Here is a 144,179-nt window from a genome sequence, read left to right on the forward strand (position 1 = left end):
AAGCCTTGAAATCCCTGCAGTCCTACATTTTGTGAGAAAAATGTAGTTTCCATTTGCCTCACAATACAACTGCAGCACTGAGGATCTAGAATATGAGATCCCTCAGCTTAAGCGAATTCTTGATAGGAAGCAAACTAGTGGCATGGAAACACCAACCAGTTTAATAGAGCTCACAGTCTTCCTTGAGCCATATAGGGAGGTGTTCCACGAGATGTTTAAACGTTGCAAAATTACACTTGCATTACCTGTGAGCACTGTAGCACGTGAGCACAGTTTTTCAAGACTGTCTTGAGAAATACAATGAGTGACGAGCGATTGAGCAATTTGGAGGTGTTAAGTGTGGAGTCAAGAAGGGCTAGGGCCATAAATCTTGAGGATTTTGTGGATGTGTTTGCCAAAAGACACAGCAACAGGCGAATAAATCTGTATTGAAAATGATGTGTCCTCATAAAGCAGGGATATAAATAGGTTGTGAGTAGGCTAGAGTAAAATGTACATTGTTGTCCATGATTATGCTGTTTTGTTTTTGATTTTTGGACATATATAATATAATATTTTTGTTTATAACAAGACACAGCAACAGCCAAATAGAACTGTATTGAAAATAATTGTAGGCGTCTGTATGGTGTTTTTAAACTTGAGTAGGCTTGTTCCCAGTAAATGTTTTGTTCCTTACAATCAATGTACTAATTCAAATTAAAGCTGTATATTTGTCTTTTTAAGGAAAAGGACAACTAGCCTATTTGAAGAACAATGAATCGCCTAACACATGTATATACAGATACATAACACATTAAAACAGGATTGTTGTGGAACTCAAAATGTTAACTGTACCGGTATTAGTCTATGCACATCAGATAATTAGTAACATTAACTGTAAAATAAGAAACCAAAGTATATCAGTATGTGATTCCTTAACTCTCATATTGACATAGTTTTCAACTAGCCTATATACTACAACAGCATAATAGAATTCCTGAAATTCAGTTATGGCTTTTGGTTTTCGTGTGCCACCCCAAGATTGTCAGTGGCCCCATCCGGCCACCCCTATGAACAATTTCTGGGGGCGCCACTGATTGTGCATCTGAACAAATGAATGGGTGATGCATGGTACTTCTGATTATCTCGTGATCTCGACAAATCAACTTTTGTTATATAGTGATCGTGAGATAAATAAGTTGTGATCGCGACATAACGAGGGAATTCTTTATTTTTATTAATATGTCCTCTTTTGACTTCCGTAATGCAATGCTTTATTATAAAGGTCATTTTTTTTCTCATGAGTTCTGGTACATCAGAGCTCCACTGTTCACCCCTCTCTCTCGCACTCACTTTTTGCTCCGGCACCTCCAGATTTACAAATGAAGCACTGAACACAGGTAGTATAGAATCTGGCTAACCACCATATACTAAAATATCCACACAAACCACCAGCCAGCCAGCCATACACTGAGTGTAGAAAATATTAGGAACACCTGCTCTTTCCATGACATAGACTGACTAGGTTAATCCAGATGAAAGCTATGATCCCTTATCGAGGTCACTTGTTAAATCCACCATCAGAGTAGATGAAGGGAAGGAGACAAGTTAAAGAAGGATTTTTAAGCCTAGAGACAATTGAGACATGGATTGTGTATGTGTGCCATTCAGAGGGTGAATGGGCAAGACAAAATATTTAAGTGCCTTTGAACGTGGTATGATAGTAGGTGCCAGGCGCACCGGTTTGAGTGTGTCAAGAACTGCAACGCTGCTGTTTTTCCCCCGCTCAATAGTTTCCTGAGTGTATCAAGAATGGTCCACCACCCAAAGGACATCCAGCCAACTTGACACAACTGTGGGAAGCATTGGAGTCAAAACGGGCCAGCATCTGTGTGGAACCATGTAGAGTCCATGCCCTGATGAATTGAGGCAAAAGGTGTACAACTCAATATTAGTAAGGTGTTCCTAATATTTTGTACACTCAGTGTATATCATGAGTTAGATTATAAATATTATATTATGAAGTTATTATTTAAGAGCATGGAAGATAAATCACAATCAGTAAAAAAAATTATTGAGGTAGCTAACTAGCAGATTTACAACAATCAACATCCCTCTTTTCCCAATGTCAATCATGTCTTTAGGAGGCACTGTAGCTAACTAGCTTGCTTACAATTTGTGATGAGTGAGTGTGTTGCTGAAATAAATAGGCCTATGCTCAAAAATGTATGTTATGAATTTCAAGATCTGAATTAGGAAAGTCTTATTTTTGGGGTGAGAGGGGGTCGGGGGGGGGGGGGCAGTGCCCTTTTTTCATTTTTAGCTCCCTGAAACGACTGTCCCCGGCCCTGACAACAACCCTTACCCTTAGACCCTTCATCCTCAGATTTACAGGTGGTTCCGACATAGATATGAATTGGGGGTGTACAATATCATAGAACAGAATAATCAACCTTGCAGGGTTGCACTTTAAACAAAACACTTATGTACAGAGCCAGAGTAGATCGTCTATGAGGCCCCACAGACGCATACTACAACGCTCTGTCTAGGAAATGCTATCCTGCTATTGGTGCTTCTGCTGTACTAAAGTCTGAACTCTGACCTCACACATGACGACCCTGAGAGCCATCAGACATATACAGTATCACTGATTCCAGCTTCCTCCATGTGTAAAAGTGTTAGTCACCGTCACTACAGACCCGCCCAGATGATTCAACCATACAGAGAGCTCTGGCTGAGAGTGTGCCGGTCAACCTCTAGGCAACCACTTTGTGTAATATTGACTGAATGGGAGGAGCAGCATCTCAGATAAAGACCTTGCAGAGCCTCCGAAGCCCCATAATAAAATACTACAGGCTGCTGCCTGCCTGCTTCTTCCCCACCCGCGAGTGCTGAAGGAGGCAGGAACACGTGCATGACAAAAGACACCTGGTGGAGCGAGGTGAGGTAGTGGCCAGTTTAGGTGGGGGCGAGGCTGGCCGGTGTGGTGGTGAGTGAATGTGGAGGTCCTACTCCTGGGTCAGATCAGAGCGTCAGTGTCATGTTGCGGAGGAGCCACTGCTGGGAGCGGCTGCCTGTGCAGTCTCTCAGGGTGGGCACCATCTTGTCCTCCTCAGTAGGCATGTCCAGACATTGGTTACTGTTGACATGCAGCAAGGTCAGCCGCTGGGGAGAGAGGCGCAGGCAGACAGGCAGAAACAGGCACACACACGCAGAGACACGCACACACACACACACACGGGTGAATGAGCATTACGCACTAAACACATGGGCACTGCAAAATGTGAGCCGAGATTCTGGCCTCTGCTCCACCTGCAGCCAGAGAGATGGTTTCTGGGTAGATTAGATTTACAGATGAGCACCACTTCAACATATTTTAAAATGTATGTTTTCCACCCACTCATACAGATTTTGCAGTATCTTCCCCAGCAGCTTGTATGTGGATTACATTTAATTTACAGAAATGTCATCATTGGGTATTGAAATGATGCTGACTTATGTTCGGCTAAATAAGTGTCAAACCTTTCAAGATAAATGTTGTGATAAAAAACGAATGCTCCTGAATGTACCCGAGGACTTTCACCTCAGGAGGATTAGTTTGGTAGAAATCAATCTTTTGAGTTCCGTCACAACGATGGCTGTATTTCCCATGTCGATACCTAAGCCCCAAAACGAATGGCAAGGAGAGGAGACATAAAAGCTCTTAATTAACCACTTATGGCCACTCTCTCTCAGAGGTAATGTACTTAGCCAGTTTATACCTCCGTTGGCGGTCGTTACTCTTGTCATAATGACCATACAGAGTCTTACCGTTATGGCCGTGTTTCACTTCTTAAGGAAGGAAAATGCAATTCTCTTTCAAAGAGCCATGACATATATTGTAAAACAACATCAAAAAAGTATGTAGGTCTGTAGGGGGCAACAGCCCAACCAGTAATGTAACCCATCAGAACAGATTTCTCCATCATGAATCTCCAGCTCATTGTGTGTTGTGTTTTCTTCTTGTTATCACCATTTCAATTAAATTCAGGTCAATTTCTCTCACGAGATGACCTATTGGTAACAGAGAGGGATTCCCCCCATTTACACCTTGTGTTCTGGCCTGTAAGCCCGTGGCATATGAGGCTGATTCTCTTGTTCTTCTCACATACTCAATTTCACATGGACAGATTCTGTGAAAGGGGCTATTGATTAGAAAATCAATAGTTGGCTACTGAGAGGAGATGGGAGGAAATGGTTGGGAATCAGACCGACTTGAACGGTGTCAGGTGCTGCAGGTGTGTGTGTGTGTTAATGTGATACAGCTCTGTGTGCGTTGGGACACCAGTCATCATGCAGAGCCATTGTAGAAGTACAGTAGAATAGCTGCAATCTGCAATCTGTCCCTCCTTGTGTACCGTACAGTTGAATAGCAATCAGATGAGCTCGCAACTTTAAGGGAATAGAGTGTTTGGCATGAATAGCTAAACTTTTAATATATATTATATAAATTGCAAAGGAAGACAGACTGTTATATGTTCTTTTGGCACATCCTTCACACATCCCAGAGGAGTTTTCCAAAACAATGTGTGACTGGTACACACTAAATCCAAGTGACACCTCAGACCAATGAGGATTGACTTTGTATTATAGGTTGACAGAATGCTAGAATCGTTATTCCCCATTCCTATTGCTTAATGGTTTGATTAAATGCAATGAGTTTCCTTCTAGGCAGTTTTTCCTGGCCATTGTGCTCTCACCTCTGCTGTGCTCTTTGGGGTCTAGGCTGGGTTACTGTAAAGCACTGTGTGACAACTTCTGATGTAAAAAGGGCTTCATAAAATCTATTTAATTAATGAAGGAATACATTTTCCTGCAGTGTAACTGAGAGGCATAAGCATTGTTACCGTCAAGTTAAATGAAAAATCATTAGTAATATGAGGTTTTAGTAATAATCAATAAATGAATACAGCACATGACTAAGAACACACTGATTGTCAAACCCTGACCTTAGAGAGCCTTTTATTCTCTAATTTGGTTAGGTCGGGGTGTGACTAGGGTGGGTACTCTTTTTTTATTTCTATGTTGGCCTGGTATGGTTCCCAATCAGAGGCAGCTGTCTATCGTTGTCTCTGATTGGGGATCATATTTAGGCAGCCTTTTCCCACTGGGTTTTTGTGGGATCTTGTCTATGTCTAGTTGCCTGCGAGCACTACATTAGCTTCACGTTTCGTTTTGCGCTTTATTGTTTTCTGTGTGTTTCACTTCTAATAAAAGATGATGGAACCATACCACGCTGCACTTTGGTCCGACAATCATTCTAACGTTCGTGACACTGATTCAACAATAGAAAATGGTCCGTATGTAGACTTTGCAGCAGTGATTGTCTTTGACTGAGGCAGTAGCGGTGCGTGGGTAAAATCACCAGGGAAGCCAATCCAGAAAAAAAGCCATATTAAAACCTGTGTGTTGTGATAACTGCGTTGTTTGCTCTATAATCTGTTAGTTCCTATAACTTAACACCGTGATATATAGGCCTAATGCCGAGACAATAAGAAGACGCAGTGGCAGAATAAATTCTAATAATACACATTTGTTTCATTACAAAACCGGAGAGCAACATTTATCCGGTGAAGTCCACAAAACATATTGCATGTAACAAACAGTTACATGACCTACAGCATGGTCAAGCAAGTTAATGTTTCCGACATTTTCGGACTACTAAACAGCTATTGAGTTAGAGTTACGGCAAGTTGCAAAGAAAACAGGAGCTGCCTCCACTACTCCAGCACCATTTCAACTTCAACATTTCAAAATCATCAAATCACCTCTGCTTAGTCTAATACAGTGACGACTTAAAGATACCAAAAACTATTCAGTCCAATCAACGTAAGCTAAATATGATGTGGCTGTCCATGGTACTGATTTTTGTGTATGTTGTGTGTTTGCGTGTGCGTGCATGCAAGTAGAAAAAACATGTTGACTCACCCTACTTACAGAGAAACGCAATGCCATCCTCCTCTTTCATGTTGCCTAAACGGTCTATGACTCAGTCATACAGTACACACTTTTAGTTTTTGTTGTCCTAAGCTACCAGGCTAAAATACTTGCTCACTAGCCTAACTTCCTTTCATGGTCAACGATACGCCAGGCCAGCTAGTTAACACGAGCCTACTACATTTAGCTACATGTTGAACTTCCATCTTCTCAGGCCAGGGGTATGAATTTATGGTTGGATCAGAATCACCATTATAATCATAGGCAGTACGAAGAATTAAGTAAAACCACAAGTCTCTATCTCCAACGATGGAGGAAAGGGATGATTTTAGTTAGCTAGCTAGCCACCAGAGGACAACAACACAACAAGATGCAACAATTCCATTTTTTTCTGTCAATAATGACGTTTGGCTTGTGATGTGATTGGTCTTAAACCAAATCCAAACTGGCTTCCCTTGACACTTTTTTTTGGTGCGCCAGGACCACACACAGCTGAGCTCACGTAGTTTAGCTCAATGCTGATTGGCTATTATTTTATATATTTTTATCAAGTGAGGCCAAATGCTCGCTGGCTTCCCTTGCATTCAATGCTATGGGCGGCAACAATGTCATTGTAACGATCGTCTTCGGGTGAAAGAGAGGAGGACCAAAATGCAGCGTGATGATAATCCATATTTTAATAGGCTACTTAAACAAACAAAAACAACAAACTGACAGAAAGAACCGAAGACGCTACAGTCCCGAACTAGTGAACACAGAACAGATGAACACACGAACAGGAACAATCACCCACCAAAACACACTACAAAAACAGGCTACCTAAATATGGTTCCCAATCAGAGACATATAACCATATCAGGCCAAACAAGAAACCCCACATAGAAACAGACAACATAGACTATACCCACCCAACTCACGTCCTGACCAACTAAATAAAGACTAAACAAAGGAAAATAAGGTCAGAAACGTGACAGTCATACACTTTCTGACCAGACAGCATCAGATAGACACGCTACACATACTGAGACAGAGGGGCGCTGTTTCGTTCGATCGAATGCTTTCTCCAGTGAGATACATACAGCCTGTTGTGAATAGATTTTTTTTAATGAAAGACCAATTATTATTTAAAAAAAAAATACTTTTTGGGGGGGGAACTTGGCATCCATGAATACACCGCCACTGCTTTGAGGTAAGGTTGTCCTGAAGCTGTATAGGACATTTTCAGATCCATATACAGCCTTTATGATTTGAATGGGTAGCACAAACCAAGATGGTTTGTATGTGATTGTGCATATTTGAGCTTACGCTTCCTTCAATGCAACAATACACAGAAGAGTCTCGCATTTACTCTACCTACAGTGCCTTTGGAAAGTATTCACACCCCTTGACTTTTCCAACATTTTGTTGTGTTACAGACTGAATTTAAAATGAATTAAATGTCACTGGCTTACACATAATACCCTATCATGTCAAAGTGGAATTATGTTTTTAGAAATGTTTACTAAAAAGCTGAAATGTCTTGAGTCAATAAGTATTCAACCCCTTTTTTATGGCAAGCCTAAATCAGCTCAAGTGTAAAATGTGTTTAACAAGTCACATAATAAGTTGCATGGACTCACTCCGTGTGCAACAATAGCTTAACATGAGTTTTGAATGACTACCTAATTTCTGAACCTCACACATACATTTATCTGTAAGGTCCCTCAGTCGAGCAGTGAATTTCAAACACATATTCAACCACAAAGACCAGGGAGTTTTTCCAATGCCTAGCAAAGTAGGGCACCTATTAGTAGGGTACAAAAAAGAAAAGGCAGACATTATATATCCCTTTGAGCATGGTGAAGTTATTAATTACACTTTGGAAGATGTATCAATATACCCAGTCACTACAAAGATACAGGCGTCCTTCCATACTCAGTTGCCAAAGAGGAAGGAAAACGCTCAGAGATTTAACCATGAGGCCAATGGTGACTTTAAAACAGTTACACAGTTTAATGGCTGTGATAAGAGAAAACTGAGGATATATCAACAACATTGTAGTTACTCCACAATACTAACCTAAATGACAGAGTGAAAAGAAGGACGCTTGTACAGAGTAAAATATTCCAAAACATGCATCCTGTTCGCAATAAGGCACTAAAGTAAAACTGCAAAAAATGAGGCATAGAAATTAACTTTATGAACTAAAACCGCAATCAACGAGCTGTATACGGCCATAAGCAAACAAGAAAATGCTCATCCAGAAGCAGTGCTCCTAGTGACCGGGGACTTCAATGCAAGTGTCATGACTCTCCTGGTCGAGGATCCAAGGCCTCAGATCAGCTTGGCAAATGGCTGACAGATAGCCATACTGGGCCGGTTTTATGACACCTCACGCCAATCGTAAATCTTATGCAGCAGAGAACCCTCGCCTGCTCTTCAGTATCAACCAAAGGAATGCCTTTGTCTAGAGAGACTGTTACCCGCTCAAAAAGTGAATATTGGAACAATATTTCTAAGATAGGAATGTTAGGAATGGTCAGTGGGGATCTAAAGAATAATCATGTCATATTGTTTTCATTTTGTGATGCCATTAAAAAACTGTATAATGAAAATACTGTAACTTGAAGAGCTTTCACACTGTGTATGTCAGGTTTACATCCTTTCCGTTGTGTAGGAAATAAAGAACAATTAAACTGTTTTTGTTAAGATAGGAATGTGATTTTAGTTTTCTAATGAGATCATAGTTTTCATGTGTCTTGCACATTAACCAAGTCACGCCCCGAATGAGGTCAGAAGAGTGTGTCAGTGTGATGGAAACGCCCTTTTCGACTAGAGTGCTTAACTTCTTGACGCTAGCAGGCAGAATTTTTATGTTTGGAAAAATAACGTTCCCAATGTAAACAGCCTATTTCTCAGGCCCAGATGCTAGAATATGCATATAATGACAGATTAGGATAGAGAACACTATAAAGTTTCCAAAAATAATCTTTATCGAACAAAAGGAACATTTATTGTGTAACTGGGAGTCTCGTGAGTGCAAACATCCAAAGATCATCAAAGGTAAGTGATTCATTTTATTGCTTTTCTGACTTTCGTGACCAATCTACATTGCTGCTAGGTGTTTGTAATGTTTTTTTTAGTGATCATTAAGTTTGCTGACAACACAACGGTGGTAGGCCTGATCACAACGATGGTAGGCCTGAGACAGCCTATAGGGAGGAGGCCTGGCAGTGTGGTGCCAGGACAACAATCTCTCCGTCAATGTGAGCAAGACAAAAGAGCTGATCGTGGACGACAGGAAAAGGACAACCAAAGACACCCCCATTCACATCGATAAGGTTGTAATGGAGCGGGTCGAGAGCTACAAGTAAGTTGGTGTCCACATCACCGACAAACTATCATTTTTATTTTATTTCACCTTTATTTAACCAGGTAGGCTAGTTGAGAACAAGTTCTCATTTGCAACTGCGACCTGGCCAAGATAAAGCATAGCAGTGTGAACAGACAACAACACAGAGTTACACATGGAGTAAACAATAAACAAGTCAATAACATGGTAGAAAAAAGAGAGAATCTATATACAATGTGTGCAAAAGGCATGAGGAGGTAGGCAATAAATCGAATAATTACAATTTAGCAGATTAACACTGGAGTGATAAATCATCAGATGATCATGTGCAAGTAGAGATACTGGTGTGCAAAAGAGCAGAAAAGTAAATAAATAAAAGCAGTATGGGGGGTGAGGTAGGTAAATTGGGTGGGCTATATACCGATGGACTATGTACAGCTGCAGCAATCGGTTATCTGCTCGGATAGCAGATGTTTAAAGTTGTTGAGGGAGATAAAAGTCCCCAACTTCAGAGATTTTTGCAATTCGTTCCAGTCGCAGGCAGCAGAGAACTGGAAGGAAAGGCGTCCAAATGAGGTTTTGGCTTTAGGGATGATCAGTGAGATACACCTGCTGGAGCGCGTGCTACGGGTGGGTGTAGCCATCGTGACCAGTGAACTGAGATAAGGCGGCACTTTACCTAGCATAGCCTTGTAGATGACCTGGAGCCAGTGGGTCTGACGACGAACATGTAGCGAGGGCCAGCCGACTAGGGCATACAGGTCGCAGTGGTGGGTCGTATAAGGTGCTTTAGTAACAAAACGGATGGCACTGTGATAAACTGCATCCAGTTTGCTGAGTAGAGTATTGGAAGCTATTTTGTAGATGACATCGCCGAAGTCGAGGATCGGTAGGATAGTCAGTTTTATTAGGGTAAGTTTGGCGGCGTGAGTGAAGGAGGCTTTGTTGCGAAATAGAAAGCCGACTCTAGATTTGATTTTGGATTGGAGATGTTTGATATGAGTCTGGAAGGAGAGTTTACAGTCTAGCCAGACACCTAGGTATTTATAGATGTCCACATATTCTAGGTCGGAACCGTCCAGGGTGGTGATGCTAGTCGGGCGTGCGGGTGCAGGCAGCGAACGGTTGAAAAGCATGCATTTGGTTTTACTAGCGTTTAAGAGCAGTTGGAGGCCACGGAAGGAGTGTTGTATGGCATTGAAGCTCGTTTGGAGGTTAGATAGCACAGTGTCCAAGGAAGGGCCAGAAGTATACAGAATGGTGTCGTCTGCGTAGAGGTGGATCAGGGAATCGCCCGCAGCAAGAGCAACATCATTGATATATACAGAGAAAAGAGTCGGCCCGAGAATTGAACCCTGTGGTACCCCCATAGAGACTGCCAGAGGACCGGACAACATGCCCTCCGATTTGACACACTGAACTCTGTCTGCAAAGTAGTTGGTGAACCAGGCAAGGCAGTCATTAGAAAAACCGAGGCTACTGAGTCTGCCGATAAGAATATGGTGATTGACAGAGTCGAAAGCCTTGGCCAGGTCGATGAAGACGGCTGCACAGTACTGTCTTTTATCGATGGCGGTTATGATATCGTTTAGTACCTTGAGCGTGGCTGAGGTGCACCCGTGACCGGCTCGGAAACCGGATTGCACAGCGGAGAAGGTACGGTGGGATTCGAGATGGTCAGTGATCTGTTTGTTGACTTGGCTTTCGAAGACCTTAGATAGGCAGGACAGGATGGATATAGGTCTGTAACAGTTTGGGTCCAGGGTGTCTCCCCCTTTGAAGAGGGGGATGACCGCGGCAGCTTTCCAATCCTTGGGGATCTCAGATGATACGAAGGAGAGGTTGAACAGACTGGTAATAGGGGGTGCGACAATGGCGGCGGACAGTTTCAGAAATAGGGGGTCCAGATTGTCAAGTCCAGCTGATTTGTATGGGTCCAGGTTTTCCAGCTCTTTCAGAACATCTGCTATCTGGATTTGGGTAAAGGAGAAGCTGGGGAGGCTTGGGTGAGTAGCAGCGGGGGGGGGGGGGGGGGGGGGGCTGTTGGCCAAGGTTGGAGTCGCCAGGAGGAAGGCATGGCCAGCCATTGAGAAATGCTTGTTGAAATTTTCGATTATCACGGATTTATCGGTGGTGACCGTGTTACCTAGCCTCAGTGCAGTGGGCAGCTGGGAGGAGGTGCTCTTGTTCTCCATGGACTTTACAGTATCCCAGAACTTTTTGGAGTTAGAGCTACAGGATGCAAATTTCTGCTTGAAAAAGCTGGCCTTTGCTTTCCTGACTGACTGCGTGTATTGGTTCCTGACTTCCCTGAACAGTTGCATATCGCGGGGGCTCTTCGATGCTATTGCAGTTCGCCACAGGATGTTTTTGTGCTGGTCGAGGGCAGTCAGGTCTGGAGTGAACCAAGGGCTATATCTGTTCTTAGTTCTGCATTTTTTGAACGGAGCATGCTTGTCTAATATGGTGAGGAAGTAACTTTTAAAGAATGACCAGGCATCCTCAACTGACGGGATGAGGTCAATATCCTTCCAGGGTACCCGGGCCAGGTCGATTAGAAAGGCCTGCTCGCAGAAGTGTTTTAGGGAGCGTTTGACAGTGATGAGGGGTGGTCGTTTGACCGCGGACCCGTAGCGGATACAGGCAATGAGGCAGTGATCGCTGAGATCTTGATTGAAGACAGCAGAGGTGTATTTGGAGGGCAAGTTGGTCAGGGTAATGTCTATTAGGGTGCCCATGTTTACGGATTTAGGGTTGTACCTGGTGGGTTCCTTGATGATTTGTGTGAGATTGAGGGCATCTAGCTTAGATTGTAGGACTGCCGGGGTGTTAAGCATATCCAAGTTTAAGTCACCTAACAGAACAAACTCTGAAGCTAGATGGGGAGCGATCAATTCACAGATGGTGTCCAGGGCACAGCTGGGAGCTGAGGGGGGTCGGTAGCAGGCGGCAACAGTGAGAGACTTATTTCTGGAGAGATTCATTTTTAAAATTAGAAGTTCGAACTGTTTGGGCATAGACCTGGAAAGTATGACAGAACTTTGCAGGCTATCTCTGCAGTAGATTGCAACTCCTCCCCCTTTGGCAGTTCTATCTTGACGGAAAGTGTTATAGTTGGGTATGGAAATCTCAGAATTTTTGGTGGCCTTCCTAAGCCAGGATTCAGACACGGCAAGGACATCAGGGTTGGCAGAGTGTGCTAAAGCGGTGAGTAAGACAAACTTAGGGAGGAGGCTTCTGATGTTGACATGCATGAGGCCAAGGCTTTTTCGATCACAGAAGTCAACAAATGAGGGTGCCTGGGGACATGCAGGGCCTGGGTTTACCTCCACATCACCCGAGGAACAGAGGAGTAGTAGGATGAGGGTGCGGCTAAAGGCTATCAAAACTGGTCGCCTAGAGCGTTGGGGACAAGGAATAAAAGGAGCAGATTTATGGGCGTGGTAGAATAGATTCTGGGCATAATGTGCAGACAGGGGTATGGTGGGGCACGGGTACAGCGGAGGCAAGCCCAGGCACTGGGTGATGATAAGAGAGGTTGTATCTCTGGACATGCTGGTCTCAATGGGTGAGGTCACCGCATGTGTGGGAGGTGGGACAAAGGAGGTATCAGAGGTACGGAGAGTGGAACTACGGGGTCCATTGCAAACCAAAACAATGATAACTAGCCTGAACAACAGTATACAAGGCATATTGATATTTGAGAGAGACATACAGTAAGGCATAAAGTGATTGCAGGTCTTGATAGGGAGAGCTAGCTAAAACAACAGGTGAGATAACAGCAGCTAGTCAGCTAACACAGCAACAGCAGGTAAAAATGGCGACGACTAGGCAGAGAGGGTCGGATTAACTACACACAGAGCCTGAGTTAAAACACAGAGCCGACAGATAAAACACAAATAAACAGAATGGAGTACCGTGAATTAATGGACAGTCCGGCAGGCATCAGCTATGTAGCCAAGTGATCATAGTGTCCAGGGGGCAGCCGTAGATGGAGCAGGGAAGCCGCCACTAAGCTAGCAAGTGGATTTTAAAGTTAGTAGCCCGGGGGGTGGTCTGCTCAGACGGAGGGGGTCTGCTTAGACGGAGGCCGGTTGAGGGCACAGCGGATGGGGTATTCGTCTGCAGACCAGACGTGGTCGTGTCGACAGAGAATCCAAGCCGGATGGCGATGGCGAAAGAGAGGTTGTGATTGTAGAATTGTGTTTGCTAACTGGTGCTAGCTTCGTGGCAGTGGCGCTAGCTGCGCTAGCTGCAAGCTAGCTGCGCTAGCTGCAAGCTAGCTGTGAGGATCAGAAGTAGTGGCTCAGGGATTACGGCAGGAATCCGGCGTTGTTGTCGAGAGACAGTCCGATGCTGGTAAAATTGGTGAGTAATATCCAGGCTAATAACAGGGCTGGTGTCTGTGCAGAAGGTAAAAGCTGCTAGCAGCGGCTAAAAATGTCTAAATAGCTTGTAGCTGATTAGCTGGTAAGCTACTGGGGGTTCTTGAATGTGTTCCAAAGTTAAAAAATAATAGCGATTCCGTATCACATTGGGTGAGGTAGGTTACCGGAAGGTATAATCGAATTAAAAATCGAAAAGAGATAGAAAAAAAAATTAAAATATATACAAGAAATACGAAAAATACAAACGTACACGAGAGGACTAAACAAACACGTCTACACTGCTACGCCATCTTGGAAGAGGAGGATCATGGTTCAAACACACCAAGACAGTCGTGAAGAGGGCACAACAATGCCTACTCCCCCTCAGGAGACTGAGAAGATTTGGCATGGGTCCCCAGATCCTAAAAAAGTTATACAGCTGCACCAACGAGAGCATCATGACCAGTTGAATCACCACCTGGTATGGCAACTGCTCGGCATCCAACCATAAGGTGCTACAGAGGGTATTGCGTCTGGCCCAGTACATCACTGGGGCCAAGCTTCCTGCCATCCAGGACCTCTATACTAGGCAGTGTCAGAGGAAGGCCCACATTTTTTTTTAAAGAATCCAGCCACCCTAGTCATAGGCTGTTCTCTCTGCTACCGCACACCAAGCGGTACCGGAGTGCCAAGTCTAGTTCCAAAAGGCTCCTTAACAGCTTCTACCCCTAAGCCATAAAACTGTAGAACAATTAATCAAATGGCTACCCGGACTATTTGCATTGATCCCCCCTTTAGTTTTTTGTTTTTTACACTGCTGCTACTCGCTGTTTATTATCTATGTATAGTCAATTTACCGCTACCTACATGTACATATCACCTCTATTACCTTGACTAACCTGTACCTCCTCCGCATATTGACTCGGTACTGGTACCCCCTGTATATAGCCTCGTTACTGTTATTTAATTTTTTGACTTTAGTTTATTTAACTCTTATTTTCTTCAAACTGCATTGTTGGTTAAGGGCTTGTAAGTTAGCATTTCACGGTAAGGTTTACACCTGTTGTATTCGGCACATGTGACAAATTAAATTTGATATGTCCTGAATGCAAAAGGCATTATGTTTAGGGCAAATGGTGGTGGCTGCATCATGTTATGGGTATGCTTGGCAAAATGGTGGTGGGTGCATCATGTTATGGGTGTGCTTGTCATCGGTAAGAACTAGGGAGTTTTTTTGGGGAAAAAATTAATGGAATAGAGCTAAGTACAGGCAAAATCCTAGAGGAAAACCTGGTTCAGTCTGCTTTCCAACAGACACTGGGAGACAAATTCACCTTTCAGCAGGACAATAAGATAAAACAAAAAGGCCAGAGTTTTTTGTAAAGATATCACGAAGAACTTCATAAGTGTTGCTAATGCTCTCCACTTTCTGGAGGACCGAGTTTTGACATCAGTGGAATGCTCAGTGGAAGCAGAGTATGCTAGCTAAGGAGATAGGGACAATTCTAGCATGTCATTGCAAATAATGCGGAGGGAGTCGAAAAGAGAACACACAGAAGAAGGCTGTTGAATAAAACACCTCTCCGGATTAAATCTTCAAACTAAGGCCAACCATGGCATCCATGACTGAGAGGAAGAAGTGTTCATCCATGTATACGGTTAAAAGAGTCTAGCTAGCTAAATGTTCAGATATTATACGTTTCTGATTTCGTCAGAAAGTCATTTTCATTGCAAGTTAAAGCGTACTGTTAGCTGGCTAACTAACATTAGCTGGCTGGCTCATTGCTAAAAACACATGTATGATCTTTGTTATAATATTATTCATATGTCAGAGCCATTTGCCTTGCTAATTATAGCCTAATGTTAGCTAGCTAGTCAACATTGAACCTAGCTAGCTGGTTAACTTTAGCTACCTGCAGATTTATGCAGGGTAGTAACGTTATGAGATGGGATTAAGGTTCATTTTTTAAATCTAGCTAGCTAGCTACAGTGGGGAGAACAAGTATTTGATACACTGCCGATTTTGCAGGTTTTCCTACTTACAAAGCATGTAAGAAAAAAATCCCAAAATCCAGAAAATCACATTGTATGATTTTTAAGTAATTAATTTGCATTTTATTGCATGACATAAGTATTTCATACATCAGAAAAGCAGAACTTAATATTTGGTACAGAAACCTTTGTTTGCAATTACAGAGATCATACGTTTCCTGTAGTTCTTGACCAGGTTTGCACACACTGCAGCAGGGATTTTGGCCCACTCCTCCATACAGACCTTCTCCAGATCCTTCAGGTTTCGGGGCTGTCGCTGGGCAATACGGACTTTCAGCTCCCTCCAAAGATTTTCTATTGGGTTCAGGTCTGGAGACTGGATAGGCCACTCCAGGACCTTGAGATGCTTCTTACGGAGCCACTCCTTAGTTGCCCTGACTGTGTGTTTCAGGTCGTTGTCATGCTGGAAGACCCAGCCACGACCCATCTTCAATGCTCTTACTGAGGGAAGGAGGTCGTTGGCCAAGATCTCGCGATACATGGCCCCATCCATCCTCCCCTCAATACGGTGCAGTCGTCCTGTCCCCTTTGCAGAAAAGCATCCCCAAAGAATGATGTTTCCACCTCCATGCTTCACGGTTGGGATGGTGTTCTTGGGGTTGTACTCATCCTTCTTCTTCCTCCAAACACAGCGAGTGGAGTTGAGACAAAAATAGAGCTTTTTGGTCTAATCAGACCACATGACCTTCTCCCATTCCTCCTCTGGATCATCCAGATGGTCATTGGCAAACTTCAGACGGGCCTGGACATGCGCTGGCTTGAGCAGGGGGACCTTGCGTGCGCTGCAGGATTTTAATCCATGACGGCGTAGTGTGTTACTAATGGTTTTCTTTGAGACTGTGGTCCCAGCTCTCTTCAGGTCATTGACCAGGTCCTGCCGTGTAGTTCTGGGCTGATCCCTCACCTTCCTCATGATCATTGATGCCCCACGAGGTGAGATCTTGCATGGAGCCCCAGACCGAGGGTGATTGACCGTCATCTTGAACTTCTTCCATTTTATAATAATTGCGCCAACCGTTGTTGCCTTCTCACCAGGCTGCTTGCCTATTGTCCTGTAGCCCATCCCAGCCTTGTGCAGGTCTACATTTTATCCCTGATGTCCTTACACAGCTCTCTGGTCTTGGCCATTGTGGAGAGGTTGGAGTCTGTTTGATTGAGTGTGTGGACAGGTGTCTTTTATACAGGTAACGAGTTCAAACAGGTGCAGTTAATACAGGTAATGAGTGGAGAACAGGAGGGCTTCTTAAAGAAAAACGAACAGGTCTGTGAGATCCGGAATTCTTACTGGTTGGTAGGTGATCAAATACTTATATCATGCAATAAAATGCAAATTAATTACTTAAAAATCATACAATGTGATTTTCTGGATTTTTGTTTTAGATTACGTCTCTCACAGTTGAAGTGTACCTATGATAAAAATTACAGACCTCTACATGCTTTGTAAGTAGGAAAACCTGCAAAATCGGCAGTGTATCAAATACTTGTTCTCCCTACTGTACATGTCTAAACAAAATACTCCACTATGCGAGTAACCAATTCACTGTACTGTTTACACCTTCTGTTTCCTGTGCATGTGACAAATAAACATAGATTTTATTTTATATAGTGTGTGTTTACCAGAGACGATAATGTGTAGAGATAATGTGTCACACTCAAAACGTAAGATATTTTCTGTAATTAGCTCGCCATTAAATTGTAAATAATGATCTTGTTGTGAGTTTATTTTCCTGTAATAACGAATACAAATTAACTAAAGTAAAAAGACGTTGTCAGCTATATGATATGGTCATTATTTGAACTGGCTAGCCAGCTAACTTGACGTTAGCTAGCTAGCTAACAAGCTAGAAACAATCCAAGACATTGTTTAGAAAGGTTTGCTAGATTGACATATACTAAATTCATTTTTAAACGGATGGGTTTATTGGTGTTAAAATACACCAGTTATGCTATTTTGGACCACCAGGCTGCTGATGCCATGCAGCCTGTCGTTTTTGTGTTTATACTTTTTCAAAATAACAGCAACAAGTTCGATGTCGGACGACAATAAAAATGATCATGATGTCACTGCGACAACTGTATACAGAAATGTTGATAGATGTACTATAAACCAGCCTTTAGTCTTGAAATCTTTGGTTGTTTATTACACTACCGTACTCACTCTGTTTAGCACATGGCCTCGCATGTGAATCCTTAAAGAGATGGGTGGGGCTAAAACTTAAGAGGGTGTGAAAGATGCTGAATGGGTGTAGACGGAGCGGCAGGTAGCCTAGTTGTTAGAGCGTTGGGCCAGTAACCGAAGGTTGCTAGATCAAATCCCCAAGCTGACAAGGTAAAAATCTGTCGTTCTGCCCCTCAACAAGGCAGTTAACCCACTGTTCCTAGGCTGTCATTGTAAATAAGAATTTGATCTTAACTGACTTGCCTAGTTAAATAAAGGTTAAATAAAGGTTAAATAAAAAAGTAGACAAAGAAGAGGTGTACCAAAACATTCAAGGGCCATTTTCTCAAAAGTGGGGTTACAAGTTTAGCAACTTTCAAAGCAGAATTACTTTCCCATAGTTCCTCAACTGTATGATATACAATTTAACAGCGCCGAGTCTCTACTTTAATCCAATGTAAAAACACATTTTTGCTACTAAAGACCGAATCGGAATCGGTCACAAATATTGTACAATCCAAAGCTCAGGGAGCAGTTGAAATGTTACCCGGAGGAAAATGAGGGAGGGTCATGCTTTTTCAATTTCAGTCATGTAATTTGTAATCGATTAAATGTCATATTGCTCAGTGTTTGAGAATTAGTTACTTATTATATCTCGATGTGTGCTCGATGCTGCCCCTCATCCCTGATTCTCTGATGGGCGTGCAATATCAAGTGTGCCTAGTGTGTCCTCAATTTTTTAAACCTTTATTTAACTAGGCAAGTCAGTTAAAAACAAATTCTTATTTACAATGACGGCCTACCCAGGCGACGCCGGGCCAATTGTGCGCCGCACTATGGGACTTCCAATTCACGGCCGGATGTGATACAACGTAAAACTAGGCTATACTGCATTATACACTGCAATGGATAGGCTATCCCAATTATGATCCATGGCCTGCCCTGCTCTTGATGATGTAGGCCTAAAGCCTTTTGTGCTGCCTAACCAATGGCTGTGGTGTGTACGGTGGCATTTTAGGAGATGAGTTAAAGGCTTCTTCATAATTTTTTTGTTGATTTGTCCAACAAATACAATATCTGTATGTGCGGAGTAGGCCTACTGATGTCCTGTTCAGTTCGAAAGAGAGAGCGCGAAGATGAGAAGGATTTGTAGAATTTCTTTCCTTCTTAATGCGTTTGAGCTAATCAGTTGTGTTGTGACAAGGTAGGGGGGGTATACAGAAGACAGCCCTATTTGGTAAAAGACAAAGTCCATATTATGGCAAGAACATCTCAAATAAGCAAAGAGAAACAACAGTCCATCATTACTTTAAGGCAGGAAGGTCAGTCAATGCTGAACATTTCAAGGACTTTGAAAGTTTCTTCAAGTGCAGTCGCAAAAACCATCAAGCGCTATGATGAAACTGGCTCTCATGAGTACCGCCACAGGAATGGAAGACCCAGAGTTACCACTGCTGCAGAGGATAAGTTCATTAGAGATACCAGCCTCAGAAATTGCAGCCCAAATAAATGCCTCAATGAGTTCAAGTAACAGACACATCTCAACATCAATTGTTCAGAGGAGACTGTGAATCAGGCCTTCATGGTCGAATTGCTGCAAAGAAACCACTACTAAAGGACACCAATAAGAAGAAGATACTTGCTTGAGCCAACAAAAATACAAGCAATGGACATAGACCGGTGGAAATGTGTCCTTTGGTCTGGAGTCCAAATTTGAGATTTTTGGTTCCAACTGCTGTGTCTTTGTGAGACGCAGTGTGGGTGAATAAATGATCTCCTCCGCATGTGTGGTTCCCACCGTAAAACATGGAGGAGGTGTGATGGTGTGGGGGTGCTTTGCTGGTGACACTGTTGGTGATTTATTTAGAATTCAAGGCACACTTAACCAGCATAGCTACAGTACCACAGCATTCTGCAGCGATACAACATCCCATCTGGTTTGGGCTTAGTGGGACTGTCATTTGTTTTTCAACAGGACAATGACCCAACACACCTCCAAGCTGTGTAAGGGCTATTTTACCAAGAAGGAGAGTGATGGAGTGCTGCATCAGATGACCTGGCCTCCACAATCCCCCAACCTCAACCAAATTGAGATGGTTTAGGATGAGTCGGACCGCAGAGTGAAGGAAAACAAGTGCTCAGCATATGTGGGAACTCCTTCAAGACTGTTGGAAAAGCATTCCAGGTGAAGCTGGTTGAGAGAATGCCATGAGTGTGAAAAGCTGTCATCAAGGCAAAGGGTGACTATTTGAAGAATATAAAATATAAAATAAAAAATATTCATCAAATATCATCCAACTAGGAATTGTATATCGGGAACTCGGGCCACTTTCTAGAGCTACAACCTGAAAATCAATGACATCATCATGATTAGACCTTGTTTTTTTCTCCCAGAGTTCCCAGTTGTCTTGAAAGCACCATAAAACCAGAGAATGCCAGACTTTGATGACAAAATTTGCCCACGAATGACCACCTTCCTGTTCAAGTGAGCACATCACAACAAGGTGAGTCCAAAAATGTATTGTATGCTGCTGCATAAATTATGTAATATGCCAGGGAGATATATATACTGTAGCTAAGAAAGTAATACTAAGTGTATGTTGTGTAGTAAGCTGTTAGTAAACCATGTGACTCACCCTAATAATTTGGTCTATTTACCCCTCTTAATTTCACCTACTGTTCTGACTGTTCTGACTTGGTTGAGCACATGTAGCCAATAACCTGTTTTAGAAATGTAATCATCGAATTTTGTAAGAGCTTTCATTGTCTGCTTATCTGCACCCTTTATTTATCCAACGGTTCTGACTTGGTGTACAGGGAGAACACTGTAAGAAGGGTCCATGTTCTGAATTCTGTCGCTGTACATTTCAAAGGTTCTTAACAAATAGTTACATTGACTACGTACGCCGTCGCTCGCTCATTAATGTCTTAATCAACATTTCGGATGGCCTTTTATCGTCCCCTTATGCCATAGTTTGTACATCTCAATTGTCAATAGAAACCACATTTGTTTAAGCAAGTCAGCCATATCAGCTATGTTTATTTTAAAGGCAGGAAATGAGGTTGAATGAACTGTTTAACTGCCAGACAAGGCTCCGCTGATAGCCAGGTGTAGCAGAGGTAAGATGTTGGAACTGCTGTTGGGACAGCTTTATGTCGGCCCTAACAGTTTATGGGCACCGTTTGTCACCGTTATAGTGTAATTAATGTATTGTTTAGTGTTGTGTAGTGGCTTTGCTGGAATGCATCACACTTTTTATCTTTTTTTTGCCCCACCAAGATTTACATGCTAAAATGTCCACTGCCTTGGAGTAAGGGTAAACGGAAGGCATTTTCTCTGCTATCCACTTTATGTTTTATATATTCTTTTGGGTATAGGGGAGGGTCACTTGTTTTTTTCAAATGTTCAGGGAAGGTCGGTAAAAATGTATTTTACTGAAGGGAGGGCCACCTTTTTAATTTCAGAGAGGTATGATTTTCTCCAGGTACAGTATCCCTCATTATAAATAACTTAGTCCCTTATCCAGAAAGACTCACAGCTGTAATCACTTCCAAAGGTGATTCTAACATGTATTGACTCAGGGGTGTGAGTACTTATGTAAATGGTTACATTTTCAATACATTTTCAAAAATGTCTATGTTTTCACTTTGTCATTATGGGGTATTGTGTATAGATGGGTGAGAAAAAAATGTTTTAATCAATTTTGAAATCAGGCTGTAACACATTTTTGGGGGGGGGAATAAGTCAAGGGGGAATCAATACTTTTTAAAGGCATCACACAGAGCATCCCTCTCTCTCTCTCACCATTACTTCACTGGAGGGGGAGATGACATGAGCATTACAGTAAAACCAACCACTTAGGCAGGTTCTGGTGCAAAGGTTTAAAAAAGACAATGTTCTGCTTTTAAAATGTATAAAACAAATTCATGTATTGATGTCCTCAAACCTATAGCTGTCAAAATAGTACTTTATAGTACTGTACCTGTAAATAGGCCTATGAACCTCCATTACACTAAAGCTTATTTATTAATCATAAGAACATGTCTGGGGCAATAATGGAGATGCTATTTTTGCCATCCCTGAAAGATCCCACCATACTTCAGTGCAAAAATATAAGAGAGGAGGAAAACCAATCCATATTTAATGAAAATATTAGACATGTGAGGGACGTGTCCTCTCTGCTCATAATTATTTCATTGCTCCTCAGTGGCAGTAAAAACTCCCATTACAGCTGTTGCAGTCCCAGAGAGTGGCTCATGAGCTCTGTGCCGTGTGTGTGCACAGCTGAGACCTGCTAATTAAATGAAGATGGTTTCCAAGAGCCGGCCCAGGGTGAAGAACATTTATCTGCTATGTCTCAAAGAAGAGTCGGCAACCCGACTTTCTGACAGATGCAGGATCCCTTTTAAATGTGTGTTTGTGCTGACACTAACAACGCTTAAAAACAGAGTCTGGCGTGTAACAAAAAATCTACACCGTACCAACAGATTCAATAGAAATGTATTTCTTGGCATTCTGCCATTGGAGGGAACCACGGCGGTTAGATAGTGTGGCTGTTCAGTACTGATTGGCCAAGTGTGTATCCCAAATGGCACCCTATTGCCTTTATAGTGCTTAACTGTTGATCAGGGCCCATAGGGCTTTGGTAAAAAAGTTATGCACTATAAAAAGGGCCATTTGGGACACAGCCACTGTCTAATTGTGGTCCCAATATGGTCTGTTCAGAGAGCGTCGTGCAGTGTTAATCTCAAGGACAGAGACCACGGTAGGAACAGAACATGGAATAAGGCCATCTGACAGCAGGCTGCTCTAGCACCGTCATGTTTACAAAGAACAATAACCCTGCGCGCAACTCACCCAATTTAACCAACAGTAGTCCGAAAAGGATAGCACACAGCAATGAATATGTTCTTTGCCAGGCAGACCAGGCAGTCAACTGCTTAACAGACAAATAAACTCCAATGAATTACAGAGGTACTGTAAAGAGGTAACTGGCTAAAGTTAAGGGAACGACAAATAGAATTAGTCCATATATCGAACAGAAGCCGGTAGCTACTTGCAGCGAGCATCCAGACTAGATTTAGTAGATGTATATAGGTAAAATGGAAATGAGTGGTGATTGAAATTCAACCCTCAGACACTGAGAACACGCTGTGTGCTGAACACAGCTGTTATGAGACCATAGGAGTGTGTTCAAAATGCAGCCCTCACTTTCCCAAGGCCAGAGCCATGAAAGCACAGCTCACAATGAGGGATCACTTCAAAAGAGCTTGTAAACAAAGGCGAGCCCATTTCAATTTGCCCATCGCATAGATAATCAGCTAAACATAAAACCACCTCGCCTCCTCAGCTCTCATCCAATGGAGGGCCTCCAGTGAATTTTCGCATCCAAATAAAATATTGATGTAGGAAAATAAATGTAAAATGAGATCTAATTTGGTGCGGAGGAAGGCTGGATACATTTCTTCCAGATAGCGTTGTGTATACAGCACCATCTAGAGCTGTCGAGGGACGTTTATTATTGCCTTGTGTGCCTCTGTGTTCCTGTCGTTCTGCATCCATATCAAAAGGTCAGTGGTAATCGCTACTGAAACGTCTTTGCATGGCACACATTTACTAACGTTGGAAAAGTCCAGCATCGCAACAAGCTGAAGCTCCAAAAACATCTCAACGCGGAGGTAAAAGAAAACTAACACAAATATACTGTGAGGTAAGAAGCTACTCACTAAAGCAACGTGACAGCCTATTCCACCACAGTCATACAACTCCAGCTCTACAGACTAGACACTACACACTAGACAATTACACACTAGCCAACTACACCATTGGTTGCTGGTGAGCAGCGATATGGCAGGACGGGCTAATTTTAAAGGCTGGAATTCCATTACAATAACCCCTTCCTCCGATATCTCCGACCACCAGCCACCACTGGACTACACACTAGACAACATACTACACACTAGACTACTACACACTAGACTACTACACACCAGAACACTACAAACTAGACGACATATACACACTAGAACACTACACACTAGGACCTCCACAAGGTCTGGTTGTATAGTAAGTTACTGACCTGTGGTGGCCCATGCAGGAAGACAGCCCCTACAGAAAGTAATCAGTGGGGCTGTAGTACAGCTTCCTAAACACCTCCAGCCGGGTGAAGTTCCTCAGGACCCAGGCTTGCACGGGGCTATTATTACAGTACTCCACCGTGGGGCGCCAGCTGCCGTCCTCCAGCCTGCTGATGGTCAGACACGACTGTGTGATGATGTGGAGGAACGTGTGCTTCTGTGGATGGACATCCGGATGGAGGATGTCATGCATGGACATGAGGAGATGGGAGTGGTGAGTGAGAAACGCTAGGACAGAGCAAGACTCAGGCCAGACAGGCCCAACAACAAGATCACCAACAGTACCGTATACTTATATTACAAAAAAACACAATGCCACACAACCCATCTAAAGGGTAAATGGACTATGTTGGAGTGTTGCTCAGAATGCAGAATGGTGGTGGGATATGGTTTTGAAGGAGAGGATGTAGATGGCAAGAAATTCTGGATTGTACCTGGATTCTGGATTGTAATCTTCAACCAGATTTCCTAGTTTGATAAAAGTGGATGGGACTTGGTGGGATGGTGGCATTGATATTCTATATCAGCACTGATATTCTATAGTCCTATGAAAGGATGAGCAGGGAGGGATTGAGAATAGGAGGTGAGTAGAGAGATGGCTCTGACCAGTGCTTGAATTGGACTGTTACACACTGGTACTGAATACCGGCACCTCGAATTTGTTACTGCTTGAGTACCAGTAACTCTTGAAGAAAATTGGCTTAAAAATATTGCAAAGTACCGGCACCTAAATATAAATGGGTACCCAAAATGACTACCGACAGCTATTTCAGTCCACTTCAAGCCCAGGCTCTGACCACCTGGAATATGGAGATTATGTAAAAGTCAGGTATTTCTCTGTCTCTCAGATGCTGAAAATGATGAGCATATGAAATGTTAATGGTACGGCTGGGATCAGTAGTATCGCCTGTCACACTGTTCCTAAAGATAATCAGGCCGTTGACAGTGGCATTGAAACCCCACTGCCGTATACGTCAGGGACATTTCCTAATGCATGAATTATTCATGTTTTCATATTACATATTTAACTAAAGCACAAAGTGTAATACCTGGATCTCTCCCAGGGTTTGTACAGGAATAGATGAGCCTGGGGGCTTTTCAAAGTTGACAGTGACATGAGAGATCTTAATCAATGACAGGTGACACCATACTGGAGCAGGTAGCAGGGGGCGCAATCGGCCATTTGCGTGGCTGAATTGTAGAGAACATTTTAGAGTCCCCCGTAGAGATATATTTTTTTTAATGCCAATTTACTGCAATTCTACACATTTTTGCGGTTTTAAAGCAAATTCCATGCAGTTCTACACATTTTGCCATTAAGCTGAGAGAGAATGTTCCAGTTTCAAAGACAATTTAATGCGATTCGACATATTCTGCAATGGAGCTGAGAGAAAATGTTGCAGTTTTAAAGCAAATTTTCTGCAATTCTATGCATTTTGCCATGGCTAATTGTAATGAACACGATGGGAGACAGAGAGCTGGTTTCAAGCGCAGGGCACAGCAGGTGTTTATTGCAAAGGACCACAGGAGGAGGCAGGTAGCTGGGTCCAGGGGCAGGCAGAAGATCATACACAGGGGTCCAAAAGTGCAACAGTACAGGCAGGGAAAAGGCTAGTAACATAGTCCGGGAGATAGCTAGATAACAGAAAATCCAATAGGCTAAAGTACAGGCAGGGAATAGGCAAAAGGCGTCGTTTGTGAGGCAGACAAAAACTATCATACACAGGAGGATTAAATTACGGGAAAAACAGAGCTCTGAAAGACGTGTGTCACAAAACAAACAATACCTCACAGTGATGGGGTGCACAGAACTGAACTAAATTGTGTAGGATAATGACATACAGGTGTGTGAACAGGTAATTATAATTCAGGTGATTGGGATCTGGAGAGTGAGCTGCGTTCAGGGGATCTATGTGTTTGAGAGTGTGAGCTGGAAAGTGGGCTGGAAAGTGAGCTGCGTTCAGGGGATCTATGTGTTTGAGAGTGTGAGCTGGAAAGTGGGCTGGAAAGTGAGCTGCGTTCAGGGGATCTATGTGTTTGAGGGTGTGAGTTGGAAGCAGATGTTACACTAATGCAGTGTTATTTAGCAGTATATATTTTTTTATTATGCAAAGTTCATTGTTGTTGAATTTTAAATTCTCCCTGACTGTCTAGTATATGGTAATTGTTAGTTCTCAAAGATGATATTATTTCAAAAGATATATAGCATAATTTTTTACATTGTTTATATCTGGTTTAAGTTGTTTAATTTTACTCTGAAAGCATTTTTCCATCACAATGTTTTTGGGAAAAAACGCTTAGGCGGCCCGCCCAAGGACTCAAACATATGAATAGGTCCCAGTGGAAGAAATATAACGATATGAATTGTTAATATTAAGGCTGCTTTGAGAATACACAATTGTTGTATGCTACAGTTTCCCTGTGGGAATGTATATGCTTTATTGTATGTGCTGTGATAGTATGCTGTGATAGTATGCTGTGTTAGTATGCTGTGCTTGTTTCAAAGTCTGATGCACTTTAAAATAGCACTTGTACTGGCATAGATGATTTGCATGGTATAAATATTATGGAGATATCTAGAAGTGTACTCAATTCATCAAGTCCTGGATCATTGAAATGAAAACAAATCTGTTGGAATATCATGGACCATTCAGTAATGTCTAATATGCTCGCAAAATTCCAGCAACTTTCCCAAAATGTCCAAGAATTCCATTAATCTTCCACCCAGGACTCCACCCAGGACTTCTGGAAAGCCAGAGAATTTTTGGAAAGTTACTGGAATTTTGCAACTCTATGTCTTAGTCGACATATTGCACTGTGGGACACACGTCATTAGGCTCATAACTGGACAGTGGAGTCTGGTCTGGCTAACGAGTCACATTCCCCAGAGCATTAACCTAACCTCTTCTATAAACTACTAACACAATTTCACAGAGGATTTTGTAGACTACTGAGAGAAAAAACACGCAGGCCTTACAACCACTAAGAACAAGATACTACTACCTACCAAAGACAGGACTTATACACTGTCTACATCGACAAGATGACGACATTCAAGAGCACCAGGTCAGAAAGCTTACCTCAAAATCATATTCCCACTTGCCAACATACTACATGAGAGAAGAACATTTTAATAAATGGGGAATATTATGGGCTGCAATGTGCATTGAGCTACAGAATGATGGCTACTGTACAGGATTTTACAGGAAGCCTGACTCCTGATATGTAGCACCATCTGGTGGCTTAAAACAATCCTACCATTTTTGAAGATTTATAGACGTATTTGTACAGGTGTGTCATTATACACATGAAATATCTTCCTATGTAATAGTGCAGAAATGACTCTGGACAATCAGTGTGTGGCAAAGGTGTGTGAGCTCCCGAGTGGCGCAGCGGTCAAAGGCACTGCATATCCATGCAAAAGGCGTCACTGCAGTCCCTGATTCGATTCCAGGCTGTATCACATCCGGCCATGATTGGGAGTTCCATAGGGCAGCGCACAATTGGCCCAGCGTCGGCCGGGTTTGGCCGGGGTAGGCCGTCATTGTAAATAAGAATTTGTTCTTAACTGACTTGCCTAGTTAAATAAAGGTTAAATAAAATAATCTAAAAAATCATAATCACAAGTTATCACACTCCTGTCATGACTCACACAGTACAGGAGGAGTCTTGAATTTGATCTTACCTCTGCATCATACTCAAACATCTGATTCCCCTTCATTTGATGACACTTCAGCATGACCACAGGTCCATGGGGACGAGACACATCCAGACACAGGTCATCTGTCCGGATCTCCTTATCAGCTGTGTAGGAAAACACCTAGCAGAGAGAACAAGACATTTACTGTATCTACTAGTCCATAGCTCTCTCCTTGGGTTGCAACATTTTGGTAATTTTCCAAAATCCTGGCTGGAGGATTCTGGATTTCCTGCTAATTCTCTCCATTCCAACCAGGATTTCTGGAAAACCTAGGAAATACGGGAAAGGTATTTTGCAACCAAGTCCATAGCTTTCTGCTCTTTCTGCTCTCTACTGCAGTCTCCTTACCTGATTCCCACCCATGCCATGGCAGTTGAAGAAGCCAACTTTCTCGTTTTCCTTTCTGCCCATGTTGTCCACACACTGGTTCGTTTCAACATTTCTGATCTAGGGGTAGAAAGGAATAAAATGAGAGATTCAACATTGGATTCATACTTAACTCATAATTACCATCCTTCAATCCAACTTGGCATATTTACAAATAACAAAAGCTACTGCTCATAGAGGTGGAAGAAATGAAGTCCCTCTCATCAAACACTGGCACATCATTTCCAGGTGACAAAATCTGTTGCCCAGATGTCAAATCTAATTCAATATTTACTATTCAATAAAACTAGCAATCTAAACTCATTACCTCATCGGTGATGTAACTCATAATGCGGGACCTTGCTTAGCAACGCAAATGGCTGCATAAATCAGACCTGTTGTGATCTATGTTCCCAACCCAAATTCTTATTTAATGATTCCATAATCCAATGAGCCATCTAATGTCTAACTAATATACTCCTAGAGGCATGCTCTATGTGCTAGGTGTTGTATAACATGCTTACTATGCAGGAATGGTACCGTTCATAATTAAATGATATAAAAGCTAATGACTGGAGCTGTTAAAAGTGGGATGTGGAGTGAGTTAATCATGGAACAGACGGGAGGGCAGGAAGGGAAAGACTGAGGGTACTGCTGCAGTTCCCTGCCATAGGCAGCTTTTACTGCAGTACATTGGATGCAGGGTGTAAAATCATGGAGCCTCAGCAGAATTAAACTTGGGGATTACAACCTCTCCAAACTCCCAACCCGTCACATCATTTAACATGCTCTCTATCAATCATGGCCTTCCTATTTTATTGGCATATGTTATCAAGAACATTCCCCTCTTTGCCTCATGCTAACCTCTTATCTAGAATGTTGTTAACTCTAACCTGTGCTTGGGTTTGGGTCAACAACTAAACCGATGACGCCAGTTATCATCCCTGACTTACTTTAAAGAGAAGTAGGGCAAATGGCACCCTATTCACTATGGGCCCTTGTTAGAAGTAGTACACTATATAGGGAATAGAGTCCCATTTGGGATGCATACACGGTCATGAGAGGTACATTGGGCTGTAGAATTTGAAATACTTCATACTTCACCAAGTGAGTAGTATCGCCGGGGGATCTGAGAGTCGGGGTAGATGTTCTCCAGGTACCAGGAGAAGGGTTTGCACTGCAGAGCTTCACGCAGGGCCTTACGAGAGGACACATCTCCATAGCCCACCCGGGCCACACCTGCAAACACAAACCAAGACCACGGAGCCATGTGTATCGAGCATGTCAGACTAGTATATATAAGAGCGTCTGGATAAGAGCGTCTGCTAAATGACTTAAATGTAAATGTAAATGTAGTAGTGGATCAGTTTTTAAGCTAGGATAAGTTTTTACATTTGAGATTAAGATGAATGGACAGAGGGGACCTGATCCTAGATTAGCTGTTTACTTTAAGATGATTGATACATACAGCACCTGGTGCAAGTACAGGGACACATGCATTGAAATATCAGCTAAAGACAACAAGAGCCCTTACCGCTTACAAGCAACAACGTTTGGTTGGTGGGTGTGGCAGCTGTGGCTGAAACACCAATGATGTTGGTACTCTGGCATCTATTGTCTGACTGCACTGTCAAAGCTGTACACTAGAGGGACCTATCCATCGTTACATATTTAATGGCTGCCTCTAGTCTACACCACTGGAGGCTCCTCCTCAGAGGAAGGAGAGGATCATCCTCTTCAGTGAAATTTCATAAAAATAGTGAAATGTTAAAAAAGTTATACTTTTTTAGATAAAACTATACTAAATATATTGTCATCAAATAATTAATTATGTGATGATTAAAACACTGTTTTGCAATAAAGGTCTATAGTAACTTCAACAACACTCTAGCTTCTGTCCTCCTCTTGGTACATTGACTTCAATACAAAACCTAGGAGGCTCGTAGGCCTCACCCCCTTCCATTGACCTACATGGTAATTATGACAACTTCTGGAGGACGACCTCCAACCAATCAAAGCTTTTGCAATATGAACTGACATGTTGTCCATTCAATCATAGGATTAGGATCATAGAAGGAGCCGAGTGTGTTGTATTGGGGTTGTGCAGCAGAGCACTTTCAGGGGTTCCATGTGTTGAGAAGCTTAGTTAGTTGGTGGCATTATTGGATAGAGATTGAGAGTGAAAAGTGAGAGTTGAGCATTTTTAGGATATTATTCAATTCAAATTAGTTTCTTTAAATTACAGGAGACGGCGGAAGTAGATTATAAATAGTTTTCTATAAATAGTTTTCTTTTCTTTCTTGGGTTTCTTTTTGTGTTCAGTTAGTGCAATTCATTTCAATTTGCCTTGCTAAATTCAGTAGCAAGTGGCAGTAGCCAGCTAGCTAACAGCGTGAGCATGCAGTTCTCGCTGCCAGAATGGTAGAATGGTAGAAGCTACCGAAAATGTTGTTGACTTTTTGTTGAAGAACCCCTGTCATTCTCTGGAGTACACGGAAAAGGTTAGAATTAAAACCAAGGGTCGACCTCTGCCTGAGATCAGTTTCATGAAGAAGGAGGAAAAGGTGAGGGCGTTCAATACCAATTGGTATCAAAAGGGTAGCTGGTTAACAGGGAGCCTTTCATCAAGCCGCCTTCATTGCTGGCTTTGCCTGCTTTTTGGAAAGTCTGAGTACAGTGACCTGAAGAACATCGATCTTTTAACTAAACAGCAAAACAAAAGCTGGGAGCATATACAGTTCATTCGGAAAGTATTCAGACCCATTGAATATTCCACCTTTTGTTACGTTCCAGCCTTATTCTAAAATGGATTAAATTAAATGTTTTCCTCATCAATCTACACACAATACCCCATAATGACAAAGTGAAAAAAGGGTTTTAGAAATTTTGCAAATGTATAAAATAACAAAACAGAAATACCTTATTTATATAAGTATTCAGACCCTTTGCTATGAGACTTGAAATTGAGCTCAGGTGCATGCTGTTTCTATTGATCATCCTTAAAGATGTATCTCCAACTTGATTGGAGTCCACCTGCGGTAAATTCAATTGATTGGACATGATTTGGAAAGGCACACACCTGTCTATATAAGGTCCCACACATGACAGTGCATGTCAGAGCAAAAACCAAGCCATGAGGTCGAAGGAATTGTCCGTAGAACTCCGAGACAGGATTGTGTCGAGGCATAGATCTGGGGAAGGGTACCAAAAGATTACTGCAGCATTTAAGGTCCCCAAGAACACAGTGGCCTCCATCACTCTTAAATGGAAGAAGTATGGAACCACCAAGACTCTTCCTAGTGCTTTCCGCCCGGCCAAACTGAGCAATCGTTGGAGAAGGGCCTTGGTCAGGGAGGTGACCAAGAACCCTACAATCACTTTGACAGAGCTCCAGAGTCCCTCAATGGAGATGGGAGAACCTTCCAGAAGGACAACCATCTCTGCAGCACTCCATCAATACGGCCTTATGGTAGAATGGCCAGACGGAAGCCTCTCCTCAGTAAAAGGCACATGACAGCCTGCTTGGAGTTTGCCAAAAGGCACCTAAAAGGACTCTCAGACCATGAGAAACAATATTCTCTGGTTTGATGAAACCAAGATTGAACTCTTTGGCCTGAATGCCAAGCATCACATCCGGAGGAAACCTGGCACCATACCTATGGTGATGCATGGTGGGGGCAGCATCATGCTGTGGGGATGTATTTTGGCGGCAGGGGCTGGGAGACTAGTCAGGATCGAGGGAAAGATGAACGGCACAAAGTACAGAGAGATCCTTGATGAAAACCTGCTCCAGAGCACTCAGGAACTCAGACTGAGGGCGAAAGTTCACCTTCCAACAGGACAACGACCCTAAGCACACAGCCAAGACAATGCAGGAGTGGCTTCGGGACAAGTCTCTGAGTGGCCCAGCCAGAGCCCGTACTAACATCTCTGGAGAAACCTGAAAATACTGTGCAGTGATGCTCCCCATCCAACCTGACAGAGCTTGACAGCAAAGAAGAATGGGAGAAATTCCCCAAATACAGGTGTGCCAAGCTTGTAGCATCATACCAAAGAAGACTCAAGGCTGTAATCGCTGCCAAAGGTGCTTCAACAAAGTAAAGGGTCTGAATACTTATATAAATGTGATATTTCAGTTAGTTTTTTTGCTAAATGTTCTAAAAACCTGTTTTTGCTTTGTCATTATGGGGTATTGTGTGTAGACTCATGAGGGGGGAGGGGGGGACAATTTAATCAATTTTATAATAAGGAGAGGGGGACAATTTAATCAATTTTAGAATAAGGAGGGGTAGGAACAATTTAATCCATTTTAAAATAGGGGGGGGGCAATGTAATCTATTTTAAAATAGGGATTACATTGCCCCCCCCCCCATTTTAGAATAAGGCTGTAACAAAACAAGGGGTCTGAATACTTTCCCGAAAGCACGGTAAATGCCCACATCAGATTCAAGTTTCTGGGAAAAAGCTGCTTCGATAATGTAACGGACGAAGATCTGCGTCTTCAAACGAGAAAGTAAGAAAAACAGGGATGTTCTCAAGTGGTTTATCGACACCACTGCATTTTAGGGCATGCAAAAATTGGCTTTTAGAGGACACGGCAAGAGGGAAAATTCTGCTAACAAGGGTAACTACAAGGAGCTTGCAGAGGTAATTGCACATCACGATGCTTTACTTGCTGAACATATGGAACTTTCTACTGTCTTTTCTGGGATGTCGAAATCAATTCAGAATGATTTAATAGCTTCCATCGCATCATCCATTAAAAGGGAGATTACAGAGAGATTGACGCAACACACCTTTCCAACGCGCTCAAGTAGGCTTTCTACGTTCCCTCTGTACTTATTTAGCAAAGATGATAACACATAATCACTCCGGACAGACAAGCAACAACTCATTGCATACAGTTGAAGTCGGAAGTTAACATACACCTTAGCCAAATACATTTAAACTCTGTTTTCAACAATTCCTGACATTTAATCCTAGTAAAAGTGCCCTGTTTTAGGTCAGTTAGGATCACCAGTTAATTTTATGAATGTGAAATGTCAGAATATGTCATATGTCAGTTGTGCAGAGGTGAGGACGGAGTCAAGCGCAGGACACAAAACTGAGTAAAATAACGTACTTTACTCTGAAAAATAAAATCTGCCAAAATAATCCACGCAGGGATAACAAACCCTAACACACACGACTAACACAAACCAGGAATAATCACGCACAAAACGGGAACCAGAGGGTTAAATAGGGAAATAATAATAACTTAATGGGAACCAGGTGTGTACACTCAAGACATAACAAATGGAAAACAGAAACATGGATTGGTGGCAGCTAGAAAGCCGGTGACGACGAATAATAGTAGAGAGAATGATTTATTTCAGGTTTTATTTCTTTCATCACGTTCCCAGTGAGTCAGAAGTTTACATACACTCAATTAGTATTTGGTAGCATTGCCTTTAAATTGTTTAACTTGGGTCAAACGTTTTGGGTTGCCTTCCACAAGCTTCCCACAATAAGTTGGGTGAATTTTGGCCCATTCCTCCTGACAGAGCTGGTGTAACTGAGTCAGGTTTGTAGGCCTCCTTGCTCGCACACACTTTTTCAGTTCTGCCCACAAATTTTCTACAGGATTGAGGTCCGGGCTTTGTGATGGCCACTCGAATATCTTGACTTTGTTTTCCTTAAGCCATTTTGCCAAAACTTTGGAAGTATGCTTGGGGTCATTGTCCATTTGGAAGACCCATTTGCAACCAAGCTTTAACTTCCTGACTGATGTCTTTAGATGTTGCTTTAATATATCCACATAATTTTCTTCCCTCATGATGCCATCTATTTTGTAAAGTGCCCCAGTACCTTCTGCAGTAAAGCACCCCCCACAACATGATGCTGTCACCTCCGTGCCTCACGGTTGGGATGGTGTTCTTCGGCTTGCAAGCCTCCCCCTTTTTCCTCCAAACATAACAATGGTCATTATGGCCAAACAGTTCTATTTTTGTTTCATCAGACCAGAGGACATTTCTCCAAAAAGTACGATCTTTGTTCCCATGTGCAGTTGCAAACCGTAGTCTGGCTTTTTTTATGGCGGTTTTGGAGCAGTGGCTTCTTCCTTGCTGAGTGGCCTTTCAGGTTATTTCAATATAGGACTCGTTTTACTGTGGATATAGATACTTTTGTACCTGTTTTCTTCAGCATCTTCACAAGGTCCTTTGCTGTTGTTCTGAGATTGATTTGCACGTACCAAAGTACGTTCATCTCTAGGAGACAGAACGCGTCTCCTTCCTGAGCGGTATGACGGCTGCGTGGTCCCATGGTGTTTATACTTGCGTACTATTGTTTGTACAGATGAACGTGGTACCTTCAGGCGTTTGGAAATTGCTTCCAAGGATGAACCAGACTTGTGGAGGGCTACAATTTTTTTTCTGAGGTCTTGGCTGATTTCTTTTGATTTTCCCATGATGTCAAGCAAAGAGGCACAGTGTTTGAACGTAGGCATTGAAATACATCTACGGGTACACCTCTAATTGACTCAAATTATGTCAATTAGCCTATCTGAAGCTTCTAAAGCCATGACATCATTTTCTGGAATTTTCCAAGCTGTTTAAAGGCACAGTCAACTTAGTGTATGTAATCTTCTGACCCACTGGAATTGTGATACAGTGAATTATAAGTGAAATAATCTGTCTGTAAACAATTCTTGGAAAAAGGACTTGTGTCATGCACAAAGTAGATGTCCTAACCGACTTGCCAAAACTATAGTTTGTTATCAAGACATTTGTGGAGTGGTTGAAAAACGAGTTTTAATGACCCCAACCTAAGTGTATGTAAACTTCCGACTTCAACTGTAAATGTTGCAGCAGCCTAGGCTACACCTAAACATTAAAGATCAGATGAAAACGAGACGATTTTTCAGTCTGATCAACTGTAGGCTACTCATAATAGCAGCTGCAAACAGCGTATGTGCCCACACCATCTAGTCAGCGTAAACAAATTGGTAACGTTATGTACTTATAGTTCATTTGTGCGTCAGGAGAAAATGTGAATGTGATCAAATGTGGTTTATATTCAGACTTGGGCTGGCTAGGCTGCCCGTACCTTTTCAATCCAAAATGATTAACTGGAATGAATCAATCAACATAATAGTGACGACATAGACTGTGAGTAAATGTTTAATTAGGACTACAGTTGCATAGGCCTGCATGATGCAAACATGCATAAAGCAAGCTCAGCCCTGTGAGTTCTATTGTCTATCCATTGTTGCCTCTGTATCCGTGTAGAGGAAATCCCCCTCTTAATCTAGTCTAAATATAATTCATATGAACAAGTATAAGGTTGCTGCAGTTTGACAGCGTTTTCATCCCCCCTTTGCCAGGAGTTTTTTTCCAGGATTTAAAAAACAACATGTGACCTGATTAGGAAAAACGGGTCCCATCATAGCCCATATAAAACCATTTTACAACTGATTAATCACTGTCATACCTTATAGGGTCCAGAGTTGTTCTGGTTAGGCTAACAGATAAGGAAAAACTCTGGGCCCCAGGGGGAAACAATTGCCCCACCACTCTGGGACCTATGGTGCTGCCAGTCTGCTTGTAGTTGTCAGTTATCATCAGGTATGTGGATGATCAGGTCTTTATTCAGGACTGTTTCTTGGGCTACTTTGATGTGTTAAGTGGGCGAGATGCGCAGTCTGTGTTTGACTTTGTGAATTCTGAGATGTCGGAGTTTAACTTCAGGTTAAATATTAGCCACTATCGGGAGCCACCATCAGTTATACCCACATACAGTACATTTATAACTTTAGTGAGTTTCTATAATACACCAGGCCACACTTGAACGCCTAAAACTAGAGAGAAAGTCTGTAGAAATGTATAATGGACCTACATATTTTCAAATAACTTTTTCTGATTTTGACAAACAAATCTGAGCTACCCTTGGTTGAATTTTGAAATCCCGATGTGGCCCTAGAGCCAAAAGGTTTGCCCACCCCTGATATAGGGAATAGGGTGCAATTTGGAATGCACAGTAACAGTGGAGCTGCCCTGACCTTACCATCCCCTCTAATATCCTGGAGTGGCAGACTCTGAATGTCTACCAGGCTACACTAGACAGGGTGGCTCATCTATCACAGCCTCAGCACTGTCTCTCTCTCTCTGCTGCCTGCCTGGCTGCAGCCTTCAGAGGATACTGCGAGCATGCTTTTCCAGGAATGACTTAGGGTACTGGGCCTGCCTCTATTCCTCAGAAGACAGACTGAAGAGCATTCTGGAAACCTAGAAAGGGTGCCTTGCCTTCCATGCAAAACACTTAAAATACAATTTTATTTATCAAATGCGCCGAATACAACAGGTGTAGACTTGATCAATGTGCAGGGGTATGAGGTATTTGAGGTAGATACAGTATGTAAATGAAGGCAGGGTAAAGTGACTAGCCATCAGGATAGATAATAATAAGAGTAAAATAAAGAAAAGTGAATGCGTTGTGTGTGTGTGTGTGTGTGTGCGCGCTTGTGCGTGCGTGTGTGTATATGAATGTGTGTGGATTTTGTGTGAGTGTCATTGTAGTGTGTGTGAGTGAGTGTGTATATACAGTAGTGTGTATATACACTGAGTGTACAAAACATTAGGAACACCTTCCTAATATTGAGTTGCACCCCCTTTTGCCTTCAGAACAGCCTCAATTTGTCAGGGCATTGAGTCTACAAGGTGTCGAAAGCGTTCCACAGTGATGCTGGCCCATGTTGACTCCAATGCTTCCCAAAGTTGTGTCAGGTTGGCTGGATGTCCTTTGGGTGGTGGATAATTCTTGATACACACAAGAAACTGTTGACTGTGAAAAACCCAGGAGCGTTGCCGTTCTTGACATACTCAAACCGGTGCGCCTGGCATCTAGTAACATACCCCATTCAAAGGAACTTAAATCTTTTGTCTTGCCCATTTACCCTCTGAATGGCACACATACACAATCCATGTCTCAATTGTCTCAAGGCTTAAAAATCCTTCTGATTGAAGTGGATTTAACAAGTGATATCAAATCAAATTTTATTTGTCACATGCGCCGAATATAACAGATGTAGACCTTACTGTGAAATTCTTACTTACAAGCACTTAACCAACAATGCAGTTCAAGAAAAAGAGTTAAGAAAATATTTACTAAATAAACTAAAGTAAAAAATGTAATAAAAAGTAACACAAGAAAATTATATAACAATAAGAAGGCTATATACAGGGGGTACCGGTACCGAGTCAATGTGCGGGGGTACAAGTTATTCGAGGTAATTTGTACATGTAGGTAGGAGTAAAGTGACTATGCATAATAGATAATAAACAGCGAGTAGCAGCAGTGTAAAAACAAAGGGGGGGGGGGGGGGGGTCAATGTAAATAGTCCAGGTGGCCATTAGATTCATTGTTCAGCAGTCTTATGGCTTGGGGGTAGAAGCTGTTAAGGAGCCTTAAGGACCTAGACTTGGCGCTCCGGTACCACTTGCCGTGCGGTAGCAGAGAGAACAGCCTATGACTTGGGTGACTGGAGTCTTTGACAATTTTTGGGGCCTTCCTCTGACACGCCTAGTATAGAGGTCCTGGATGGCCTTGGCCCCAGTGCTGTACTGGGCCGTACTCACTACCCTCTGTAGTGCCTTACGGTCAGATACAGAGCAGTGGGCCATACCAGGCAGTGATACAACCGGTCAGGATGCTCTCGATGGTGCAGCTGTAGAACTTTTTGAGGATCTGGGGACCCATGCCAAATCTTTTCAGTCTCCTGAGGGGGAAAATGTGTTGTAGTGCACTCTTCACAACTGTCTTGGTGTGTTTGGACCATGATAGTTTGTTAGTGATGTTGACACCAAGGAACTTGAAACTCTCGACCCGCTCCTCTACAGCCCCGTCAATGTTAATGGGGGCCTGTTCGGCCCTCCTTTTCCTGTAGTCCACAATCAGCTCCTTTGTCTTGCTCACATTGAGGGAGAGGTTGTTGTCCTGGCACCACACTGCCAGGTCTCTGACCTATTGCCAGTTGGTCCACGCATGCTTTGAGTACACGTCCTTGTGGCTTTGTGAATGTTGACCTGTTTCCTTCCAGGGTATCCTGGAAGGATATTGATCTCATCCCATCAGTAGAGGATGCCTGGTTATTTTTAAATGCCTTCCTCACCATCTTAAATAAGCATGCCCCATTCAAGAAATTTAGAACCAGGAACAGATATAGCCCTTGGTTCTCTCCAGACCTGACTGCCTATAACCAACACAAAAACATCCTATGGCGTTCTGCATTAGCATCAAACAGCCCCCGTGATATGCAACTTTTCAGGGAAGCTAGAAACCAATATACACAGGCAGTTAGAAAAGCCAAGGCTAGCTTTTTCAAGCAGAAATTTGCTTTCTGCAACACAAACTCAAAAAAGTTCTGGGACACAGTAAAGTCCATGGAGAATAAGAACACCTCCTCCCAGCTGCCCACTGCACTGAGGATAGGAAACACTGTCACCACCGATAAATCCACTATAATTGAGAATTTCAATAAGCATTTTTCTACGGCTGGCCATGCTTTCCACCTGGCTACCCCTACCCCGGTCAACAGCACTGCACCCCCCACAACAACTCGCCCAAGCCTTCCCCATTTCTCCTTCTCCCAAATCCAGTCAGCTGATGTTCTGAAAGAGCTGCAAAATCTGGACCCCTACAAATCAGCCGGGCTAGACAATCTGGGCCCTTTCTTTCTAAAATTATCTGCCAAAATTGTTGCAACCCCTATTACTAGCCTGTTCAACCTCTCTTTCGTGTTGTCTGAGATGCCCAAAGATTGGAACGCAGCTGCGGTCATCCCCCTCTTCAAAGGGGGGGACAATCTTGACACAAACTGCTACAGACCTATATCTATCCTACCCTGCCTTTCTAAGGTCTTCGAAAGCCAAGTCAACAAACAGATTACCGACCATTTCGAATCCACCATACCTTCTCCGCTATGCAATCTGGTTTCAGAGCTGGTCATGGGTGCACCTCAGCCATGCTCAAGGTCCTAAACGATATCTTAACCGCCATCGATAAGAAACAATACTGTGCAGCCGTATTCATTCGACTCTGTCAATCACCACATCCTCATCGGCAGACTCGATAGCCTTGGTTTCTCAAATGATTGCCTCGCCTGGTTCACCAACTACTTCTCTGATAGAGTTCAGTGTGTCAAATCGGAGGGCCTGTTGTCTGGGCCTCTGGCAGTCTCTATGGGGGTGCCACAGGGTTCAATTCCTGGACCGAGTCTCTTCTTTGTATACATCAATGATGTCGCTCTTGCTGCTGGTGAGTCTCTGATACACCTCTACGCAGACAACACCATTCTGTATACTTCTGGCCCTTCTTTGGACACTGTGTTAACAACCCTCCAGACGAGCTTCAATGCCATACAACTCTCCTTCCGTGGCCTCCAATTGCTCTTAAATACAAGTAAAACTAAATGCATGCTCTTCAACCGATCGCTGCCTACACCTGCCCGCCCGTCCAACATCACTACTCTGGACGGTTCTGACTTAGAATATACAAATACAACTACAAATACCTAGGTGTCTGGTTAGACTGTAAACTCTCCTTCCAGACTCATATCAAACATCTCCAATCCAAAGTTAAATCTAGAATTGGCTTCCTATTTCGCAACAAAGCATCCTTCACTCATGCTGCCAAACATACCCTTGTAAAACTGACCATCCTATCGATCCTCGACTTCGGCGATGTCATTTACAAAATAGCCTCCAATACCCTACTCAATAAATTGGATGCAGTCTATCACAGTGCCATCCGTTTTGTCACCAAAGCCCCATATACTACCCACCACTGCGACCTGTACGCTCTCGTTGGCTGGCCCTCGCTTCATACTCGTCGCCAAACCCACTGGCCCCAGGTCATCTACAAGACCCTGCTAGGTAAAGTCCCCCCTTATCTCAGCTCGCTGGTCACCATAGCAGCACCCACCTGTAGCACGCGCTCTAGCAGGTATATCTCTCTGGTCACCCCCAAAACCAATTGTTCCTTTGGCCGCCTCTCCTTCCAGTTCTCTGCTGCCAATGACTGGAACGAACTACAAAAATCTCTGAAACTGGAAACACTTATCTCCCTCACTAGCTTTAAGCACCAGCTGTCAGAGCAGCTCACAGATTACTGCACCTGTACATAGCCCATCTATAATTTAGCCCAAACAACTACCTCTCCCCCTACTGTATTTATTTATTTATTTAGCTCCTTTGCACCCCATTATTTCTATCTCTACTTTGCACATTCTTCCACTGCAAATCTACCATTCCAGTGTTTTACTTGCTATATTGTATTTACTTCGCCACCATGGCCTTTTTTGCCTTTACCTCCCTTATCTCACCTCATTTGCTCACATTGTATATAGACTTATTTTTCTAATGTATTATTGACTGTATGTTTGTTTTACTCCATGTGTAACTCTGTGTTGTTCTATGTGTCGAACGGCTTTGCTTTATCTTGGCCAGGTCGCAATTGTAAATGAGAACTTCTTCGCCACTTGCCTACCTGGTTAAATAAAGGTTAAATAAATAAATAAATAAAGGTCTTGCTTACATCAGCCACGGAGAGCGTGATTACACAGTCGTCCAGAACACCACGAAGTTAGCTCGTCTGGTAGGCTCGCGTCTCTGGGCAGCTTTGTAATCCGTAATAGTTTACAAGCCCTGCCACATCCGACGAGCGTCAGAGCCGGTGTAGTAGGATTCAATCTTAGTCCTGTATTGATGCTTTGCCTGTTTGATGGTTCGTCTGAGGGCATAGCGGGATTTCTTTTGACCGTCCGGATTAGTGCTCTAGCCTTTAGCTCGGTGCGGATGTTGCCTGTCATCCATGACTTCTGGTTGGGATATGTACGTACAGTCACTGTGGGGGGGACGTCGTCGATGCACTTGTTGATGAAGCCGGTGACTGAGGTGGTATACTCCTCAATGCCATTGTATGAACCCTGGAACTTATTCCAGTCTGTGCTAGCAAAACAGTCCTGTAGTGTAGCATTGAGCGAGTTACTGCTACTTCCTGCTTTAGTTTTTGCTTGTAAGCAGGAATCAGGAGGATAGAATTATGGTCAGATTTGCCAAATGGAGGACGAGGGAAAGCTTTGCATGTGTCTTTGTGTGTGGAGTAAAGGTGGTCTAGAGTTGTTTTTCCTCTGGTTGCACATGTGACATGCTGGTAGAAATTCGGTAAAAAATATTTTACTTTCCCTGCATTAAAGTCCCAGGCCACTAGGAGCGTCGCTTCTGGATGAACATTTTCTTGTTTTTTTATGGCCTTATAGAATTCGTTGAGTGTATGTCAATAAGGGATCATAGCTTTCACCTGGATTCACCTGGTTTGTCTGTCATTGAAAGAGCAGGTGTTACTAATGTTTTGTACACTCAGTGTACAGTATAGTCTTGTGAGTGTGCATAGAGTCAGTGCAAGATAGGGTCAGTGCAGATAGTTAATTAAATGGTTACCCGGACTATTTAGCAGTCTTATGGCTTGTGGGTAGAAGCTGTCTCGGAGCCTTTTGGTCCGAGAGCCGATGCTCCGGTACCGTTTGCTAGACGGCAGCAGAGTGAACAGTCTACGGCTTGGGTGGCTGGAGAATTTTGCAATTTCTCGGGCCTTCCTCTGACACCGCCTAATATAGAGGTCCTGGATGGTAGAGAGCTTGGCCCCAGTGATGTACTGGGCTGTCCGCACCACTTTGCGGTCGAGGGCGGTGCACTTGCCATACCAAGAGGTGATACAGCCAGTCAAGATGCTCTCAATGGTGCAGCTGTATAACTTTTTGAGGATCCTAGAACAGTACTTGGCTCAGGCAGCCAAATGAATACTGAGCTGTGGTGACAGCATTGTTCCCAGTCTCCCGTGAGATCTCCAACCTGTGTCATAAACAACGTCTCGCATGAATATGTGAACGCAAGTTCAGAAAAGCACCAGTCTTGAAAGATACTCACAGTGGTACAACGCTTTCGTATGAATAAAAGATCAAATGCCTTGTCCTGCAGGTCAAGAGCAACATCAAAACTCAATGGACGACAAATGCAAAGAACAGTAGAGTGAAGACATGAGACTCCGTGAGACAATGAGGAGAAGCAACGTGAGCCAGAGTAGAGGTAAAATAGAGCAAGATACCGTACAGGTTGCTTCCCTTTCAAACCAATTTGTTACATATAATGTAGTTACAGAGCTCACGGCATTCAGTACAGTCCAGAGGAGAAATGACCCTATCCTGAAGAACATACAGTAATGAGGAAATGACTGTGGAATGAAGAATCTGGAGGATATTCCTATAAGACATAATGATAGGTCTTATGGTGCCTTACACGCATAGTATTGGCATAGGAGGCTACACTAGCCAATATAGGCAAATATTTTGTATTCTGTGTGTGTAAGCAGGGGAATAAGTAATGCGGTGAATGCAAAACGACATGAGCAGTCTATTTTCAGAACCCACATAAATACGTGGGTATAATAATTTCGTTTAAAAAAAACATAGTGACAATAAACTATGTCTAAACAACTCAAAATGTTAAATGGCCACTTTCAATTTTGAGTTTATATCCAATTTACTGAACCATTTCATGTATGTGCCTTGAATTTGCCTGCTTGTCTGACATTACAATTCATGTTAACATTATAAAGGTATAATGATTCCAAAATAAACAAGAAAAATATTTTGACTCATTATTTAGAGATTTATGTCTTTAAAAATCATTGATCATATTCTTGAATTTCAAATGAAATACAATTTCCTTGTATAATGATGATAACTAAGTGTTTCGCTATTACATTTTGGGTATGATTCACAGTAACTTCACTAAACCTAGATAAAAAGAAACTTTTTTTCCTTGCATTTGTTGGCGTCACCCCATTAGGACATTATGTCACGCCGATGGACAATACACAACAGGCAGTCAAATTTGACTGTTAAAACATAATCAATGGGACACTTTAAGAAGTTTCTGACTAAAAATGCTTCTAAACATTTGTTCTATACATCAGCAATGGATCCTCATTAAAGGACTTTAAGTGTACTCCTTTTAATTACACGGACTTGAAGTGTCCTGTATTATTTTTTTTAAATCCCAGCCCCCGTCCCCGCAGGAGGCCTTTTGCCTTTTGGTAGGCCGTCATTGTAAATAAGAATTTGTTCTTAGCTGACTTGCCTAGTCAAATAAAAGTTAAATTAAAAAATACAGAATTTTTCGTCACTACCTCCCCGAATCGGGAGTTGATCATTTGTGTGCCTACTGCCTTCCTTGTATGTGGTAGCCGTTTCTCAGACTCAGACTCTCCGGAATCAAATTCTGATTCTCTGTTACCCATGGTAGGCACAGAAACTACAATCGAAAGATGATAGGTCAGACATTTGAATGAGACACCAGTGCCACGGTCCAGAGCACCTGTATGGGTTTCGAGTCTGATAAATGCACGTGTGCCAAAAAGTCAGGACTTGTTGGTATATTTTAGCACTAGAATTGCCACAGTTATCCAAGTAACATTGGAGCGATTAATGAAACCATAACTGATTTAATGAGCCATTCACAGTTTCACTGTATCGACCATGTGTACTAAGACTAGTAAGGCTTAATATTTGGGACAAGAATATGGCAGGATCAACCAGGTAGAGCAGGGGGGAACAGTCTCCAAAAGAGGCACGGCTAATGGGGACCCTTCCCAGGGTGGATCACGTATGCCGATCAGTCAGAAGGAGTGAAACTGTTAGGACAGACATAGAGGGACTAAGGGGATGGATGGTCTAATGCAGGGAGTGAGAACCAGGAATGGGAGCACCACAGCCAGCCCCCAATATCTGTCTGCATCATCACTAGGCCAGGTAAAATAACTAGACCCTCCCCGGAGGGCAGAGACAGACCCAGAGGTCGCCAGAGCAATGTTCACATGCCGGGAGTGAAAAACCAGGCGTGGGAGAATGAATACATAAATATTGCACTCAGAATCACTTAAAAGTATCAAAATTGCAAGAGGATACAAATAGGTCTAATTCAGTGTTACTTCATGAAAAATAAGTCTAAAAAGGTCATTATATACAGTACCAGAAAAAAGTTTGGACACGCCTACTCATTCAAGGGTTTTTCTTTATTTTTACTATTTTCTATATTGTAGAATAATAGTGAAAACATCAACACTATGAAATAACACATATGGAATCATGTAGTAACCAAAAAAGTGTTAAACAAATATTTTATATTTGAGATTCTTCATAGTAGCCACCCTTTATGACAGCTTTGCACACTTTTGGCGTTCTCTCAACCAGCTTCATGAGGTAGTCACCTGGAATGCATTTCAATTAACAGGTGTGCCTTGTTAAAAGTTAATTTGTGGAATTTCTTTCCTTCTTAATGCGTTTGAGCCAATCAGTTGTGTGGTGATATACAGAAGTTAGCCCTATTTGGTAAAAGACCAAGTCCATATTATGGCACGAACAGCTCAAATAAGCAAAGAGAAATGACAGTCCATCATTACTTTAAGACATGAAGGTCAGTCAATCCGAATTATTACAATAACTTTGAACATTTCTTCAAGTGCAGTCACAAAAACCATCAAGCACTCTTATGAAACGACTCTCATGAGGACCACCACGGGAAAGGAAGACCCAGAGTTACCTATGCTGCAGAGGATAAGTTCATTAGAGTTACCAGCCTCAGAAATTGCAGCCCAAATAAATGCTTCACAGAGTTCAAGTAACAGACACATCTCAACATCAGCTGTTCAGAGTAGAGGTCGACCGATTATGATTTTTCAACGCCAATACCGATACCGATTATTGGAGGACCAAAAAAAGCCGATACCGATTAATCGGCCGATATTTCCAAATTTATTTGTAATGATGACCAACCAATTTAGCCTCAAATAAATAATGAAACATGTTCAATTTGGTTTAAATAATGCAAAAACAAAGTGTTGGAGAAGAAAGTAAAAGTGCAATATGTGCCATGTAAGAAAGCTAACGTTTAAGTTCCTTGCTCAGAACATGAGAACATATGAAAGCTGGTGGTTCTTTTTAACATGAGTCTTCAATATTCCCAGGTAAGAAGTTTTAGGTTGTAGTTATTATAGGAATTATAGGACTATTTCTCTCTATACGATTTGTATTTCATATACATTTGACTATTGGATGTTCATATAGGCACTTTAGTATTGCCAGTGTAACAGTATAGCTTCCATCCCTCTCCTCGCCGCTACATGGGCTCGAACCAGGAACACATCGACAACAGCCACCCTCGAAGCAGCGTTACCCATGCAGAGCAAGGGGAACAACTACTCCAAGTCTCAGAGCGAGTGACGTTTGAAACGCTATTAGCGCGCACCCCGCTAACCAGCTAGCCATTTCACATCGGTTACACCAGCCTAATCTCAGGAGTTGATAGGCTTGAAGTCATAAACAGCGCAATGAGAGCTGCTGGCAAAATGCACGAAAGTGCTGTTTGAATGAATGCTTACGAGCCTGCTGGTGCCTACCATCGCTCAGTCAGACTGCTCTATCAAATCATAGACTTAATTCTAACATAATAACACACAGAAATACGAGCCGTAGGTCATTAATATGGTCGAATCCGGAAACTATCATCTCGAAAACAAAACGTTTATTCTTTCAGTGAAATACGGAACCGTTCCATATTTTATCTAACGGGTGGCATCCATAAGTCTAAAAATTCCTGTTACATTGCACAACCTTCAATGTTATGTCATAATTACGTAAAATTCTGGCAAATTAGTTCGCAATGAGCCAGGCGGCCCAAACTGTTGCATATACCCTGACTCTGCGTTCAATGAACGCAAGACAAGTGACACAATTTCACCTGGTTAATATTGCCTGCTAACCTGGATTTCGTTTAGCTAAATATGCAGGTTTAAAAATATCTACTTCTGTGTATTGATTTTAAGAAAGGCATTGATGTTTATGGTTAGGTACACGTTGGAGCAACGACAGTCCTTTTTCGCGAATGCGCACTGCATCGATTATATGCAACGCAGGACACACTAGATACAATAACCCAACACACCTCCAGGCTGTGTAATGGCTATTTGACCAAGAAGGAGAGTGATGGAGTGCTGCATCAGATGCACCTGGCCTCCACATTCACCCAACCTCAACCCAATTGAGATGGTTTGGGATGAGTTGGACCGCAGAGTGAAGGAAAAGCACCCAACAAGTGCTCAGCATCTGTGGGAATTCCTTCAAGACTGTTGTAAAAGCATTCCAGGTGAAACTGGTTGAGAGAATGCAAAGAGTGTACAAAGCTGTCATCAAGGAAAGGGGTGGCTATTTTGAAGAATCTAAAATATATTTATATATTTTTTGGGTTACTACATGGTACCATGTATGTTATTTCATAGATATGTCTTCACTATCATTTAATGTAGAAAATAGTAAAAAATAAAGAAAAACCCTTGAATGAGTAGGTGTGTCCAAACGTTTGACTGGTACTGTATGTTTATTAATGGGTTATGTCCCCTGGAATGACAGCTATATCCTCTGGTGTGAAACATCTTCATGTCACAACAAGGGAAAAAAGCTGTCACACCGTTGGAAATCTCAGGCAGTGTGGTCCAATGTGGGCCTTATGGTTAACAGTAAACCTATATGATTTCACCACAACATGTTTTCATTGCTTTTTGTACTTTATTAAAATAAATCTACAGAAATACCTTATTTATATAAGTATTCAGACCCTTTGCTATGAGACTCGAAATTGAGCTCAGGTGCATCCTGTTTCCATTGATCATCCTTGAGATGTTTCTACACCTTGACTGGAATCCACCTGTGGTAAATTCAATTTATTAGACATGATTTGGAAAGGCACACACCTGTCTATATAAGGTCCCACCTGGCACCATCCCTATGGTGAAGCATGGTGGTGGCAGCATCATGCTGTGGGGATGCTTTTCAGCGGCAGGGACTGGAAGACTAGTCAGGATTGAGGCAAAGATGAACGGAGCAAAATACAGAGAGATCCTTGATGAAAACCTGCTTCAGAGTGCTCAGGACTTCAGACTGGGGCGAAGGTTCTCTTTCCAACAGGACAATGACCCTAAACACACAGCCAAGACAATGCAGGAGTGGCTTCGGGACAAGTCTCTGAATGTCCTTGAGTGGCCCAGCCAGAGCCCGGACTTGAACCCGATCTAACATCTCTGGAGAGTCCTGAAAATAGCTGTGCGGCAACGCTCCCCATCCAACCTGACAGAGCTTGAGAGGATATGCAGAAAGGAATGGGAGAAACTCCACAAACACAGGTTTGCCAAGCTTGTAGCGTCATACCCAAGACTCCCGGCTGTAATCTCTGCTTCAACAAAGTACTGAGTAAAGGGTCTGAATACTAATGTGAATATATTTCAGTTGTGCATTTTTAATACATTTGCAACAATGTCTACAAACCTGTTTTTTCTTTGTCATTATGGGGTATTGTGTGTAGATTGATGAGGGGGAAAAAAACATTTAATCCATTTTAGAATAAGGCTGTAACGTAACAAAATGTTGAAAATGTCAAGGGATCTGAATACTTTCCGAAGGCACTGTATACTGTATACATTCAAAAGGCATCACACCAAAGGACTAAGAAACTGACCCCATTTATGACAATGGCAGAGGTGCAATATATTGATAAAAAATTCTGATAACGCTTACAATCTGTTCAGGCCATGTGCTCATTTCAAGAGAACCCTCCACAATGCCATGGTGCCCAAATGCTGCCTCGTTGTTTAATCACAGAATTATGTCACACCAAGTGGACATTGATTACATGTTGTCCCTAAAAGCAATCAGAACTATTTGGAAATATCATGAATAGACTTGGGGACTATTGTTTCTGGAAATACACTTCTGTGTTATAACTAAAAGAGTAGGTGAATGGAATGTTGTTACTTTTTTCATTATATTACTTAAGTTCAAAGTTCCACAACCTTAACTGGGACAGTCACATACTGGACAATTGCCACGTTTGGTTCAAAATCGTAAGAAAACAAATTATACACTGCATGAATTTACTCAAAGATTTTACTATTATATCACAATTTTAGCCAATTTAAGTGAAGTTATATTTGTGTTTGCCATCATGGACAAAAGACAGGAGCCTCACGTCAACTACCCACATGCCACTTATACCCAACATGATAGGCAGGGACTGATTCCACACTTAAAGTACATCCTTTGAACTCAGCGATTTACACTGATTTACACATAGGCATTGCCACTCCATCAGATGTGTTGAACTACTATTTTAAATCTTTTAAATCGCTTTACCGTTTGCTTTAGTCTGCATGGAGTCCCAGGTGTACCATTTCACAACAATTCTATTGGTTCCATTGCGCCAAGAAACTCCATCAAACCCAGCTTAAGTTTTTGAAATGACTTCAAATAGTATTTGAACCCAGGTCTGCATTCCCAGTCCAGTCCATATGCATTCCCACCCGCTGAGAGACAACAGATTAAAATGGAAGTGTGGTAGCGTACCTGGTGATATGATATAGAAGAAGTCTTTGAAGCCGTCCATCCACACCTCGGCCAATCGCCTGTTGTTCTTGTTGATGACTTGACCCGTGCCCCCAGGGAAGCTGTAAGGGGTGGCCTTTCGGAACACGTGACCCACATGGGAACAAGTGACAATCTCCAGAGAGCCGCCACACTGCCAGATCTGCACACACACAACAGCAAGAGGTCACACACACACACACAAACAAACATGCATGCAAGTACGCACACATGCACGCACACACACACATGCCACTTTAATTGTCATAATAACCTAGCAGAGCTCAGCCCTCTATTATCAATCACTCACCCTGAAAGACATTTCCAAGTTCTCTCCGCCCCAAATGTCCATCCCTGGATCGTATGTGCCTATTTCTTCAAAATATGTCCGGTCAATAGAGAATAACCCTCCAGCCATAGTAGGGGTTCTGTAGGAGAAAAATGATATGTGTGGATAAAGAAACACATCTTGCAAGAGACACGTATCTTACAGTGAGAAACATGTCAGCTCGCAAATAATCAATATCTATGGCATACAGTAATATGGTATACAGTAATATTATATTCATAGAATCATTTCTGGGGGGAGGAACAATGTTTTTAAAAGACATGGATGCCATAGAACTGACAATCTCAGTGCAAAACTACTCTCATTGTTTGAACCACTCTCTGCCATTTGCATTCTGCTAAAGAAAAGCAAACAGACACAGCTAGGTCTGGGAGATAATCCTATCCTTTAATGATAATAGAAATCAGATTTATGAAGCATTGAGTGACACCATCATAGCACCATGCTGTTGCTCTGTCCAATATAATATGATTGATGGAGCACTTTGTCAATATTTTGCAGCACCAGCTCCATTTAAGTCCTTCTTTAGTATTTTCGTATTTGAAAATGAAACTAGTTGCAACATGAAACTACAAATACAACTGCTGTATCAAATAATAAAACAAAAACAAATACCGTAATTTCCGGACTATAAGCCGCTACTTTTTTCCCACGCTATGAACCTCGCGGTTTATACAATGACGCGGCTAATTTATGTTTTTTTTTTTTTTTTTCACAAGATTCATGCGGCCAAAAAACTGAGCACCGTCACATAATGTGACGTAAATCGAGCGCGCTCAAACTTGCCATCATTCTGATTACCGTAGTCATTTTGTCACCCTCATCATGGCAAAGAAACGGAGAAATGCATGTAATGCAGCTTTCAAGTTGAAGGCGATCGATCTGGCTGTTGGAAAAGGAAATAGAGCTGCTGCACGGGAGCTTGGCCTTAATGAGTCGATGATAAGACGTTGGAACTGTGCAGATCCGACTGAAAGCCAAAACAATCGCCACCGCAATGAAGTTTGACTTTCTTGGTAGGCTACTGTTTACTGCTATTTATTTTTTATTTTTGTTACAAGCCGTGTTTCGTTAAAGCCTATTTATTTTTGTTAGTTGTTTTTGTTATTTTTGTTCGTTTAAAGGCTGTGTAAAGTTCATTTGTTTCAATGTACCGGTAGGCACTTGCGGCTTATAGACATGTGCGGTTTATTTATGTACAAAATACATATTTGTAAAAAATTCAGTGGATACGGCTTATATTCAGGAGCGCTTAATAGTCCAGCAATTACGGTAGACAGAAATGCAATCGATTTCTATCTCCAAATGAAAACTGCAGCTTTGATGGCTATCAGAAGAAAAGGTTTCTAAAGAAATCCACATCAATGATGTCAACTCTGCAGCTTCCCAGGCATTTCAAACAACCTATTCTCAGCTGAAATGACAACGCTAGAGCTAACATTTGTTTTGTCTGATGAGATTTTCAATAAACTGTTCTTTAATGTTACTGTCCTCTCCTTGCTGATACTGATCCACCAGCCCCTGGCTTGGCTGCACTGTGATGACAAAGTATGCATCCCAAATGGTACCCGAATCCCTATATACTGTAGTGCACTACTTTTACAAAAGTAGTGCACTATAAAGTCAATAGGGTGCCATTTGGGACGTAAACAAATTCTTTCAGTACAAAGAAACACATTTCAACACGGGCACAGATAAAGGTATGTATCTTGTGTGCACCTGAGAGGGAGTGTCCTGTCCCCTTTGCGCCTGTCCATCTCTCTCTGAGGCACGGGATACCAACGGAAATTCAGCTTCCAGTTAAATCCTCCATAGGTCATGTCTGAGCCTGCCATATATTCAAACGTCTCGTCGCTGATCACATCGATTATAGGACACACCACAGATCTCCTAAACAACCATGGAGACCATAAGGCTTTCATTTAACAAGAAACACAGTGAGAGATTAAACAACCATGGAGGAATCAGAAGAGTTAGTTTTACAGGAAATAGTGGAAGAAAGCCCTTTGTAGAACTCTATGCACTCTCCAAAATGTATTCCCTTTGTTCCCTTAAACCCTATTTCCGTTAATAACATTCCACATCTGATTATATTAAACTGATTGGCTGGCAGAGCCTACAGCATCCAAGCAATGAATAATAAATTAATAAATAATTTACAAAGGTAGTGGTCCCATAACCGTTGTTTCTTCAGGTGAGCGCAGAGAAAAATGAAAGTAGCTGGCTAACTGCTGACCACGCATTTCTACAGCGGTGGCATTATTCCTGGCTTCATTATGAGATTATTTCAATATAAATCCATCATTGGCTGGTCCATACGCATTATAAACATATCCATTAGGTTAATAACAACAACCAGAGGTAACATATTGCATTAGTGAGAAGCTACTTGCAGTCAAAGGAAATTGAAAATATCCATGTAGATTATGTTGACAATGACAATGTATGGATAACTGTCACGCCCTGATCTGTTTCACCTGTCTTTGTGATTGTCTCCACCCCCCTCCAGGTGTCGCCCATCTTCCCCATTTTCCCCTGGGTACTTATACCTGTGTTCTCTGTTTGTGTGTTGCCATTTTGTCTTGTTTGTCAAGTCATCCAGTGTTTTTTCTCTGCTTCTGCTTTTCCCCATTCTCTCTTTTCTGACCCTCCAAGATTTGACCCTTGCCTGTCCGGACTCTGAGCCTGCCTGCTAGACCATTCTGCCTGCCCCTGCCTGCCATCCCATATGTTGCCACTACTCTGGATTATCGACCCCTGCCTGCCTTGACCTGTCGTTTGCCTGCCCCTGTTGCTGTAATAAACATTGTTACTTCAACACAGTCTGCATTTGGGTCTTACCTGAAACGTGATAGATAACCCTAAATCTGCATCCCAAATGGCACCCTATTTCCTAGTGCACTACTTTTGACCAAGGCCAATATAAGGTACTGCATGGTGTCTGTGGCCAGATCCCAAAATATATATACAGTATGTTTTAAACTTTGTTTTTTTGTTTACATTACATTTTTTCAATGAATATTACTAACAACAGATTAAACAAATTTTGGCCAAGGGATATCTGGTATAAGTTTAGAGGTTGTAATACAATAAAATTTTTACATAAATGCACTGTCATTTAAGCTTTAAAACTGCTAAGTTTTCTCTCTGCTTCATGGGAAAATGTGTAGAATTGCAGGATATTATCTTTAAAGCTGCAACAACAAAACATCTCTGCCCCATGACAAAATGTGTTGAATTGCAGGAAATAAGCTTGAAAACTGCAACATTTTCTCTCCAATGCCAATACGCGGGCCTTTAAAATGTTCCTTCCCAGGGCCGAGACTTGGTTCGCTCGGGCCATGCACTGCCGAAGTCATACTAAAACTCCTTGTAAGCTATTTTTATCTCATTCGAGTTGTGTTCTGATTATGAAGGGGTCCCTGATGAATTTGCTATCACAAAAGGGGTCCCCGGGCACCACAAGTTTTGATAACCCCTGACGTAGGGAATAGGGTGCCATTTGGGAGGCTCTATGTGCTGCAGGCGATTCATTCAACACATCCCCCTCACTCAGCTTCCACTTCACTTCCTGGTCTAAATCAAATCAGTCTCTGTGCACTTTTATGCTCCTGCACATCCTTTTACACATCAATAAACGTGCAGGGGGCATAAAAGTGTAATTGCTCTATAATATAATCTCCTTGGTATTACAATATGAATTTCTGCCTGGCACCTGAGGCAAAATGGTGAATGTCTGGCCCCAGTTCAGAGATAATGGGGGAGGGGGTGCATTCATCTTTAGTCATCACCTGCAATTTCTCCCTTTTCCGTAGAAGGAACCCTTCACCCACCGAACAAGCAAGTGCAATCCTGAAACAGGATTAGAATTACCCCACCATTACAGGATAACAATTACCACAGATACCAGATAATAGATTTCAAACCCTGCTGTCACTTAAAATAGCCATCATTAAGTTGTTCAGTGCAATCACATTCCACTGTATCTACACCGGTATAAAGACATGACAGACAGCATCGTGACAAAACAAGCTGCAACATCTCCCATTCAGCTATGGCTGCCTTTGAAAAGGGACACACAGCTGTCACTGGCATTTGTGTCGCTGTTTGCTATAAAGTCTAGCTAGTGTCTACCATTTAAGGAGAATTGTCCTATTTCTGAAGTAAATCTCGATTTTTGATGTAAATAGCATGTTATACAGTAGAAGGGTCCAGACATGTTTTTTTTTTGTAATTTGGCTTACTTTTGAGAAACATACTGTACCCCAATTTACCCCAGTCACTTTCTCATTGCTCGTTGTGCAGTATCAGGGCGTGCAAAATACATTAACAAAATCTCCAAAAACGCCCAAATACGTCCTTTTAGAAACAGAAACGCTGTCAGTATAGTGATGTAGGTGTGTTGTACACATGAAATCTTGTCATTCCGAACGAGCCGTTTCTTTCACCAGCCATGCTGCGCGGGCTGTGTCTGTGTAGGGACACGCTTGGCCTGCACAGCTGATTGGGGGAAACAGCGCGACTCGACCAAAATGGATTATAACGTTGCAGATAAAGTTCTCAAAACCAAGCCAAATCACACAAAAAATTTCTGGACCCTTCTATAACATGCCGGCTTACATCAAAAATACATGTTTTATTATTTTCCCTTTAACATCAGATCAGTTTTCAGATGACACAGAAAATCGCATCCCACTGAGGCAGCAAGAGCAGAACAGAGCGGAGATGATTTGTGACAAGCATCAGCACCGCCATGTCTCTCCATTGCTGCCTGTTCCATTTACATTGAGGGGTGGTAGTGAAACTGAGCTCCTTACCGGTCCTCTTTGATCCTGGCCAGCAGAGGCTCCAGCCAGCCCATGGTGCACTCACAGTGGGCATCCAGGAAGGTGATGACCTGCCCCCGTGTGGCCGCAGCCCCCCTCAGCCTGGCCCGGATCAGCCCCGTCCGCTGCTCCATCCGCAGGACCCGCACGGGAACCTCCAGGGTCCGACCATATTTCTCCAGCTTCTTTCCCAAGAAGTCTGACAGAAGAGGACATGCTTCAAACTCCTGAAGAACTTCATTATTTGGTTATATTATGAACCAATACTAAGAACTACATGAACTAATCCTAGATTGCCCCTTGAAACCCAGTAAAGCTAGTGAGTTGATGGGTTTATTTCATTTATTTAACACTTATTTAACCCTTATTTTACTAGGTAAGTTGACTGAAAACACATTCTCATTTACAGCAATGACCTGTGGAATAGTTACAGAGGACAGGAGGGAGGATGAATGAGCCAATTGGACGCTGGAGATGATTAGGAGGCCATAACGAGGGCCGGATTGGGAATTTAGCCAGAACACCAGGGTTAACACCCCTACTCTCACGATAAATGCCATGGGATCTTTTAGTGACCACAGAGAGTCAGGACACCCGTTTTAACGTCCCATCCGAAAGGTTTAAGTTTAGGCTGGACCCAGCTACAGTACCTCTCTCACTGGCGTCGTCCACCAGCAGGATCTCCTGCAGTAGGTGGCGTGGCGACCGGTTGATGACACTGTGGACGGTGCGGAGCAGGGTGCTCCACGCCTCGTTGTGGAACACAATCACTATACTGGTGTTGGGGAGATCGTCCGTGTACACCTTGGTCTTGCAACTGATGGACAGACAACGAGAGCTCTGGTTAGGAGATCAAATGTGCTGCTACTCCTGACGCTTGTCTACAGTGGAATTCGATCAAGACTGAGCATAGTTGTGTGATATTTCTGTACATACAGTATAGCCTACTATACGCAGATGAACATTAGAGCACCGGAACAAAACAAACCTCTTCGAAAAACAAAACCAACATTGACAAGACTTTATATGGCGTGCTCATCTGCATGCTGCTCCACACACACAGGCTATATCCCAAATGGCACCCTATTCCTTCCATAGTGCACTACTTTTGACCAGGGATCATATAGGGAACTTCAGACAACAACCTTATATTCAATAGAATAAAACAAAAATAACAGATGTCAGAATAAAAATTCCCAATAATGTCAACAAAATCAGCAATAACAAAAAGCTAATTTGAGTATGATCCCTCCAACATAAATAAGTTAAAAATACAACAAATATATAGAGCCGCAACAACCTCTTTGACTACAGTGAGATAAATGACATTCCCTATATGGTGGAGCGGAAAGCAGGGTTATCCTGTTCGCCCCACTACGGGTGACAGTACAGACTGACAGAATTGGGGCACCAGGGTAGCTAGCTACTAGCCACTGAACAAACCTCTTATTTCTCTCCACAACTGGCTACTACACCACACGGCACTGTCTCACAGAAGTTCACATTTTTTGCAACGCCAAGCTTATTTTTTTTAAATAATGCTCCAAGGGGCACTGGCGAGTCGTTTGAGGAAAATTTAGAGATGCCATTAGTACAATTACGCAGCATTGTACTTTTGGGGTGAAATAAAATCACTATTTAGATCAGTATTGTTTGTTTGCTCTCCATTTTGCACAAATTCTTCAATATGGGACTCTAGTTTCATTGACGTGGAATTTGTCATTAGATATGACTAAAAGCATTATGCTCAGCACAATCCGGGTAGATGTGTGAAATGGAGTGCATGCAGTGTTTTACATGTGTCTTTATTAACTCAATTTTAATCCAATGTAATAACCCATGGTGGACAGTCATACAATTGAGTGTCAAGGCAGTAGGCACCAATATACATTCAATATATTAACAATATAGACAATGTTAACAGCATTGGCATATGTTTATATTCTCTGCATCGTTATTTATATTGTTGTATTGAAAATGTTCCTATTTTCCTCCAACACGAGAGACCTTGGACTGCAGCGCAGAGCACTTTGTAAAGAACAGTTGATAAGAAATGTTCTGTAGAAATACATAAACATGAATCACGGCGATGTCGCCAGGAGAGACTGCCTCTAGATCAGCTGCTCAAGATGAATGTGGGTCATGTTTCACACAAATTGCTCTTTGGGTTTTCATTATCCAGCTCTAGTAGGTCTTGGGTGACAGTAAACAAAGCCCTTCTCCCATTCAGACTGTCACGGCTGATGTAAACCCCCGAAGATTGTGATGGATCCAACACGGCTAAAGAGTAAGTCTAATATTGTTCAATTAGAGCAGTGGTGGCTGGTGGCACTTTAAAATCAGAGGACGAGCTCATAGTAAATCGCTGGAACGGAACGAATGGCACGGTATAGAAAAACATCAAACACATGGTTTCCATGAGTTAGATGCTGTTCCATTCCGGGCAAAACTATGGCCCTCGTCCCCCTCACCAGCTATCATTGAATTAGAGCATGTTACATCATGGAATGAATCCTGAGGAATCCAAAGACTTAAAAGGGTTTTTTCATCAAAGTTAACAAATTGGTTAGTTCTGGACTATATCAAAATGTTCTGTTGGATCTTAGTTATTTGGTAGATAGTCTCTTATTGCTGTTAATACTCTGCTTGCGGCTGCTCCTAATGTTAAAAGGAACCCCATGCTGTTATTGTCAACATTGTGCTGTCAGCTGTGCTTTCTTGAATTCATTGAATTTAGCTGAAGTCTCTAGACTAAAACAACAACGAGTAAAAAAAGGCAGAAAGTAGATCCAAAATGGCAGCCCTTTGATAAAAGGAATATGTTGCCATGTGAAGTGGACAGAGTTGATGACTCAAGTCACATGACATGGACTCGAGTCACAAATTGGATGACCTGAGACTTGATTGAAAATAAAATAACTTCAGACTTGACTTGGACTCTCAAGACTCGGGACTCGACTTTGGCTTGAAACTGATAACGGAATTATCTGGCCAGGTTCTGTCACTCATTTTGTGGCACATCCCGCGTTTACGTGCTAGTCTGAACTAGGAAACTGACATTTCTGACTTGCTAACTGGTTGTAGTTATACACATGCCACGGTCAACTAATTAGCAAGTCTGAAATTTCTGATTTTCCTAGTTCCGACTAGCACGTGAACGCGGCAACAGAGTCTCCCTGGATTACTCTCCACGCAGCCCAAGATGGTAACCTCAGCCTTGCCATGGCAAAAAAAAAACGTGCAACAGATTGCTGATTTGCTGTACAGCTATAGAATCAGGTGCAGAGCAAATGTCAAATTTTAGGGAGAGAAGATTGCCATAATAAATAAATATGCAGTTCCAAACATTGTTTTGGTGATCAAGAATATTAACTGTTTACTTTGCAAGCTCACCAGCAAGGGGGCATCAAACAACAACTACTATCATGGTCTTTGCTATGTCAAAAATGTATTATTACTCTGGTGAAGACGCACCATAGGCGCCATCTTGTTGAAATGTTTGCTGTTGATTTTTATTTCACCTTTATTTAACTAGGCAAGTCAGTTAAGAAACAAATTCTTTCACTCGTTTAAATGCATATGTGGTAAATCTATTTTCCATCTTACAATAATTGGTAGCATTCCATCATTCCATCCCCACGGGGGCAGCAGGTAGCCAAGTGGTTAGAGCGTTGGGCCAGTAACCGAAAGGTTGCTGGATCGAATCCCCGGGCTGACAAGGTAAAAATCTGTCGTTCTGCCACCGAGCAAGGCAGTTAACCCACTGTTCCCCGGGCACTGTGGATGTCGATTAAGGCAGTCCCCCGCACCTCTCTGATTCAGTTGGATTAAATGCGGAAGACACATTTCCGTTGAAGGCATTCAGTTGTACAACTGACTAGGTATCCCCCTTTCCATACTGTTTATTGCAACATTTCGAAATTTCTGTTTCATACAATACATTTTTTTTATCCTCTGAGTGGTAAGTAAACCTTGCATGAGCCTTCAAAACTACTTTTCCCAGTCGAAGCTCGTTTTGTTCCGAGTTCCCAGTTGTCTTGAACGCACTGAAATCGGAAGTCTGAGATTTCAGAGTTCCCAGTTCCCAGTTGTTTTGAACGCAGCATGTGTCCTATGGTTCTATCATTTTGTTTGTGCGTAATAGGAGTGTGTGCGCCTATTACGCACACACTCCTATTACGCTTTCTGAGTCAGTACGTTGAATAAGAGAAAATGATTGTTCCAAGTATGAATGCTGAGGAAATATCATTATGAATCATTAAATCTGATTAAGACGAATGTATCAATGGATGTGGAAAATGCCTTTTACATTATAGAACCAGTTTATTGGTTGTAATTGCCAATTGGGTAATGGGTAATTGTATGGTCCTTTGGAGGGGCCAAGTGCTAATACACACATGTACCTGTTTGAGGTCCTGCTAGACAGATTTGATTTGGTTTCTCCAGCAGATGCTGTTCAGTTTTGCCCTCTACCTGTGTTCGTTCAGTTAGGACAGGTTAACCCTGATAATGAGGCTATATCCTTTGGGCTATTGCCGGTGTATATTTGGTAAATCTACTCATATTTTGTATGGTATTTCGCTTTCACCATTGGACTGCCAAGACCTGTAAATAAATCTACACTGAGCATGTCAACCTGCTTTGCCTTTTGCTGATGTCATTCCCTTACTACTACTGCAAGGTACCTATTTTACAATTACATAACCAAAATGTGTTGTAGAAAAAATTATGAAAAGGGCTGTCTGGTTGCCTCAAAAAACAGACAGAGATTTGTAGTTGAACAAGTCATTGCACGTATAGATTTTTTTGTTTTACTTATCTTGAGACTTGACTTGGAAAAAACTTGTGACTCAACTTGTCTTGACTTGCTCTTAGAATACACGACTCGAGACACGACCCGTTCTACTTGGAACTCGACTTGAGACTCGGTCTCACCGGTATCAAAGCTTCTGAGAGGTAGCGGTGGAAGGTTACAGCGTTGTTAAAGTGGGTGGTGCGTGCCGTGCCGAGTAAAGAGGTCAGTAGTGCGATTCACAGTGTGTGTCTGGGAAAAGGTCAAGCTCACTCACCCGTCCAGTCTCACATCCGGCAGACTCCTGTTGAGCGCAATCATGTCGCTGGCCATCAGATTGAACTGGTTAATCTTAAAGAGCTCCTTCATTTTCTCCTGCTCGTCCTTTGCGATAACCACCGCCTTCCCCATCTCCCCTGGGCCCTCGTGGGTCCGCAATATGACCGCTGCAATACAATGGGGAGAAATGTTACTTACTATGTGATTTCACAGTTATTTCAATGGGAGCGGAAAGTCACACATACAATTCCAGCTACCGAATAAGATGAAAGAAATCTGTTAAATGCAGCTAGATCTATTTTCTTGTATCTATTAATAAAGGTACAGTACTGTGGAAAGACCATGAACTTAAAATGAACCGTGAGCAAATGAACCATGGTATAGAGTGTGTCTAAGAGAGAAAGACTGGCCTCAGATCAGTTGGAGATTATGGCCACATTATCAGGCTTTGAATGCTTAGGCCATTAAAATGTCCCAAACAGCAAATGAAATGCTGATCAGTCAGACACTGGCGCAGCTTCCCCAAGTATTCTGTATCCATTAACCATGCTACTATTCTCAGGGCCGGATTACCGAACAGGCACACAGGGCATGTGCCCCGGGACCCCCGACCTCCAGTGGGCCCCCAAGCAATTACATTTTTTAAGGTTATGGGCCCCCTGGAGGAAATTTGCTTTAAAACTGCTAAATTCTCTCTGAGCCTCATGGCAAAATGTGTAGAATAGCAGGAAATTAGCTTTAAAACTGAAAATGTTCTCGTAACCTCATAACAAAATGTGTAGAATAGCATTATAAAATTGCACTTTTTATCAAGACAAAATGTGTTAGCCGTTTTACCCCAAAAACGTCGGTGCCCCGGGGCCCCAAATGCAGTAGTCCGACCCTGACTACTTTTGCCATACAGTCATGCCCCCTTTTTTTTTTACATAACATTTCCATTTCCTACTAGCACAGACTTTGCTGATAACCCCTTAATTTAGGAAAAATGTACTTGCTATGAGTCTGATATGTGGTTGTCTCACCTGACTTATGATGAATGCACTAACTGTAAATCGCTGAGGATAAGGTCTGCTCAAAGACTAAAATGTCAAGTATCATCTAGGTCTGTTGGAAAATCCCATATTTGTCCAGAGATTTAGGGCTCTCTGTCATTGATGAAGGAGTGAGAGCGCATTATAACAGCTGCCCTCTGCCGTTAAGAAATTTCAGCTCATATATCTGATCACTCAGCGTTACTAAGGATCCATTAGAGCTTTGAGAACAGCGGCACCATCCCGAGCTGCATCTGTTGCATACCGCTCTACACCGCTTCACAATGATCCAAAGGTAAATAACCTCTGTTGATTTATGCTCCGCTCTTCCAATAATCTCAAGCAGAGTGATTTCCATGCGGGACAATTCAGAGAGAGAGAGAATATTCAGGTGAATGTCTTGTGATTTCTAAACGAAAACATGTACAGTATCATCACAAGTTCAAGTGAACGGAGGGGTATACTACAAAGCAGAATTAATGAGTTAGCCAGCTTACTTTGATAAACAACCAACAATATCTACAGATTTTCAGATTCATTAAGAAAGCTAAAATGTAATGTGGTTTTGGTTGTTGAGTCAATTAGACCAAGCCCATTTCCATCTTTTCTTTGTAAAAAATGTAAAGCTATTTCAGAATATTTAGGCAAATTAGCTGGCTACTGTAACTTATTGATTCTGCTTTGTAGCATACCCCTCTGCTCAATAGTATCCTCGGGCTTAGAAATAACAAGACTTTGTTATCGTCCCTTTCTCTGGCTCTTCAGCCCAACAAACACATCACTGACCCCGACATGGGCCACGACAACAGTAACTCTATTCTAAGGCCCATGTCTTATGCCCTAGTCCTGTCCAGTGACTTTGTCTGAAATTGTATTATAGGGTCTTCACCCTCATATATAATGGGTCTATAGAGACATGGTCAATAGTGTTGAGCTAAAACAAGAGTGCTCTATCAATCCTGTTTCCTGTGAACCATATCTTTACAGTTTTGGGGGGGACATAAATAATGGAGATCAATTAGCCTAACTTTTGTGAGTTATTAAATATGCATTTTAAATTGAAAAATAAGTATGAATTAGGGGTGTGGACGTTTAAATGACGATCCTTAATGTTAAGAAAAACATAATTAAAATCATAGCGCAGTTATGACAAAACATTATTATCCATTTTATAGCCTAAGTAGACTATATGGCTATAAAGGCCTGGGGGAAGTTGTGTTATTTAAATAAAACCAGAGAGGAAGAGGCAAACTGTAGGCTACTTTGGTGAATTTGCGAGGCATGCAAGACAATTTAAGGCATTGCAGATTACCAAGACATACAGTATGCGCATGGTTCTGCCTGCCCCTCCTCTCTCGTGCTGGCCTGCCTGCTCTTTCTCTTCGCTAATGACGCAAGTGTGTCTGTTGCGAATAGACTATCCTAGTTAGGCTATTCATGGAACCGATGTTGCCGGGATACAGAGGTATCTTCGGGCCAGTCTTGCGAGCAAGGGTTTGCTACTCTTCGTTGCTGAGTGGGTGGGGGTGTATTTGTTTAATAATATGAAATTACAAAAAGCTACCGGTATAGCCTGTATCGATTACCCTTTTCAGATATAATGCTATGTGGCCCATTGAAAGCGCCTCAGCTACGTCATGTCATTATCTGTTACATGCTGACCAGACCGGACACGTCGCGTGCGCGAGCGTCGCAAAATAAATTTTGAAATACGTGTTATTAAATTATTGCACCCACACTGCTCGCGCGCACCAACGAGCGTCTACAACGCCAAGGGCTAAAATAGAAGTCATTCCTATTTCTGACACAGATCACGCTGAAAGTCCTGCCTCTCCATTCTCCTCATTGGGTTATAGAAGCAGGTACCCAAGTGCCATCTCCTCATTGGTTATAACCACGTGGGTGATTGAAAAACGAAATGTTTTGCCGGTTGTCGTGGTAAAAGTGTAGATGCAGATCACCATATAATTTCAAAGATGAAAAAGCCTGTGTAACAGTATAACTTTAGACCGTTCCCTCGCCCCGCCCCGGGCGCGAACCAGGGACCCTCTGCACACATCAACAACAGTCACCCACGAAGCATCGTTACCCATCTCTGCAGAGCAAGGGGAACCACTACTTCAGGGTCTCAAAGCGAGTGAAGTCACCGATTGAAACGCTATTAGCGCGCAGCACCGCTAACTAACTAGCCATTTCACATCCGTTACACCTGGAAGGAGGAGAGATAACTAGAAGCCGTTTTATGTGTGGATTAATTGTTGGAGTAGAAGACCTTGTGCATTTCAGGTAAAATAACAACTCAATGTTTATATCCAAGCTAGCTAAATAGGACAAATTAGCTAGCAAGTGCAAGCTAACTAGCTAAATTGCAATACATGTTTAATGCTTTTCGACCTGTCCCCAAATTAATGTCATTGGTTCAGAGTGTGTTTTGATATTTTAACCTGCGTGTCATTGTCGGGTTTGGTGTAGGGGGACAAAATACATTTATGCACGATAGCGCACGCGCGCAGCCGGTTTGGGTTCCGTGTTACCGTAGGCTACACTACGGCTTTGAAACGCTGACACGAAATCTCTGGAGACAAGAACGGCATTTTACTTGTCTGTAACGTAATGCCGCTTCTGAATCGGGACTAACTTCCATCACTGCTAGTCGAACATTACTGCCAATTATAGCCTGTATGCGCACAGACCACCGCTCTCCTAAAAAAAAGTACTTGAAAAAGTACTTTGTTAAATATCGCGACTTACCATGACATTTAGTAGAACGAAAGCACATCTAGCTACCCTACCATAAACAAAACACCATAAACAACATGGCAGGACATCAATCAGCAACGTGTATTTGTTGTCAGGGAAACAATAGAACATTATATGCCGGAGCAGAATTTTGTCTGAAAAAGTACATACGCGTCTGATGCAGCACTTTTTTAAAAATTGTCTGAAAAGTAATAGCTGTAACTGTCTTCTACGTCTGAAAAGGGTCGCGGTAGACACAACTTCATTGCCAGGCCCTAGCGGTAATTCATAGGTAAGACCATTATTCTGCATTGTGAATTGATGTGCAATTTTAGGATTTTTAAAATTGTTTTAACGGAAAACGGATTAAAAAAAGTTGCTGTTTAAACGTTACGAAATGTTTTCCATTTGTCACATTCCTAGCATGAGTACAGTATTGTAATCCACAGTGATAAGAGCTTATTGCAACTGCTGCTATGTAAATTATCATTTTAGATTTAGTTTTACATTTCAAAATAACTGTACTCCTTGGTTTTCATTAACAGTTCCCAATGTGATTTTCAGACTCAAATTTGACCCATTGATTCTCTAAAGAAAGGCAGGGAAGCCTGGTTATAAAGAGTGAGCAAAAGCTCAATCCAGGTGGGAGATCACATTGATCTGCAGCCGGCTCTGATTATATTATCTGATTATTTTAGTTTAGTTCCCCATATCCTCAAGCCATTTCTATGCTTAATTTACTTTGCAGAAGAGAGTGGAAGGGGAGTTTGGCCTGTTCAGGGTTGGTGAGTTAGAGACTGGGAACATCTCAAATGGCACCCTAGTCCCTATATAGTGCACTACTTTTCACCAAGGACCATAGGGCTCTGGCCAAAAGTAGTGCTCACTATAAAGGGAATAGGCTTCCATTTCGGTCCTACACTGAGTATAAAAACATGAACCCCCCAAAGAACGTCCTCAGTTCTTCGGGCCATGGACTCTACAAGGTGTTGAAAGCATTCCACAGGGATGCAGGCCCATGTTGACTCCAAAGCTTCCCACAGTTGTGCCACATTGGCTTGATGTCCTTTGGGTGGTGGACCATTTTTGATACACAAAGGAAACTGTTGAGTGTGAAAACCCCAGCATCGTTGCAGTTCTTGACACAAACCGGTGCGCCTGGCACCTACCATACTCAAAGGCACTTAAATATTTTCTCTTCCCCATTCACCCTCTGAATGGCCTATATACACAATCCATGTCTCAAGGCTTTAAAATCCTTCTTTAACCTGTCTCCTCCCTTTCATCTACACTGATTGAAGAGGATTTAACAAGTGACATCAATAAGGGATCATAGCTTTCACCTGGATTCACCTGGTCAGTCTGTCATAGAAAGAGCAGGTGTTCATAATGTTTTGGACACTCAATGCAGATGCTGTGTTTTTGGGGCAGCTCCCCTCCTCCTCCTGTCCTTCCTCTCTCTCCCTTGCTTCCCTGTTTGACCCAGTTGGCAGGACATGTATTCGTGCAGATCCTACTGGGCAGGGGATCACAAGAGCCCAAGCCCAAATCCACTGCATAACAGTACAACAATGCACTTCTACTGTTTGTTTCAGGGATAGCACTTACAGTGAACTCACTCTCAATTGGTGTCAAATTCAATTCCTGGAGGGCCAAGTGTCTGTGGGTTTGCAATCCTCCCTTGTACTTGATTGATGAATTAAGGTCATTGATTAGTTAGGAACTCCCCTTACTTGGCTTTTAGATTTTAATTGGTCACGAATTGAAAGAAACCAAAGCCAGTACACACATGGCCCTCCAGGAATTTAGTTTGACACCGCTGGCTTAGTACTTACACTGCTTACACTTTCTCAACATAGCTCATCCTACAGTTGAAGTAGGTACCACTCAGATTGCCTGCTTCTTGAGACAGCATACACTATACATACAAAACTATGTGGACACACCTTCAAATTAGTGGATTCGGCTATTTCAGCCACACCCGTTGCTGACAGGAGAATAAAATCAAGCACACAGCCATGCAATCACCATAGACAAACATTGGCAGTAAAACGGCCTTACTGAAAAGCTCAGTCACTTTCAATGTGGCACCGTCATAGGATGCCAACTTTCCAACAAGTCAGTTTGTAAAATGTCTGCCACGCTAGAGCTGCCCTGGTCAACTGTAAGTGCTGTTATTGTGAAGTGGAAGCATCTAGGAGCAACAACGGCTCATCCGCAAAGTGGTAGGCCACACAAGCTCACAGAACGGGACCGCCAAGTGTCCTCGGTTTCAACACTCACTGAGTTCCAAACTGCCTCTGGAAGCAACATCAGCACAATAACTGTTCATCGGGAGCTTCATGAAATGGGTTTCCATGGCCGAGCAGCCGCACACAAGCCAAAGATCACCATGGGCAATGCCAAGCGTCGGCTGAAGTGGTGTAAAGCTCGTCGCCATTGGACTCTGGAGGAGTGGATACGCGTGCTCTGGAGTGATGAATTATGCTTTACCATCTGGCAGTCCGACTGACGAATCTGGGTTTGGCGGATGCCAGGGGAACGTTACCTGCCCGAATGCATAATGCCAACTGTAAAGTTTGGTGGAGGAGGAATAATGGTCTGGGGCTGTTTTTCATGGTTCGGGCTAGGCCCCTTAGTTCCAGTAAAGTACAATGACATTCTAGATGATTCTGTGCTTCCAACTTTGGTAACAGTTTGGGGAAGGCCCTTTCCTGTTTCCGCATGACAATGCCCCCGTGCACAAAGTGAGGTCCATACAGAAATGGTTTGTCGAGATCGGTGTGAAAGAACTTGACTGGCCTGCACAGAGCCTTGACCTCAACCCCATCGAACACCTTTGGGATGAATTGGAACGCCAACGGCGAGCCAGGGAATTTATTTTTAACATGGAGGTTACCCTGCCGACCTGTACATAGGTACTGGCGATAAAGCACCTTGTAACCTAGCTGGGAATGGGACAGACAGCTCTGGAAAATGGACCCCGTCTCTTTGAAATTATATCTAATTCCTAGGAATGAAAAGTGTTGAGCTGGAGACAGACAGCTCATTTGGGTGCTCATATGAACCAGAGAGACTACATGTAGGATAATAGCGTGATGATGTCTAACCCTGCTCGTTCCCTCGACTCCACTTCCAACAACTAATCGTCCATAACCTGTATCACATAGGGACTAGGTCCAAGGTGCTAAAGGAGCTCATTCAAGATGGCGTAGCAGTGAAGACGTGTTTTTGTTCGTCCTCTCGCATACTTTTGTATTTTTCTTCTTTTTTGTATATATTTCAATTTTATTTTCACTCTTTTCCATTTTAATTCGATTATACCTTCCGGTAACCTGCCTCACCCAATGTGATACGGAATCGCTATTATTTTTAATTTTAGAACACATTCAAGAACCACCAGAAGCTAATTAGCTACAAGCTATTTAGTCATTGTTAGCCACTGCTAGCGGCTTTTACCTTCTACACAGATACCAGCCCTGTTTTTTAGCCTGGATAATACTCGCCAATCTACCAGTATTGGACCATCTCTACACTACAACGCCGGATTCCTACCGTAATCCCTGGACCACCACTTCTGATCTTCACAGCTAGCTAGTGGCTAATGTCCCTGCCACGAAGCTAGCACCAGTTAGCCGTGAGCCAGGCGCATCTCCCGGCTAGCAAACTAAATTCTACAATACCTCTTTCGCCATCTGGCTTGGATCCTCTGTCGACACGGCGCCCCGCCACACTACCACGACTGGTCTGCCGACGAATACTCCATCCGCTGTGCCTTCAACCGGCCTCCGTCGGAGCAGACGCACCTACTAGCCCCGGGCTACTAACATTAAACGCTGTGTCGCCCGCGTGCTAGCGTAGTAGCTTCCCTGTTCCATCTACTGCTGCCCCCTGGACCCTATGATCACTTGGCTACATAGCTGATGCCTGCTGGACTGTCCATTAATTCACGGTACTCCATTCTGTTTATTTTTTTTTATCTGTCAGCCCCAGCCGCGAACTCAGGCTCTGGGTGTAGTTATTCCGACCCTCTCTGCCTAGTCATCGCCATTTTACCTGCTGTTGTGTTAACAGGTGAGACAGCAACAGCTAATCAGCTGTCTTAGCTAGCTCTCCCAATCAATACCTGCGATTACTTTATGCCTCGCTGTATGTCTCTCTCAAATGTCAATATGCCTTGTATACTGTTGTTCAGGTTAGTTATCATTGTTTTAGTTTATAATGGAGCCCCTAGTTCCACTCTTCATACCTCTGACACCTCCTTTGTCCCACCTCCCACACATGCGGTATCCTCACCCATTATAACCAGCTTGTCCAGAGATACAATCTCTCTTATCACCCGGTGCCTGGGCTTACCTCCACTGTACCCGCACCCCACCATACCCCTGTCTGCACATTATGCCCTGAATCTATTCTACCACGCCCTGAAATCTGCTCCTTTTATTCTTTGTCCCCAACGCTCCAGGCGACCAGTTTTGATAGCCTTTGGCCGCACCCTCATCCTACTCCTCCTCTGTTCCTCGGGTGATGTGGAGGTAAACCCAGGCCCTGCATGTCCCCAGGCACCCTCATTTGTTGACTTCTGTGATCGAAAAAGCCTTGGTTTCGTGCATGTCAACATCAGAAGCCTCCTCCCTAAGTTTGTTTTACTCTCTGCCAACCCTGATGTCCTTGCCGTGTCTGAATCCTGGCTTAGGAAGGCCACCAAAAATTCTGAGATTTCCATACCCAACTATAACATTTTCCGTTAAGATAGAACTGCCAAAGGGGGAGGAGTTGAAATCTACTGCAGAGATAGCCTGCAAAGTAATGTCATACTTTCCAGGTCCATACCCAAACAGTTCGAACTTCTAATTTTAAAAATTAATCTCTCCAGAAATAAGTCTCTCACTGTTGCCGCCTGCTTCCGACCCCCCCCCTCAGCTCACAGCTGTGCCCTAGATACCATTTGTGAATTGATCGCCCCCCCCATCTAGCTTCAGAGTTTGTTCTGTTAGGTGACCTAAACTGGGATATGCTTAACACCCCGGCAGTCCTACAATCTAAGCTAGATGCCCTCAATCTCACACAAATCATCAAAGAACCCACCAGGTACAACCCTAAATCCGTAAACATGGGCACCCTCATAGACATTATCCTGACCAACTTGCCCTCCAAATACACCTCAGCTGTCTTCAATCAGGATCTCAGCGATCACTGCCTCATTGCCTGTATCCGCTACGGGTCCGCGGTCAAACGACCACCCCTCATCACTGTCAAACGCTCAAACTGCAGAACTAAGAACAGATATAGCCCTTGGTTCACTCCAGACCTGACTGCCCTCGACCAGCACAAAAACATCCTGTGGCGGACTGCAATAGCATCGAATAGTCCCCGCGATATGCAACTTTTCAGGGAAGTCAGGAACCAATACACGCAGTCAGTCAGGAAAGCAAAGGCTAGCTTTTTCAAGCAGAAATTTGCATCCTGTAGCTCTAACTCCAAAAAGTTCTGGGGCACTAAAGTCCATGGAGAACAAGAGCACCTCCTCCCAGCTGCCCACTGCACTGAGGCTAGGTAACACGGTCACCACTGATAAATCCATGATAATCGAAAACTTCAACAAGCATTTCTCAACGGCTGGCCATGCCTTCCACCTGGCTACTCCAACCTCGGCCAACAGCTCCACCCCCCCCCCCCCCCCCCCGCAGCTACTCACCCAAGCGTCCCCAGCTTCTCCTTTACCCAAATCCACATAGCAGATGTTCTTAAAGAGCTGCAAAACCTGGACCCATACAAATCAGCTGTGCTTGACAATCTAGACCCTCTATTTCTGAAACTATCCAACCGCCATTGTCGCAACCCCTATTACCAGCCTGTTCAACCTCTCTTTCATATCGTCTGAGATCCCCAAGGATTGGAAAGCTGCCGCGGTCATCCCCCTCTTCAAAGGGGGAGACACCCTGGACCCAAACTGTTACAGACCTATATCCATCCTGCCCTGCCTATCTAAGGTCTTCGAAAGCCAAGTTAATAAACAGATCACTGACCATCTCGAATCCCACCGTACCTTCTCCGCTGTGCAATCCGGTTTCCGAGCCGGTCACGGGTGCACCTCAGCCACGCTCAAGGTACTAAATGATATCATAACCGCCATCGATAAAAGACAGTACTGTGCAGCCGTCTTCATCGACCTGGCCAAGGCTTTCGACTCTGTCAATCACCATATTCTTATCGGCAGACTCAGTAGCCTCGGTTTTTCTGATGACTGCCTTGCCTGGTTCACCAACTACTTTGCAGACAGAGTTCAGTGTGTCAAATCGGAGGGCATGTTGTCCGGTCCTCTGGCAGTCTCTATGGGGGTACCACAGGGTTCAATTCTCGGGCCGACTCTTTTCTCTGTATATATCAATGATGTTGATCTTGCTGCGGGCGATTCCCTGATCCACCTCTACGCAGACGACACCATTCTGTATACTTCTGGCCCTTCCTTGGACACTGTGCTATCTAACCTCCAAACGAGCTTCAATGCCATACAACACTCCTTCCGTGGCCTCCAACTGCTCTTAAACGCTAATAAAACCAAATGCATGCTTTTCAACCGTTCGCTGCCTGGACCCGCCCGCCCGACTAGCATCACCACCCTGGAATGTTCTGACCTAGAATATGTGGACATCTATAAACACCTAGGTGTCTGGCTAGACTGTAAACTCTCCTTCCAGACTCATATTAAACATCTCCAATCCAAAATCAAATCAAGAATCGGCTTTCTATTTCGCAACAAAGCCTCCTTCACTCACGCCGCCAAACTTACCGTAGTAAAACTGACTCTCCTACCGATCCTCGACTTCGGCGATGTCATCTACAAAATAGCTTCCAATGCTCTACTCAGCAAACTAGATGCAGTTTATCATAGTGCCATCCGTTTTGTTACTAAAACACCTTATACCACCCACCACTGCGACCTGTATGCTCTAGTCGGCTGGCCCTCGCTACATATTCGTCGCCAGACCCACTGGCTCCAGGTCATCTATAAGTCCATGCTAGGTAAAGCTCCGCCTTATCTCAGTTCACTGGTCATGATAACAACACCCACCCGTAGCACACGCTCCAGCAGGTATATCTCACTGATCATCCCAAAAGCCAACACCTCATTTGGCCGCCTTTCCTTCCAGTTCTCTGCTGCCTGTGACTGGAACGAATTGCAAAAATCGCTGAAGTTGGAGACTTTTATTTCCCTCACCAACTTTAAACATCTGCTATCTGAGCAGCTAACCGATCGCTGCAGCTGTACATAGTCCATCTGTAAACAGCCCACCCAATTTACCTACCTCATCCCCTTACTGTTTTTATTTATTTACTTTTCTGCTCTTTTGCACACCAGTATCTCTACTTGCACATGATCATCTGATGATTTATCACTCCAGTGTTAATCTGCTAAATTGTAATTATTCGCTCCTATGGCCTATTTATTGCCTACCTCCTCATGCCTCTTGCACACAATGTATATAGACTCATTTTTTCCCCCTACTGTGTTATTGACTTGTTTATTGTTTACTCCATGTGTAACTCTGTGTTGTCTGTTCACACTGCTATGCTTTATCTTGGCCAGGTCGCAGTTGTAAATGAGAACTTGTTCTCAACTAGCCTACCTGGTTAAATAAAGGTGAAATAAATAAAAAAATTAAAAAATTGTGAGGTAAAGGCAGGAATCCGCAATGAATCCCAGTAATGAGCCACCTATGCGGGAGGTGCACCCCCTTGTGGACAGTGACCCAACTTGTTACGCTCACCCTGGGGAGATTGATATAACCCTTGAACCCTGTGAACACTGGAACGAGGGTAACTGTATAGCCTGCATGAAGCCCCCCTCCTTTACGGACACAGGGGGCTCTGGCAATGGCTGATGTAGTACCCCGTTTAACAAACGTGGAGGCACTGTTGTCACAGTACTGTTTTTGCGGAGGGGAGCACTGGTCACTCAGACCCGTACCAAGGCCCCTCGCTCCGGGGGTTACTCCAGCCAAGTGCTCGGGGGGCTGCTTTTTCATCAAAGGTGCACGCAAACCCTGTGCACCTCGAGTAGCCTCCCGTAACTGGCGACAGAGCGCACAGGAGCCAGGCAGCCACTGCATACCCCACGCCCAGGCAGCCACCGCAAACCCCACGCCCAGGCAGCCACCGCAAACCCCACGCCCAGGCAGCCACCGCAAACCCCACACCAAGGCAGCCACCGCAAACCCCACGCCCAGGCAGACAAGGCATTTGCTCCGACCATCCAATCCATCTCCGCTTCCTGCACATCGGTCCCAGCTGAGGTACCGGCATCCAGGAAAGGAAAGACATTTTTAGTGTCCTCTGTGTCACTGCAAATGCGTGACTACATATACCGTATTGTTTCATGTTATTGTGTTAGGATGTTCTGTGACTGCTCTCAGGGATGGGACTGATAGAAGAACAGAAAGAAGGGAACACATTGTTACTTTGACCCAACGCCTAGAAACTGTGTGCAAGGTCATGATCAGCTTATTGCACCCTGAGAGCAAAGATGCCTAGTTTGTGCATGAGTATAAAGAGTGCTGAAGGGAGAGCATCCCTTCAAAGCTTCTGACAGACTTGTAGTTTGAGTATTAAGTTTATTGTAACCTCTCTGACCGTGATAATAAAGATCTGTTTATTTAACTTTGACTTGGAGTCCTTAGTGGTAATTTCCACGACAACCGATGACTGGGGGCATGATTTCGACCCCGAACCCGGCTTAGCCATCGTCGTCTTGGTCGTTTTCTTAGACATTTTACTCATTGCAACAGCAAATTGAAGAATAATTAATTGTTTGTGATTAGAAAATGTATGAGAACAAGTACAACCTTTAGCACAACGTCCAGAGGGTGAGCACGCTCTACCACTATGGGACAGTTTAGTTGGCACAACCTAAGACAGTCTCCTTTTCCAATTGTTTGTTTTAGTAGCGTGAATCATTCCTGTTCACACTGAGGGGAAGAGCGGAATAATTAAAGGAATTAATCAGAGCCTCGCACTTATCAACTGTGGAAGGCGGGGCTTCCAGCGAGGTGTGGATTTGTCAGGCATGACAAGGCATGTAGATCTTTCAACCAAAGTCGCGAGAGTGCGACTCCCCATAGCATTTTGTACTAAAGTTGACTGACTGAAAGGGAACATCTTTTGTTGTGTCATGATCATAAAGTAATTATCTTGTGATAACGACAAAGCAACTTTTGTTATGTCGTGATCATGAGATAAATAAGTTGTGATCAACATAACGAGGAAATATCAAATATACAATACTACACACAAACTGTAGTATTTCAATCTACTAGTCATAAATGTACTGGGTTAAAGGGATTCAATCAAATTACAAAATTACATATTGGTGAACTATTCCTTTTAAGAATGGCAAAAAAGGCCTAAGCTAAATAAAATTAACATTGTGATAAAAAGATCAAAGACCATTAGCCAACCAAATCAACTTGAAGATGTTCATTGGAGACTCTTAAAGCAACAGTGAATCAGAGAATGGGTGACAGACTGCCAAAGCACTAAGCCATCCATTCCCCCAAAAGCTTACACTGATATATTTAGAGTCTGAAAAGAACTCAAGGCCGAGCACATGTATCAAATCGGCTAACACCATTTAAATTAAACTAAGAGCATAAGTAAATCGTATGTAACGTCAGGCACTGTTGTGATGGAAATTAGTCTGGAATCCAGAAGGCCACATAGATTTTTAGCTTCTTTCTGGAGTTTCTCTCTACAACTTGCTTACTGGAAAGGGCATGTAAGGAAATGCTGGGCCAAAGAAGGAAAGAACACTCCTGTGGATAAGTTTGATTAACTAGGGCAGTGCTGTTTCTAGGCACAAGTGACATAAACATACACTTAGGGAACCGCTGCCACCATTATGGGACCCCCAACCAGGAAGTAAGGGCCTCAACGTACTGTTAGTGAGGATAGTAGAATACACAACGAGCAATTTCAAAATTTGGTAGTGCATCATCAGTTTTCCTCTTGTTATGTCAGGTACTGACAGTCACTCAATTAGTCCATGTCAGCTAACATTTTATAAGTTAGTCTACCCAGCTATCTAAACCTTGTAATAATCATGGCCGAATTACATGCAAGGCACCTGCCCAAGGGCCCTGACCTCCAGGGGTCCCATAATGATTTTGTTAGTTACTCTCACTCAGATATCATATGAACATAACATAAGTCATGGCAAAATGTGTAGAATGGCAGAACATTTACTTTAGAACTGAAAAAACTCCACTCCATCCCATGTCAAAATGTGTTGAACTGCAGGAAATTAGCTAAGAAAATGCTAGAAACAGCCCTGAACCATGGATCTGAGTCTTAACCATGGTTTATACTCTCAAGGGAAAAAATGTATCTTAATTGTACACTCAGTCTGAGATTTAACATTGTAACTCCATTGCTTTTCTTTGAAGTTTACTGTGGTATTTGTTCTCCAAACTTTTCCCCAAAGTAATAGCAATGTAATAACACAAGAATAGTGTTCATTTGTATTGGACTACTGTGTGGAGTTGGCAAATCTGTCATGGTGACTGCTTCGCAGGGCCACCAACCCATATCTACAGAGGAAAGTCTATTCTATTGAATCCATTGGCTTCTATAGAAGTTATGAGTTGTGCTTGTTTCACCAGCCATCAGTGCTCTGTCTGTGTGTGTCTGAAGTATGCATTATTGTGTCTTGCTGGTGACAAATCCAATTTCCCCCTGTGGGATTAATAAAGTTGATTCAATTCAGGGCTCACCTCTCAGAGCAGGCAGCATTGAGTGATCCTTCCTGTCGTCACATTTGTTACATTCACTGAAGTAGAGCAACAGGAAGACATCCACCAGCACCCAGACCAGCGAAGTGGTCAGCACCACCTTACAGTAGACAAACCGCCGCATCGCCCTCTACGTGACGTGGTGTCGGGGAGGAATCAGCAGGCGGGCCCCTGACAGAGAGCAGGAACTCAAACCAGCGGAGGGGAGATTGAGCGTGGTTCACACAGGGACATCATCCCGCTACATAGAGATGAGAGCAAAACCAAAAAAACATGGTTAGATGGAGAACTTTAACAACCGTACAAAAGTAAGCTTCACTTATGGAATGTTAAGATTGAACATTGGGACAATGGCACTGAAGAGAACAAGACTTGTTGAATTTAGTGATTCCACCATACAGCTTCCACCGCTTACTTCCTTTGAACATGTACAGGTAACTGCCAAAATAAAGGAAACACCAACAAAGTGTTTTAATAGGGTGTTGAGCCAGAACAGCTTCAGTGCACATTGGCATAGATTCTACAAGTGGCTGGAACTCTATTGGAGGGATGTGGCACCATTCTTCCAGAGAAATTCCCTCATTTGGTGTTTTGTTGATGGTTGTAGAAAATGCTGTCTCAGGTACCGCTCCAGAATCTCCCATAAATGTTCAGTTGGGCTGAGATCTGGTGACTGAGACAGCCAGGGCATATGGTTTACATCATTTGCTCATCAAACCATTCAGTGACCACTCGTGCCCTGGGGATGGGGGCATTGTTATCCTATGGGGGCATAGCCATGGTAGCCAAAATAATGGCCTGTCCAGCATTTTTATACATGACCCTAAGCCTGATGGGATGTTAATTGCTTAATTAACTCAGGAGCCACACCTGTGTGGAAGTGTAATGAGTGCGCTGGGTAGCAAGTTCAGAGAGTGCATAATTTAATGAACAAAACAAGAAACGCAGACAGGAAACAGAAACAATAATGCCTGGGGAAGGTACCAAAGGGAGTGACATATATAGGGAAGGTAATCAGGGAGATGATGGAGTCCAGGTGAGTCTGAGGCGCAGGTGCGCGTAACGATGGTGACAGGTGTGCGCCATAATGAGCAGCCTGGGTGCCTTAGAGGGAGAAGGAGCAGACGTGACAGGAAGCAATTGCTTTCAATATACTTTGTATCCCTCATTTACTCAAGTGTTTCCATTATTTGTGCAGTTACCTGAACATTTTGTATGGAACATAGCTGTTGATGATGACTTGGTATTTTTCCAGTTCAGAGGAAAGCAGCAAGCTAATTCCTCCCTCAGAGTCTGCATATCCTCTCTGGTGTTATTGGCTGCTTTGCCTGGACCAGGCAGATAGATTTCAGTCCAATGAGAATGTTTGTGGGAACAGAAATCTCAATGGAATTAAATGAATGCCTCACTAGTATTCAACATGAAAAACACAATTTCCTCTGGAATATGACTTTCTCTGACTGGAATTATAGGCTTACAGTCAGAGGCAACAAGCTGCATTCAATTCAGCCTGTATGAAACCGTGTGCATGTCAAATGACAAAGGAGCTTCCAGACAAGACAGTTCTATAAGAAGCAGCTGTCAGTCAGAAGACAACAAAATGGAGACATTACTCGTAATATGAACCATTACATAGCTACCTGACAACAACTCCGGCAAGATAGTGATTGATTAGATCACAACTCAAATAGAGCATGCTATATTTTCCTTCTAAAAATGTCAATCTCCAATCCAATTTAATGATGTACAGTAAGGCTTGTGTGACTGAAACATTTGCATTATTGTAAAGAAATAATATCTATGATGCCAAAGTCTTACATTTTTATTTTGGTGATGCAAGGAGGCCATAATGACATAATAGACTATCAAATATTTTGTGTCTTACACACAAAATCTAGTATTAGACTGTTCTGTGGTGCATTAAGTTTCTAGAAACTCGATCATCTAACCACGCAAAAATAATACATGTAAACAGAAACCCCCTGTGTGTGTGTGTGTGTGTGTGTGTGTGTGTGTGAGCATGCGCATGTTTGTGTGTTTTTGCATGTGTATTTGTGCGTGCATGTCATTGCGTTTTTGTTTACCCGCATTCTCCAATATGCTCAAGGCCACGTGCCAATGGGTGATTCTTGTAACACCCTTCTAGGCTCCTCCCCACGACACCTGACTGATCTCATGTCCATATCATTCTCCTGCAGCATAGGGCAGTGTAGTAGTGTTGTCTTTGTACTACCAGCATCATCTCTGCTCTCTGTCTATGTCCATCACAGTAGATGACTAGCCTGCCCTGGGCTAACTGTTGCCTCATTCAAAAACAAGCCAAGGTGTCCATACCTACATTATAAAAATGGTAATATTTTTGTTTTTACAGGAACTTACTGGCAGCAGGTTACCTGTAAGTTACCGTAAACAAAAACAAAAGTACAGTATGTTACCGAAAATGTCAAAGTAACTTTTGGTTGAACTGTCATAAGTAGGCCTACAAAGCTTAACCAGATGTGTAGGTTATCTAAGGTTGGACACTACCCCCAAAAGGCTTCGAGAATGACAGTCCAATAAAAGAAAGACTCCCTTGTGTGCAATGTTGTCATCAGTCGCAAAGGACTTTCCCAAACCATACAAATGTATACCCATGTATAGATTTTGGTGATAAGGTATTCAGATCTAAATCTAATCATGTATTTCAAAAACTCCATGACTCTGCTTGATATCCAAGACACCAACACCTAGTAACACTGGGCATGGAACCTTACTTACACTACCTTCACCATATTTAATTTGATGGTAATTTCTGCTAACAAAAAATCTGATCATGTCTGCTGCGTCTCTGCTCGACCATCTGCTTGGTACTGTCGAGTGCTATGTTTGGGTCTGGTGCCACCAACTAGGCTGGAGGTGACACTAGCGGTCCCCTCTGAAGCGGCTGGGTCATTAGTCCAACCATCTGCACAGATTCATATTTCCTGTCTGTTGAGCAGTGCACTGCAACAAGGTCTCTCCTTCATTACTAGAGTGTGCGGCTCTCCTTTCATTTTTGAAGTGTTCGACTCCGCTAGCCAGCACCTCGCCTAAATAGGTGTGCGTTTCTTTCGCCTCTAGACTCTCCCTTCATTACAGCACACAATTCAACTGAAACACTTGTCTAAACAACATCAAACATTATTGACCTCACCAGAGCTTTGGTGCTTTACCCACAGGGCCAAAAGTGTTACATCAGTTGACAGCTCAGGCACTGTGACAGTTACAGTATCCATAGGCTTCTACTCATCAAGCAAGGCTGCTCAAACAATGGCAATTGACCCTTTGCTAAGCCTTGCCAAATAATTTTGGGCAACCAATCACAGATCTTGAATGGATAGCAACTGTCATCAAGTCCAAAACCTCTGGCAAGTTTACGTTTGAATCACATCAAAGCCACTGAGGCATTACAAAATCAAAGAGTTTTCATCCAAAAACTAGTTGTTTAAATGACTAAATAATTGAACAGTGCAACAGGGGTACTTGCTACTGTGATTCCTGAAATGCAGAGCCTGTTGATTTAGTATTTTTAGAATCCAAAAGTATACTTTTGTTACATTGTTTGCTAGCTCAGCTAGTTAGCTAGCTAGTTCTCAGTCTTATTGACCACCCAACATTGCTAACGCTAGCTAGCCAGTTAATATAACTTGTTTTTTCTAAATGTATGTTAGAATGTTATGAAAACAACAATCTGCTGTCGACATCAGGATATTATTTAAGAGCACTACTTAGCTCCAAAAGTGGTTAGTAACTTTGGCTGCATGCTGACAGTGCATTCAGAGCCATCCAGTGGCTAGCCACACTACAACCTTCATTTTACCAGGTTCCTGTGTAGCAACTGTAATGACAGTCCACCACAACATACCAGGGGTAGTCTGTGTTTAATTTCATTGTGTATTAAAAACACAGTTTGAGATCATTGTAAGGGGACTTCGCCAGTGGTTAGAAGGGGGAATTGGGCTTCCTGGGAAAATGTTGTCCGAGGTTGCAACAGTAACCAAGGGGGGTGGGGCTTATTGAAGGGTCAATTAAGGTCTAATGTTCTCTACCATTTCTGACTGGTTTATTCTTAGATCACAAACACAGTTATCTGAAGTACTTGAGTACAATCCAGAAGCCAACTGAACTTCTCTCGTGTACAGGGACCTGATGTCAGCAATTATGACAGAGAGCACTTTGAGTCCAATCTTTCTAAATTTTCAGAATATGAGAAATCAGCACAAATCATCCAGCGTTGGGCCTTCAGGATACAGGAAATGATTATCCGGATGGACTATAGGGCTGATACTCTTAAATCTGTCAATCGCTCCAATCCAATGGGTTGCTGTGCTACTAAAGTACATGAGGGAACACTTTAGTGTCATATCTATTGGAAACACTTCTTTAGTGTATGCAGGGCTGCCAAAACCTCATCCTGGAGATCTACTGTCCTGTAGGTTCAGTCAAACCCTAACCCAACATACCTGATTCAACTAGTTAAAGCTGAGATCGGCAAAAGGTGAAACAGCGCCACTGGTCGCCCCAGGTGCATTTGTAATTGTTTTTGTTTTGTTGACTAAACGGAGGTGAGCAGCGTGGTAAAAAATAATTGCAGTATATTTTGCTGTTCTATCGCACGTCTGCATCCTGATCTGGTGAGCGTATATACACTGCTCAAAAAAATAAAGGGAACACTTAAACAACACAATGTAACTCCAAGTCAATCACACTTCTGTGAAATCAAACTGTCCACTTAGGAAGCAACACTGATTGACAATAAATTTCACATGCTGTTGTGCAAATGGAATAGACAAAAGGTGGAAATTATAGGCAATTAGCAAGACACCCCCAAAAAAGGAGTGATTCTGCAGGTGGTGACCACAGACCACTTCTCAGTTCCTATGCTTCCTGGCTGATGTTTTGGTCACTTTTGAATGCTGGCGGTGCTCTCACTCTAGTGGTAGCATGAGACGGAGTCTACAACCCACACAAGTGGCTCAGGTAGTGCAGTTCATCCAGGATGGCACATCAATGCGAGCTGTGGCAAAAAGGTTTGCTGTGTCTGTCAGCGTAGTGTCCAGAGCATGGAGGCGCTACCAGGAGACAGGCCAGTACATCAGGAGACGTGGAGGAGGCCGTAGGAGGGCAACAACCCAGCAGCAGGACCGCTACCTCCGCCTTTGTGCAAGGAGGTGCACTGCCAGCGCCCTGCAAAATGACCTCCAGCAGGCCACAAATGTGCATGTGTCTGCTCAAACGGTCAGAAACAGACTCCATGAGGGTGGTATGAGGGCCCGACGTCCACAGGTGGGGGTTGTGCTTACAGCCCAACACCGTGCAGGACGTTTGGCATTTGCCAGAGAACACCAAGATTGGCAAATTCGCCACTGGCGCCCTGTGCTCTTCACAGATGAAAGCAGGTTCACACTGAGCACATGAGCACATGTGACAGACGTGACAGAGTCTGGAGACGCCGCGGAGAACGTTCTGCTGCCTGCAACATCCTCCAGCATGACCGGTTTGGCGATGGGTCAGTCATGGTGTGGGGTGGCATTTCTTTGTGGGGCCGCACAGCCCTCCATGTGCTCGCCAGAGGTAGCCTGACTGCCAATAGGTACCGAGATGAGATCCTCAGACCCCTTGTGAGACCATATGCAGACACATGCACATTTGTGGCCTGCTGGAGGTCATTTTGCAGGGCTCTGGCAGTGCACCTCCTTGCACAAAGGCGGAGGTAGCGGTCCTGCTGCTGGGTTGTTGCCCTCCTACGGCCTCCTCCACGTCTCCTGATGTACTGGCCTGTCTCCTAGTAGCGCCTCCATGCTCTGGACACTATGCTGACAGACACAGCAAACCTTTTTGCCACAGCTCGCATTGATGTGCCATCCTGGATGAACTGCACTACCTGAGCCACTTGTGTGGGTTGTAGACTCCGTCTCATGCTACCACTAGAGTGAGAGCACCGCCAGCATTCAAAAGTGACCAAAACATCAGCCAGGAAGCATAGGAACTGAGAAGTGGTCTGTGGTCACCACCTGCAGAATCACTCCTTTTTTGGGGGTGTCTTGCTAATTGCCTATAATTTCCACCTTTTGTCTATTCCATTTGCACAACAGCATGTGAAATTTATTGTCAATCAGTGTTGCTTCCTAAGTGGACAGTTTGATTTCACAGAAGTGTGATTGACTTGGAGTTACATTGTGTTGTTTAAGTGTTCCCTTTATTTTTTTGAGCAGTGTATATATATATATATACTGAACAAAAATATAAATGCAACATGTGAAGTGTTGGTCCCATGTTTCATGAGCTGAAACAAAATATCCCCGAAATTGTATATACTCACAAAAAGCTTATTTCTCTCAAATTTTGTGCATAAATTTGTTTACATCCCTGTTAAGTGAGCATTCCTTCTTTGCCAAGATAATCCATCCACCTGATAGGTGTGCATATCAAGAAGCTAATTAAACATAATGATCATTACAAAGGTGCACCTTGTGCTGGGGTTAATAAAATGTGCAGTTTTGTTACATAACACAATACCATAGATGTCTCAAGTTTTGAGGGAGCATACAATTGGCATGCTGACTGCAGGAATGTCCACCAGAGCTGTTGCCAGATAATTTATTGATAATTTCTCTACCATAAGCCACCTCCAATGTCATTTTAGAGAATTTTGCATTATGTCCATGTGTAACCACGCCACGTGTAACCATGTCACGTGTAACCACGCCAGCCCAGGACTTCACATCCGGCTTCATCACTTGCGGGACCAGCCACCTGGACAGATGATGAAACTGAGGATTATTTCTGTCTGTAATAAAGCCCTTTTGTGGGGAAAAACTAATTCTGATTCGCTGGGCCTGGTTCCCCAGTGGGTGGGCCTATGCTCTCCCAGGCCCACCCATGGCTGCGCCTCCTGCCCAGTCATGTGAAATCCATAGATTAGGGCCTAATTAATTAATTTCAATTGACTGATTTCCTTATACGAACTGTAACTCAGTAAAACAGTTGAAATTGTAGCGAAAGACATTTATGTAATCTCGCGAGATCAGCATGGTCATACAAGGCTATGCTTTATTAGAGTTGGACTTAAAACCTACAGGACGGTAAATCTCTAGGAAGAGGGTTGGTCAACCCTGGTGTAATGTAAATATAGTACCACTCTATTGATTAAGACCATTATAAAGTGAGAGACAACCCACAGGGTGTGATGTGGTGGAAAGCCAAGGACACACTCCTTTCACTCAGCAACTAACAGATAGAGGCTAGAGGGAACATATTGAGTCTCATCTGTTGTTTTATACATCTGAACTGATCTAAAGACACCATGTCCATAACAAATAGGCTAAGTGAGACGTAACTTGTTGACCTATTTTAGAACCAACCCACTGTAGGCTACTACTCCTTAGGGCTGGCGTTATGGGTGGGCATTAGGAGGCGTGGCCACCCTACTGTACCTCCTTGCCTGCCCAAATAAAATACGGAAATATTGATAATTTATTTGACAGAGACGGGCGCCGACAGAAAGAAGCGTCAATCTCAGATAAAGCATCGGAGCGAGCGAAACAGCGCCCCTCTGTCTCAGTATTTGTAGACCATGTATCTGATGCTGTCTGGACAAAAAGAGTATGGCATGTCATACTTTTTCTGGCCAGACAGCATCAGATACATGGGCTACAGAATATATTATAGTAAAACAGAGGGGCGCTGTTTCGTAAAATCTGTCCAGACTGAGCCCAATGCGTTTCTATGGGCATAAGATATATGTACACCAGTGGAGGCTGCTGAGGGGAGAATGGCTCATAATAATGGACGGAACGCAGAAAATGGAATGGCATTATATAGGCCTACAGATCTCTGGTTTCAGGCAAAATTATATAATTACTCCTGTCTAAATAAAATAATTAAAAATACTTCACCAGAGAGCATGACTTAGCCATGGAGGATCATTAGCTTCTTATATAGCTGTGGGGCCTCCCGAGTGGCACAGCGGTCTAAGGCACTGCATTGCAGTGCTAAAGGCGTCACTACAGACCAGGGTTCAATCCCAGGCTGTATCACAACCGACCGTGATCGGGAGTCCCATAGGGAGGCACACGATCCGCCCAGCATCGTCTGGGTAAGGGGAGGGTTTGGCCGGGTGGGCTTTACTTGGCTTATTGCGCTCTAGCGACTCCTTGTGGTGGGCTGGGCACCTGCAGGCTGACCTCAGTTGTCAGGTGAATGGTGTTTCTGCCGACAGATTGGTGCGGCTGGCTTCCGGGCTAAGCGGGCGGGTGTTAAGAAGCGCGGTTTGGCAGGTCATGTTTCAGAGAACGCATGACTTGACCTTCACCTATTGGGGAGTTACAAGAGTTCCAGCGATGAGGCCCAGCGATGAGGCAAGTTACAGCGATGAAGCAAGATCAAAATTGGGGAGACATTTTTTTTAAATACAAATAGATTTTTTTGCTATCTATTGTTTCAAACCACAAGTGCATAGGTCTATACCTATTTGGGAAGCCTTCAATTTGGGCAGTGTGCGTGGCAATATGGCTAGCTGATTATTGAGTTGTCAGTGAAAAACATCTCTAATGTGTGAAGACAATGTGTCTTGAGTTTAATTTTAAATGTTGAGACAAGAAGGAGGGGAGGGTTATGTGGTGAAGATATGGCCTGTCTCTCTCCAGATTGCATGCACTCAGCTCTCCAGAATTGGCTCAGCTGTCTCCTACCAATTCTTGAGCATTCATTGTGTGAATTGTTTGCCCCTTGATTGTTTATTTTTGATCAATTCACCATTTACATATGTCACCAGTAGGCTTACTAAATGTACCATTAATCTCCATCATTTGGTTACACTAATTTATGTTAATACATGTATTAATGACAGTCATTTAATGTTACCATTCTCATTCTCGGAGTGGAAATGTTGTTTGAAGGGTTTATTCATAACCATAATTTACGAGTTTTGATTTGGTTTCTGATTGTCTTAATTAACTCACCACGTCCATAACTAATAAGCTTTGCTTCTCATGAATGTTTTCTTCAACTCACACAGTAAGTCAATGAAGTCTCTTTATATTCATCGCAAAAAAAACAGCTGTCTGTCCCGAGCTCACTGGCGCGGGAAACTCTGAGGGACAAAATATAGGCTGGTTGATACAATGTAGCACTTCACATAGCGATAGCTCAAGAAAAGAGACAGAAAGGGAGGCAGACAGGCTGAGTATAGAGATTAATGCGATTGAAAGACCCTTAATTTTCATCAGGATATTTTCTACTGTTTTCATTTGTCTGCTTTAGGCCTGTGTATTTTACTTAGTTGACTATGTAAGTTATAGGCCTACTGCTGTATTGGCCTGGGCTATAGGCTATCTCTGAGTTCAATGCGCTCATTTATTTTGGCGCCAATGGACCAGTGTGTATCAATATGGTAGAGGCTGGTGCTCTTGCATTAGTTGAATTTTAACCTTCAGATTTGTATCATTTTAATTCATATTTTTATGATTAACCACGTGACAATGATTTTGAGAAAGGAAAATGTTATTAATGAAATGAAACTGTTCCACAAAAATGCGCATAACTGGCATGCAGATAGGTATAAATGGTAGGATAAAGTGTAAGCTTCCCCAAACTTGAAACTCAAGAGCTGCTTTGAGTCTTTACTATAACACCCATAAAAAAAATGTGCAAGAGCCACACATAAGAGGTCACTTGAAAAATACATGCCTGCCTATAGAAATCAAATGTCCATCCAACTGATTCGTTCTGGCGCCTGCCCTGCAACTCATTTACTGTTACGAATGCCCCACTGAAGGGTTTGGTTCAATTTTAACACAAGGCAGTCTATTCAGGAAGTAAACTGAAATTCCAATTAAATAATGGAAGGCCATCTACTTTCAAATACTGTTCAATAAGCTCAAAAAGATAAGCGCTGTATGTTCAAGATTCTTCCATTTTCGGGTTTTAAAATTCAAATCACTTATTGAATTGCCTGACTTCGAATTGACCCCAACCCTAAATCACACCTATATCTCTAGAGGTAAATTACTACCAAATTGTATGACTACATTTTATCCATGATATCTGACCTCCACGATAATCCAGTCATTATGATGGATGAGTAGGCTATTGACTTCAAAAAGCTGCAGAAGTAAAGGTGTAGCCTATATCCAGGCTACAACTTTGGCCTGCTTTCTACAGCCAAGACTAAGATATTCTAATTGGAATCCTAGTAACAATGTTACAACAAATGTTGCAAATATGTATTAGTATTCAATCAAACAAGAATACCCACATGTCTTGTAATATCTAATTGACAGTCTAGACTTAATATATAAATGGATCACTGGGCTGTATTCCAAACGAACATTTCTTCTGTAGCCGCCTTATGACATTGTCTGAATGCTGAAAGATGAAAACACGTCATTCATAAAATGTAATTTTGTAGGCTACAGTAAAAATAACAAAACTTCAATACTTACAGAAAATACGTATTCTGTGAATCAATAAATGCAACGATGAAGTCTCTACTGCCAACAACATGTTGCATTGGGTTAACAACACTAATAGCCTAATTCACATAATGTTTGATTGCTTGAAATGGTATTTGGTATCTATTTAAATCAAAGAATCAATCCAAAGGTCCCGCAGACAGGAAACCTATATATGAATGAAGAGCATAATTTCACGTCCCTATGATGTTGCTGGTTGGCAACCGTTATTGCGTGATACCTATTAACGTTACTCCTTGTCCCTCTTCAGAATGCACTGCAGTGGTCACGACCCGACCCGTACCGATACATTGTAAACGAGTTCCCTTGCATTCTATTTGATATGCAGCGCAAATGATGTCTTTGGATCCACCTATTCTCCGAAAGAATCATATATAGCCGGGTAACCGCAGACGATCAAACGATACGTTCTGGTACAATCTAACATGAAAGCAGTACTGGCAAATGTAATTTTTCTCATCCGTGGTTGGCTGTAAGTCTTGTCGATCATAAAGCCCTGATCATAGCACCAAGGGCGTCTGGTAAATGTATTTCTCTCCGTGTCCATCACATGGGAAATAGCCTACGCACAATACTCAAATACTGTACATACACCTTCCTAATTTTGAGTTTAATATGAATGATATGTTGGCTATATGAGAATGTAAGTACTGTAGTTTTTACACAGTTAATTATTTGTAAAAATGTAGGCTGTGTAAATCATGAATAAATAGTTATAACTCGTTGGTTGAAATTGTGTGACTGTAGTTTGGTGCTTCCTGAGTAATGGGTCAATATAGCCTATATGAATAATAATAATTATTATTATTATATGCCAGTTAAACCTAGATAAATATAACACATTTTGTACATTACAAACCAATATTACCCAGAATAATTAATAATTTCTCATTCTGGCCTTGATTATGATCACAACCAAACTGAATTGATACACAGATAATGTGTTGAGTATGCCAGCTTTGCAACCTAGACTTTCTTGGCACAGCTCTGTTCACAAACAGTGGTGTCACTTTTCTACATCAAATAGTATAAAACACTGCCATCTGTTGATGATTTACCGGTAGTTGCGAGGCAGGGATGGCCAGAGGTGTAGCCTAAAATATGCCTAATAATGTAAGGGAAGTCCCCCCTCAATTGTACAAAATAACATGGCAACTTATTGGCACCGAGCGGACCATATACACGATGGGATTGTGTGGGATTTCACATTACATCCGGCGCTGTTTCGTCCAAAGTTGATGGCAAATGCCATATTGTAAATGAGCTGTGTAACACCCCAAAAATCCTATAGTGGGCGAGTGTGTTCCATCTTAATTTTTCATAGGCTTACTAGGCAAGTCAAGACCCAAGAGTCATATTTTGAAATTTTGAAATTTTGAAAGTTTTGGCAAAAACTTATCACCCCCTTAAAAAAGTGCTTTCTGGACCGTTTTTCGAAATTCTTTCGATTTTTATGTCAATTACACATGTGTAAGAACTGTATGAAAATACTTTTGTCAAATTTTATTAACATAATTTTTTTTACATTTTTATTTGGACTTAAGGAATATGTTTTGTGCATTTGGAATGTGATTTCTTAGGAAGTCAAAAGTCAAAAGTCAAAAATGTCAAAAATTTGGAAAAAACGTATCACCCCCTTTAAAAAAGTGCTTTCTGGACCGTTTTTCGAAATTCTTTCGATTTTTATGTCAATTACACATGTGTAAGAACTGTATGAAAATACTTTTGTCAAATTTTATTAACATAATTTTTTTTACATTTTTATTTGGACTTAAGGAATATGTTTTGTGCATTTGGAATGTGATTTCTTAGGAAGTCAAAAGTCAAAAGTCAAAAATGTCAAAAATTTGGAAAAAACGTATCACCCCCTTTAAAAAAGTGCTTTCTGGACCGTTTTTCGAAATTCTTTCAATTTTTATGTCAATTACACATGTGTAAGAACTGTATGAAAATACTTTTGTCAAATTTTATTAACATAATTTTTTGGACATTTTTATTTGGACTTAAGGAATATGTTTTGTCCATTTGGAATGTGATTTCATAGGAAGTCAAAAGTTAAAAGTCAAAAATGTTAAAAATGTGGAAAAAACATATATTCCATTTAAAAAAGTGCTTTCTGGACCGTTTTTTGAAATTCTTTCGATTTTTACGTCAATTACACATGTAATAAGAACTGTATGAAAATACTTTAGTCACATTTTACTATCATCATTTTTTATAAATGTTTACTTGTACTTAAGGAATATGTTTTGTGCATTTGCAATCTGATTTAATACGAAGTCAAAAATGTGAATAAATTAGAAAAAACTTATCACCCCCCAAACCTCCATAAATCACTCAGGCCAGCACCCATTGATTTGGGGCCGTAGTATAGTGCTCCCATGGACGTCTGGATGACACCTAAAAGCATTTAAAACCGTTTTGAAAAATGACGCCTGGTAACCCAAAACATGAAACATAGAATATTTTTTGACTTTGTTTGGAAACCTCCATAAATCACTCAGGCCGTACCCCATTGACTCGAGAAGAAAAAACATAAAATATTTTCCAGAAAAAAAACAGAATATTTTCTGAGTTTTTGTGAAAACCTCCATAAAACACTCAGGCCAGCCCCCATTGATTTTTGGCCGTAGAATAGTGCTCCCAGAGCGGGTATGGAGGTCTGGATGCTCCCTAAACGCAATTTCAACCATCTTGAAACATGGCACCTGGTAACCCCAAAAAAATACCAGGTGCACGAACAGTTTGGACTTGTGTGTGTGAGCTTTTCTTTGACATCTGTTTAGAGAAATGACTGATTTACAGTTCATGAAGGTTGCCTAATCACACACTTAAAGTTTTGGAAAGATCTGACTTTTTTAACCCTTTGAAACAGCACCTATGACCCCATTTTAAGGCACTTCCGGTTGGCACAGGAAGCTATAAGTAAATACCTATCCTGATCGGGGTATGCTTTTACAGAATCCTGAGTTTTAAGTCTATACGTTAAGAACTGACTGATTTACAAAGGGTTGAATGCACTATATATCACAAACTGCTGGTTGGGTATGGCAAAACACTTTTAGGGTGATTTTATCACTTCCGGTTGCTCCAGGAAGCTTAGAATCAACACAGGTAGACCTCATAGTGGCTTGATGGATTGTCATTGAAGACAGGTTCATAAGACATTCATAACCCACATAGGGTTTATTTAAAGAATGCACGTTACATTTGCATATGATTCAACAGTGAAAAACATCACATCATATTGCAAACATAACACACTGTTGAATCATATTGCAAACACACACTGTTACATTTGCAATATGATGTGTTGAATCATATTGCAAACATAACACACACTGTTACGTTTGCAATATGATGTGTTGGATCATATTGCAAACATAACACACACTGTTACATTTGCAATATGATGTGTTGAATCATATTGCAAACATAACACACACTGTTACGTTTGCAATATGATGTGTTGAATCATATTGCAAACATAACACACACTGTTACATTTGCAATATGATGTGTTGAATCATATTGCAAATCTAACGTGCATTTGCAATATGATGTGATGTTGAATCATATTGCAAATGTAACGTACATTCTCTTAAATACTTTAGAAATGCAAAAGTCAACGGTCTGATGACCTCAGGATGGCCGGGCAGTGATAGTGGTTCCTCTCCATCGCTCGTTGTGTTAAATTTCATCATGTCGCTTTTTGTGATGGTACCCCCCCGTTGAAACATATTGCAAATGTACAAAAGTCAAGTAGCAAGTCGGTGTCCATCAGTCAATTAGATATATTCAGACACCAAACTGATACCATCTGACACCAAACTCACTTTTACCAACTCCTTTAGAAGCCAACTATCACATATTTCAGAGCAGGCCCAAAATTCACAGCGCCTTCCATTTAAACCATAATAAAACAAATAATACGTAGTTATGTTCTAGCTGTGGGTCCAATATTCACATTATGTTTAGCCCTATGTGAGGCGACCTGGAATCCCAAGTTTCGGCTCGATAGGTCATTCGGTGCCCGAGCAAAACCCTAATTGGTGCTGAAAATCCACTTTTTTCCATGCCTTGCTACGGGGTGCTTGAATGAGCAATCGGACAGAATCGTTGAGGTCCATCTCTATGGGCCGAGCCGGTTTCAATGCACCTAGTCTTGAGACTCTGGGACTTTTCTAAATGTCGTCCGTTTCGTTGAGCTGAAAATGAATTGAAAACATAGCAAATACACGAGGCTGTTTATCGGTCTGAGAACCTTCTAGAGCCACATAACTCACCGTGCACAATCGACCTGAGGTCTAGAACAGGTTTGTAAATTTTCAGAACTCTAGGTCTGACGGTTCTTTAAAAGTTGGAACAAAAGTAACTACCACAGGCACTGTCTGCCTCTTAGTCCCTCAGTGTGTCCCTCCATCATTTCTGTTTGGGTGTGTAAATTTTTCTTTGAAATCTGATGGGACTAATGACTGATTTACAGTTCAGGAGGGTTGCCTAATCACAAATATGAAGTTTTGGAAAGATTTGACATTTTTAACCATTCAAAACAGCCCATTTGACACCAATTATGGCACTTCCGGTTGGCACAGGAAGCTGAAAGTAAAGACATATACTCACTGGAGTATGCTGTTACAGAATCCTGAGTTTTAAGTCTATATGTTAAAAATTGACTGATTTACATAGGGCTGAATGCACTATTTCTCTCAAATTGCAGGGTGCTTATTGCAAACACTTTTAGGGTGATTTTAACCACTTCCGGTTGCTCCAGGAAGCTTAGAATCGACACAGGTAGACCTCATGGTGGCCTAATGGACTGTCATCAAAGACAGGTTCATAAGACATTCATAACCCACATAGGCTTCAGGTTGAATTTAGGGGAGCAGTCAATGTATTCCTATGGGGCGAAATGTCATTGTAAACTGTTTGATGTAAACACCTTCTTTTAACTGTGAAGGGTTAATGCCACAAGGTCAAAGTTAGGCTTGCACAGATCGGGAGGACCTTAAGAACATTCCTGAGGTGAAATTGTGTTTCTAACCTTAACGGTTCTCTCTCTGTCTCCCAAAAGCAAATAAAATTGACATTGAGGTCAAAAGGTCATTCGTGTCCGTTCTCTTGTAACGGTCGCTGCTCTCAGACCGAGTGAGCTACGGTCAAGCGGGGCATCTCGTTGAACTCGGCACGGCCTGGAGAATATGGTGATGTCATTTTAGTGGTGATTTCAGAATGCTATTTTGGTGCATTCATGGAAGGCGCTGTGAATTTTGGGCCTGCTCTGAAATATGTGATAGTTGGCTTCTAAAGGAGTTGTAAAAAGTCAACGAGCAAGTCAGTGTCCATCAGTCAAATAGATATTTTCAGACACCAAACTGATACCATCTGACTCCAAACTCACTTTTTCCAACTCCTTTAGATGCCAACTATAACATATTTCAGAGCAGGCCCAAAATTCACAGCGCCTTCTATTTAAACCATAATAAAACAAATAATACGTAGTTATGTTCTAGCTGCGGGTCCAGTTCACACATTATGTTTAGCCCTATGTGAAGCGACCTGGAATCCCAAGTTTCGGCTCGATAGGTCATTCGGTGCCCGAGCAAAACCCTAATTGGTGCTGAAATGCCACTTTTTTCATTGCCTTGCTACGGGGTCCTTGAATGAGCAATCAAACAGGCTCGTTGGGGTCTGTCTCTATGGGCCGAGCCGGTTTCAACGCACCTAGTCTTGAGACTCTGGGACTTTTCTAAATGTCGTCCGTTTCGTTGAGGTCAAAATGAATTGAAAACATGGCAAATACACGATGCTTTTTATCGATCCGAGAACCTTCTAGAGCCATATAATTCACCGTGCACAATCGACCTGAGGTCTAGAACAGGTTTGTAAATTTTCAGAACTCTAGGTCTGACGGTTCTTTAAAAGTTGGAACAAAAGTAACTACTGCAGGCACTGTCTGCCTCTTAGCCCCTCAGTGTGTCCCTCCATCATTTCTGTGTCGGTGTGTATTTTTTTTTTTTGAAATCTGATGGGATGAAGGACTGATTTACAGTTCATGAGGGTTGTCTATTCACATATATGAAGTTTTGGAAAGATTTGACATTTTTAACCCTTCGAAACAGCCCATTTGACACCAGTTATGGCACTTCCGGTTGTCACAGGAAGCTATAAATAAACACATATCATCACTGGAGTAGGCTGTTACAGAATCCTGAGTTTTAAGTCTGTATGTTAAAAATTGACTGATTTACATAGGGCTGAATGCACTATTTCTCTCAAACTGCAGGTTGGCTATGGCAAACACTTTTAGGGTGATTTAACCACTTCCGGTTGCTCCAGGAAGCTTAGAATCGACACAGGTAGACCTCATGGTGGCCTGATGGACTGACATCAAAGACAGGTTCATAAGACATTCATAACCCACATAGGCTTCAGGTTGAATTGAGAGGTGCAGTCAATGTATTCCTATGGGGCGACATGTCATTGTAAATTGTTTGATGTAAACACCAGCTTTTAACTGTTAAGGGTTAATGCCACAAGGTCAAGGTTAGGCTTGCACAGATCGGGAGGACCTTAAGAACATTCCTGAGGTGAAATTGTGCTTCTAACCTTAACGGTTCTCTCTCTGTCTCCCAAAAGCAAATAAAATTGACATGAGGTCAAAAGGTCATTTGGGTCCATTTTCTTGTAACGGTCGCTGCGCTCAGACCGAGCGAGCTACGGTCAAGCGGGGCATCTCGTTGAACTCGGCACGGCCTGGAGATAATAGTCATGCCATTGCAGGCTTTGTGTGTCTTTAAGCACCGTACTTTTTCACTCCATCCTTCCTTTTTGTGTGTGTGTGTGTTTGTGTGAGAGAGCTTTTCTTTGACATCTGTTGGGAAAAATGACTGATTACACTTCATGAGGGTTGTCTAATCACACAAGTGAAGTTTTGAAAAGATCTGACCTTTATTACCCTTCAAACCTGACCCTATGCACCATTTTAAGGTACTTCCAGTTGACATAGGAAGCTGAACGTGAACACATACCCTCCTTGGGGTAGGCTCTTATTTAATATTGAGTTTTAAGTCTTTATGTTAAGAACTGACTTATTAACAGAGGGTTAAATGAGTGTGTGTTACTTCATAAAATCACATAAAATCACAGAATTCTCGCAGAGCTTCGAGACCCACTTTAAAAATGTTCGTGTGAACAAACTGCAACTGGATCTGTGAATTTTTTGAAAAAAAAATTCCTCTTCGTGAACATCACCAAATGGACAATGTACGATTTCTCTTAAATTACGATAGATAAACGGCTGGTTCTTTTTTTCCTGAAACCGTATGCTTATGTACTTTGACGTGAAGCGGTCAAATTGCACCCTACTTTGCGTTTTTGACCTTTAATCCCAGAAAAATGGCCATAACTCAAAAAGCGCAGAGGCCTCGACGCCATCTTGTTCGGGGCCAACTTCCCTTTACTCCAAACCTACGCTCGCCGAGTTTCGTCTTCGAAATATTTTCCGTTTAGGAGAAGAGGCCGCGCTCGTTTGCCCCGTGTTCGTGCGCCTGCAATATGATTTATTTGCCCCCTTGTGGGAATTTTCGAGAATGCGGAGTCCAAGTCAAAAATTTGTTATTTTTATAAAACGGTGACCGAACGTCCGAGACGATTTCTTCGATGACTTCCTGAAAGAGCTCCCCCCCGCCCTCGGCCCGACGCCGTCCGCGATTTTCCGAGACGAAGTCGGACGTCTAGTAAGGGACCGTACATTCGCAATGGGAGAATCTTCACCGATCATATGGCTCCCGTCTCACACTTCCCTTAAGGTATGTTAATGTCTATTATCCCAATAATGGAACATTTTGTAATCTTTCAGCTTCCGAAACGCATTACATTTATAAGTATTTTCAAAGTTAGGCATTCATATCAATACAGCAAATGTACAGTAGGCTAGGTCTTAGAGCTATAGTTCTGTCCAAACATTGGGCATAATAATAATTTAAAAGATATCCATAGTTCAGACCAGAATTGTCCCTTTGCCCAAGAACACCAAGGTAACCTGCCTAAATGGCTGCCGACCCGTAGCACTCACGTCTGTAGCTACCATTGTCCCAGAAACCCTAGACCCACTCCAATTTGCATACCGCCCCAACAGATTCACAGATGACGCAATCTCTATTGCACTCCACACTGCACTTTCCCACCTGGACAAAAGGAACACCTACTTGAGAATTCTATTCATTGACTACAGCTCAGCGTTCAACACCATAGTGCCGTCAAAGCTCATCACTAAGCTATGGACCCTGGGACTAAACACCTCCCTCTGCAACTGGATCCTGGACTTCCTGACGGACCGCCCCCCAGGTGGTAAGGGTAGGTAACAACACATCTGCTACACTGATCCTCAACACGGGGTCCCCTCAGGGGTGCGTGCTCAGTCCCCTCCTGTACTCCCTGTTCACACATGACTGCATGGCCACGCACGACTCCAACACCATCATTAAGTTTGCTGACGACACAACTGTGTCTGATCACCAACAACAATGAGACAGCCTACAGGGAGGAGGTCAGAGACCTGGCAGTGTGGTGCCAGGATAATAACCTCTCCCTCAACGTGATCAAGACAAATGAGATGATCGTGGACTACAGGAAAAGGAGGGCAGAGCGCGCCCCCATTCTCATCGACGGGGCTGTAGTGGGGCAGGTTGAGAGCTTCAAGTTCCTTGGTGTCCACATCACCAGCGAACTATCATGGTCCAAACACACCAAGACAGTCATGAAGAGGGCACGACAAAGCCTATTCCCCCTCAGGAGACTGAAAGGATTTGGCATGGGTCCTCAGACCCTCAAAAAGTTCCACAGCTGCACCATCGTGAGCATCCTGACTGGTTGCATCACCGCCTGCTATGGCAACTGCTCGGCCTCCGGCCACAAGGCACTACAGATGGTAGTACGTACAGCCCAGTACATCACTGGGGCCAAGCTTCCTGCCCTCCAGGACCTCTATACCAGGCGATGTCAGAAGAAGGCCCTAAAAATTGCCAAAGACTCCAGCCACCCTAGACATAGACAGTTCTCTCTGCTACTGCATGGCAAGTGGTACTGGAGCGCCAAGTCTAGGTCCAAAAGGCTTCTTAACAGCTTCTGCCCCCCGTAGGACTCCTGAACAGCTGGTCAGGTGGCTGCCCGGACTATCTGCCCCCCCCCCCCCCATTTTTACACTGCTTCTACTCTCTTTTTATTTTCTATGCATAGTAACTTTACCTACATGTACGTGTTGCCTCAACTGCCTCGACTGGTCTGTGCCCCCGCACATTGACTCTGTGCCAGTGCCCCCTGTATATGGCCTCTTTACTGTTATTTTATTGTTGCTCTTTAATTATTTGTTATTTTTCTATTTGCTTTTTATTATTTTTTACATCAGTTTATTTTAGTAAATACTTTCTTAACACTTATTTTTCTTAAACTGCATTGTTGGTTAAGGGGTTGTAAGTAAGAATTTCACTGCAAGGTCTATACCCCGCTACACCTGTTGTATTCGGTGCATGTGACAAATAACATTTGATCATATGATCGGATATGAAAAGCCAACTGACATTTACTCCTGAGGTGCTGACTTGCTGCACCCTCGACAACTACTGTGATTATTATTATTTGACCATGCTGGTCATTTATGAACATTTGAACATCTTGGCCATGTTCTGTTATAATCTCCACCTGGCACAGCCAGAAGAGGACTCGCCACCCCTCATAGCCTGGTTCCTCTCTAGGTTTCTTCCTAGGTTCTGGCCTTTCTCTGGAGTTTTTCCTAGCCACCGTGCTTCTACACCTGCATTGCTTGCTGTTTGGGGTTTTAGGCTGGGTTTCTGTACAGCACTTTGAGATATCAGCTGATGTAAGAAGGGCTATATAAATACATTTGATTTGATTGATTTGATTTTGAATTGATGCGTTTGGATGTAATTGGAAAACGAAAATGCATGCATGTAATCCTTAAATGATTTATAAATAAATGATTTACATTTATACATTTAATTAATTAAATGTTAGATATCCTACATGACTTCCACTAGATGTCAATAAAAGTATTGATTATAACGTGCACTTGATTTAGCTTGCCAGAAGTGCAGGGACGACAGAGTTTGGCCTTCACGTCCATTAGGACCAATGGAATGATTCCGAAATAAAGCAACAACCCTGACTACCCGACGCGTCATGCGAACTAGTTTAAGCACATTGTACCCACATCTGAAATTAGAGTTTAAGAATGCGGGTTCGACAGTGGTAAAGACTGTGATGGTAGGCTACAATAAATATTTGCTCAACTACATTCTACAAAATCATAGCGCTATTGGAAATGTAATCCAATGTTTCACGTTTTCACCGAATTGCATGTGTTTTTCCCATTAATGGAATGGATGGAATGGATGGAATGGGCAGTCGCATGGGCTCCCGAGTGCCGCAGTGGTGTAAGGCACTGCATCTCAGTGGTGTCACTACAGTCCCTGGTTCGAATCCAGGCTGTATCACATTCAGCCGTGATTGTGCGGCCCACAATTGGCCCAGCGTCGTCCGGGATAGGCCCTCATTGTAAATAAGAATTTGTTCTTAACTGACTTGCCTAGTTAATTATTTTTTTAATAAATGGTTTTCAGCCATACAATTACGCATGGTTCATGCTCATGGCGGCGCTATTGCTGTATGCTCTTGGAAAACAGCAGTCTCCTGTGCTTTCTGAAATGGTTTCACCCAACCAGGTATAATAACCACGGGTTGCTGTAAGTAACATCATAAATGCACTGAGGCTGTGAAGAGGGGACTTGGAAACGTCTAGTAATGCGACGCCAAAGCAGACTGATAGACACCAGAACAAATATAGTCCTACCTGATTTAAAGGTGTTTACTCACTAAGCATCTTTTTCTGCAGTTGTGGGGAATTTCTCTGGATTTTTTTTATCAAGTGCTCTTTTGGCTCTTTTTTGTTGTGCCAACTGAACATTGAAAAGTGGAGATGAATTCTACCGCTTTCAATCAAACGGACAGTGCAGGACTTTTCAATAAGACTGAAGATATATTTTGTTGTAACTTTTCATCGGTGGTGACTGATAATGGCTTCGTGGCGGCGACTCCGGATGAGAGAAGTCTATTTCTCATGAGAGTTGTCCAGATAGCAGTTATGTGCGTGTTATCGCTCACGGTGGTTTTCGGTATATTCTTTTTGGGCTGCAATCTTCTCATCAAGTCAGAGGGAATGATCAACTTTTTGGTGACGGACAGAAGACCATCCAAAGAGGTAGAAGCAGTCATTGTTGGTGCATATTAGTAGCCTAAAGGGCTCTTTGGGAGACTTTGTCAAAATGACTTGTCCTACCACTGATGCCCAGATGATGAATCCACTTTTCACCAACAGCAGAGACAGAGATACATGAATGGTCAAGTATCCACATAAGAACCAGTTTCTATTGTTCTGTTCTCGACAGTTGGCGAAAATGTAGGACAGAACAGGCCTATACTTAGACACTGTAGACACGCACATCTCCAATAATTAGCCGAAATTAGCTCTCACTTTTTGACAAACACTCATGTAATTTAATATCTAGACGTTCTCTAATTGTTATAGCCTTTTTGTCAAAGTGACAATCGTGTTTTACTTCAAATACTGTCTCATATTGCTAAAGCAATGGGGATGAATGAATGTTTGAAAAATGCATATTGTATGTTTTTTTTTGTTGCATACGTGCAAGACAGTATAATGATTTAATCTATGTGCCTAACGCGTTTCCTATTGAAGAATTGTAGATAATGAGAGGTTAAATGCATGAACGTTGGAGATATAACAATACAACAACAACTCTAGTTTTGTTTATTGGAATAAATGAATCCCCTAATTATGTTCAAGATTTTTTCCTTTTGATTGAGCATTTCCATCAATCTGTTCTCAGTGTTAATTTGAGAAAATCATGGCTACAGTAGGTCTAGTTGGTAGAGCGTGGCGCTTGTAATGCTAAGGTAGTGGGTTCGGTTCCCGGGACCACCTATTCGTAAAATGTATGCATGCAGGCAAAGTTGGATAAAAGCATCTGCCAAATTGTATTGAGGTCATTCTTATTACAAAGCCTTTCAAAATATAACAATTCTTCAACACCAATATATAAAAAAAATATTATTTATTATTATCATATCGCAAACTAAACATTTTTATATATTCTATTCAAATTGTGCAAATGGCATTCATTTGACAGGGCACATTGAAAGAGAATGTGTGACATTTGCACCTTGTTGTCTTGCAGCCTAATGGTGGACCACTGAAACCAATGTGATGATAAGGGTTGGTTTTTCCACAATTGATGTGACGTCCTGGTCCCATTGATCATTCTGGGTTTTAATGGAAACCTGCCTGACTGTGTTTGTTCCATATCAGATGCTCAGGAAATATGTACACTCTAAATGCTGGGTTAAAAAGCAACCCAACTATTCATAGGGTGTAGGATATGCATTATGACCAAAATTAGAATTTAGACCACCATTTGTCTGGGGACCTTAAACATGATCAATTGACAAATGTATGGCGTTAATCCGCTAGGACTTATCATGCTTTGGTCAATTCATTCTCTCTGAAGTGATGGACTGATGTTTTTTTATTACAGTCTTACTGTCTTAGACATAGGCATATATGCACATTATTTACATTCATTATATAAACATACATTTTTTTGTGTGGTTTAGATGGTTTAAAATACATGTAATTTTACGCACACTATTATTTATTGCACTGCAGTGACTGACATTCTCTCATTTTCTGTCTGCATTATAAAGTTGTTCCTGTATAGACCATTGTGCGGCTTCTCTCCCCTCAGTGAAAGCATCTGTTGTTCTGCTCCTGGCTCACCTCATCTGGGCATCAGCACCACCCCCAGCTCCCCAGGGGGAACCAAACAGCACCTCCACAAAATGATTTGTCTTGTCAACCCAGACCAAGGAGGACGAAGCCACAGCACAATCTGCTGCATTCTGATAGGCCACCTGTGTCCCTGTGCTCCATGGACAGAGTTAAAACTAAAAAGCGACTACAGTTGTTTTACTTCCTCCAAAATCATGCTTCCTGCCTGCCTGGTGGTTAAGGACAAATCAATCTGGCGACCCATCAGAGTTAACTGAATTGCATTTGACATGGCCCATTATGATGTGTTATGATTGATGGACGGCAGCATAGCCTACGGGGTGCGTCTCCGGCCAAAGTCCCCAGCCACTATCTCACATATTAATTACAAATAGGACATTTTGTTTGTTAAATGGTCTTTAAAACTAATAATATGTCATTAAGCATTTTATGGGCAGTCATTACAGAGAAATTCATGATATTGCCATTTTCCCTAGATAAAATCCTCTAAGCACAAAAATGTTAAAAGTATCTCATACATAAGTGTCAATTTGGTTGAATGTGAGTATACATTCAACACTATACTCTGAGTAACTCAATGAAGTTAACTCAATGAAGTGTTACCCATTAGTTGAAATGGTCAGACAGTAGTCATATAGAGATGGATGATTAGATTACCCTGAATAAATTTGTGGTAGACTATGAGTTGTGAAAACTGACCTAACCTAAACTATGTTTAGCATCATCCAGTTATTAAAGCGGATTTAAGATTGTATCATTTTTGTTACTTTCATCGAAGCATCTTCTCTCTTCCTGTATTTAATTGTATTGTATTCTAATTATTTATTGCATTATTAAACATTTATTTCATTTATTTGAATGATTGCAATACTTGGTAATTTCCTTTATAAATTGGGGCGTATGCATCTGTAACTTGTAGGGCTGAGAATAGGTAAGGTACTGGCTCAACAGACAGGGTTGATTAAAGAAAAGGCAGCTGTAGTACGCCACACCTATTTATAACTGCCTTTGAAAGTGTGTGTGTGTGTGTGTGTGTGTGTGTGTGTGTGTGTGTGTGTGTGTGTGTAAAGCTCCCACTGAATAACTAATTGGTGAGGAGCCACATTCAAATTGTAGATCATGAGTCATGAGAAAAATATAATTAAATGGGAAAACGGCAATTACCGGGTGCCGGTTTTGATTGAATAGTGCCCCTGCTATACTTGACTTTCCACTAAAGAAACTAAAAGCACACCTAGATGTTTACTTACTTGCTTAAGGTAGTCCATTGCTTTTGATAATACGTTCCACTTCTGCCTATTAACGAGTCTTAGTGTGGCTTTATAGTCCAATCCTTGAATTAACCGCATCTCACACGGGCATGCGTGCACACTCTCTCTCTGACACACACACATACAGTCTTGTATAACTAACATTGTGGGGACACACAATTCAGTCCCATTCAAATCCTATTTTCCCTAACCCTAAGCCTAAGCCTAACCCTAAACTTAACCCTAACCCTAAGCCTAGCTCCTAACCCTAAACCTAATTCTAACCTTAAACCCCCTAGAAAATAGCATTTGACCTTGTGGGGACTAACAAAATGTCCCCAGTTGATCACATTTGTTTGTTTACTATAATAGTATAGTTAAACACATCCACACACACACACACATGCGTGCACACACACACACACGTGCACGCCCGCACACACACACACACACACACACCATTTTAGAGGAGCCTCATTCCTCCAACAAAAAACATCATCATGCAGCGACTTTGTTGAGATGTCTAATTTAGATCACAATAGTAGGCTGTATGTTTTTCTGGACATAATACTGAACCTCCCCTTCAGCGCAGTGTGATTGTTTCATTAACGAGTTGCTGTGAATCGCTCGCAGGAGAATGTTGTGGAGCTGTTTAATATCCAGCAGAGAACAATTGTCAGTCTGCTGAAGCACCACTGTAATGATGTCGCTGAGCTAGTGGGGGGATCTCACACTGTGATGCAGACGCTCTGTAGTACTTGACTTCTGCCGACGCGTTTGATGATTTCATTCACAAGGACTGATTCAGGCTAGAAATGCAACTCATAATTGTAATGTGTTTGGTGACAATTCAGAATTATAGGGTGGTGGTGATCATCATTAACAGGAGGATAGTAGCTACAGATAATCGTACTGAGTATTGGTTGTCTTGTAGATCACAATTTGATGAAATGACATGTTGAATTGTTACAGCTATACTCTGGAGTACAGCAATACTCTGGAGCATGGCATGAGAGCATCCCATCTCATCCTGAATCTCTGACCGTTTTCTGTTTCAAGATAGTGGTTTATGGAGGATCTGATGGTATACACAGAGCAAAAATGTAGAATCCGTGCACATTAAGGATTCTTGCTTCACGGCCTGGCTGTCTGTCAAAAAAACATTGCCACGAGGAATTACAGCGATATGAATCAATGACTGACGCCTTTACACCCAGAAACAGTGAATCCCCAGTCTGGTTTCAGAGAGCTATTTATAGCCCATGATGTTGTACATCAAATCACCAAAGTGCCCCTCCCAGGCCCTAATGTGCAGCTGCTGCTGCTGTATGTGTCCCAAATGGCACCATATTCCCTACTGTACATACTGGGCCCTGTACAGTATACAGTATAGGGCAGGGGTATTCAACTCTTAACCTACGATGTCTGGAGCCAGGTGTAATCTCTGTTCTACCCGATAATTAATTGCACCCAACTGGTGTCCCACGTCTAAACCAGTCCCCGATGAGAGGTGAACAATGAAAAAAGCAGTGGAACTGGCTTCGAGGTTCAGAGTTAAATTTGAGGGGAATAGGGAGCCGTTTGGGACGCAGCCAATGACTAGTGTTGAGGGACAGGGCATCTCCAGGGTGTTGATTATGGCTAAAAAAAGGCCTCAGGTCTGAGCCTGCAATAGACCTGCTGATTGGTGCAGAGCTCTGATGATTGGTGGAGGTAGTCAATGATCTCGATCGCCACTGACAGCTCCAAATTGCGGCAAGACAGACACAATCATCACCCCTGTTCACTCCCTCCACCTAATTGGCACTGCATCCCCTTCTCCCACTACTCCAAAAGGCCATATCATGAGTCTGAGTCAAAGAGAGAAACACACAGAGACTCCTGTCACACGGAGACAAGGTAGTGAGTCTAAAATAAGCACTGGGTAATGTCTCCTTGCCTCCTTGCGTAATGATTCACCAACATCAGTAATTGTGGGATTCAAGCGACGGTGACAAATCCCTTTGGACTGGTTTTGGGGCAATTCCATTATATCTCATCTCAGCTGGGTGCCAGCGATGGGAGGATTGTTTCCCACTGAAATATCAAAGGGATTTAGTGTGTGTAACTTCTTGGTCTTAGGTGTCACAAAATTAGAAAAATGAAATTGACTAGTGTAGAATATTGAAAATAATGCATTTCACCCATGGAAGCATTCAAAAGAAAAATACCGTAGCCTACTGAAGTTTATAGATACGTGATTGCACTTCATGTAGATTTTTGCTGAGCTATACAGACACCCTTTTCAAGTCAGTTTCACAGACACAGATCAAGCCTAGTCCTCAGACTCAAAATAATTTCCAATGGACTTGATCTGTGTCTGGGAAACCGCCCTCAAGCATAGCCACGGGAAGTAAGGGTGCCAAGTGTGCTGCAGCACCCCCTGAAAAATCAGCACCCTCCAAAACATTCTCAGCACCCACCCTCCCCCCAATTTACAGTGAGTACTATGCAGTACACCACCCATTCCTCACTATATCACACACAGCAATCAGTGCATGTTGCTTTAAAAGTCTGTTCTATTATGTCAATGTGATATTGATCTTGAAATCCATTTCAATTCTAGAGTAAGAGTGTTTGTGGGTGTATCGATCTCATGATGATCATCCAACTCTGTGCCAGTTAGTGTTCACTTTTATCATAAACTCATCACAGAGAATGAACTATTGTTAGATTATACTACTCTTGCTTTGAGATAAACACTTCTACATAGTAATTCCTTTTCCGGACATAACTTTGAGCACAGCTGGCAGTATGAGAGGACCTACAGCCTCTTCGCTTGCTGATCTTCAGCTAAACTTTCAAAACCCCTTTTTGAACGCTACATCGAGGTCACCCAGTTGATTGAATGCATAGCAGTGTTTATTCTGTCTAAACACTAATGTGTTTATAGTTTATAGTTTTTAGGGAACACCGGAGCACTGTTTACGCATAGTCTACTTCTACAGATTTTCCATGACGTTCATAATACTTCTATAAAATCCTCCAGTCCTCCCCATTTTAAAGTGACACACCTTAACCTACACAAAACGTCCTCTCTCGTGATTACATCAACTCGCATTCATAGTAACATGTATACTGTGGTGGCTATTATAAAAATAAATTAATAATAATTTTACAGATCTAGAGTTACACAACAGAACAATGATTGAACAGAAAAGCTTCGGTTTGCAATCCCTTTTGGGTTTTTGCCAACAGTAGCGGCGGCATCAATAATAAATAGTGTGACTGAGGAAATCCTCATCAAACAACAAGGTGTTTAATAGAAATGTGCATTATTTATCCATGGCTTGTTTCAGTGCACATGATCATCGTCTTTCTACTGTTTATACATTCGCTCATTTATATTTGATCACTTGTGTTGTCCAACACCTAAGAAGCGTAGTGGGTCCAACATTATTGGCGCCCTTGATAAAGATAAGTAAAAAATCATGTATAAAATTAATAATACAAATACTGAGCAATGTTTTTATTTTGTTATTTTTTAAGGAGTAAATCAGCTTTAATATTGTAGATAGATTGTAGCTTCCATCAATGTAATTGTCTGCATAACTTCCAATCCCCATATTTTTTTTGCAAATCTATATATATATTTGCAAAAATATTCAGTCAATACGGAACATTTCCATAACTTTGAAAGTTTCTTAAAGTGCATTCGCTAAAACCATCAAGCGCTATGATGAAACTGGCTCTCATGAGGACTGCCACAGGAATGGAAGTCCCAGAGTTACCTCTTCTGCAGAGGGTAAGTTCATTAGAGTTACCAGCCTCAGAATTTGCAGCCCAAATAAATGCTTCACAAAGCTCAAGTAACAGACATCTCAACATCAACCGTTTAGAAGAGAATGTTTGAATCAGGCCTTCATGGTTGAATTACTGCAAAGAAACCACTACTAAAGGACACCAATAATAAGAAGAGGCTTGCTTGTGCCAAGAAACACGAGCAATGGACATTAGACCGGTGGAAATGTGTCCTTTGGTCTGGAGTCCAAATTGGAGATTTTTGGTTCCAACCGCTGTGTCTTCGTGAGACGCGGTGTGGGTGAACGGATGATCTCTGCATGTGTATTTCCCACCGTAAGCATGTAGGAGGAGGTGTTATGGTGTGGGGGTGCTTTGCTGGTGACACTGTCTGTGATTTATTTAGAATTCAAGGCACGCTTAACCAGCATGGCTACCCCAGCATTCTGCAGTGATACGCCATACCATCTGGTTTGGGCTTAATGGAACTATCATTTGTTTTTAAACAGGACAATGACCCAACACACCTCCAGGCTGTGTAAGGGCTATTTAACCAAGAAGGAGAGTGATGGAGTACTGCATCAGATGACCAGCCACAATCCATCGACCTCAATCAAATTGAGATGGTTTGGGATGAGTCGGACCGCAGAGTGAAGGGAAAGCAGCCAATAAGTGCTCCACATATGTGGGAACTCCTTGGAAAAGCATTCCTGGTGAAGCTGGTTGAGAGAATGCCAAGAGTGTGCAAAGCTGTCCTCAAGGCAAAGGGTGGCTATTTAAAGAATCTACATTTTTTGGTTACTACATGATTCCATGTGTTATTTAATAGTTTTTTGATGTCTTCACTATTAGTCTACAATGTAGAAAATAGTAAAAATAAAGAAAAACCCTTGATTGAGTAGGTGTTCTAAAGCTTTTGACTGGTAGTGTACATATATATATATATATATATATATATATATATATATATATATATATATATATATATATATATATATATATATAAACGTATATATAACGTATATATATATATATACACACACTGCTCCAAAAAATAAAGGGAACACTAAAATAACACATCCTAGATCTGAATGAATGAAATATTCTTATTAAATACTTTTTTCTTTACATAGTTGAATGTGCTGACAACAAAATCACACAAAAATTATCAATGGAAATCAAATTTATCAACCCATGGAGGTCTGGATTTGGAGTCACACTCAAAATAAAGTGGAAAACCACACTACAGGCTGATCCAACTTTGATGTAATGTCCTTAAAACAAGTAAAAATGAGGCTCAGTAGTGTGTGTGGCCTCCACGTGCCTGTATGACCTCCCTACAACGCCTGGGCATGCTCCTGATGAGGTGGCGGATGGTCTCCTGAGGGATCTCCTCCCAGACCTGGACTAAAGCATCCGCCAACTCCTGGACAGTCTGTGGTGCAACGTGGCGTTGGTGGATGGAGCGAGACATGATGTCCCAGATGTGCTCAATTGGATTCAGGTCTGGGGAACCGGCGGGCCAGTCCATAGCATCAATGCCTTCCTCTTGCAGGAACTGCTGACACACTCCAGCCACATGAGGTCTAGCATTGTCTTGCATTAGGAGGAACCCAGGGCCAACCGCACCAGCATATGGTCTCACAAGGGGTCTGAGGATCTCATCTCGGTACCTAATGGCAGTCAGGCTACCTCTGGCGAGCGCATGGAGGGCTGTGCGGCCCCACAAAGAAATGCCACCCCACACCATGACTGACCCACCGCCAAACCGGTCATGCTGGAGGATGTTGCAGGCAGCAGAACGTTCTCCACGGCGTCTCCAGACTCTGTCACGTCTGTCACATGTGCGTGTGAACCTGCTTTCATCTGTGAAGAGCACAGGGCGCCAGTGGCGAATTTGCCAGTCTTAGTGTTCTCTGGCAAATGCCAAACGTCCTGCACGGTGTTGGGCTGTAAGCACATGCAGACACATGCACATTTGTGGCCTGCTGGAGGTCATTTTGCAGGGCTCTGGCAGTGCTCCTCCTTGCACAAAGGCGGAGGTAGCGGTCCTGCTGCTGGGTTGTTGCCCTCCTACGGCCTCCTCCACGTCTCCTGATGTACTGGCCTGTCTCCTGGTAGCGCCTCCATGTTCTGGACACTACGCTGACAGACACAGCAAACCTTCTTGCCACAGCTCGCATTGATGTGCCATCCTGGATGAGCTGCACTACCTGAGCCACTTGTGTGGGTTGTAGACTCCGTCTCATGCTACCACTAGAGTGAAAGCACCGCCAGCATTCAAAAGTGACCAAAACATCAGCCAGGAAGCATAGGAACTGAGAAGTGGTCTGTGGTCACCACCTGCAGAACCACTCCTTTATTGGGGGTGTCTTGCTAATTGCCTATAATTTCCACCTTTTGTCTATTCCATTTGCACAACAGCATGTGAAATTTATTGTCAATCAGTGTTGCTTCCTAAGTGGACAGTTTGATTTCACAGAAGTGTGATTGACTTGGAGTTACATTGTGTTGTTTAAGTGTTCCCTTTATTTTTTTGAGCAGTGTATATATTTTCCTTTATTACTTTCTAACCCTACCACCCCTTCCCTAATTGGAGTAAACTAGTGAACCACAACGCTAAGGCTTCTACTTCCAGCATATAAAGTTGAAGTTGGAAGTTTACATACACTTAGGTTGGAGTCATTAAAACTCAACCACTCCACTGGTTTTTCAACCACTCCACAAATTTCTTGTTAACAAACTATAGTTTGGCAAGTCGGTTAGGACATCTACTTTGTGCATGACACAAGTGATTTTTACAACAATTGTTTACAGACAGATTATTTCACCTATAATTCACTGTATCACAATTCCAGTGGGTTAGAAGTTTACATACACTAAGTTGACTGTGCCTTTAAACAGCTTGGAAAATTCCTGAAAATGATGTCATGGCTTTAGAAGCTTCTGATAGGCTAATTGACATAATTTGAGTAAATTGGAGGTGTACCTGTGGATGTATTTCGAGGCCTACTTTCAAACTCAGTGCCTCTTTGCTTGACATCATGGGAAAATCAAAAGAAATCAGCCAAGACCTCAGGATAAAATTGTAGACCTCCACAAGTCTGGTTCATCCTTGGGAGCAATTTCCAAACACCTGAAGGTACCACGTTCATCTGTACAAACAATAGTACGCAAGTATAAACACCATGGGACCACGCAGCCGTCATACCGCTCGGGAAGGAGACGCGTTCTGTCTCCTAGAGATGAACGTACTTTGGTGCGAAAAGTGCAAATCAATCCCAGAACAACAGCAAAGGAGTTTGTGAAGATGCTGGAGGAAACAGGTACAAAAGTATCTATATCCACAGTAAAACAAGTTCTAAATCGACATAACCTGAAAAGCCGCTCAGCAAGGAAGAAGCCACTGCTCCAAAACTGCCATAAAAAAGCCAGACTACGGTTTGCAACTGCACATGGGGACAAAGATTGTACTTTTTGGAGAAATGTCCACTGGTCTGATGAAACAAAAATAGAACTGTTTGGCCATAATGACCATCGTTGTGTTAGGAAGAAAAAGGGGGAGGCTTGCAAGCCGAAGAACACCATCCCAACCGTGAAGCACGGGGGTGGCAGCATCATGCTGTGGGGTGCTTTGCTGCAGAAGGGACTGGTGCACTTCACAAAATAGATGGCATTATGAGGTGGGAAAATTTTGTCGATATATTGAAGCAACATCTCAAGACATCAGTCAGGAAGTTAAAGCTTGGTCGCAAATGGGTCTTCCAAATGGACAATGACCCTAAGCATACTTCCAAATGTGTGGCAAAATGGCTTAAGGACAACAAAGTCAAGGTATTGGAGTGGCCATCACAAAGCTCTGACCTCAATCCTAGAGAAAATTTGTGGGCAGAACTGAAAAAGCATGTGTGAGCAAGGAGGCCTACAAACCTGAGTCAGTTACACCAGCTCTGTCAGGAGGAATGGGCCAAAATTCACCAAACTTATTGTGGGAAGCTTGTGGAAGGCTACCCGAAACGTTTGACCCAAGTTAAACAATTTAAAGGCAATGCTACCAAATACTAATTCAGTGTATGTAAACTTCTGATCCACTGGGAATGTGATGAAAGAAATAAAAGTTGAAATAAATCATTCTACTATTATTCTGACATTTCACAACTTTACCTAAGTTAAAATGAAGTGGTGATCCTAACTGACCTAAGACAGGGAATTTTTACTAGGATTAAATGTCAGGAATTGTGAAACTGAGAAGGTATTTGGCTAAGGTGTATGTAAACTTCCGACTTCAACTGTAAATAACATTCTATTGGTTGCAAGAATTTTGTATAATAAGTTTTGAATCCATGGTCATTTTGCGTATCAGTTCATGAACAATGTGCCATGGAATCAGTACTGTATTTCAAAAATCTCTTCCCAACTATTTTTTTTTAGCTATATTGTACGCAACATTTTTTGGGACAAATATATTCTTTTTTACTAATACATTTGCTCAGAGAAGGGGGGAGGGGGTGGGGCGCTGTTGGAAAAATACTTTTTTGAAAAAAGTTAAACTAAATGTGTTTATATTTGAGTGTAAGCTATAAAAACAAAGAAAGTCGCACACTCCATATATATAACCTCCCAATAACTTATTTGGTAAAAAAACAAACGTTTCAGCATCACTGTGTCTTCTTCAGGGTAATGTCATGAATGTTGAACCAGGTTATGTAGACAAACTGTGCAATTAACTAATTAATTATTATTAATTATTAATACTATTAATTCATGTTGTGTTTTATTCTTTGGTTTAGTTTTAAGCAATTCCTCTGTTGGTTTTTGAGATATTTTCATCATCGCAGCATCAAGAGTTTTGTCCTTGTAGCCTCTCATTTTGAATTTATCTGTCATTTTCTTAGCATTTGTCAAAATCTGACTGGTGGCCACAGATTTGTTTAACCCTGCATAACTGGCTATATGGTAGACCATTCTTGAGGGGAAGGGGATGAATACTATGCTCATGTAGCAGGGTATTGCAGTCTGTGGGCTTTGTGTATAAGTCTGTATGTAATGCGTCATTCTCTTTGATAATCCATAAGTCCATGTATTTCTCTCATCAGTCTGCATGGTGAATTTGAGACATTCAGAGCTCTCCTTTAGTAGAGTTTGGAATTCATTTCGTTCCTGCTGACTTCCTTCCCAGAGCACATAGACATCATCTATGTACATTTATTAGGCTGTTATTGTAAATAAGAATGTGTTCTTAACTGACTTGCCTAGTTAAATAAATAAATTGGTCTGCTAATAAAAGTCCAGTGCACTACATTTGTGAAAAAATGTAATTCCCCCCCAAAATGTTTATATTAATATTTGTGTTTTATTACGATTTTTCAGGGGGTGCTGCAGTATACTTGGCACCCGTACTTCCCGCGGCTATGGAGGCAACCAGGTTTTTAGCTAAAATGCCCTGGTACTGGGTAAAGTTTATGATGCTTTTAATCTTAGGCCCCAGGAGGCATTGAAAGGTATTGAAAACAAGGGTGCCAATAAGTTTGACCCCTATCTTTTTGAGAAGTACTATTATTACTTGTTAAACAACATTTCTTTCTCCGAGCAATTGTATTAGGATAAAATCATAGAATTGTGCATTTTCTTTTTTAAATACAATATAGCTCAGAATTTTTTTCATGCAGACTTTTTTGCTCATCTTTATCAAGGGTGGCAATAATTTTGGACCTGACAGTATAATTAACCTGTTGTGTTGGTGGGGGTACTCTACAGACCCAGTAGTAGAACTTCAGGCATTCTATTCTCTCTCAGGAGAGGGATTCCATGGAAAGCAATCCCTTCTCTGACCCAATCCTGTGCTAGCACGTACTCCAGCACATTCCGGTGCATAAACTTTACAACTGGGAGCTGTTAAAATACATTTTGTTCCAATACAGTAGTTATTTTTTTACAAACTATGGTCAGGCCGAGATGACTGTTACTTGTGCAGCCTGAAGTCCCTCTTTCTTTCTATCCTTGCCTCCCCGTCTCTCTCTCTCTCTCTCAATCTCTCTCGCTCATCGACTTCCGAGCTGTCACCATGACGCAAGTGTGTTGGGAACATGGATTTTTTTTAGCAAACGGTTCAAAAGGTTCTGCTCTGAGATGGGACTGGTACTGCCTGGAGCTCACTCTGTGCCGAGCGCAGTGGTGCTCTGACAGGCCATCTCAGTCTGGGTAGCAGTGATGAGGCCCCTCCAGGAGACCTTCATTCTTCTACAGGTGCATCGTAGCATCAGAAATGCAGAACTCACTCACGCACCACATGTCATCCATCCAGCCCCTGTCTAGACAGAAGGAAAACGTTTTTCTAGCAAAAGATACTCAGATCAGTTCAGCGTAAGGTGAAACGTTACTAAAGATGCTGCAGGTCCTAGAATACATTAGTCCTTTCACAGAAGCATCTCTTTCAGGTAAAATACATACTGTGCCTAGACATTATATTACCTATAAGGTATTGTAGATTACCATTGTTATTCCATGCTGTCCATCTAATATTCTAAATGTTGTTTTGATTCTTGCCCATGGATATGTTATATTTGTAACTAAAAGAACAATGTACAAAGGATAGCGCTATGAGCCAGCTGTGTGTAATAATGTATAAGGTCTTCTGTATAGCGCATAGTATAATGCAAAGCGCATTACTGTATAAATCTCTCAGCACAGTGTAACAGTCCATGGCATATAACAACCTGCACAGTATAAACCAGTCCCCGATGAGAGGTGAACAATGAAAAAAGCAGTGGAACTGGCTTCGAGGTTCAGAGTTAAATTTGAGGGGAATAGGGAGCCGTTTGGGACGCAGCCAATGACTAGTGTTGAGGGACAGGGCATCTCCAGGGTGTTGATTATGGCTAAAAAAAGGCCTCAGGTCTGAGCCTGCAATAGACCTGCTGATTGGTGCAGAGCTCTGATGATTGGTGGAGGTAGTCAATGATCTCGATCGCCACTGACAGCTCCAAATTGCGGCAAGACAGACACAATCATCACCCCTGTTCACTCCCTCCACCTAATTGGCACTGCATCCCCTTCTCCCACTACTCCAAAAGGCCATATCATGAGTCTGAGTCAAAGAGAGAAACACACAGAGACTCCTGTCACACGGAGACAAGGTAGTGAGTCTAAAATAAGCACTGGGTAATGTCTCCTTGCCTCCTTGCGTAATGATTCACCAACATCAGTAATTGTGGGATTCAAGCGACGGTGACAAATCCCTTTGGACTGGTTTTGGGGCAATTCCATTATATCTCATCTCAGCTGGGTGCCAGCGATGGGAGGATTGTTTCCCACTGAAATATCAAAGGGATTTAGTGTGTGTAACTTCTTGGTCTTAGGTGTCACAAAATTAGAAAAATGAAATTGACTAGTGTAGAATATTGAAAATAATGCATTTCACCCATGGAAGCATTCAAAAGAAAAATACCGTAGCCTACTGAAGTTTATAGATACGTGATTGCACTTCATGTAGATTTTTGCTGAGCTATACAGACACCCTTTTCAAGTCAGTTTCACAGACACAGATCAAGCCTAGTCCTCAGACTCAAAATAATTTCCAATGGACTTGATCTGTGTCTGGGAAACCGCCCTCAAGCATAGCCACGGGAAGTAAGGGTGCCAAGTGTGCTGCAGCACCCCCTGAAAAATCAGCACCCTCCAAAACATTCTCAGCACCCACCCTCCCCCCAATTTACAGTGAGTACTATGCAGTACACCACCCATTCCTCACTATATCACACACAGCAATCAGTGCATGTTGCTTTAAAAGTCTGTTCTATTATGTCAATGTGATATTGATCTTGAAATCCATTTCAATTCTAGAGTAAGAGTGTTTGTGGGTGTATCGATCTCATGATGATCATCCAACTCTGTGCCAGTTAGTGTTCACTTTTATCATAAACTCATCACAGAGAATGAACTATTGTTAGATTATACTACTCTTGCTTTGAGATAAACACTTCTACATAGTAATTCCTTTTCCGGACATAACTTTGAGCACAGCTGGCAGTATGAGAGGACCTACAGCCTCTTCGCTTGCTGATCTTCAGCTAAACTTTCAAAACCCCTTTTTGAACGCTACATCGAGGTCACCCAGTTGATTGAATGCATAGCAGTGTTTATTCTGTCTAAACACTAATGTGTTTATAGTTTATAGTTTTTAGGGAACACCGGAGCACTGTTTACGCATAGTCTACTTCTACAGATTTTCCATGACGTTCATAATACTTCTATAAAATCCTCCAGTCCTCCCCATTTTAAAGTGACACACCTTAACCTACACAAAACGTCCTCTCTCGTGATTACATCAACTCGCATTCATAGTAACATGTATACTGTGGTGGCTATTATAAAAATAAATTAATAATAATTTTACAGATCTAGAGTTACACAACAGAACAATGATTGAACAGAAAAGCTTCGGTTTGCAATCCCTTTTGGGTTTTTGCCAACAGTAGCGGCGGCATCAATAATAAATAGTGTGACTGAGGAAATCCTCATCAAACAACAAGGTGTTTAATAGAAATGTGCATTATTTATCCATGGCTTGTTTCAGTGCACATGATCATCGTCTTTCTACTGTTTATACATTCGCTCATTTATATTTGATCACTTGTGTTGTCCAACACCTAAGAAGCGTAGTGGGTCCAACATTATTGGCGCCCTTGATAAAGATAAGTAAAAAATCATGTATAAAATTAATAATACAAATACTGAGCAATGTTTTTATTTTGTTATTTTTTAAGGAGTAAATCAGCTTTAATATTGTAGATAGATTGTAGCTTCCATCAATGTAATTGTCTGCATAACTTCCAATCCCCATATTTTTTTTGCAAATCTATATATATATTTGCAAAAATATTCAGTCAATACGGAACATTTCCATAACTTTGAAAGTTTCTTAAAGTGCATTCGCTAAAACCATCAAGCGCTATGATGAAACTGGCTCTCATGAGGACTGCCACAGGAATGGAAGTCCCAGAGTTACCTCTTCTGCAGAGGGTAAGTTCATTAGAGTTACCAGCCTCAGAATTTGCAGCCCAAATAAATGCTTCACAAAGCTCAAGTAACAGACATCTCAACATCAACCGTTTAGAAGAGAATGTTTGAATCAGGCCTTCATGGTTGAATTACTGCAAAGAAACCACTACTAAAGGACACCAATAATAAGAAGAGGCTTGCTTGTGCCAAGAAACACGAGCAATGGACATTAGACCGGTGGAAATGTGTCCTTTGGTCTGGAGTCCAAATTGGAGATTTTTGGTTCCAACCGCTGTGTCTTCGTGAGACGCGGTGTGGGTGAACGGATGATCTCTGCATGTGTATTTCCCACCGTAAGCATGTAGGAGGAGGTGTTATGGTGTGGGGGTGCTTTGCTGGTGACACTGTCTGTGATTTATTTAGAATTCAAGGCACGCTTAACCAGCATGGCTACCCCAGCATTCTGCAGTGATACGCCATACCATCTGGTTTGGGCTTAATGGAACTATCATTTGTTTTTAAACAGGACAATGACCCAACACACCTCCAGGCTGTGTAAGGGCTATTTAACCAAGAAGGAGAGTGATGGAGTACTGCATCAGATGACCAGCCACAATCCATCGACCTCAATCAAATTGAGATGGTTTGGGATGAGTCGGACCGCAGAGTGAAGGGAAAGCAGCCAATAAGTGCTCCACATATGTGGGAACTCCTTGGAAAAGCATTCCTGGTGAAGCTGGTTGAGAGAATGCCAAGAGTGTGCAAAGCTGTCCTCAAGGCAAAGGGTGGCTATTTAAAGAATCTACATTTTTTGGTTACTACATGATTCCATGTGTTATTTAATAGTTTTTTGATGTCTTCACTATTAGTCTACAATGTAGAAAATAGTAAAAATAAAGAAAAACCCTTGATTGAGTAGGTGTTCTAAAGCTTTTGACTGGTAGTGTACATATATATATATATATAAACGTATATATAACGTATATATATATATATACACACACTGCTCCAAAAAATAAAGGGAACACTAAAATAACACATCCTAGATCTGAATGAATGAAATATTCTTATTAAATACTTTTTTCTTTACATAGTTGAATGTGCTGACAACAAAATCACACAAAAATTATCAATGGAAATCAAATTTATCAACCCATGGAGGTCTGGATTTGGAGTCACACTCAAAATAAAGTGGAAAACCACACTACAGGCTGATCCAACTTTGATGTAATGTCCTTAAAACAAGTAAAAATGAGGCTCAGTAGTGTGTGTGGCCTCCACGTGCCTGTATGACCTCCCTACAACGCCTGGGCATGCTCCTGATGAGGTGGCGGATGGTCTCCTGAGGGATCTCCTCCCAGACCTGGACTAAAGCATCCGCCAACTCCTGGACAGTCTGTGGTGCAACGTGGCGTTGGTGGATGGAGCGAGACATGATGTCCCAGATGTGCTCAATTGGATTAAGGTCTGGGGAACCGGCGGGCCAGTCCATAGCATCAATGCCTTCCTCTTGCAGGAACTGCTGACACACTCCAGCCACATGAGGTCTAGCATTGTCTTGCATTAGGAGGAACCCAGGGCCAACCGCACCAGCATATGGTCTCACAAAGGGTCTGAGGATCTCATCTCGGTACCTAATGGCAGTCAGGCTACCTCTGGCGAGCGCATGGAGGGCTGTGCGGCCCCACAAAGAAATGCCACCCCACACCATGACTGACCCACCGCCAAACCGGTCATGCTGGAGGATGTTGCAGGCAGCAGAACGTTCTCCACGGCGTCTCCAGACTCTGTCACGTCTGTCACATGTGCGTGTGAACCTGCTTTCATCTGTGAAGAGCACAGGGCGCCAGTGGCGAATTTGCCAGTCTTAGTGTTCTCTGGCAAATGCCAAACGTCCTGCACGGTGTTGGGCTGTAAGCACATGCAGACACATGCACATTTGTGGCCTGCTGGAGGTCATTTTGCAGGGCTCTGGCAGTGCTCCTCCTTGCACAAAGGCGGAGGTAGCGGTCCTGCTGCTGGGTTGTTGCCCTCCTACGGCCTCCTCCACGTCTCCTGATGTACTGGCCTGTCTCCTGGTAGCGCCTCCATGTTCTGGACACTACGCTGACAGACACAGCAAACCTTCTTGCCACAGCTCGCATTGATGTGCCATCCTGGATGAGCTGCACTACCTGAGCCACTTGTGTGGGTTGTAGACTCCGTCTCATGCTACCACTAGAGTGAAAGCACCGCCAGCATTCAAAAGTGACCAAAACATCAGCCAGGAAGCATAGGAACTGAGAAGTGGTCTGTGGTCACCACCTGCAGAACCACTCCTTTATTGGGGGTGTCTTGCTAATTGCCTATAATTTCCACCTTTTGTCTATTCCATTTGCACAACAGCATGTGAAATTTATTGTCAATCAGTGTTGCTTCCTAAGTGGACAGTTTGATTTCACAGAAGTGTGATTGACTTGGAGTTACATTGTGTTGTTTAAGTGTTCCCTTTATTTTTTTGAGCAGTGTATATATTTTCCTTTATTACTTTCTAACCCTACCACCCCTTCCCTAATTGGAGTAAACTAGTGAACCACAACGCTAAGGCTTCTACTTCCAGCATATAAAGTTGAAGTTGGAAGTTTACATACACTTAGGTTGGAGTCATTAAAACTCAACCACTCCACTGGTTTTTCAACCACTCCACAAATTTCTTGTTAACAAACTATAGTTTGGCAAGTCGGTTAGGACATCTACTTTGTGCATGACACAAGTGATTTTTACAACAATTGTTTACAGACAGATTATTTCACCTATAATTCACTGTATCACAATTCCAGTGGGTTAGAAGTTTACATACACTAAGTTGACTGTGCCTTTAAACAGCTTGGAAAATTCCTGAAAATGATGTCATGGCTTTAGAAGCTTCTGATAGGCTAATTGACATAATTTGAGTAAATTGGAGGTGTACCTGTGGATGTATTTCGAGGCCTACTTTCAAACTCAGTGCCTCTTTGCTTGACATCATGGGAAAATCAAAAGAAATCAGCCAAGACCTCAGGATAAAATTGTAGACCTCCACAAGTCTGGTTCATCCTTGGGAGCAATTTCCAAACACCTGAAGGTACCACGTTCATCTGTACAAACAATAGTACGCAAGTATAAACACCATGGGACCACGCAGCCGTCATACCGCTCGGGAAGGAGACGCGTTCTGTCTCCTAGAGATGAACGTACTTTGGTGCGAAAAGTGCAAATCAATCCCAGAACAACAGCAAAGGAGTTTGTGAAGATGCTGGAGGAAACAGGTACAAAAGTATCTATATCCACAGTAAAACAAGTTCTAAATCGACCTAACCTGAAAAGCCGCTCAGCAAGGAAGAAGCCACTGCTCCAAAACTGCCATAAAAAAGCCAGACTACGGTTTGCAACTGCACATGGGGACAAAGATTGTACTTTTTGGAGAAATGTCCACTGGTCTGATGAAACAAAAATAGAACTGTTTGGCCATAATGACCATCGTTGTGTTAGGAAGAAAAAGGGGGAGGCTTGCAAGCCGAAGAACACCATCCCAACCGTGAAGCACGGGGGTGGCAGCATCATGCTGTGGGGTGCTTTGCTGCGGAAGGGACTGGTGCACTTCACAAAATAGATGGCATTATGAGGTGGGAAAATTTTGTCGATATATTGAAGCAACATCTCAAGACATCAGTCAGGAAGTTAAAGCTTGGTCGCAAATGGGTCTTCCAAATGGACAATGACCCTAAGCATACTTCCAAATGTGTGGCAAAATGGCTTAAGGACAACAAAGTCAAGGTATTGGAGTGGCCATCACAAAGCTCTGACCTCAATCCTAGAGAAAATTTGTGGGCAGAACTGAAAAAGCATGTGTGAGCAAGGAGGCCTACAAACCTGAGTCAGTTACACCAGCTCTGTCAGGAGGAATGGGCCAAAATTCACCAAACTTATTGTGGGAAGCTTGTGGAAGGCTACCCGAAACGTTTGACCCAAGTTAAACAATTTAAAGGCAATGCTACCAAATACTAATTCAGTGTATGTAAACTTCTGATCCACTGGGAATGTGATGAAAGAAATAAAAGTTGAAATAAATCATTCTACTATTATTCTGACATTTCACAACTTTACCTAAGTTAAAATGAAGTGGTGATCCTAACTGACCTAAGACAGGGAATTTTTACTAGGATTAAATGTCAGGAATTGTGAAACTGAGAAGGTATTTGGCTAAGGTGTATGTAAACTTCCGACTTCAACTGTAAATAACATTCTATTGGTTGCAAGAATTTTGTATAATAAGTTTTGAATCCATGGTCATTTTGCGTATCAGTTCATAAACAATGTGCCATGGAATCAGTACTGTATTTCAAAAATCTCTTCCCAACTATTTTTTTTTAGCTATATTGTACGCAACATTTTTTGGGACAAATATATTCTTTTTTACTAATACATTTGCTCAGAGAAGGGGGGAGGGGGTGGGGCGCTGTTGGAAAAATACTTTTTTGAAAAAAGTTAAACTAAATGTGTTTATATTTGAGTGTAAGCTATAAAAACAAAGAAAGTCGCACACTCCATATATATAACCTCCCAATAACTTATTTGGTAAAAAAACAAACGTTTCAGCATCACTGTGTCTTCTTCAGGGTAATGTCATGAATGTTGAACCAGGTTATGTAGACAAACTGTGCAATTAACTAATTAATTATTATTAATTATTAATACTATTAATTCATGTTGTGTTTTATTCTTTGGTTTAGTTTTAAGCAATTCCTCTGTTGGTTTTTGAGATATTTTCATCATCGCAGCATCAAGAGTTTTGTCCTTGTAGCCTCTCATTTTGAATTTATCTGTCATTTTCTTAGCATTTGTCAAAATCTGACTGGTGGCCACAGATTTGTTTAACCCTGCATAACTGGCTATATGGTAGACCATTCTTGAGGGGAAGGGGATGAATACTATGCTCATGTAGCAGGGTATTGCAGTCTGTGGGCTTTGTGTATAAGTCTGTATGTAATGCGTCATTCTCTTTGATAATCCATAAGTCCATGTATTTCTCTCATCAGTCTGCATGGTGAATTTGAGACATTCAGAGCTCTCCTTTAGTAGAGTTTGGAATTCATTTCGTTCCTGCTGACTTCCTTCCCAGAGCACATAGACATCATCTATGTACATTTATTAGGCTGTTATTGTAAATAAGAATGTGTTCTTAACTGACTTGCCTAGTTAAATAAATAAATTGGTCTGCTAATAAAAGTCCAGTGCACTACATTTGTGAAAAAATGTAATTCCCCCCCAAAATGTTTATATTAATATTTGTGTTTTATTACGATTTTTCAGGGGGTGCTGCAGTATACTTGGCACCCGTACTTCCCGCGGCTATGGAGGCAACCAGGTTTTTAGCTAAAATGCCCTGGTACTGGGTAAAGTTTATGATGCTTTTAATCTTAGGCCCCAGGAGGCATTGAAAGGTATTGAAAACAAGGGTGCCAATAAGTTTGACCCCTATCTTTTTGAGAAGTACTATTATTACTTGTTAAACAACATTTCTTTCTCCGAGCAATTGTATTAGGATAAAATCATAGAATTGTGCATTTTCTTTTTTAAATACAATATAGCTCAGAATTTTTTTCATGCAGACTTTTTTGCTCATCTTTATCAAGGGTGGCAATAATTTTGGACCTGACAGTATAATTAACCTGTTGTGTTGGTGGGGGTACTCTACAGACCCAGTAGTAGAACTTCAGGCATTCTATTCTCTCTCAGGAGAGGGATTCCATGGAAAGCAATCCCTTCTCTGACCCAATCCTGTGCTAGCACGTACTCCAGCACATTCCGGTGCATAAACTTTACAACTGGGAGCTGTTAAAATACATTTTGTTCCAATACAGTAGTTATTTTTTTACAAACTATGGTCAGGCCGAGATGACTGTTACTTGTGCAGCCTGAAGTCCCTCTTTCTTTCTATCCTTGCCTCCCCGTCTCTCTCTCTCTCTCTCAATCTCTCTCGCTCATCGACTTCCGAGCTGTCACCATGATGCAAGTGTGTTGGGAACATGGATTTTTTTTAGCAAACGGTTCAAAAGGTTCTGCTCTGAGATGGGACTGGTACTGCCTGGAGCTCACTCTGTGCCGAGCGCAGTGGTGCTCTGACAGGCCATCTCAGTCTGGGTAGCAGTGATGAGGCCCCTCCAGGAGACCTTCATTCTTCTACAGGTGCATCGTAGCATCAGAAATGCAGAACTCACTCACGCACCACATGTCATCCATCCAGCCCCTGTCTAGACAGAAGGAAAACGTTTTTCTAGCAAAAGATACTCAGATCAGTTCAGCGTAAGGTGAAACGTTACTAAAGATGCTGCAGGTCCTAGAATACATTAGTCCTTTCACAGAAGCATCTCTTTCAGGTAAAATACATACTGTGCCTAGACATTATATTACCTATAAGGTATTGTAGATTACCATTGTTATTCCATGCTGTCCATCTAATATTCTAAATGTTGTTTTGATTCTTGCCCATGGATATGTTATATTTGTAACTAAAAGAACAATGTACAAAGGATAGCGCTATGAGCCAGCTGTGTGTAATAATGTATAAGGTCTTCTGTATAGCGCATAGTATAATGCAAAGCGCATTACTGTATAAATCTCTCAGCACAGTGTAACAGTCCATGGCATATAACAACCTGCACAGTATAAATCCATTGTCTGTGATGCATTTATTATGAACTACAAACAGATGGTTCACAAGCGTGGCTAAACACAGAACTCAGACAGGAGTCAAACCAGGACAAAACAAACAAGTCAACAGAAACAGAAACAAAGTTGAATAAACATTAGTAACAGCTTGATCCAAAAACACTAAATGTCATATTTCCACACATCCCCGCCAATGAACTCAAGGATGAACAATGTTACAATAACGAATTGTGTTCTGCTCAGACCTCGCCTTGGAAATCTCTAGTGACAGATCGGACCTGGCTGAAAACCAATGGTGTCCTGGCTGGCTCTTCAGTGCACTCCAGTGGTCCCCAGCTGTCAGCTGCACTCAGCACACTGTACAAGTAATATGCAACCTTTGGCAAAAACCAAACCTCCTAAGAGGACAACAGTTGGACCCCGAACCTTTAAAAACATGTCAGACTCACTGCTTTCAGTACCCTATATTTGGTGAACAGTTTATTTATTTTTTTAATTTTTAAATTTCACCTTTATTTAACCAGGTAGGCCAGTTGAGAACAAGTTAGGTCAATTTGGCAAAAAGCTAGACTCTGTCGAAGATAACGACTGGATAGGTTTACAGTTCAGATTCAGTCAGGAGATTGTAGTCTCAATTGATATGGTTGGTGTCATGCTGCACCCAAATAACAACTATTTCCATGTTAGTTTAAGGGAGAAAATCATTGCAAAAGATGATACGTAGTCATAAAGTACATTGTAAAGCATTATACATATGTACTTCATATGAAATTATTACCCATAATAATTATAGGGCTCCAGTAGGGTGTGGCTACAGGCAGCAGCTCAACAGGGGCAAAAATAAGAAATTGTCAACGTACAGTGCCTTTCGGAAAGTATTCAGACCCGTTGACTTTTCCCACATTTTGTTAGGTTACAGCCGTATTCTTAAAATGTATGAAATAGTTTTTTCCCTCATCAATCTACACACAATTATCCCATAATGAGATTTTTTTAAATTGTTGCTAATTTATTAAAAATAAAAAACGGAAATATCACATTTACATAGGTATTCAGACTACTTTGTTGAAGCACCTTTGGCAGCGATTACAGACTCAAGTTTTCTTGGGTATGATACTACAAGCTTGGCACACCTGTATTTTGAGAGTTTCTCACATTCTTTTCTGCAGATCCTCTCAAGCTCTGTCAGGTTAGATGGGGAGCGTTGCTGCACAGCTATTTTCAGGTCTCACCAGAGATGTTCGATCGGGTTCAAGTCCGGGCTCTGGCTTGACTTGTCCCGAAGCCACTGCTGCATTGTCTTGGCTGTGTGCTTAGGGTCATTGTCCTGTTGGAAGGTGAACCTTCGCCCCAGTCTAAGGTCCTGAACGCTTTGGAGCAGGTTTTCATCAAGGATCTCTCTGTACTTTGCTCCATTCATATTTGTCTCGATCCTGCCGCTGAAAAACAGCCCCACAGCACGATGCTGCCACCATCATGCTCACCGTAGGGATGGTGCCAGGTTTCTACCAGACGTTACGCTTGGCATTCAGGCCAAGAGTTCAATCTTGGTTTTATCAGACAAGATAATGGCCTGAGAGTCTTTAGCTGCCTTTTGGCAAACTCCAAGTGTGCTGTTATGTGCCTTTTACTGAGGAGTGGCTTCCGTTTGGCCACTCTACCATAAAGGCCTGATTGGTGGAGTTCTGCAGAGATGGATGTCCTTTTGGAAGATTCTCCCATCTCCTCAGAGGAACTCTAAAGCTCTGTCAGAGTGACCATTGGGTTCTTGGTCACCTCCCTGACCAAGGCCCTTCTCCCCCGATTGCTCAGTTTGGCCGGGCGGCCAGCTCTAGGAAGGGTCTTGGTGGTTCCAAACTTCTTCCATTTAAGAATGATGGAGGCAACTGTGTTCTTTGGGACCTTCAGTGCTGCAGAAATGTTTTTGTACCCTTCCCCAGATCTATGCCTCGACACAATCCTGTCTCGGAGCTCTACAGACAATTCCTTCGACCTCATGGCTTGGTTTTTGCTCTGACATGCACTGTCAACTGTGGGACCATATATAGACAGGTGTGTGCCTTTCCAAATCATGCCAATCAATTGAATTTACCACAGGTGGACTCCAATCAAGTTGTAGAAACATCTCAAGGACGATCAACGGAAACAGGACGCACCTGAGCTCAATTTCGAGTCTCATAGCAAAGGGTCTGAATACTTATGTAAATACGATATTCCTGTTGTTTTTTTAATACATTTGCAAACATTTCTAAAAACCTGCTTTCGATTTGTCATCATGGGGGATTGTGTGTAGATTGCTGGGGAAATTGTTTTATTTAATCCCTTTTAGAATAAGGCTGTAACGTAACAAAATGTGGGAAAAGTCAAGGGGTCTGAATACTTTCCAAAGGCACTGCACGCCATGCCAACAGTACAAAGGCTATAGCATAGACACTTTGATTTGCCAATTGAGCAAAGTGTCTTGTGTTTAAGAGCTCCAAAGTAGCGCTCCTATTTTGGGAATTCCATGCTTAAATGGGCCACTGCCTAGATCTGCTTTATGATAAAACATCTACAGGTAATGACTTATTGAACTTCCTCAAATTGCTTCTCACTGTGCGGAAGCAGTCCCCATTGTGCGCTGGCCTAGGATCCATTATCGCCTGGGTCTGGAGGAGCACCACCATCACAACATCAATGTCTGCTTCCATTAAAGCAGCTGCTTACATCCAGAAGAGGTTATTAAGGCAGCAAGGCTGCTGGTCCATGATAAACCCGCATCATACTAGATGAAACAAGCAGGTGCAGGGCAAAGATAGGGGTTGCAAAATTCAAATTCCCAGGTTTTCCAGAAATCCTGTTTAGAAGATGAAGTAGGATTTCTGAAAAACCTGGGAATTTTGGGAAAGTAGGCAGAATATGCAACCCTAGAGCAGACACAGAGATGCTGGATGTGGTAATAAAGAGGGTAAACAGAACAGAGAGAGAATATATTTAGCTCAAAAAGGACATGACGACAAATACACTGCATTCGGAAAGTATTCAGACCTCTTGACTTTTTTCCACATTTTGTTAAGTTACAGCCTTATTCTAAAAAGTATTAAATTGTTTTTTCCCCCTTATCAGGGGTCTGAACACTTTCCAAAATGCACAGAATATGCTCCTTTGGAGAGAAACCATCAAGTTTTGGGATATGGAGACAATGTATCAATACACAATAGAGTCCATTAAAAGCCAATAGAAGAGATCATGAGAAGAATGAGATGCGTGATTCTGTTGCGCTCCACATGTTGGCATGACATTGATTGTGGATCGGAATATGATGAAGTGTGTCAACCCTATTTTGAAAGGTGTATATCACAACAATTGAGAAACAGTCTATTTAATGTACATTTACATTTAGTTCACCTTCGAAGGAAGATGCCTTCATGGGACAAACCACCGTGTAGGAGGAGAACAGAAAGTTATCCCGGCGGATGACATTTATCAGCAAGCCGTTTGAGAAAGGAAGGAAGAGGGAGGGATGAATCTGCTGGCCTTTGCAAATGATATAATCTGAGGAGACAGAAACAGGCTCAATCACTCACAGACTGAGTCACAGTCACAATCAGCCTCTTCACAAGCTGCATGTGGGCTAGTTAACATGACAAACAGCAAGCTCAGAAACCACTGGAAAAACAAGATAAACTACTGAAAGTCTTGTCTATGTCAATACACTTTTTGTCCTGAAAATGGTGTTTTTCAAAATATTTAAATAAACCTTACACTAAATGGGTTATATTAGTTTTTATATTAGTTTGATCCGTGGCCGTTGCCGGGTTTGTTGCCGTGTCGACAGACGGGTGCCCACAGTGAGTAAGAGGCAGGGAGTGTGAAGCGACAGGCAGCCGCAGCACTGCCACACCTTCAAATGTGCACCAGCTGCCACAAAAGATCAGCGTCCGCTGCACAGAGGGAGCCGCTCTCCAAAAGAACACTGTTGTTCTGTTGTCCTGTACGTTTATCGTTACAAATGAAAGGTCACCACGCAATAGAATGCTGCTAGACTCTCCCTCCCTCTGACAGTTTAAAATAGTCTCTTCACAGATATTGTTGTGGCCAAATGTGCATTATTCACATTATTCATATTCGATACAGAAATATTCAAAAAAATGTTTGTCTATCCCTTTTAAAACCGCCTAACATTGTATTATCTGTTGTCAACAGAGCAGCCATCTGGGCGGGTATACAGATCAAAGCTGTATTCTGGGAGAGTTGCACCTGGCTGAGGTCAATTTGAGTCTTTGATCTGTATTCCAGTTGTTTCCTCCCTTTGTAACCATTATAGTAACCAGTATACTCCTCTCCCAGTGAAAGGGCCAAAGATTCAATTGATCAGTACTTAAAAAGGGATGTCACAGCCGAGCAGACGGTAGTCGGAAACAGCTTTCTTCCAGTGTTGCTCGAGCACTGAGGTGACGAGGGGGCAAAGTGGTTGTGACAGAGCAGTTTGGTGTTTAAGGTGCTGACAGGTAAGTCTGGAGGACACAGCGCTGTGCCACTGCCTCAGCCATTAATCTCAGCTCGCAGTCGGATTCCAACGTGTCTGCAGCTGGAGCCACAGCTCGGGTCTTAGTGGTGTGACCTCTCCGATGACCTATGTCTGGCTCTGCTCATGGAGACGGTCATCTCGTCGCTATAGGCAACAGGGAAACATCTGACCAGAGCACCTCTTACTGCTGTACACTCTCCTGTCAGTGTTACCCTGGTCTTTTACATGATAGCTCACCTCCTGGAGATGGCCATTTGATATGTCAGAATACTGAGACTGAAACCAGTCCTGCTGAGACTGAGGTTGTCCTAATATGGACACCATACAAAATATCAAATAACTTACGTACGGTATACTTTTTGGATAGAGATGGATAAGAGATGCAACAAAATGTAACATTGTGCAAATGCAATGCTGCGTGCATACAGGACACAGTGCTCTGGACACATGAAAAACCATATGCTTCCACCTCAAAGATGATATATTAGCCAATGTCAGACCCGCTGCTCAAATCAACTGGACCTCATACACTCCAGTGCCATCCCAGCCTTGGTTTGCCTGCTAAACAGCTGATAGCTTTTGACTTCAAATTCCCTAGAAAGTTGTAATAATTTGTATCTAATAAAGTCAATATCTGCCACCAGTATTCATCCCTGTGGGTTTCAATTCCGAAATAATGTGTTTGAGGAACAATTTCTTTCAACTCAGAAGGTAAAATGACAATGTGTACTGATGAAACAGATGTCTAACTTGTCTTTGAGATGTGGGGGACATTAGTCAGGGGAGAATGTGAACAGACTGTCATGACCAGTTCGGCATCAACTTTGTCAGCTGACAGCCAATAGGGAGCAGCGTAGCAGCGAGCTGGGCCCTGTGAGAGAGCCCCAAGGGCGGAGGAAAACAGCACCACTATAGCACTCCCTACTTCCATCTCCTGCCTGCCACCATCGTCACGCAACCCCACAACGAACATCTGAACAGCCCAATACTGGCAGCCACGGCAGGGGGCTCCTCTCACATGGCAGCCAGGGACATTATGTTGTCTGGGCATTTGAGAGATTATCGGAGAACTAAATTGCTTTCCAAAGGTTTCCCAAAATAGCTCGCTCAATAGTATTCTATCCATGTAGCCTGGGGTTTCGGAGCTTTAATGCGCTTTCAGATTGTCATTAGCCAACCTATTAGATTAGTTTGTTATAAAACAGAATAGCAATAACCCTTTACATTGCGCAAGGTAGCCTGTCTTAAAGAACAGAGACGCCACATCAATCAATTCGGCTCTCCGAGGGTTTGAGAAACCCTCCCTTGTTCCCAGGCTAGGATCTTACACATTCCTGTAGGACTAATGTCCTCTGACAGCTAAGTGACAGCTGTGACTCTTATAGCCCTGAGCATCGTGTGCATTAAGGGTAGTGATGTGGGCGACACTTCTTCCCCACACAATGAAGACGGTACAGGGATAGGGGAGGCTTTGACAGGACTCCTGGTGGACTGGTACTGTGACAATCTGTCACTGTTGCACAATGCCTTTCTGCCCCCCCGCCATCACAGGAGGTTGGTTGCACCTTAATTGGGGAGGACGGGCTCGTGGTAATGGCTGTATCAAATACATCAAACACATGGTTTCCATGGTTTCCAGGTGTTTGATGCCATTCCATCCACTCCATTCCAGCCATTATTATGAGCCATCCTCCCCTCAGCAGCCTTCACTGCCCTCCGTATACCATAAAATAAGGCAGGTTTGCTGGTAGGTTGCTGCTGCCCACTGATTGGACCTCGGCACATGCCGGGATATGTCAGAGAGCGTTTCTCAGGCTTTTAGGAGCAAGAGCGAGCACACAATTACAGGTGACATTTAGAAAATTGCTAGAAGGGGAACATTTAACATGAAATGGCAACAATCTTTTTGTTATTTTTCTAGGTGTGAAAATACCTTACCCACTATCCAAACGCAAGCCTGATTTTTGTAGCAGTGAGGTTGGAAAAGTTCTCTCCCTCATCTAAAAAAGGCACAGAAAGCCCGAAAACAAACTCACAAATAATAATGTCACCAAGACGGTAGCAGACCTACTATCTTATTCCGTATTTCAAATTGTGGCGTTATATCGAAAAGTTGCAGTACATTCCATAGAAAAGTTCGACAAGTTTTATTATGAATGCTTTGTACTTGTTCCTTTGTTTCTCATGTACATATTAATATTGCTTGGGGAAGATAGAACTCTGAAAACAAGTCTGAAAAGTATGCATCCTCATTGTGACTGGCAGAGCCATAGAGATCCTATAAGCTATAGCTATTACCCCAGCAGATGCATTCACCTCAGTCGATCTAAAAACACGTAACACCTATTAGCTATGCAATTAGCCACTACACATTAACTCAGCACCGGGATTAAAAACGATACATACAGAGTGTTCTGTTAGCAGAAAAAGTATTTTATTAACAAAAGGTAAACAAATACGCTTTCTTTACAGAGTTTTTTTGTTGTTGTACAGTTTTACAGCTAATTTGCTTCAATTCTACACATTTTGCCATGACTTATGCCATGTTAATATGATATCTGAGAGTGACTAACAAAAACCAATGGGGGCCCCCTGGAGGTCAGGGCCCCTGGGCACATGCCGGTCAGTAATTGGGCAATGATTACTACAAGTTTAGATAGCTGGCCAAAACATTGCAACTGACATGGGACAATAGAGGGACTGTCATTGACTGTCATACCAATAGTAAAACTGCTGATGTATAACCAAGTTTTGAAATTGCACCTTACGTATTCTACTATTCTAACTCTCAACAGTAAGTTGAAACCACGACTAAGTCCCCCCCCCAATAAAAAAAAAAAAAGTATTTTAATTTTGTATGATTGTTAAAAATTATTGTTGTCTTCATACGCAGAACAAAGCAGCTGGGAAACCATAGCATGAAATAAACATTCCCTTCAATGCCTTTGTGTGATTCCATCTGAAGTCCAGCTTCCCTGAAAAGCAGAATCTCTTTCTCTCTCTCTCTCTGGTCTTCAATGTCCCTCTGCTTGCTTTCAGCCTGCATTTGGTAACAGTTTGCTGTCACAGTGCATCAGCTGCATCTAGACTACAGCAGGGTTCCTCTGCCCTCTCTCGGGTCTTTAAATACCAATTTCACACAGACCAGGGCCACAGTCGCCGGGTACGTCCCAAATGGCATCCTATTCCCTACAAAGTACACTACTTTTGAACATAGCCCTAGGGGCTGGGTCAAACGTAGTGCACTAAATAGGGAATAGGGTGCAATTTAGGGCACACTATCCTCACCCTTTTACTATATCACAGCAGCCAGATTCAGTTCCACTTACTGTTACCAATGGCCTTATGACTCCCTCCTGATCGGAACATAAATTGAACACTAATAATACCCATTTATGTGATAATGTATTTACTCAAGAATGATAGGACTGTACACTAAGACAGAGACTGGCCATTCATTTAGCAATGTACAGTACACAGCAACAAGACTTGCTCGAGAAAACGCAAAACAGAACAACAAAATTAATGGTGTGTTTTATTCTGTTAAGCATTCAAAAGCACAACATCAAAAGTGATCATTAGTCACTAGTCAGTTTACCCCTATCTATATGTACAAATTACCTCGACTAACCTGTACCCAAGCACATTGACTCGGTACCGGTACCACCTGTATATAGCCTCGTTATTGTTATTTTATTGTGTTACTTTTTATTATTGTTTACTTTAGTTTATTTGATAAATATTTTCTTAACTCTTTATTGAACTGCATTGTTGGTTTAGCGCTTGTAAATAAGCTGTAAGGTCTACACCTGTCGTATTCGGCGCATGTGACAAATAAAGTTTGATTTGATTTAGGAAGAGCTGACTTTTATCAATACATGTGCCTGTATTTACATCCCAAAAGGAAACACTAATTAGCTGCTCATGTAAAGAACTACAGATTCCATGATGATCTGGACAAGACTGCCGAATCGAGGCAAAGGTAAGAATCTCTGGATTAACTATTGAATGTTAGCTAAATGTAGTAATGAATAAATTGGCAAAATGTGGTGCACGAGTGGTGCATGACTTCATAGTTCAGCATGAGGGAAATATCAGGGTCCAGAGATCATACCCAAGTTTCCTAGTAGTAATTACGAGTTGGAGGGGCATTTAAGTACATTTTTCCCAGTAGGATGGCCGTATTTACAAGTTCCCGACATGACGTGAACACAGCATTACCCCCGGGGGTAAACCAATCCCATCACAGGGCTGTCACAGCTTCCAGGTGTCCTCCATGGTCCCCCGAGAAGACCATCCCATAATGAGTCCTTGGTGGGGCCTGAGGTGCTGATAGGGCTAGTGGGGATTTGCAGGAAAAACAGGCGCCTGTCCAAATATAGACACCATACGCCTGAGAGAGAAGCAGCTAAGGGACATGTGTCTCTGCAAAATATGTTAATGAGCCCAAATACAGAGAATACCGAATCCCAACTTTATAAAAAAAAAGCATTGCGGGGGTGACTGTAGGAAAATGACCTACATTAGCCTCCCACTCTGAGCGAAAGAGCAGCTGTGTTGTGGAAGTTGAATCCAATTGAAACTAATGACTAAACCCACAGTAATAGGCAGTCCCCAGATTGTTTTAGCAAGGCGTTAGAGGTGCAGTGGCGACCCGTAATTTAGCTGTTTTGAGCACCACCTGTTTAGCATAAAAAATAAAAAATTATTTTGTGGTTGCCTGTTTTGCATGTTATTTTTGAATTAATACATGTCACATATCAGTTTGCAAACAATGTGAAAACTTTTCTGAAGCCGCATACAAACATGGTCTCTTTTTTGCTTTCTTGAGAAAGGCAGCTCCAAAATGCAGGTGTTTCAGCCTAGATTAGAGCTTTCTGTGGTGGTGGTGGTGGTGGTGGTGGTGGTGGTGGTGGTGGTGGTGGTGGGGCAGCCAGCGGAAAATAATGTACGTAGGGATTGGTAATCTTCTCTAGTTGTGCCATGATTGGCTCAGTGTTCTGTCACTCATAACTTAATTTGACATAATTTTATCTGTGCTTCACCGCAAAATCTACAGGGAGAGCTAGAAAGTTCAAGGCCCCTTGGGTACTGCCATAGATTTACATTAGAAGTGCCTTTCCAAGAAAGCTCAAGGTCATTGGCCACAGATAAAATTATGTCAAATTAAGTTATATCTACCGTAGATTTGACTGGACTGATTCTGTCAAAATCATACTTTCAAAATCTTAGCTAGCAAGCTAGACAAGCAATCATCATCCTGAATCAAGCCGACAATCTACTGGCAAATCCTTTTCAATCCTTGTCATATGAAGATAAAATTATATATAAAAACTTAAAAAGGTGCTCATCAGCCATTGGACATAAACATTACACAACAAGTTGGAGATCGCAAATTCAACAATGAGTGGTTTGGAAGGAATCCATGGCTAACTGCAAGCGTTGCAGAGCAATCCCGATTTTTGCTTCCCCTGCTATTCGGTGGAGAGGGTTTGTGGTCCAAGTTCGGGTTTAATAACCTCTACGGGATCGGTGTCCCTAAACCGGGATGGTTGTTGCTCAATATGCAATAATGTGACTACAATGCATTGTATACAACAGCCAACTTTCCGAGTCACAGACATGTCTTATATGGGCAGAAAGCTTAAATTCTTGTTCATCTAACTACAGTGTCCAATTTGCAGTAGCTAATTACAGAAAAAAATGCCATGCTATTGTTTGAGGATAATGCACAACAACAAAACACAACTGGTTTGATACATTCACCTCTGAAGGTGAATAGTGTTGTGTAGTGGCTTTGCTGGTATACATAAAAAAAAAGAATGTTGAGTTTGCCCCACCAAGATTTCCATGTTAAAATCGCCACTGTAGAGGTGTATTAGATATAATCAACAAAGTATGCCACCACATACTTCTTTTTTCTTTTTAAAGAATGCTGGAAATAGCTTTGAGTAGTGCTGTATTTGGCTAGATGAATATGGACAGGACGAGCCACAGCATGGGTGAGACGACTGTCACATGACGTTACACTCCAGTAGCTGGTTCGGATTACTGGCAGGTTGGGCAGATTTGACAGAAGGCGACTGACACTAAAATCCCTTAGTGTCAGTCCCTTAGTGTCAGGAATTGATGAAATATTAATTTGCCCTCACTCTCATCTTGTTTGTGATGTGGTTTAACCCACACATGCAGAGACAACATATGTCTTATTCATCTATTGAAATATGAAGGAATAAAATTGTCTGTTTTCACACAATTACCATTTTTGCATATAAAATATGACATATGGAGCCGTATCAAATTTGAGGCAAAGTGTCTTGGATATTTAGGCAGCTCTAGCTCCTGTTATCTGTTTAGGTTTAGATGAGATAGACATGCACTTCATATACTGTACAGGATCTAAATAGCAGAGTATGGTATATGCCGCCAGCATATGACTTGAGATGCCAAACAGCGTTATAATGTATATTTATTCAATTATAATATGAAGCAACTATAACTGGAGTCTCCCATGGGTTGTCAGAAGACGTAATAAGTCATTCTAATAAGGAACTGCTGCCACTCATGACTGAAGCAATAAATGAGAGTGTCACACTGCATGACTGACTGTGTCCCAAATGGCACCATATTCCATATATATATATATATATATCATATTCCCTATAGATATATAAAAAGGTGCTATCTAAAACCTAAAAGGGTTATTCCGCTGTCCCCATAGGAGAACCCTTTGAAGAAGCCTTTTTGGTTCCAGGTAGAACCATTCTGGTTCTAGGTAGAATTGTTTTGGGTTTCATGTAGAACCCTTTCCACTGAGGGTTCTACCTGGAACCAAAAAAGGGTTATTCTATAGGGACAGCCAAAGAACTCTTTTTCCCAAGAGTGTAGTACTGTACACTACTTTTGACCAGAGCCCTAAAGGGTGCCATTTTGGACGCAACCCAGCTCTATCAGATCTTATGTGGGGTATGAAATACACCATAATAAAATATTAAGACTAATAAATGGCAATCAATACACGGTAAAAACAAATAACTACAGTATATCACCAAAACTGGAAATTACTTTATTTGATTAGATTTCAGATTCTTATCCATAATATTTACCTTCACAACCAGGAAGCAAGCTTAGTGATTCATAACAAAACCAGGTATGTATCGTGTCATTCACCACAGTGGACTTTATGACATGTATTTCTGACTGTCTGTTTGTTTCCTACCTACCACCTGTCTCTGTACTTTTATTTGGCTCTAATGGATTTGAGTCGATGGCATAGCACAGCTAGTATTAAATTATTATGTCTGACAGTCCTAGGAACCACTGCTGTGCTGACGAAGTGCTGAAATAGACCCAGATTTTATATGGAAATGGTTCGAAAAGGGGAACACTGCAGCTGCATCCAAGATATGATGCAGCATAGGGTCAATAGAGAAACTGCTAAATCAATCTTGCGTTGCAAACAAAGTTGATACATCATACCAAGATAGCCTTTTTTTGATGGATGTTCATTGGAAATTGTCAATTAAATTTTGAAGAGGTGAAGTGAAAATAATTTATACAAACTTATTTTATATCCCAAATGGCACCCTATATTCCTTATGGGCTCTGGTCAAACATAGTGCACTATATAGAGATGTGGATGCTATTTGGTACTCCGACTTAGAGTATACAGTAAGTCGCATTTTGTACAGTGTTTTGTTCTCCACGATCCAGAAGCCAAAGCATTGAAAGGCACATGAATATAAATGGTATTGTCTGTCGGCTGTAAACATGTGCAATTGTGTTTATTTCTTGCTGCTGTTTGAACGCAAATTAATACTGACAGACTGTCATCAGCAATTAAACTACAGATCTTTGAGAAACTGCAGGAGGACCCTGCATGCCCGAAGAAAAAGAGGGAGATATCAAACCAGTGATGAATCCAAGTTGACAAGAAAAAAATTGTCCCTGTATAAAAATTGATAGGCCTTCAAAATTTGTTTCTGACATCTGAGACGAGGTTTAGTGTTTGTTTGTTTGTTTGCTCAGCACACACATTTATTCTAGGGGAAGAGAGTGCATCACCTGTTGAGTGAGAGTTATTTTATCTAAATGGGATTGTACTGAAGCAGAGACATCATTCCATTCATTACTAACTGTCTTTCAAGATAAGACGCACAGATGTCTCGTGTTGTCGAAAATAATGCATGTTAGGCTGGTTTGAGGCAGGCTGCAAATAATGAATGTAATCTCCTCCTATTCAATCAGATCACTGTCTGCCTGGCACCCAGCCACTGCAGAACTGCAGAAAAAAGCTCTAAATCAATCATCCAAATGAGCAAAGTATATGAAATCCATGTGCAGTATGATTACTGTCAACATAGAATAGTATGAAATATGAATATGTACAAGTCACTGTGCTGCATAAAGGACCACCCTACTTTACCGCCAATTACTTTGTTTGCCTGTATTCATGTTCACCTGACATTTATTATTAAACATTTGATTTTTAAAAAAATATGTCACCTCAAATACCCCTTACCCAATCAAAGGGGTCGTGCTGCAGCTTAAAGCTCAGACAGTGGAAAACAACTCAGCGACAGCCTGCTAATTATAGTCTATTTCAAGTCTGACTAGGCAGACCTGCAATATTGGAGCCTTGGAGAAATAGCACAAAAGGATGTCTCCATGTGTGAAGTCAGTGGGACTGTTCCAGCCTAAATGAGAGCCGGCAGCGAGCTGGCGGCCGACCAACTGTTTCCTGGAGATAAGAGAACGGCGCAGTTGGTATGGGACTAATTTAATAAGTCCAGGAGATAGCATGCTAACTGTCACTATCTAATTAACAATCTGGGATCACAAGACTCAGGCATTTGCTAAAGTTTGCGAATGGATAAAAGAGTGAATATCGAAATCCCAACGTCAATAGTAATTTTTTGCAGGCTTACAAAGATTTCCAATGACGGTTTACGCTGCAGCTTTACTGATGAAGCTTGAATATGTTGTATAGTCGGAGTCTTGTTTTAATCCCTCTATGTCTATGAGAGAGAAATTACTGTGTAGTTTGCTCTATGCATTAAAGGGGCAATCTGGGATTGCCTGTATTTAAATAGCTATATATCATTAATACAAAAAGTATGTACCAATCCCAGGTGGCCCATGTAACCTAGGAGAAAGTAATGGGGGAATAAACAGAAAAACAGGCGACACAGTACTGTAGATATGGTCTCTATAAGAGGCGTCAATCCCTGCTGTCACTCACAGCCAGCCTTTTCAGTATATCTTCAATATAACATAATGCCCGGTGCAATTTATTGTTTGTGCTATTTCATCCAGGTATTGAAGCCTGCATAATCAGATTTCCAACTATGAAAAATGCCTCTTTACTCAAGTCTGTCATCCGGGGATATGGTGTTATCACGAAATAATGACCTTTTATTTAATCTTGAGGAATTACCTGGCAGGTTACGAGTACATTCTAAAAAAAAGAAGCCTAACAGAGTCTTGTCAGTGCCTTGTGGGAAATGGATTCATCATAGATTGAATGATTCTGCAGGCGAGCAACTGAAGCTGGGCTTTAATGAACTTTCAAAGGCGTATGCTTGTTAAAGTGGATGGGGAATTTAAATGGAGGCTCTTCACCTGGTCTTCGCCGAGAGGTTATTATTTTTTACTTGTAGAGGAAGCGATCCCATCAGGTTTTCATCCTTTTGGGCCATGAGAGTCAAACTCCCCACGCTCATTAAAGTTTGCGAGTGAAGTTATGAGTGAATATCATAATGCGATATCAGTCAGCAACTAGGTAGCCTACCCTGAAGCACACCCAGGTCTACTTTAAAGAATGGGTCTCTCATAAGGATAGAAATCAGAGCACAGGAGGCTGGTGAGGGGAGGACAGCCCATAATAATGGCTGAAACGGAGCGAATAAAATGGCATCAAACACATGGAAACCATGTGTTTGATGTATTTGATACAATTCCACTCATTCAGCTCCAGCCACTACCATGAGCCCGTCCTCCCCAATTAAGATGCCACCAACTTCCTGTGAATCAGAGGATAAATTCCCCTCAAATAACCTCTAAATTCAAAGTAAAAATATGAGAACATAAAACACAAGATTAACTTCCTTATCACATTCACAACTCAATGCTTATTAACCCTGTGCATCTAGCCCCAAATGAACATCCGTACGGTAGTAACAATGAAAATACATAATTGCAATCTCATGGTGCAAATCACTCATGAGCACTTCACTTTTTGAACAGCCAATGAACTAAGAGAATAAATATTGTTTCCTGTTTTGAAACCTGTGGTTATGGCTCCTTGCCTGTGAGATGGATCATTTCAGATGTTACTATGACAGATTTAGCTAATGGTTTTGCTTGTGTAACAGATGGTCAAAGGCCACGCTCATTGCGCACTGTGGTGAGTGGTCTCTCAGCTGCATTTAGGACCCAGTAAGGGGCAATGAACCTACTGATCCAGCCCCAATTTACAGTGGTTCTGTGTCCAAAATGGCACACTATTCCCTTTATAGTGCACAACCTTTTACGAGAGCCCTAAAGAGAAAAGGGTGCCATTTGGGATGCATCCTGGGTTCTTCAAGGCACACTCCATCTGGGAGAAGAGTCCCATTCAGCACCTGATCTCAACCTCTCCCAAAATAAGGATATTTTCCAGGAATGGTTTACACATCTAAATGTGCATCTTTGAATAATTTTTATTGTCATTATTTGAAAAATATTTGTTAACACTTTCTATAAAGCATTTTACATACTGTATGTACTTCCTAGAAAGGGATATAAAAGGGTTCATTCATGTCAGTGTAGTGGCTGGCAGGGTCCATTTGTCTAAATAACGGTGTTGTTGTGAGCCATCTGCTCCATATGCCAGCGTATACAGATTGATATTGTTTGATTGACAATCAGGTCATTGCACAGGAACAAATGGACAATTTGATACTTAATTGACTGTTCATTCATGTGCTGAACACAATGTTCTGGGAGCAGTAGGAACTGCATAAACATGGGACACATTTGGCAGTGGAAGTCAATATGGTTATTGATTTAGTCTGTTTGGGCTTTCCTATGGATGGGGAAGATTGTCCATATTATAAAGTTATTACCGACTGTTTCATCAAAGCAGTTCATATTTCAAACGGACTTATAACACTGAATTGAAAACAGACACTTTTTAATTCAAAACTGATGAGTAGATATCACCACATAATCCATTCCCACAACGTTCTGTAAAGATGCACTGATTATACTCACTGTAGAGAAATAACCCACTTGCTGCATATTAACTTCGGTAGACAAACTGCACTCTCTCTTGGTAGACCATCATAATGTGCGCTAAGGGGCCGATTCAGACTTAGGACATGTATGCCTTTTTTAAGCGTTTTGATTTAAGCACTTATCAGTGGTTGGTATTCAGACTTACCTTATGCTTGTGTGTAAATTGCTTTCAAGGTGTGGCTCTCTTGGCAGTGAATATATTTAATTCAACCACTGAAAACCCTCCCACTTGCTGGCCAACAGATTGTCTCATGGAGTTTTCATTCAAGGAACAAAAACGGAACGTGGAAAGAAAGTGATCCATACTGTTCTGGAACAGAACCATTATTTTAAAAGCATGTGTTCCAGACATTTTTTTCTAGTCCCAGAAAAAACCCCGCAACAAAGCGCCTATTCAAACCCTCACTCTGTCACTTAGAAACGTATTCCAGTGTCTGCCTGCAAGAGGAAATCTTTGGCAGTGGGTGCGTTTTGGCTACCTGCTCCTTCAAAGCATAGGCTACTGTACTGACGTTACACACCAGGCCATTACAAGCATGGTTCAGAAGATAGGGAGAGGGATTTTTAATTAGCTAGAGAATAATGGATTTACTTTTTCAATGATAGTTAAGGATACTATAGACCTAGTTATCATGTTTCACGTTGGATCTATTAACTACAAAAATGTAAGACATGTTTTTAATTCTGGTGCCGCTCTGCACACTCAAGCTTGTTAGCTAGCTAGCTCAAGCTTGTTAGCTAGCTAGCTAGCTCAAAGGACATTCAAAGTTCCTTCATAGACGCCGACCCTCCTATGTATAATTCTGTGGGCCTAATTCAGATAGGCCTAATGCATGTCATAACAAGATGCCCAGCATTTCAAGCCTCCTCCTCAACCTTCTCTTGCTCTCTCCTCACCCGCAAAATTTCAGTCGCATCTTGAGCCATAGGCTACACTTGTCTGTCTATCGCGTATGTAAACAACTAGCTTGCCTGCTCTATCAGCACTGATTGGTGAAGTAATTTAATGAACTAAATGTTTTTAAAAAACTGTTGAATTCACAGGTTAAAAAAGGAACAGAAAGGAACCATATAAACCAGTACTTCTTCTGGGTTTGAACCGGTTCAGAACTTTCTTTTGCTCGTCAGAACAGTGGAATGGAAAAAAAATAGTGGTTCTGTTCAGAACGAAGCGATTGGAAATAATTTTGGTTACAACACTTGGTTATCAGTACATTTATCTAAAGCCATCCCTTTAAATACGGGGTACATTTAATTTGAAATTTCTCAGACTCACTAAAATATAGAGAGAACCTGTTCTGAAAGCCATCTAAATACACACATATTAATTTCCTTCTCTGCACCAAATTGGTAAATTTAAAAATACTCTGATCTTGTAGGTTAGGAAAATATTTATGGATCATGAAACAACTGGTTCGGAGAGCCTTTACACACAAAATATATTTGTGAATCAAAAATACAGTGGTTTGATTCATACTGAAAGTTGCGATATTCAAATGTTCAAGCTAGAGGTCGACCGATTAATCGGGGCCGATTTCAAGTTTTCATAACAATCGGAAATCGGTATTTTTGGGCGCCGATTTGCTGATTTTTTCAAATTATTTTTTTAGACCTTTATTTAATCTTTATTTAACTAGGCAAGTCAGTTAAGAACACATTCTTATTTTCAATGACGGCCTAGGAACGTTCTGCAGAACAACAAATTTTTAACCTTGTCAGCTCGGGGGATCCAATCTTGCAACATTACAGTTAACTAGTCCAATGCTCTAACACCTGATTACATTGCACTCCACGAGGAGCCTGCCTGTTACGCGAATCCAGTAAGCTAAGGTAAATTGCTAGCTAGCATTAAACTTATCTTATAAAAAACAATCAATGACTGTCATTGCTCCCATGTGTACTTAACCATAAACATCAATGCCTTTCTTAAAATCAATACACAAGTATATATTTTTAAACCTGCATATTTAGCTAAAAGAAATCCAGGTTAGCAGGCAATATTAACCAGGTGAAATTGTGTCATTTCTCTTGCGTTCATTGCACACAGAGTCAGGGTATATGCAACAGCTTGGGCCGCCTGGCTCTTTGCGAACTAATTTGCCAGAATTTTACGTAATTATGACATAACATTGAAGGTTGTGCAATGTAACAGGAATATTTAGACTCATGGATGCCACCCGTTAGATAAAATACGGAACGGAAAAATCTTTTTGTTTTCGAGGTGATAGTTTCCGGATTAGTCAAAGGTATATGGTTTAGAGAGAAAAAGTTGACGCGTTATAATTCCTGTAATAACTTGCGGCTGAACTTGAAAGGGGTTCCTTCATTATTTTACCGTTCATGTAGAGAATGTCTTGATCTACTTCAAATAAGGTCTGTGTTTCGTGCAGGCTTAAACCGCCTCGACGTTTTGATACCCGTATAAATCTCACTAGGATAAGGTAACGTTTGTCAACATATTTTCATAAATCCACTCTACAAAAAAAATTCTTTGCTTATATTTAGCCAATATTGATCAGAGTTACCTTGTCCTATGGATATCTACACAGTTATAAAATTGGCAAGGTGGTGTAAGCCTACACGAAACACAGACCTTATTTTAAGTGAATCTAAAAATATCCTATGGAATAAATGAAGGAACCGCTTTTCAGATTTTGCTAGAAGGTGTCATGGGAATTATGACTCGCACTTCGGTCGTCAATTCTTACCATGCCCATTATTAAAATAGGATTTCCTGCATATAGAAATTACAGATTTTGTTTTCAACATTCATCACAGGTAACTTAAACTCTATTTTTATTCAAACAGTTGAGAGTATTTGTCTCCTAAGCAGACTCTTCAGTATCATTGTCACTTCAGAGCTGTGTGTGTGTATTTATGTATTATATTAAGTTAAAATAAGTGTTCATTGTTCATTCTGTATTGTTGCAATTGTCATTATTACAAAAATGTGTGTGTGTATGATATATATATATATTTTTTTTTTAAATAAAATCGGCATCGGCTTTTTATGTCCTCCAATAATCGGTATTGGCGTTGAAAAATCATAATCGGTCGACCTCTAGTTCAAGCCATGAAATATTGGAAGGAGAGGAAAGTGTACAATAGGGGTTGAAGAATTGTCCTATGAATCTACCCTAATACTCACTAATCATGGAAGTGTGATGACAACGTTTTCTTGACTCGTGCGCCAGGCTCCAGGTTTTTAAATTGCCACGTTTTGTGTGCGTTCCATTATGCTTCAAATAGGCAACATCCCAAATGATCGTACGACTTGTAATATGATCCACTATTGCTAGCGACCCCCAGCAACCACTATACAGACGTGACAGAGGAATGAAACTAATGATGTAATGGAATGAAATATAAGCTACAAATTGAAGGAAACTAACACTAAAGTGAAATGTGTGTGAGTATTACTCAGGGTGGCTACTGATAGTGGCCAATATTAAACATGATACTTTTTTTATATATATATATAAAAAAGAGAAAATTCGGGGCATAATAAAAACATTCTAGAGTGCACAAAACAACTGGGTAGGTTCTGCTCTACTGTCATTGTTTAAGGCTTTCCATATAGGCTACAGTAGCACATTTAGCTTGTCTCCAAATTCCATCCTTGCAAATTATGAGGCCATACAATTATAATTCTGAATAACGGCACAGCTATTTTAGCCTACTTCACTGTGGAAAAGAGGCTGAAATACCTGTCATGTTAATATAATTTTCATATTGTTTCCATATGACTGGTTTCACATTCATCTCCAGCGATCATAAGGAAAAATGATCTAAAGCAATCGCTATGCTTTCTCAGTACTTGTATTTATCATCCACTTCTCCAAACTGATTAGACCTAATCATTTACCTTTAATAGCTCTTAATAAATTATAAATGAAAGTGCATGGGTAATGGTAATTTTTATAGGAGGAAAATCACAAGAGGTGTTCTACTTGCTACAGACATGCCCAGCGCTTTGTGGTTTCCTCGCGGGTAAAGGTGGCGGTATTATTAGGGAATTAAGCCACGGTCATAATACACTATCCGTAGACACACCTCTACCACTCCTCCGTTTCTGAGATCTCCACACAAACGTATAGCTGGCTGGCCCATGCGTTTCCCCATGCTTAAGTTCAAAGTCAGAATATGCGTAGAGAGAAAAGTGCATAAAAAGGGATACGTTCTCGGGTCTGAATCCCCCCCCAATGGATAAAATTCAAAAGGTCGTAGACTAAAACATGGTTGTGTGCCGACAGAATGAGTAAGAGTAATGCACATGCCCAGTAATCCCCAGAGAACATTATGAGAAGACTGAATACATTTTGAGGTGTGGCATTATCTAGGCAAAACATTTTAATGCCATTTGTTTAGCAATACAAGAGAGCTTTACCCCATTATAACCAATTATGGTGGAATCCATAATGAGCCATTAAATGGTCTGGGTTTGCTAAATGTTTTGATTGCTCAAAAGCTATTATGATTGTTGATCAAAGCCAAAAACGTGACAATCAATTCTCCAAAGTCATTTGTCCCACCCATAGGTGAAACATACCAATATTTTGGTTTCGTAAAGCTATTTCAGGTATTATGACTGTGTTTTGAAAGAAAAACAGGGATGTTCAATGAAACAGCCCAGGCACATGACACGCAAGACTATTTTAGAGCTATAATTGTATACATACCTTCAGAAACCTCTTCTGAGCAGTCTACAGGTAAAAGCCGGTCACAATAGAATGAAAGCATACCCGAACACCTTCAGCCCAGCTTGAACAAAAAAAAAGAACCACAATCTCTGAAAAAAAATCTATAATTTGAGATGAATGAAACAAAGCATAACGGGACAGTCAAAAAGAGAAGTATAAATCCCTCGGGTTCATTTGCATATGCAAATACAGTCATTTCCCTGGCTTTTCCCCCTGGCTTTCTTTCGACGCAAAACCTTACACTTGTGTGTATGGCCAAAGAGCTCTATTTTCATGCAGTCTGACCATAGCATCAGTTCCAATCCATTATCAAAGCCGTTTAACAAACTCCAGGCATTTACATTTGCTAGATGACATGAAAATAGAGCTCTTTGGCCACGCAAACCAGTGGTGGGTTTTGTATCGAAAAAAAAGATGCATATGTAGAAAAGAACACCATACCTACTGTAAAATATGGTGGTGGATCTTTGATGTTATGGGGGTATTTTGCTTCCACTGGTCCTGGGGCCCTTGTTAAGGTCAACGGCATCATGAACTTTACCCAGTACCAGGACATTTGAACCAAAAACCTGGTTGCTGCAACTTGGCCGCAAGTGGATCTTCCAGCAAGACAATAACCCCAAGCACACATCAAAATCCACAATGAAAGGGTTAATTGACTACAAAATCATCTCAGTCTCTGGACTTTAACGACATTGAAAACCTGTGGTTTTAATTGAAGAGGGCAGTCCATTAGCGCAGACAAAGGATATCCTAGGTTTTTGTTTCTACATCTGCATTGCTGTCTGTTTGGGATTTTATGCTGGGTTTCTGTATAAGCACTTTGTGACATCTGCTGAAGTCAAAAGGTCTTTATAAATAAATTGGATTGATGATCAAGGATCTAGAAAGATTCTGTATGGAAGAATGGTCTAAGATCACTCCCAGTGTGTTCTCCAATCTCAGAAAACATTTATGAAAAAGGCTCAATGCTATTATCCTTGCAAGGTGTGGCATTATAAAAAGGTATTGAAAAAAGGGGTCCAAATTATTGCCGTCCAATAATTTTTTGAAAAAAATATTACTTGTTTAACTAAGTCTCTTTCTCTGAGCAATTGTGTTAGTATAAAAAATAATATAATTTCCCAATTTTTTGGGGATATAATATAGCTCAGTATTTGTATTATTTATTCTATACAGTCTTTTTTTGTCTCTATATAAAGGTTGGCAATAATTTTGTACCTGATTGTCTCTTCACCCCATTGTGTACATTCATCAACAAAGAAATATAATTACTAGAGAATCACAATTCATGTGAATAATATGATCTCTATGACCATAGTTTAGAAGAAGTGTGTCATGTTTTCCAGGTTCTCCTTTCTTGCTACCCATTCATGGTGCTGTACCCGGGTTGTGTCGGCAGCCTCTACTTATCATGCCCCTTTGAGCATCCCCATCTAATCTACACCAGTGCCCTCCTGTCCACTGTCTGATCCTAGCCTGTCTCTTTTCCATGTAATCTGCCCTGTACAACAACCATGGCCATGGTCCTTTATTACACACAAGCTGGTGAATCTTGAACAGAATTCACCGGGTGGCCCAAAAACACAACAAAGCAAGCTTGAAATATCAAGATAAATAAAATAGTTCCTTGCGGTTGGCATACATCATTATTTAAATTGCATAATTAAATAAATACATGTGACAAGTTCTTCATTGAATACCACTAGTTTAGACTTTCAATCAAAGTCAGGGTCACGACGGGGGAACTGCAGTGAGGTCGCCAAAATAAAATATATTCTTTTTTGGGGGTGGGGTGGGGGGGGGGGGCAAAGAAATATAGTACATATTATTGTATGGGACCATATACAATTTTTTGGAGAAAGATCATTTGAAGAAAAAAAAAACATTGAGTAAATAGATTTATTGGTTTCTTTTCATTTTGATAAGAAAGGAAAATGTAATGAATTGAAGGTTGTGTCATTAGATTTTGGGTGGGATGTGGTCGAACGGGGTCCCCAGAAATTCTGGGGGGAAAAAGGGGTCCCCGCTGAAAGACCCCACTGGTCTAAATCAACTTCATATCTCACACCATTGAAGAGCACACAACAGCCCTATGGTGTGTGACAGACCTGTAGAAAGCAACCATTTTGTAGTTATCCCTGGAGGCATGAATCTGAGTTGTTGCCCTGGTTTCAGAGAGTCCCTCAGACTTGACAGCATGTGACACATCTCAATTTATTGACTGATAAACTGTCCAAAGAAGCTGTCAGTCACGTTGACTGTGACAGTGGTTACGACACATCCATTCTCCTCACACATACTGCTCCTCTTTTGGAAGAGCACAAGGAATATGTACCAACAGGGATAATCCTGTCGGTCACGTACATGAAATGAGATGGCAATCGTGCCCTGATGACAATACTGTACAATCAGGTTTAACTGAATACAGCTGCAGAGGAGGGAGGGGTGTTTACGCTCAAGTGTAAGACATCACTATAATATTCAGATGACATGGACAATGTGACAGTAATTCCTTTTGACAGAGACTGTCAGCAATGTGTACGTATCTGCCAACAGAAGAGAATCCAGTATGGGTCTTATTTCAGAAGCAAAAGAACGATGTGGTTTGCAACAAGGATTTGTTTCATTTGCAACATGCATTTCAGGGGGATGTCTTTGGTACAATCTTTTTTTTAATGCTCTTTAAGACCTACATTTACATGGAAAGGCTTGTGTAATTTATACCAATGCGAGAGTTAAGTCTAGATGAATCAGTTGTGTGTGTGTCAGGTTGTGTGGGGGGACTTTCGTGATTGATATTCATGAAATCAGGCATACTTTCAGAAGAGACTCAAAAGTGGTTGTTACTATTCAGTAATCGGATTCTTTGCGTGAGCTCGGAATTGCAAGCCGTAAAAAAAAAAAAAGAATGAAACTAAATAACTTCCCTGGATATGTGTCAAAGGTTTCCCATGCACATACAATGCTCTTTGAAAGACTTAACACAATTGCAGGTAAAAACCCAACATATCATCTCACAGAGTAAATCTCAAGTCTTTTCTCTCAGATGAATGGTATAGTGGTTTCTACACTATGTAGAAAATGTATAGCATGCATTCAAGCATATAGGCAGACGTTCACGTTATCAACATAGAGGCCATGGTTTTGGTGGGTCGATGGAGCCGTATCTTGCACAGGTCAATATCTCCCCACAGGTCAAATACCCTTTTAGACGGACACACCAATTTTAAAGCAACATCTCCATGGCAGCAGCGGGACTATTATTAGGTTATTCCTCCCACTGTAGAGTGAACCAGAAATGTATAAGCCCTGCCCTTAAGTAATACTTTTTCAAACTGGGAGCAAGTGTTGGAACGGTTTAAGGATTTCCCATGTCATGAGGTCCTACTTAGTCCTGTGGGAAGAATCAACAGTAAAAAACAGCATTCAGTGTCATTGACAAGATCTAAGTCACACCAACTGGGACATCACCATCAAAGATAAACCAGCTTGTATATTAGAACGTTGTGAGTTCTTGAAATGGCAAATGTGACATTGGAATCCATTAAGTTAAGCTAGTTAGATGAGAGAGAGAGAGAGAGAGAGAGAGAGAGAGAGAGAGAGAGAGAGAGAGAGAGAGAGAGAGAGAGAGAGAGAGAGAGAGAGAGAGAGAGAGAGGTGCCTGCGAGGCAGGTCAGAGAGGGCATGGGAAACTCAAAGCTGATTGAGTCAAAAAGGCCAATGGCAGCCATTGACCAGCTGACTGTATTGTGAATCAATCCCATATTCAGCAGTGAGGTGCACATGAACTGTGCTGGAATTCATTCATGAATAAGGGAGTCTTTTATGAATACATTGTGCAAAGCTTTGTACGTAATTGGACATGGCAAAGTAGCTTTGTTTCATATAGAAAACAAATCTATTACCAGTTTATTACTGAAGAAGAAATACGTTCCAAAAAGTGATGTTAAACGATGACAAACTGTACCCTGGGTATGACAAGAAATGAAATACAAAACCACTCCAAAAGCTTGCATCAGATTGATGTGCTCCAACGAGGCATCCTGTGGCAACAATGCACTCACACTCTAAAAGTCCCTATGAACTTGTGACAACTAAAAGGTAACTGAATGCTGGAAACCAAGCAATGAAATGTGCAATTGTATACACTTGTATGGTACATGCTTTTCTTCCCAAATGTGTCCTTTATTTCAGAATTAATAAGTATAAAGTCTCCCATATCCTGTATACTGTCTACCAGTGGTGTCATGCCCATTAAAAAATGAAGTTTAATCATTCATTTAAATTCAGAAATATATATATTTTTTAAAACTGGACAAATCTGAGGGGGAACGTGCCTTCGTGACGCCACTGCACACAGCGTTTGATTTGATTTTAGCTGCCAGTGATGGACAGGAGGTATGTTTTGAAATGAATTTGATCAATCTATGTAGCCTATTGATTCCTTCTTGATGAATAAGTAAAACAGAGATATTTTGTTGTTTCTCTGTAATACTAGCCCCCTAGCAATTGTATGAAGTTGGCTTTCGCTAGCAAGCCAGAGGTTCCCAATCTCCCAACCTCATAATTAGCTACCAAGCCATTTCAGGCTATCAATCAAGATAGTGTAGCTTGTCTACCTATCTTAAAAAAGCAAGCAATTACTCAATGTACTGAATAAGACTCACATTTCTTTCAATATTTTACCCAGATTTTAGCAGAGATGCAGAGAAGCATATTTACTTTCTTTAAAAACAGAACCACAAGTAAGGTGTAACGGATTTCCTCCTCCTCTTCATCCGAAGAGGAGGAGCAAGGATTCGACCAAAATGCAGCGTTGGAATAGGACATAATGAATTTATTTAACAAGACAAAAAACGAACTAACTTGAATAACTAACAAAATAACAAAACGGAGTAGACAGACCTGGACATGCGAACTTACATAAAACGAAGAACTCACGAACAGGAAAAATGACTACACAAAAGAACGAACTGACAAACAAACCGAGACAGTCCCGTGTGGCGCGACAAACACAGACACAGGAGACAACCACCCACAACAATCAATGTGAAAACACCTACCTTAATATGGCTCTCAATCAGAGGAAATGAAAACCACCTGCCTCTAATTGAGAACCATATCAGGTCACCCTTTAACAAACATAGAAACACATAACATAGACTACCCACCCAAACTCACGCCCTGACCGTCAAACACATACAAAATAACAGAAAACCGGTCAGGAACGTGACATAACCCCCCCCTCAAGGTGCGTACTCCGAACGCACCACCAAAAGTCTAGGGGAGGGTCTGGGTGGGCGTCTGACCACGGTGGTGGCTCAGGCTCTGGGCGAGGTCCCCACCCCACCATAGTCAATCCCAGCTTACGTCTCCCCCTTAGAATGACCACCCTCATATTACACCTACTTAATTTAAATGGTAACCTTAAGATAAGGGGCAGCACCGGGACAAGGGGCAGCACCGGGATAAGGTAGCTCAAGACAGAGAGATAGCTCAGGACAGAGAGGTAGGTCAGGATAGAGAGGTAGCTCAGGATAGAGGGGCAACTCCGGACAGAGAGACAGCTCTGGACTGAGGGGCAGTTCTGGATAAATGGCAGCTCTGGGCTGAGGGGCAGCTCATGACTGGCTGACGGCTCTGGACGCTCATGGCTAGCTGACGGCTCTGGACGCTCATGGCTGGCTGACGGCTCTGGACGCTCATGGCTGGCTGACGGCTCTGGACGCTCATGGCTGGCTGACGGCTCTGGACGCTCATGGCTGGCTGACGGCTCTGGACGCTCATGGCTGGCTGACGGCTCTGGACGCTCATGGCTGGCTGACGGCTCTGGACGCTCATGGCTGGCTGACGGCTCTGGACGCTCATGGCTGGCTGACGGCTCTGGACGCTCATGGCTGGCTGACGGCTCTGGACGCTCATGGCTCGCTGGCGGCTCTGGCAGATCCTGTCTGGTTGGCGGCTCTGGCAGATCCTGTCTGGTTGGCGGCTCTGGCAGATCCTGTCTGGTTGGCGGCTCTGGCAGATCCTGTCTGGTTGGCGGCTCTGGCAGATCCTGTCTGGTTGGCGGCTCTGGCAGATCCTGTCTGGTTGGCGGCTCTGGCAGATCCTGACTGACGAATGGCTCTAGCGGCTCCTGACTGACTAACGGCTCTGACGGCTCTAATGGCTCGGGACAGACGGATGGCTCAGACGGCACTGGGCAGACGGATGGCTC

At 42.1% G+C, this 144,179-nt stretch overlaps 2 protein-coding genes across 3 annotated transcripts; one reads left to right on the forward strand and one right to left on the reverse strand.

The window, feature by feature from the left end:
- Positions 1–23,972: 23,972 nt before the first annotated feature.
- LOC120063846 (polypeptide N-acetylgalactosaminyltransferase 13-like) lies at positions 23,973–73,497 on the reverse strand. 2 transcript variants are annotated; one of them, XM_039014161.1, is made up of 11 exons: positions 73,356–73,497; positions 58,815–58,983; positions 54,396–54,562; positions 53,737–53,944; positions 50,639–50,809; positions 48,881–48,998; positions 48,553–48,733; positions 29,167–29,306; positions 28,050–28,148; positions 27,687–27,821; positions 23,973–24,128 (listed from the first exon to the last, which is right to left on the reverse strand). In XM_039014161.1, exons 1-11 carry the CDS (start codon positions 73,495–73,497, stop codon positions 23,973–23,975), a joined length of 1,686 nt encoding a protein of 561 aa, XP_038870089.1. The 2 variants fall into 2 exon arrangements, with proteins under 2 accessions (XP_038870089.1, XP_038870088.1); XM_039014160.1 differs by having other exon boundaries at positions 23,973–24,158.
- A 21,365-nt stretch (positions 73,498–94,862) lies between these two features.
- On the forward strand, positions 94,863–95,174 carry rprma (reprimo, TP53 dependent G2 arrest mediator candidate a). Its single transcript, XM_039014209.1, has one exon. The coding sequence runs from the start codon at positions 94,863–94,865 to the stop codon at positions 95,172–95,174; it is 312 nt and encodes a 103-aa protein (XP_038870137.1).
- Positions 95,175–144,179: the final 49,005 nt, after the last annotated feature.

The sequence above is a fragment of the Salvelinus namaycush genome, chromosome 19 (genome assembly GCF_016432855.1).
Source record: "Salvelinus namaycush isolate Seneca chromosome 19, SaNama_1.0, whole genome shotgun sequence".
In the NCBI taxonomy this organism is placed as follows: Eukaryota; Metazoa; Chordata; class Actinopteri; order Salmoniformes; family Salmonidae; genus Salvelinus; species Salvelinus namaycush.

What these genes read in the sequence shown, in the direction of transcription:
- LOC120063846 (XM_039014160.1), bottom strand. Translation starts at nt 73,497, where the DNA reads ATGCGGCGGTTTGTCTACTGTAAGGTGGTGCTGACCACTTCGCTGGTC. An exon ending in GGACGACGCCAGTGAGAGAG is followed by an intron (nt 53,945 to 54,395) that starts GTACTGTAGCTG and finishes CTCTTCTGTCAG; the next exon opens with ACTTCTTGGGAAAGAAGCTG. An exon ending in CTTCTATATCATATCACCAG is followed by an intron (nt 29,307 to 48,552) that starts GTACGCTACCAC and finishes TTGTGTTTGCAG; the next exon opens with GTGTGGCCCGGGTGGGCTAT.
- rprma (XM_039014209.1), top strand. Translation starts at nt 94,863, where the DNA reads ATGAATTCTACCGCTTTCAATCAAACGGACAGTGCAGGACTTTTCAAT.